The sequence below is a fragment of the Sturnira hondurensis genome, unplaced genomic scaffold (assembly GCF_014824575.4).
Source record: "Sturnira hondurensis isolate 20B ecotype Veracruz unplaced genomic scaffold, ASM1482457v3 Scaffold0014384, whole genome shotgun sequence".
Taxonomy (NCBI): domain Eukaryota; kingdom Metazoa; phylum Chordata; class Mammalia; order Chiroptera; family Phyllostomidae; genus Sturnira; species Sturnira hondurensis.
Genome location: NW_028087015.1, coordinates 41,050,225 through 41,153,610, shown reverse-complemented (window position 1 = coordinate 41,153,610; position 103,386 = coordinate 41,050,225). Strand labels below are relative to the sequence as shown.

General features: G+C 43.6%; 2 protein-coding genes across 4 annotated transcripts; one reads left to right on the top strand and one right to left on the bottom strand.

The window, feature by feature from the left end:
- The first annotated feature begins 3,735 nt into the window (after positions 1 to 3,735).
- TTC33 (tetratricopeptide repeat domain 33) lies at positions 3,736 to 33,801 on the top strand. Of its 3 annotated transcripts, none has more exons than XM_037063229.1 (5): positions 3,736 to 3,826; positions 8,005 to 8,226; positions 27,784 to 27,865; positions 29,269 to 29,400; positions 33,048 to 33,801. In XM_037063229.1, exons 2-5 carry the CDS (start codon positions 8,006 to 8,008, stop codon positions 33,399 to 33,401), a joined length of 789 nt encoding a protein of 262 aa, XP_036919124.1. In that variant the 5' UTR covers positions 3,736 to 3,826; position 8,005; the 3' UTR covers positions 33,402 to 33,801. The 3 variants fall into 3 exon arrangements, with proteins under 3 accessions (XP_036919124.1, XP_036919122.1, XP_036919123.1); XM_037063227.1 differs by lacking the exon at positions 3,736 to 3,826 and adding an exon at positions 3,829 to 3,910; XM_037063228.1 differs by lacking the exon at positions 3,736 to 3,826 and having other exon boundaries at positions 7,956 to 8,226.
- Positions 33,802 to 44,664: 10,863 nt separating this feature from the next.
- PTGER4 (prostaglandin E receptor 4) lies at positions 44,665 to 56,234 on the bottom strand. Its single transcript, XM_037063224.1, has 3 exons — positions 55,673 to 56,234; positions 54,294 to 55,218; positions 44,665 to 46,631 (listed from the first exon to the last, which is right to left on the bottom strand). The coding sequence occupies exons 2-3, from the start codon at positions 55,173 to 55,175 to the stop codon at positions 46,047 to 46,049; spliced, it is 1,467 nt and encodes a 488-aa protein (XP_036919119.1). The 5' UTR covers positions 55,176 to 55,218; positions 55,673 to 56,234; the 3' UTR covers positions 44,665 to 46,046.
- Between the last annotated feature and the right edge of the window lie 47,152 nt (positions 56,235 to 103,386).

The window sequence follows — 103,386 nt, the reverse complement described above, 5'->3', positions numbered from 1 at the left end:
CCAAACATTGTTAATTTTGTAAACTTTGCTTCTTTTTAAGTTATTGTGATTCCTTTTAGTTACTGAGTTTTGTGAAGATATTTAAATATTGCACTTGTACAAATAGTATGATGAACGCACGGACTGTTGCAGTAAATTCTTTTTTAAGCTGGGGTATTTGAAATGACAACTTCGGGTTGAGTGTGTAAAGGTTGCACCAGAATTTTCACAAATTTATTGTAGTTTGCAAATTCTTACTAATTGAAGATGTAAAGGAGTCAATGCAAATGATTTTTAATCTTTTTTTATTATCTTTTCAGCAATTTATATTTTTTGTGATTTTATGCAACCATATTTTTACTTTGTTTTGACAACTGAAAGATGTATAAGGTTTTTTGCCAGAAATGTACTATATACATAGTTTTAAATATAACAGATTTTACTGAAATGTAAAAATTTTGCCATTAAAATAAATGATTTCTCTCTGAGAGGAATTTTTCTACCAGGTTGGGGGACATGGGAGCTTAATATATCATATCTAATTTAAAATAATTTCACTGAAATAAACTCCATTGCTTTTACTTTTACTACATTTTCTCTTGAGATGCTTTTATAGCTTGCAGAGTTTTAAATGACTTGGTGCGAACAGCTCTGCCCCCTCGCCCCTTGCCCCGCCCCTTCTGACCCCACGGTGGTGCAGCTCAGAGACGCGGGGCTTGGCCTCTGTGCTCTGCCCGGCACCTTTGGGTGGAAGAAAAATGTGTTGTTTGAATCTTACCCGACGCCTCCCATTGCCTGCCTCCACCATGGACATCTCGTTTTCATTTCGAGTTCTGACCAGATGAGTGAGACCCCACGTACAACACAACTATAATTGGCTGGAGAAATCAATGGTGGTGGTGCAGTATTCGGGGACAGGTTCTTGTTTGTTTTGAATGGAGTATATTTAAGTATGTAATTTAAAATACTTAGATTTAGAAAATGGATCATGAAGAAAACGCCATTTTCATCTGTGACAATGTGCTTCACTTTTTTTAACCTCTGGGAAAACTAAATAAAAGAATACAGCACTTTATAGCTGCCCATCTACGCCACCTTCCTTTGAAAAGAATGTGCCTCACTATAAAGTGTAGTGCTTGGACAAACTTTAACATTCAAACATTGTAATGTTTGTCTCAACCAAATTAGTTTTGATTTCATCTAAAAATCACCCACCTGAACAAAATATTTAAAAATATATGATAAAAGCCAAAGCATCCACCATTTCTCTCTAGCTTCTAACATTAGATTTAGTCAGAATTCCACTACAGGTAGAATTCAATTAGAATTAAATCTCGTATTCCATGTGGTTTTGTTAGGCAAGGTTTGTACTAAACCAGTGCGTTTCAGTCAACCTCTTTTTTTAATCCTCACCCAAGGACATGCTCACCGATTTCGGAGAGAGAGGAAGGGGGAGGTAGGCGTGCGTGGAAGTGCGAGAGAAACGTCCGCCTGCTGCCTCCCCTGTGCGGCCTCCTGTGCGCCCGCAGGCGCTGAACCCCACAAACCAGGCACGCGCCCAGACTGTGGAGTCAAGCGGTAACCTTTCGCTCTGTGGGACGATGCCCCCCACCAATGAGCCACATTGGCTAGGCTGCTTTTCAACCTTTTTCATCTCACGGCACACACAAACTACTAGAATTCTGCAACACACCAAAAAATGGATTCTGCCGACCTGACGAAGTAATAATTTTGATTGATTCACTCTGGATGGCTATTGTGTACGTTGTCACTTTTTAAAAAAAAAAGACTTTTTAGAAAGTAGGGAAGGGAGGGAGAGAAACATTGGCCTGCAACCCGACTGGGAATGTTGCTCCGCGACCTTGGGGTTTGCAGGCTGGGGCTCAGTCCACTGAGCCACACCAGCCAGGGCAACTTCATGCGTCGTTTGATTACTCTGCGAATTCTATCCCCTCTTATGGCTACTGTGAACCAAGCACTGCCCATGTGACCCCAGAGCATACAAACAGCCCCATCTTGGGGAGGTGGATGCATTATAAGACTTTTATAGAGGTATACGCAGGAAAGCGCACAGACCGTAAGTGTGGCTCGAATTCTCTGGGTTGCAGGTTTGTAGTGAACACAGCTTAAGAAACACTGCCCCCATCTTAGCGTCTCTTATAATTCAGAACAGAAACGATGTCCTGTAATTAGCACGAACAGCCCCCATGCGGAGTGGGAAGGAACCACGGGAGCGGGTGCCAGGAGCAGGCTGGCCCCCGCGGTCGTGCGCGGACTGCCTTTGATCTGCAGGTTCACTCACGCAGCTCTGACGAATGCTGATGCCTTTTAATCCATCCATATACATACAAGTCACATCTATCACCCGAGATGATCTCCGAAAAGTAAGGAAGTATTGGGAAGCTGTCAAGATCGTTATGGCAGATATTTTCCCCCAAATCACAGTTTTTGTTTCAATTTTTGAATTTTATCATTGGCAACACGATCACGTGTTTTCTTGCAAAAAATAGGCTCCCTTTGTTCACTGTCAAGAGAAGGCCCCTCAACTACCCAAGCCTGGAATAGCCAGCCGGTCCGTCCGTCGTGGGTAGGAGTTGTGTCCCAGTGAGGCCGTGGGCACTTCGGTCTGCAGGGCGATCTCACAGGCGCCTGCAGGGGGACAGCGCACTTCAGGGTGCAGCTCCAATACCCCGTGAGTAAGCCCTCCTCCTACAGAGCACTCAAAAGAATTGTACGCTAGGGCCATTTTAATCATCTTCACTGCTTCCCCAAGGCCGTCGGGGAGGGACCACTTTTCCGAGCTCTGTGCGGGGAAGAAGCGACTGCCCGTGGGCTGCGACCGCCGCCTGGATGGCCGCGGAGGCGCCCGCGCTTCTGCACTCACGCCTCCCCCTGCTTTGGGCAAACAGGTCGGCGTTGGGGAAAGGGTCCAAGATGTCTCCTTGGCGGTATGAAAACGGTTTTGACTTAGACACGGTCTCGGGGATCGGCGGGTCTCCACGGGGCAGCGGTGGCAGAACTTTCCTTCTAGCGACGTTTGGTGACTTGTGGAGATGTCCCGGGAGGTCACGGCTGGCGGCGACGGTGGGTGCGAAGGGCGTCTGGTGAAGCTCCGAGCGGCGCCCGCGTGAGCCCATCTCCCCACTGGCCGCCGCAGAGGGAGTCTGGCCGCGCCCCCGCAGCTGCAGTGACAACCATCTCAAGGTTTCAATTGCCTCAACATTTCCCTGGGTGCCTTTCCCGCACTTATTTTCAAGACGTGAAGCACAGCTCTTTTCCCAGACCGTAATTCTCCCTTCTAGGTTCCACTGTTTTCCTACGTGAAGCCCAGAGTTGAGCGCCTGCACCCACGGATCCGCTCCCCAGACCCCTTTTCACTGTTTGCCTCGGGCTTCTGCGCGTGGCCGACCTCATTAGCAAGGGTGTGAACTCGTTTACAGCAGGGGCATATCTTTATGCAGTGAAGTCCCCCAAAATCATTTTCCCCGTGCCTCGCCCGCTTTATCTGCCTACTGGCCGGTGCACCGTCAGGCTCCGCAGGCCGCTCGCAGAGCGCACTTCGGCGAGCGCAGCCCGTTTCCCTTGCTCTCCCAGCCCGAGCGCCTGCGCACTCGACACTCCCGCCTGCCGGTAGAGGGCGCCCCCAGCCGGGGTAGCCTGGACTACAAACCCCAGAGGGTAATGGGGTGGGGTTGGCCGCAGCGACTTCTGGGATTTGTGGTCCAGGGGAAGAGATTGGAGGATTAAAAAAGGCTTTGAGAAGCGCCTCTTCCCCGCGGATTTCTCCGGACGGTTGGGACGCTGTGGGGTCAGCCAACTTCTTATCTTGGAAGCCCCTGCGTTAAAGGTAGGCAGGTCGGAGGTCGGGCATTATGATTTCCGCTTCCGGTGGGCAAAGGTCAAGCGGAATGTAAACACGGGATCGAATCAGGTAGGTGAGGCCGCCTGGTTGGGGCTGGAAACCCGAGGAAGGGCAGGAAAAGGGGGCGAGTGGGACTCGTGCTTAGGGGAGAAGGTACTTCAGAAGTTGCAGTTGAGGTTTAGCGGAGCTGTGGTATAGCCGGGACACCACAGGTGTCTAGGGACGAGCAGTTTGGGAGTCCGGCCCTCCCAGAAGCCGCGCTCCGACGACTCCTGCACCTTCTGGCAGTCGGTGCGGTTTAGCGGTGGGAGGAGCGGAACCTGGGGCTTAGTGTCAGCGGCCGAGGGCGGGGCTGGAGAGCTCGCGGGGATGTTCCGGGCAGCTTTGATGAACTTGGCACATTTTTATTGTTGTGAAAAATGAAGGGAAGTCGCTAATAACTGGCTTCAGTCTTGCGGTGACATTTTCGGGTAAATCGTTTCTTGACTTCCTGACCCCCGAATACATGCTGTACCCAGAAGAGTTCTGTTTTGATTTCCTGGCCGTGTTCAACCAGCGGTTTCTCGCCTCCGGTGCTGCACCCTCCCGACAGTGCGAGGGCGAGCTTCAGGCTGGGGCCTGGGCGAACTGTCACGCCGGCAGCAGTAATCCAGTGCCTACTGTAGGGTTCATTGTATCAGCAAAAGAATGTAGAACGCAACCTCGTTGCTTAGAATTTTAATGGCATTAATTAAATACGATTCTGATTGAAACAGTTTTGTGTTGTTTTATGAATTTAACATGAAACCAGTTTGATTATGATTTATCTATACGGTTTTTCTATCCTGGTGGAAAATACAAAGGTTGGGGTGTTGGTGCCTTGCGCATCTAACTACAGATTCAAGAAAGTCTGCTTTACAAGAAGTTTTAATTTAATGTTCAAATCGCCTTAGAAGAACAATAAACGTGTATTATTTAAGATATCTGAATCAATTGGAAGTGTTAAATTTTCCAAGGGGGGAAGTGTGTTGTATATGTTATAGGACTCACCTGTCTTTTTTAAAAACCTGGCTAATTTTTATTCTTCATCCACTGTACCCAAAGTGTTTCTTCTCTGACATTCTCGCGTCTTCTGCTTACTCTGTGATAGCACTTATTTTGTATTGCAAAGGGTAATTGTGGTATCCAGGCAATTTTGAAGAAAGTATAAAACTGTACTATTGGTTTTGGTCAGAGATCGGTGCTTTTTAACCTTTGCACCCTCGATACTGTTTGGCATGCCTTACAGTTGCTTTTCCTGTCCTTCACAGTGGCTGTTTCAGACCTTTTCTCTTGTCATGTCTTAGATCTGTTCTTTTCCCTTTACTTGGCATGGGTGACTAGCTTCCTATTTCTCTAAAAAATGGGAAGCTTGGGGGTATGAAATTTGTCATTTCCTTTTTTTCTTCCCTTGAACTTGCCTATAGTTTTCATTCAATATTAGCTCTTGTCCAAGAGGAATGTATTCCTGTCCCTCTCTTCAAGGCTAAACTTGACAACTGATAGGGGACATCAGGCCTATTATACTGACCTCCACAGCCTTTGATCTCTAGGATTTCTGGAGAAGAATAGCAGAAGGGCCTGAGGGAGTGAGGAGTGTGACTTTTTCATTCAAGGTTGAGAACCACCATCTGGGGCCTTGACCTGTACCTGTCTGTCTTCAGCATTTGTAACAATGGTGTGGGTTGGAGGATGGGGGGTGGTAGTGGGAGTCTAAATGAAGTATTAATTTTTAAAAAATACATGTGTGTCTTTCTGTCCTTTTTTCCTTTTCCTCCTACCCTAACCCCTGCTGCCAATAATCTCCAGACCTGACCGATGAGTTGTGATGTAATTTGCCTTTAGTTAGCACACCAGGTGTCCATCTGTAGGAATAGGGCTAGGGTGCCTCACAAAGTTCCATTCGGAAACTTGAAACCAGGAAACTAAATCATCTTTATTCTTGTCACTTTTAAGGACAGTCATAAACACAACCCTTCTGTCTGATCTTGAACTACCGTGGTATCTTGTGAGACTTATCTAATGATCCATTCTCTCTCGTTGTCCTCAGTCTGTGCCTCTGGACTTCTGTTCCATAGTAACCACACTTCCATCTGCAACCATTTCTTGGTTCTCCCCCTGAGTTACTTATAGTCATCTTCAGACATAGGAGTCTCATCTCTCATATTATAATGGGTCTAGGGAGAAAGTCGGACATTGTCCTAATTCCCTAGTGTCCTCTGGGTTTGTCTAAAACTCCCTGCCCCTTTGTAAAGCACCGTAAAGCATCCGGGTCACCTTTATCAGCCTCCACACACTTCTCGGTGGCTGTAAGGTATTGGCACTTATTCATGTTCATCAGGAATTCAGGCATCCGCCCTGGCTGGTGTGGCTCAGTGGATTAAGTGCCTGCTGGTGAATGAAAATGGTTTGATTCTCAGTTGGGGCACATGCCTGGGTTGTGGGCCAGGTCCCCACTTCGAGGTGCATGGGAGGCATCCACATATTGATGTTTCTTTCTTTCTCACTCTCTAGAAATAAATAAAATATTAAAATAAAAGAATTCAGGTGCATAATTCACAATTTTCTTACCCCTCCAAGTTCTGTCATTATCTCAGGCCCTTCCCGGTGAGCAGCCTCACAGCCCTGCTCCCCTGTTCTGCTCCCTCATCCTAGTGATTACTCACACTGCAGGTGGGAATCAGTAGTGAAGACCTTGATATCTGTTAGAACTAATTCAGTATTTCACTTTTCTCTCTCCCCTATTCCCACAGTACCTTTCTTTGGTAGTTTTATGAGGACTTCCGGGGTGATTGGGTTTCCTATCCCTCAAGTTGATCAGCTGAACTCTAAGCTTCTTGGGGAGCTTAGAGTATGCACACGGGTATATACAAAATTATATAAAAATTCCACGGGTTTCTCAGTATTTTTAAGCCCGTCCATGTAGTTAGTAAGAGTTCTTGGATCCCTCATAAATCCCTTCTCTAAGTAAATGTTTGTTGAGTTCTTCCAGGGTTTTCTTTCACTTTGTTCCAGCAGTATGCTTTTATTCTTCTTTATCTCTTACATTTGTATATCATTGCAGATTTGCAAAACAGTTTAACACTTGTTATTGTTTTGATTCACCCAATACTGCGAATTTGCCAGATGTGAATCTTTAAAAAACTTTATTATGGAGAATGTTGAACATACATGAAGAGAGAGAAAAGTATAAGGAATCTTATGTGCTGGTCACCTAACTTGATCAGCTGTGCACTCACAGCAAACTTTTCATCTGTTTCTCCTCTGCTGTACCCCAACCCCCACTGGTTACATTGAAACAGTTCCTAAATATCATATAATTTCATGTGAAATATTTTAGCCTGTATTCCTAAAAGGTAAAGGTGTTTCAAATAAACATAATCATAATATTGTTCATCACACCTAAAATACCACTTATTCTTTAATATCATCAGATATTAGATCCGTGTTCTGATTCCCCTTGTTTCCTCCCCATTGGCTTGTTTGAACCCGAAGCTGAAAGAGACCCACTTACTCTATTTAGTTACCGTATCTCTTGGTCTCTGGTAATCTAGGGCTTCCCTCCAGTCTTCCTCCCTCTGGCTTTTTTCCTGACAGTTTATTTCTTGAAGAAACCAGCTTCGTTTATTTTTCTGTTTTTTTTTTCCTGTCTGCATCTCATATTATTTTGCATGCTCATCTGGGGGCTAGATCTGATTCAGAATGAAGTTTTGGACAGAGTCCATCATGGGTGGAGTGTCACTTCCATCAGAAGATGCATAATGTCCACTTGTCTTTCTTGGTGTCAGCTTTTGATGAGTGTTTCCTAGGGCCACTGGTTAATTAAGAGTTAAAAAAACAGAGCCCTGGCTGGCGTAGCTCAGTGGATTGAGCACGGGCCTGCGAACCAGAGGATCGCAATTCGATTCCCAGTCAGGGCACATGCCTGGGTTGCAGGCCAGGTCCCATCAGGGGACCCACGAGAGGCAACCATACATTGATATTTCTCTCCCTCTCTCCTTCCCTTCCCCTCTAAAGATAAATAAACAAAATCTTAAAAAAAAAAACCAGTGGTAGTCAGATCCTTATTCCTTCTTGATCTAGTTTGCATCCTTCTCTAAAGAGCCAAGTTTGAAATTTAAAGCTGTTTCTTTGTCACTTTCCAGAATGGCTTCCTTTGGATGGAAGAGGAAAATTGGTGAGAAGGTCTCAAAGGTCACTTCCCAGCAGTTTGAAGCCGAAGCTGCGGATGACAAGGATGCCCCGGAGAGTGATGAAGGGAACTGGCTTCACGCCAGTAAACGCCGGAAAGAGGTGCTCCTGGAAGGCTGTGCCGAGAAAAGCAAACAACTGAGGGACGAGGGAGCCAGCCTGGCTGAAAACAAAAGGTGTGTTTTATTTAGACGTGGTGCGTAGAGAGCGTTTGCACTTCCTGACTTGCTGCCTTAAGGAACAGAGAGGTACGAGTTCTGTAAGTTCCTGTTTTTAATGTCTGACCTAGGCGCCGAGTTTAAGAAACAGTTTTTAAAGTCACCTTTAAATGTTCTGATAGAATCTCAAAGTTTAGAAAAAAGTCTTCAAGATGCTTATAATGTTTCTTATAATGCTTTACCACCCCCCCCCCTTTTGTTCTAAGTGGAGTACATGCTCAGTATAATGTAATCCAATTTACTGATTGGGAGGAGACTGTGTAATTTCTGGAAACGTTCTCTTTGTGATAGTACCAATCACAAAATTTAGGTGTTTCCTGAATAGATTTGATTGTGTGTTTATTTTTTAAAATAGGTTCTCGGTTATTTTTTTCACTGACTTCTTGTATACTTAAGTGAGTGTGGAAGTGGATAGTAGCTTCATTTTCCCTTGGCCTTTCTCAGCTAAGTTCTAATACTTCCTTCATGGGTGTCCTTTCTTCCCTCTTTCTTGCTGTTTTCCCTGCTTCACTTATTCCTTCCCCTTTCCTCCACTTAGCTCTTTCAGTGGAACCAAATCCTCTTCCAGAGTCACTAGGGAAAGGACAAATCATTTAGTAGGTCGTTCAGGGAAAGCTTTATGTAGAAGAGAATAAACCAGTCTCTATCTCATGCCACGTACAGAATGAATTTCAGAGGAATCAAAAATCTCAGTGTGAAAAGTAAAACTACACCATTGATAAAAAAAGAATAGAAGGGTATTCTATTCTATTCGAGGTAGAGAAGGACTTTTTATTTAAACATATTTCACATCTATATTCAAGTTGAAAGAATTTTTGAATCCCCTATGTCTGGACCCAAACATTTTTTAAAACTTTATTTTTTAATTACACTTTATATTCAGTATTTTTTTGGTATCAGTTTCAGGTGTATAGCTCCATGATTAAACAGTCACATACTTTACAGAGTGTCCCCCCTTTGTTCCCAGTGCCCACCTGGTACCACACATAGCTATTCCCATATTATTGACTGTATCTTCTTTGCTGTCCTTTACGTTAGATTAAAAGATTCTTAATAATTGCTTTATTCGTCTCCCTCCCACACACATGTACACACATACACATGTAATTGTGTACTTAGGATTTTTTGCTGGTTTATTTGAAAGTGAGTTGCAGATGTGCCACCTGGTCCCTAACTCAGCATGCCTCTGCCAAGACTGAGGGTGTTCTCTACCAAACGTAGTAGCTGTCAAACTATGAAAAGTAACAGTTCTGTAATCTGATAGCCAGTTCACATTTAGATTTTTCCCATTTTCGTCTAAGTGTCTTTACATGGTGTTTTTTTTATCTCTTTAGGGTCTACTTGGGTCCCCTACTTTGATCCCCATTAACAATGACATTTTGAAGGGTCCAGACCAGTTTTTTATTTGATTGTTTCCTTAACTTGTTTCTCTGTCCCCTGTGTTTCTTGTAAACTGAAAGTTAAGTGTCGAGCGTTGACTTGGATTCTAATTGAACATCGTGGGTCAGCCTGTGTGGGGCAAGGCTGGTGCCTCACCCTGTGTTGGACTGGGCACTGACTGACGCTGGGCTCTTGTCACGCATCCGTTTGGAGGATGTCACCCTGTGTCAGTCTATCTGCTGCAATATTTGCTGAGAGCCATATTTTGTAAAAACCGTGAAACGTTTACCTGTGGGGCAGAAAACATTTTATACTAGGAAAATTACAGTTAACGACATGAGAGCTATTGATTTATTTGCCCTGAAGACAGGACTTTGGGAAGACGACCGTATGCCCAGCAGGAGGAGCATATGGACAGGTTGCCGGGAGGATGGGGTACCCTTCAACTCGAGGGGATCGACCACTTGGCCAGGACGCTTTGCCTGGTATCTTCTGTCCACCTGGTCTTGAAGAGTTTGAGCCATTAAAAGCAGTAGGGCTGAACAAGTACTATGACTTTTCTTTTTATTTTGTTCTTTTTTCCCTCCAAATTGGTTGGGTGGTTAGATTTCTTAATTATTTTTGTCATAAATGGGTCAAAGTTGAAGAACCAACATTTTAGTTTCTAGGTCTGATTTTTTTTATTCTCATGTAATCTTTTATTAATATATTTTACTATAAAACATAAAATATTGAAGCTGTAATATATCAGCATGTCACATTGGGAAAGCAGGGTAGAAAATGAATAACAGTCAAGGACAACTTCAGGTACTTTAGGCACAAGGGTTTTTGTCTTGTAGAACTTCATGAGATGGACCATTCTGTCTTAGTCAGAAAAAAACAACTGTAAATTTCCCACATTTATGAAATCACTTTCAGAACATCCATGAAACATCTTAGAAATTCTTGTAAATGACTGTTCCAAGTTCATTACCTTTGTTGTTTTTGCCTTTTTCTCTAGACCACACTGGTGTGTGGAAGGGAAGAGCGATTCTGGTATTGCCACGGGAGCCCCTCGGAGTTTCCTGTGGCGGAGGTCAGGGCTTCGTGGGTACACAGAGTAACGCCTCAGTTAAAGCGGCTTTTCTGCTTCCACATCAAAACATTGAGTCATTTCATTAAAATCGGCAGGGTTGGGTGCTTTATTTTGCATGGAGAACACTGTGATTTCATTACCTCGTTTTGCTCATGAGCACCGGCTTTGGAGCGGTGTGCACATAGCTTTAGAGAGCGACCGGGCGGGTTAGAGAGGCCTGGTGGGGTTGAGTAGTTCAGGGGCTCTGCCAGGAATAAACAGAGACGACAGTTTGAAGTACGTAAGAGCATATTACACTTGATTGAAAATACTGTAAGTTGGAAATAAGCATAAATAGTGAAATAAAATTAAAAAATAAAACTCAGTTTTACTTTTTCAATCAACTTTATCTTAAACCACCCTCATTTTTACTACATTCAGCACCTCTGGCCTCCCAGTGTTTTTGAATGCAGTTCTTTTACAACTTTGTTTTGTAATTCTCGTATGAAGAGCTTTAACTCCTGGTCTCGATGTCCATCATCTCGTTCTTCTGGTCTCTCCTCCCTCGTCCTGTCTCCTGTGAGCCCTGCCGTGACTCGTGACTCGCAGTCTAAAACAGAGTCAACACGCCCTCTTTGGGTTCCGGCAGCCTTGACCGTTTCCTTTTAACACTTCTTCCTTTTGAAGTCACCTTCCTCACGCCTTCCTTTCTTTACGTGTTATTTGTCTGTCTTCTGTAGAGACACGAGCTTCAGGACAGCAGGGTTTCGTCTGACTCTTGGGCTGTGTCTTCCGCTCTCAGGACAATTGGTGGCACCTACGAGGCTCTCAGCATGTATTTACGGACTGTTGATAAAGCTGCTATTTTGGGCTGTGTGTTGGTTAAATAGGTTTCTGTGGATTAACTGTCGTTTATTACATGGTATCTCTGGGGGGATTCTGAGAATGCATTTTATTTTATAGCCCAACCACAAGGGCCTTCGAGAACACCATTTTCCTGTGCTCCCCCTGCGTGAGAATGTGGCACTTGAGAATCATTGCTCTTTTCTAGGTCTCTCCTTTCCCCATAACCCATTACCTTTCCCCCTTGTCCTCCAAGTTGTTTTGTGTGCAGAAGGCTTGTGTGTATACAATAGAAAATAACAGCATACTTGTCACAGTATAGTGGCTTAAGGGCTTGGAACTTAGAGCCAGGTGGCTCGTTCCTTTTCCCCGTCCTGCCCACATTGACCGGCATTGTCATGTTAGGGAAGTACTGAGCCTGCCTGTGTTTAAGGGTCCTCTTCTGTAGAAAATGCCTATCTCATAAGTAAGTTCATCTCATCGCACTGATGCGATGAACTTACTTATGTAAAGTACTTAATATGGTGCCTGCCACGTAGTAAGCACTCAATAAATATTAGCAATTATTGATACTTTTGTTACAATTTCTCAATTATTCTGTATCCTTTCTTGGTAATATATTTTCTCACTGGTTATATTTTTGCTCTGTGGGGTTCTTGTGAGGCTGAAATCCAGTGATGGATACAAAAATACTTTAAAAATTAGGTGTGGTCTTCAACCTGCAGCCAGGAGACAGTGTCAAGAACTTGACCTGGACAGCCCCGCACAACTGGAAAATTGGTCAAAAGCTGTGAAACATCTGTTTTCAAACATTGGCTGATAGTCAGCATAGAGGGTTGGGACACAGATGAGGCGATCCCTGCACCCCCCTTACTTTCTGCACGAAGGCAATTGCCAGGTATAAGCACTTGATGGGGAAACCAGATATACCACAAGGGTCTTGTTGAGCGCAGGGCATGGGGACTGGGCTTGGGGAATAGTGTCCCTGACAAGAGGTACCTACTTCAAGACAGAGCTTCAGAAATCCAAATGAGGCTCCCTTGAGCAGTTGTTGAACATCAGGCCGTTCAACTGCGGGGAAAATTCCACAAATCCAGGTAAAAAGACTGGAGCGTTTTGAGCTGAACTGCTGTTAGAGTTTATGTAGACCAAAGAGGTAGGTGTTTAAGCTTGAACCACACAGAGTAAAGGGTTTGGAGGTCACCAGGGACATTAGCTGGAGTCCACATGGAGTCCTTGTGCCTTAGTAGGGGAGCACTTTGTCCTGGAGGGAAGGCTTCTCTGCGCCTGTCCTAGCAGAGCTTAGACACGGATTGGGAGGGTTCAAAGGGATAGCATGTCAGAACAGAGCCCCAAAATCCCATACGGTCCATAAAAGGCTCATAAGCCAATAGTGCTGATAAAACGAAGTAGTTGGCAATTGAAATTTTTAAAAACTACCATTTACAGTGACCACTCCAAAACAAAATAATTAGGAAAATAACTCAACAAAGTGTGTGTAAGAACTGTACACTGAAAATTTAAGAAGACCTATCTAAATTGTGTTTTGTATATGTATATGTGTGTATACACACACACCATGTTCCTGGATCAGAGTAAGTTTTGTAAAGACATCAGTTCTCCCCAAATTGCTCTGTAAACCCAATGCAGTTCTAATGAAAATTCTAGCAAGCTTGTTTTTGTAGTGACTGACAAGCTTATTGTAAATTTTGCATGGAAATGCAAAGAATCTAGACTAGTCAAAAAATTTTATGGAACAAAACATACTTAGGGAATTTATACTGCTTTATTCCAACACTTAACGACATTCTTGAGTGATGGACCTTTATAGTACAGTCACGCCTCAGTACTTGTCAGCTTCCAAACTTGTGAAACTCTGTACATGTACATTTTTTTTAAAGATTTTATTTATTTATCTTTAGAGGGGAAGGGAAGGAAAGAAGGAGAGAAACATCAATGTATGGTTGCCTCTTGTGTGTCCCCTCGTGGGAACTGGCCTGCAACCCAGGCATGTGCCCTGACTGGGAATTGAACTGCAATCCTTTGGTTTGCAGGCCTGCGCTCAGTACACTGAGCTACACCAGCCAGGGCTACTTGTACATTTTGACAAGAAGAAAATGTTTTGGCACTTGCTGCTTGCTCACCATTCGTTGCACTTGCTTGACCTTGTATGAGTCACGATGGTGCTCCACAAGGAAAAATGCTTCATTAGGTACTTGCCGATTTGGACACTCGTCACGAGTTCTAGAACAAATTAACGAGAAGTGCCGAAGTACCACTTTATTAGTGTAAGGATAGACATATATACCTGCTCTGTCCAGAAAATATCCAGCCGCACACTATGGAAAATATTTTTCCCTTGCCTGCCACCCCCACTGACTAGTGCAGTGAAGTTGTCATTGCCACACAGGCACACTCCAGTCCACTCGCCTTGGCTGCCAGGCTACATTGATGTCATGCAAACCGTTCTCATTATACTAACAATGGCTGGACTTTTTGTGGACAGACCTTGTAGGACAATGAAAAGAACATAAGGTACTGAAATGACTCATATATTTGGTCAGTTGATCAAAAATGAAAACTTCTGGCTATCAAAAGGCATAATTATGAAAATGAAACATCAAGCAGAGTGGAAGAAAAGATTTACAATATGTATCTGGCACAGGACTTACTCCTAGAGTATATGAAGAACTCTCACAACTATCCCATTAAAATGCCTGAACAGAAGCTTTACAAAGAAGATAGGTGAATGGCCAATAAGCCCATGTAAAGCTGTTCAGCGTGATTAGCCATTGGGGAATTTTAAATGAAAACATACTACTCTGTAAGCACCAGAATGCTAACATTGGAAACACTGACATGTCAGGTGAGGATGCGGAGCAACTGAAATTTCATACCTTGCTGACGAAAATGTGAAGGAGTTTTTACTACTTTGGAAAACAGTCTGGCTCTTTCTTACAAAGTTAAACATATACTTTATTATACAACCCAACAGTTCTACACCAAGATATTTACTCAGGAGAAATGAAAACTTATGTTCATGCAAAGACTGATCTAACCATGTTCCTAGTGCTTTATTCATAGCGGTCATTAACTGGAACGAACCAAAACGTCCATCACCAGGTGAATGGGTAATTAAATTCTTGTATATCCATCCAGTGGTATCCTAGTGAGCAATAGAAGGAATAATTGATGCACTCAAGAATCACTATGCTCACAGAAAGAAATCAGAAAGAGTGCATGCGGTCTGATTTCATCTGTGCAAGTCTCTTTAGAGACAATGTAATCTGTAGTAACTGACCATCAGTGCTTGTGTGGACCAGGAACTGGAGGGGGTGTGACTGAGAAAGGACACAGGAACTTTGTGGGTGGATACAAATGTTCATTTTTGTGATGGTTGTAGAATGTATGTGGATGTGTACATTTGCCAAAATGCAGCAAAGAGTAGGGTTTAAATAGGTACATGTTTTGTTATGTAAAGTGAACCAAAGTTTGATTAAAAGAAACAAACTTGAAGTGTTAATTTTCTATTTATTTTATATCTTTCTATAAATGTTTAGGATGTGTTTTTTTCTATATTTGCTATTATTCATAAGTTAATTGATGGAAGGAACCATTTAGATTTGAATGAAACTCTCAGTCTGGATGTTGCAGATTTGGGGTCTTGATCGTTTCACCACCGAGTCGGCTTTCTTCTGTGTGTCCTGTGCTCTGGGCGTGGTGGCAGAAGTCCCAGTCTCAATCTGGAGGGTGGGTCGGGACTTTGCAGTTGCATGTACTCACAGATCTGGAGTTCGAATCTCGCCGCCTCAGTTTAGCATTTCGGAGGATGGTAACAGTCACGTAATGCTTTCGGGGCTGTTTTTGTGTGTGTGTGTTTATGAAATGGTGGTGAGGATGACGTGCGACAAAGTATGGAGCAGCTTCGCACATGGAGTGGGTGATAGTCCTTAGAGTGGTGGAGAGGTGGAGGCGCGTCTGGGGAAATTGCTCAGAGCAGGAGGGGGCCACTTCTGTGTCCCGGGTATTTTCTCTTGCCCCTCGTGGTTTTCTTTTTCTTCCTTTTTTTTCACCCTTAGTGTTTTCTCATTTGGTTGCATTTGGCACATGGAGAGTTGCCTGAACACATTAAAAGGAGAACGAGCCAGTGTGTCTGTGGCATCCTTCCTCCGGAGGAGGCCTGGTTCTCTGGCGTCAGCCTCCTGCTGCCAGTTTGCTTCGTTAGTACCTAACTGTACCCATGCTTAGAACATTCGGTTTGCAGTGGGATGCTTTTTAAACTCTGGAGCTCTGCCTCGTAGTGTTCGAGATTCTTTGTGACCCCCAACTGGCTTACTCTCATTACCCTCAATGTCTCGCTAATCCGGGTGCTGTGTGGCAGTGGTGTAGTGAGTTTCTGTTGGAGTGTGGGTTTGGAAGTCCCTTTACCTCCATTCAGATCCTGGCTTCGGCATTTCTGTCTGTATACACTTTGTCAGATTATTAACTTTTTAAGTGTCAGTTTTCAGTTCTCAGGTGTAAAGTGGTGAGATTTGATTACGTCTGGGAGATTAAAGAGCAAGTACCTGTAAAAGCTTTAGCATGCCCTCTAGTGCCTAGTTAGCTCTCAGTGCATGCGTTTTATTATTTTTAGATATTATATTTTAGGATTTTATGTGTGCTTGGTGTGTTTCATATGGTGTTAAAGTTTTGTGTAAGGTATTTTGTTTAAACATCTTTTTCTAGAATTATTACTAACTGGGATATACTTTGTCAATGGTTACAGTGTGGGTTCTAACTCTGATCTGTCGGCTTCTAAGGTTTCAACCACTAGATGGCGGTATTTGATTGTGTAGCTAAGTGGTTGGTTTTTTTTTTTCTTTGAAAATTAGTGTGTCTGTATGAAGCAGGAACATAATTAGAATTTACCATGAACTTGTCTTTTGTGTAGAAGTGAACTGGAGGGTGATTGGCTGCGTGACACACATTCTCTTGAGTGGCAGTATGGCTGTGTTCTTTGACGGCGGTCCTCGTTTCGATGTGTGTTGCTCCCTCCTTTGACCCCTTCTCACTGGTGCGCCAGCGCTCCCGAGAGCACCCACGCGTAAAAGCTCCCCTCGACTCCGCGTGCCCTCCCATTTCTCTGCCCCGCTTCTGCACAAACTCACGTCTTGATGAGTCACCTTCTCGGTCCATTCCTGTCGGGTTCTGTCCCCACTAACCCACTGACCTACTCTTACAAAGATCACGTGGCCTCCACCTTGTCACATTCAGTCCTGTGGCCCTGGGCTCATTTCCCTACGTCTCACCGGTGAGCACAGCCGACCACTCCCTTCCTTCCGCAACACACCCTCCCGGATCCGCGCGCTGTCGTGCTTTTTCTTTGTTCGTGTCGCCCCTCAGTCTCCTTTGCTTAGAACGCCCTGTGCTTCTTGTCCTTTCCACGTGTAGTCTCCCTCCTCCAACTTACACGCTCTCCTGCTTTCAAGCTCTCCTGCTTTCAGCACCGTTGGAGACCCGTGACTGTCGGGCGCCCCTCCGCCGTGCCCCGTTCCCATCGAATCCCAGACTCTGGTCTCCGATGATTGCTCACACCCACTTGGGTGTCTGATTAGTATTTCAGACTTAACATGTATTGAACAAGACTCTTGATTTTTCTCCCAAACATCTGGTCCTTTCTAGTCTTCCCTGTGTCAGTAAAAGTCCTCTCCCTTTACCCAGTTACTGAAGCCCAAGTACCAGGAGTTGTGTTGGTTTAGTGCCGGCCAGAGGTAGTCTTCCCCAGCCACCTCCAGCTGCTGCCCCTTTGAGACCATGAAGTCCGGGCAGCTGCTGCTGTCCTCAGAGACCAGCGAACCCCACATGTGGTGCTGACAACGAAAGGCCAGCCCACCTCCACGCTGGCGGTGGGGACCTGTGGGGACCCTGGGTCACACACCCAGGAGTGTTAGACTGCCCAGGAGCCTGCAGATAAATATTCTTTTTCCTTCCTGGCACTGGACTGTTTCCAAGACACAGGTGTCACGCAGTCTCTCAGAAGTTCTGCAAGATTAGCAATCATGGGGGTTGGTTTTTGAAACTGTTTCCAGTTTGACATACATCTGGTGTTTATTCTTCCTCCGTCCTGCCTCTCTTCTCTTTTTTGCCCCTCACCCTTGCTTCTCTCCTCCCCACAGAGGTTTAGCTTAGGCCTGACTGTTTCCCAGGATATTCAGATTCGGATGATAACCTGGATTCCTTTCTTTCTTTTTTTTACTCCTTTATCCAATCCAAGTTAACTTTATTTTTTAAACATAGTCTAGCCCCAGTTGGTATGGCTCAGTGGATTGAGTGCCACCCTGTGAACCAAAGGGTCGCTGGTTCAATTCCCAGTCAGGGCATGTGGGTTGCAGGCCAGGTCCCAGGTAGGGGGTGTTTGAGAAATATCAACCACACACTGATGTTTCTCTCCCTCTCTTTATCCCTCCCTTCGCCTCTCTCTAAAAAGAAGTAAATAAAAATCTTAAAGGAAAGAAATGTTGTCTAAATCTCCTTTATCCTTCCCTCTGTTTTCATTGTTGTCACCTGGTCCAATCTGTCATTGCTTCCCTAGGTCACCTGTGTCACCTGCTAACTGGTCTCTTGTGCGCATTCACACACACCTACCATCCACTCTCCTCCTTTGGGCCCCACTGATCTCTTCAAAATGTCAATCAGTTGGTGTCTCTGTTCCATAAAAACTCTCCGGGTTCCTCACCACATATCCCGTTAAATCCATCCTCATAGCCAAGGCCCGCTGGTCCCTAGGTGACTGTGGCTGTGGCCTGCCTCCTGCACCTCCCCCGCCGTCCTCCTCTGTCGCAGCCGTGCTGGCGGTTTCCTCTCCTTTCCTCGAGATGGGGGTTCAGTCTCCTTGGACTCCTTCCGTCCCTTGTCAGGAGTGAGCTTTCTCCAGACCCTCAGTTGGTGGAGGCGTTTTTGACATCACACCTCCTCACATGCCTTCCGGGACACCTTTCCTGACGTGCGTTCTGCGCAGTCGCCTGGTCATTCCTATCACATCACTCCGTTTTTTGTTTTTGTTTTTTTATCATGGCACTTACCATATTTAACCTGTGTTTATTGTCTTATCTTTTATAAATTTTACTGAATCTATTGGGGTGACATTGATTAATAAAGTTACGTAGGTTTTAAGCGTGCAATTCTACAGTACGTCATCTGTGTATTGTGCCTTGTGTCCACTACCTGAAGTCGAGTCTCCTTCCGTCACCATTAGCCCCTCGGTACCCTCGTCCACCTGTTCCCACCCCCTAGGTCCATTTGAGTCTTGTTGAATGCTGCAGCCTCGGTTCTCAGAGTCCTACCTGGCCCAGAGTACGTGCTCACTAAATATTTATTAAATGGATATGCTGATAACTGTAGAGCTCATTGAACTTGGAGTTCTAGTAAATTAGAAATCTAACTGGGGGCAAAGTGGCTGAATGCTTGGACGTTTCTTCCCGGTAAATGAGTGTGCTTATCGGGCTCGCTCACCAGCTGCTCCTCCCTCAGGGGAGGCTGTTCCCTCGCCTGCGCAGGGCAGCCCCTGGAGCCTCCTCTCGCTTCCGTCCTGGTGCTGGTTCAGCTGGGTACCATTAAGGCTGTCTTCAGACTGCCTGAGTCAGACTTTGGCCACTTATTAACCACGGTGACTTCAGAGCAGGCCTTTAATCTGCTCAGGCTTCCAGGCCAGCAGCTGCAGGAGGGCTCGGTCAGCCAGCGGGTCAGCCAGCGTGCTCCACACTGGTGTGGAGATGGGAGATGCGCCGTGGAGCGCGTCTGCATTATGCCCTCTGAGAGCGTATTGTGAGAGACCGTCGGTGTTATCGTGTGCCCATGTTGCAGAGCTCCAGGAGGGGGACCTGGGTGGCGTTGCCCAGTGGGCGGAGAGGCAGAGCCGAGGGAGAAATGAGGGCGGAGGGGACTCAGCAGGCCAGCAGTGGTGAGGTGAAGGCCCACCATGCTTGCTTCTCTTTACTCAGAGGAAAGCGGCTCAGTCTTAGTGCAGGACGTCCCTGGTCCCCTGCCACTGGGGCCTCCAAGTCATACTGACAGCTAGAAACGCCCCGCACGTTGTCCTAAGTGCCCCCCCTGGCCTTATAACTGCCTCCGGCTGAGTTAGGCAGAAGAGAAGACCGAAAGTAAAAGGACGTTTGACAGATGTGACAAACATCAGCAGGAGTTGGGCCGAGCGGAGCGGGGCTGGCACACCACAGCCTGCTTTGATGACGTTCTGTTGGGGCACTGCCGTCGCTTTTGTGTCCGTGGCGCCTGTGGCCGATTGTGTGCCATGGTGAAATTGAGACTGTAGTTGGGGCAGACAGAGACTGTGTGGCCCACAAAGTCTGAACTACCCACTGAATGGAGCTTTTGGTCTAGAGCCCAAAGACCTGCAGCCCCTTCCTCGAAAGGCACACAGGCTCTTGAAACCTCAGACCCGCCCCAGCTTCTTAGGCCCCCCTGCTTCCTTGTGCCTGTATCCCAACCCCTGGTTCTGGGAGTTCGTGTAACTCCTGTACCTGGAGTGGTGAGAGGGAAGAAGTAGGGTTAAGGTGTTTGCTGCTTTTGTATGGGGTAGACTTTTTAAAAACTTTTTGTAAAATATACATACGATTAGCCAGCTCCTGTCCTCCCTTTTCACGTCTTCCATGCTGCTGTTCGGTGCTTCCCCAGACTTCTCTTGGAGAAGGTGAGACAAATTAGTGCCATCTAGTATCACAGGCTAGCTGCTCTGGAGGGTGTAGGGTGTGTAGCTAAATCTTTGATCTCTGGACTCTTTAGTAAAGAGAAGATAAAACTACCTGGAGAATGAGAGAAGTATTAAATGGGAGGGGCATTGGGGAAGCTGGAGAAAGCTGTGGTCTTGTAGTTAAAGAGCTGGCTTAAAATCTCGGTTTCTGCAGGACTGGTACCATGTGCCTTAGCATTGGCCCTGTGGCTGCTTTCCTCATCAGTAAAATGAGAATGAACAGAGCCAGTCCTACAGGGATTTTGTCAGTAATGAGTTAACTTTTCATGAAAATAATTGTACGTTAAGAAATTACATTTAAAATGCCTTTGAAAACACAGACTTTAGAAATGTAAGTGTTACTGTGTGGTCAGAGTGGTGTTCATGAAGAACAGGGGTGTTAAGTGGGTGCTGGAGTTGAGAGAGAGCCTTTGAGTGGGCGCAGGGGAGGAGGAACAGAAGGCCAGCGGTGCAAGCGAATGGGCGCTGGGCACTCGGGCGAACGCAGGCCTGGTGTGTGGCAGGGGCGCGGCACAGGGGCAGCCGAGGGGAGGCCGGTGTGCGTGGGGAGCACTGGGGCCGAGAGTGGACGGACAGGCCAGTGTTGGAAGAGGTGTGTCTGCTGTGCTTAAGGCCTGCAGCGTTTACTGCCTCTGCGTCAGGTGGAAGATCGTCAGGAAAAGGATCATCATTAAGGAACAAGGTAGTTTCCCGAGGAAGAAGACAGAACACAGTGTGTTTCCAAAAGCTCTTCGCGTCAGGTCTGCAGTAACATTTGGAAATGTTATTAGGTAGGCTTGGAAGCACCTCTTGCTTCTAGAGGTAATATTGAAGCTTAGTGGATAATAGCACGAAAAGATTGCATGTCTTTGAGGTAGCTATATCTATCTGTCTATCTGCCTATCTGTATAATTTTATTAAGAACATTACACAGAATAGCTGTAAGTAATCAGAAATGGCTGTAAACTATAGTGAGAATTGTTGAGTGTCATGTACTTTATTTCCCCGTTATCTGTTAGATACGAAACCTTTCAGTTTTTTCTGAGGTGTACTCTGTGTGATCCTGTGGATTTTATACTTTATATTTTATCACATTAAAAGTACTTCTTACTAAATTTATTGGAATGACATTGGTTAGTAAAATTATATAGGTCTCAAGTGTGTATATTCATTACCTCTCACGACTCTGGGGTGGCGGGCTCAGCAGGGTGGTTCTGCTGCATGTGTGTGGTGTAGGTCACTCCTGTGGTTTCACGTGGCCCGTCTGTGGTTGGAACAGCTCGAGTGTGCAGTTCTGTGACGTGTCATCTGTACGTTGCACTGTGTACCCACCTCCCAAAGTCAAACTTCCTTCCATCACCATGTGTTTGGCCCCCTTTTCCCTTCACCACCCCCACACCTGTTTCCCTCTGGTGACTGCCACAGTGTTGTCTGTGTCTGTGAGTTGTTTGTCTGTTTTGTTTATTCATTTGTTCCTTTGTTTTATGTCCCACCTATGAGTGAAATCATATGGTTCTTCACTTTTTCTCTCATTTTGCTTAGGGTGATATTCCCAAGGTCCATTCATGCTGTTGCAGATGGCGGTATTTCATGCCTTCTCATGGCTGCGTAGGGCTCCGTTGTGTACAATACCACAGCGTCTTTATCCAGTCCTCTGTTGAGGGCACTGCGGTCGTCTCCATGACCTGGCCACCGTGCACAGTGCTGCAGTGAATGTGTGGTTGCATGTACCTGTCTTTGGGATTTTTTACTTTAATAGGCTGTTGGGTTTAATTTGCTAATCCTTGATGTAGAATTTTTGTATTTATTTTGTGGCCTAGGAAGTTTTCAGTGATCAGTAGGGTTCTCTTTTCTCAGGTAATATATCTTTCTCAGCATGAAAGTGTACTTTGTTTTTATTGCTGACCTCTCCAAATGTGTTGAGATACATTAGACTGCATTTCTCAGTGTGGAATGAAAACTTTGCTTTAGGCACTGGCAGCTATTTTCTCGTCAGGGGCTGTTCCACATCATGCGAATGCATCCACCCTGCACCGAATTTTTTTCAGATATTATCGGTATGTGTTAGATGCTGCTGTGTTGGGTGCTACAGCTGCACACTGTGCTAGGGGAGCACAGTACCTGTCGCATTGTCTGTGTGGGACTTTGGGTTAAACAAGCACAGAAATACATGTACACTTGCAGATTGTTCTGTGAAGCACAAGAACTGGGTGCCCCGAACCAGTCTTCCCCAGAGGGATTAGATGGGGGGCCGCAGGACCCTTCCTTCAGGGGGCAGGGCGACAACGGGGTGGGTTCATCTGGGTGAAGAGAGGGGGTCCTGGAATATTTTTTGCTTTTTTCATATTTTGTTATTTTATCATAGAGGCAAATTAAGGCATCTTATTATAGTCTTGCCTTTTGCTGTGTGTATATTTATTTGATCCAAATTATTCCATGATACCCGAAGTTAATTTCTGGTGGGTTGTACTTTGTAACATTTAGGTGTACACTAAATGAGTGAATAGTGTAGATGGTAAAGTGTTTTACGTGATCCCGGTATCTGAAGTGTAAGTTGGGAGATTAAAATTGTGACTTTTTACTTATTTCAGAGTTTATTGTCTAGTGCAGCAAGTTGAATAGGGTTGTTGTTTTCAGTCGAGTAAGAACTGAGAATGGGGCTGTAGTGGGTGGGAGTTGGCATCCTTGTGTTAATTTGCTTCGGAAAGTGACCTTTGCTCAGTATATGTACACCTTTGTGTAATTTCAGAGTTCCTTCCCCCTGTGTCCAGAGTGAACTGAGCCAACCCGAATGGTTTGTTCTTGTCAATAATAAATGAGAAACCTAAAGAACTGTTTGTTCTTTGTGTAAGTAAATAGTTTAAATTATTACTGAAGTAGATTTTATGCCTGAACCTAATCCTATGTCCAGATACTTTTAAAAAATGATAGTAAATAAAACTCAGCAGTTTAATATTTTCTTAATGTTTGTTTTTTATTGTTTTTGTAAATCCTCACCTGAGGATATGTTCATTGGTTTTTCGAGAAAGAAGAAGGGGAGGTACGGGGATGGAGGGGAGAGACAGACAGAGACAGAGAAAAAGAGAAACATTCATTGTTGTTCCACTTAAATGCCCTGACTGGAAATTGAACCAGCAACGTTGGCATTTGGGAGTGACGTTCTAACCAACTGAGCTTACCTAGCCAGGGCGTCAAGTTCAAGCTTCTTATTCCTTCTTTGGATGTTCCTTTTTATCCTCTCCTTTGCTAAAAGGTACCAAGTGAAGTGCTCGCATCTTTTCTTTACCCTCCTTTTTAAATTAAAAGTATGTTTTGCTGAAAGGATGCTACTCCAGCTGGAAGGCTGAGAAAGGAAGGATGGGAAGAATGGGACCCTTGAGGAATTAGCATGAGAATCCAAGCAGTGTGGTCTGATAGGTGTTAATGGCACAGAAGCAGCTAGTTAATTCTGTATGGTTGGTGGAACTTTATATATATATTTATTTATTTAAATTGGAAACTCTTTTAAAAATATTTTAAAAATTTCATTTCTCTTTAGAAAGGAAAGGAAGGAGAGAAGGAGAGAAATATCAATGTATGTTACCTCTTGTGGGTCCCCTGCTGGGAACTGGCCTGCAACCCAGGCTTGTGCCCTGACTGGGAATCGAACCACGATCTTTTGGTTTGTGGGCCTGCACTCAATCCACTGGTAGCCACACCAGCCAGGTATTTTTTTTTTAAGATTTTATTTATTTAGACGGAGAGGAAGGGAGGGAGAAAGAGAGGGAGAGGAACATTGATGTATGAGAGATATGTCTATTGGTTGCCTCTCACACATTCCCAATGGGGGACCTAGCCCATAACCTAGGCACGTGCCCTTACTGGGAATCGAACTGGTGACCTTTCAGTTTGTAGGCTGGCACTCAGTCCACTGAGCCACACCAGCCAGGTCTAGTTGGTGGTATTTTAGCAGATTAATTGGAATTCATAAACAAATAATTTTAATAGCACCTGAAAATTACCTTAAGTGGCTTAATTTGAATTGCTTTAGGCAGGGTGTAAGCTAATATTAATGTGGAAATAATCTAAAAATAATCGGGAACCTCAGATTCCCATTGAGGGTAATGAAGAGCCATCGTGGGACGCGGTGGTTTAGCTACCCCTGTTCACCACCTGCCGAACACAAGGTGTGTGCAGAGCGCCCGAGCCGCCCCCGAGGCCTGTGCGGCTGCCCACAGGCCTGGCCTGGCACCGTGTCCCTTACCGGAAAGCCAAGCAGTGCAAGAGTTTGAATGGGCGGAGGAAGAGCACTGACAGGTGGCCCCCAATGACACTCTGTGTCTCCCCTGTTCCGCCCGTCTCGGGACCCTGGCTCTGACAGATCGTTGAGTTTGGCAAAATATTTGCTGGAGAAATAATTTTTAGTTAGTAAAGCTCTTGGAACAACAAACGAGTTGTTGCAGGCAACGACATCATTTCTGATGCAGGCAGAGGCAGGTGGTAGCAGGTGGTAAGAAAGAGGGCAATAAATGGTCCCACTGTTCAAATCACTGGTCATCCCTAAACTTTGAGGCAGGAGTCTTTCGCCCAGAGTTAAACACGGAGTTCCGGCAGATACCTTTTCAGGACTCAGCAGGGGCCCTGCTGGGGAAGAGGGTCTCAGCACTGGTCCAGGCAGCAGCTCTGACCGCCCCCTCTGCACATTCCGTTGTCGTTTGCTTGGGAACAAAGACGGCAGCCTTTGCCAAGTGAATCTTCAGCATGTCCTTGCTACACGCAGCCTGCTACTAGGAGACAGCGGTGGCCACTGCTGCAGCCTGCAGTGGCAGTTAAGGGGGGCTTTGGAAAGCGCGCTCCCTCCCTGTCAGCCCTCGCTGCTGCCAGCACGGAGTTGGCTCTGTGGCACGCTTGTTCCAAGCTGGCTGTAGCCCATTTGTCACGTGGGGGGTGGCAGAAGATGCTGTAGATGGTGTTGCCTATTTGTATTATTTACTAGTAAATGAACTCTGTAGCAAGGTGAAAACAGAGAATGTGCATTTTTATGAGGGAGAACTCCCCAAAAGCAGAATTCTGGAGGGTGTGGGCCCTTGTAGTACAGGCTTCCCCCACTAGGGAATGTTCTAGGATTCCATCTGTATCAGTGTACCAGCTGGTGTTGTGAGAGGCTGTGTTCAGCTTCAGTGAATTTTTTTGAGGACTCTTTCAACATGCTTGTCCATTTCATGAGGGTGAGTTATGAGTGCACCTGCCCACACCACGCTGAGTGCTCAGCAGTTTTTGACCAAAAACAGCATGACCCCCGTGCCCCACCCTCCCTGTTCATCCCATCTCGCCCCAAGTGACTTTTTTTGTTTCTCTGGATGAAAAAAGCCCTCAAAGGGAAGTGTTTTGCTGATGTAGAAGAAGTGGAACAAAAAGCAGCAGAGGCACTAGCAGGCATCGAAACGAAGAGTCCAAAAACTGTTCTGAGCGGCGGGAAAAAGTCTTGCTGTGTGTATTGCCTCCAATGGAGAGCACTTGGAAGGTGGCTGAAGTTTCAACGTGTAAGAATAAACACACAGTTTTTTATAAATAAATTCTGTTTTTTGGGAGTCCCCCCTCGTATGTTCTTCAACTTTGTGTTTTCTACCAAATTCTGTCTTTATTTCTTTAGTTCTCTGCCTCTGCTTAAAAATCAGGGCAGATCAGCTCACATTTCTCTTATGTTTGCTTTGAATTTTCTTACCTTAGTTGGGAAACGATACCCAAGAACACATACAGAGAACATGAGGGGTCTGGAAAGTAGGTAGCAGGAAGTGATTCAGAAGAAGATCGCATGCGATAGGGATTAATATACTCTAAGAGATATTAAAAGTGGTTCACACCCCAGAATGTTGCTAGTATTACCTGGGGAACTTTAAAAAATGCGGGTGACGGAGTCCCACTCTGAGAATATCACTTTTCACTGATCTGTGGCAGGGACCGGCATGTGTGTGTTTTTTCTCCATAATCCCTACAGATCATTGTGTACGTAGCCAGAAAAGAGAACGGGTGGGTTATGTCTTTTCCATTTAGCTCTAGAGAGCAGAACTGTAGCACTGGGGGACAGTACAAGACAGAAAAGCACGATGAAAACTGTTCTGGTAATTAATTAGAACCGTCTCTGCATCAAAGTGTTCACGTACACGTGAGTTAACCTTTGTGAAGGCTGCTGTGGAGGTGACTGCTTTGGATAATGTGCAGGACTTAGTCATTCCTTAAATTTATTTTTTAAAAAGGAAGAGTGCTTCTGTGCTTCTGCAGATTTGGCATGGAGTGTGCCAAGGTCAGTTGTGGGCATACTGAGTTTGAGATGTTTTGGGGACATCTAGGGGGAGGTGTTGGTGACTTTGAGGCTTTGGAGCTCAAAGGAGAGACGTGACCAGAACATCAGGCGGTGGTGGGAGCTGCACGCTCTGTCGTTGGTTTGACCCGTAGTTCACAAACTACCGTGCATTACTCATGATGAGCAGGACACGGTCTCCGCGTTCATGGGGCTTATTATGGACAAAGAAACGTAAAATGGAAGCATTTCTACAAAATTACCGGGGCTGCTCCTTAAATGGTCATCTCTGTCGGCCAGACTGCTGCCTTCTAGAGCCCAGGGTTGCGACTAGATTGTAAATTCCTCAGAAAAGTTTTTTATAATACCGAGCTGGCCAAAAAGTCTGTTTAGTTTTTTCTGTAGAAGACACATTCTTTGTTTTCACCAATAACTTTATTGATTTGGGTATTTTGAGTGTGTTGGCTCTCTCCCCCTATTGGTCTCTAGTGGGTAGAGGCCAGGGTGCTGCTGAACATGTTCTAATGCATAAGACAGCCCCATAGCAGAGAATTATTGACTAAAATGTCAGTATTACCGAGAATCTGCGCAAACCACTTTTGACTGTTCCATCAGTCCCAGCACCTTCTCCACACACTGCACAAATCTTTTTCTGCGTTTCAGTTGCATTTTTACTTTTCTTGAAATAATAAACCATAACGCTCCAAAAATGTTGCATGTTTTCTTCCATCTTCAATATTAAAATGGCTGCACAAACCTTCACCAATTCTGACAGTTTTTTTTAAATGCATGCTGATAGGACACCTGTCACAATACAATTTAACGGAATTGTTTCAAATGAAGTTAAAGACAACTAAGCACTACTAGAGCCATCGTATGGGAAAAACTAAATATACTTTCTGGCCAACCCAATTCCTCTAAAATGGATGATAGCACATGCAGATATTCAGGTTGATGAAAAAAGAGAAATTCTTCTGATTTATGAGCCCAGGAAATAAAATCTTAGAGAAAGATTTTCAGGATCTCTTTTATTTATATTTTGTTTTTTTTCCCTTTTGCTGTCCTTTCTCTTTATCTCCTAAATTTTCTCCTTTTTTAACATCATTGTTATTAGTCCTTAATAGAGGTATTTTTGATGAACGATTATTCCTTAGTATCTGGTTTTCAAATTTGGTGACATACTCTCAAGAACTTACTAGAAGTTTGAACTAAAGGTAGCTTTCACATCTGCAGATACCGAGAGGCGATTCAGAAGTGGGATGAAGCACTGCAGCTGACCCCGAACGATGCTGCGTTGTACGAGATGAAGTCGCAGGTGAGGGTTACGAAGGATTTCACTTGGGTTATGCCGTTGTGTGGTGTTTGGTGAGCAGCGATGGACCAAAGTAGCATTTTGTTCCATTTTCTTTACTAAATACAATTTATTTGGGAAAAATGTTGTGATGTCATTTATGGCTTTTCCGTATGTGTCAAACTTAGAAATTTGTTTACCTTCACAATGAAGTTGACTGTTCTGCAACCTGACCGCGGTAAGGCGTGAGCAGGTGGACGTCCTTTACGAAGTCACCGCTGGTCTCCGAAAAGGGTGCAGTGGGTTTGCTGTCCTCGGAGACGGGTCCTAGTGGGCTTGTCAGTGACGGCGCTGCTCCAGTGGATTGGATTCTAGCGGATGCTGTTTCTCTGAAAGTGGCCTAGTTCTTAGCAAAAGGTCCAAATAGTCTGATTTTATCAATAGTTTAAAAATAGCCTCTGTATTTAAAAATACAGTTCTGGTATTTGTGGGAAAGTCCACAAACAATACCTCTGAGCGTTTGGACTGAGTTACCCAGGAGGCCCTGGCGTGTGGAGCGTGTGTCTGGCCGGGAGCAGTCGCCGTGCTGCCCGCTGCCACCGCCTGGCAGACTTCTTTCCGGACGGTGGTCTCGGACCGGGTGCCCTCCTGCCAGCCTTGATTCTAGTTTATCCGGGAAAACCCAAGTGAATTACGTCTGCTGAATAAAAGTGGTATGAGCACCTTCATTGGGATATTTTCAGCCTTTAATATGTACTTATTAAAGACAAGACTTGTGGTGAGTTGTATGAAATGAGTTATTTAATTTGGAACCTGATAATGATGGTTGTGTCAGAAATTTTGTGAAATACATATGGTCCCAAAATTATAGACGAAATCGGCCCTTTGCCATAGATCGAAGATGGAAGGTGCTGGGCCCCCTAATTTTTCCGGTGTGTGTGGTGTGAAGAACCAGTTGTGCGAGGGCCTGTGGCGTGTTTGGGTGCTTTTTATAGCAGGAGGGTGTGCCCGAGGGACAGGAAGTGTGGTTGAGCAGATTTAAATTTACCTAGTGTAACAGCAGGGCCTGGGGCGCCCTAAATCCCCATTACAAGGAGGATAAGTAGAAGTGGACCTGGGAGCTCAGAGAGCTCTGAGCTGCTGTGGTCGGGTGTGGCCACGTGGTTTCGGCCAGGTGGACGGTGGGGTTCAGAACTTGGAGAGGGAATGGTTCATATTTTTATAGTGTTGACGTTTTAGAGACAGGAAGAAGAATATAATTCCCGACCCTGGGCAGCACTGGTGGGGGTCAGAACCACTGAGATGCTGTGGTTACCAGACTAAAAATACACTTTTAAAAATGAAAAGGGTGGTTTCTGTGTGGTTATCTGTTGGGAGTTTGCTGGTCCGTGGGCATTGCTGACAGTTGTTTCTGTTTTTGGCCGTAGGTCCTCATGTCGCTTCATGAAATGTTCCCTGCAGTTCACGCAGCGGAGATGGCTGTGCAGAGGAACCCGCGTTCCTGGGAGTCTTGGCAGACTTTGGGGCGCGCACAGCTGGGATTAGGGGAGATAGTCTTGGTAAGGAAGGCACACGACTGTAATGCTAACATTTTGTTTTGACAGGTTTTGATAAAAAGTTAAGCATTTATCAAATTTGTGCAAAAAATAAATAGCGAATTACCTCTTAAAGGGTAAACCACAAACACAGATCAGAGTTACCACTATTTTTTCCATCATATCCACCAATTATATCAGGGTCAGAATATTTTTCAGGTACTTGGAATCATGGAAATTAATTAAAAAATTAACACAAAATATTGGCATTTGGTAAACCTCATTTAAATCTGAAGTAAGTAACTTTGGGGGTAATGCTTTTCGTCCTTAAATTTCCCACATTATGCAGCAGTGTGCGCGCTTCACCACGCGTCACCGCGGGGAGGGAGGCACTGAAGGAGCATGGCCTGGGGAAGGGAGGAAGTGGGGTGTGGGAGTGTGGTGGTGATGAATATCTGGCCCGAAAAGTTGCTAGACTTCGTGAGGAGAAAAATGGGGAAGCGTAGAAGCTTATAAAAATGACATACTCACTGTGTGACGTTTCCTATAAACTGGCACTTAATGGATTTGTCAACTTGTCTGGACGGTGCCTTGTAGGTCGCAGAGGCTACACAGGTGAGCGCTAGCTGTGAGAACTGCCCTGTTTCGTTTCAGACTTCCTTTTTGTCATTAAAGAAATATTTTCCATGCTTTTATAGGCCTTAGTGGTTAAAAATGAAACAAAAACCAAGTTTCTCTAAAGGCTAAAATTATTGGTAAACCCTGAATTTAACTTTGCTAGCACTGGCCCCAGTGAGTTGTGGGTAACTCAGGTTTTTCTGATGCCCTTGTAAATATACTATTTCTGTTGATGAAATAAATGTGAGTCAAATACTCAGAAAGCATATGTAGGGGTTTTTGATGAGAGGAGAATTGATTGGAATAAAGTAACTTAAAAACGATAATGTGGAGCCCTGGCTGGCGTAGCTCAGTGGATTGAGCATGGGCCTGTGAACCAGAGGATCGCGGTTCGATTCCCAGTCAGGGCATATGCCTGGGTTGCAGGCCAGTTTCCAGCGGGGGACTCATGAGAGGCAACCATACATTGACATTTCTCTCCGTCTTTCCTTCCCTTTCCCTCTAGAGATAAATAAATAAAAATCTTTTAAAAAATGATAATGTGAAGTGAAATTCACAGTAACGGAAACCAATTGAGCCAAAGTCCATTTTGTTTCTTTGCCATTGAACATAGTCATCCTTCTCTCCTGAAGAGTTAAATCATACTAGAGTTGGGAAAAAGTTCAAGGAATTTGGTTTTCTAATAGGTAAAAGAACCAAGTAGAAACTTACATAATACTTTTTCCATTTTTCCTTTATTCAAAACTTACGAGTCATTGTGCTTTTTGCTTTTAAGTGCCTATGGTAATGGGAAAATTCTCTAGGGCAGAATGTTTAGCAAAATACTGTTCTACAGAGGATGTGTTACTGTATAGGAGATACCGGGTCAGATTCCTGAGTTTTGAAAATCAGAGTGCTTGTGCAATTTTTTTCCCTATTGATGTAGTTATATCCATTGTACTTGTATTGTGCAATTCTTGGAGGAATTAAATGTGTTATTTTGTCCTCATTTAATGTTTTCTAGGGTTCTACTTGAAAAAAATCTAAATTTGTAATTTTTATGTAAAATTCTGTTTTTTTAAAAAAATTATTGCTTTGAGAGAGAGATGATGGGGGGGAGAGAGTGAAACATTGATTCATTGTTCCCCTTATTTGTGCACTCACTGGTTAATTCTTGTATGTGCCCTGACGAGAATTGAACCCACAGCCTTAGTGTATTGGGATGTTGCTCTAACCAAGAGAGCTACTTGGCTGGGGCTAAACTTAATATTATTTTGAAAGACTGGAATGGTTAAAAAGTACTTTACTCAGTGTCGTAATGAGGTGATACAGTCAAACCTCAGTTCTTGAACCTCTGTCATCTCCTACAGTTCAGTTCTTGACCAAATTATACACGGAAAGAAGTGTCTCTGATTGTTGAACAGAACTTTGGTTCTTGACCGTACCACCCTCTCATGCTGACCCGCGTGACCAGTCATGCATCCCTAAGGTGTGATGGAGTCTGAACAAATCACTTCTGGAACAAATTTAGTGTGAGAACTGAGCTTCTACTGTACTATGAAAAATGTATTGACAGCAAGCTAACATTTGTAATGTACAATAATTCTTACTAAAGGGGTGGGCAAAAGTAGGTTTGCAGTTTGTACAAGAAATAATGCAGTAATTAATAAATAATTAATCTATTATTTATAATTCATTATTATTCATTTATTATTATAAATAAATAAATAATAGAAGAAGAAACTGTATTTTGTGTACTCAGACTGCAAACCTCCTTTTCCCTACCCTGTGTATAAAAATGTAACAAAATATATAGTTAAATAAACAGGTAGTAAGTTAAAAGTCAGGAGTTGGGTCTATCTCTATGCGTTGTTATTTACATTTTTATGCAGAATTGGTTGTGTACATTGGGAAATGATTACAGGCTCTGTTTGGCTCCCATTCTCCGACTTTTTGAGTGGTGGAGGTAGGCTCCTCTACTTGAGATTTTTCCCTTTGACACACAGGCCTTGATAGAAGCTCTGCTCTTAGTTCTGCTTTTGCAGCGTCCCGTACCCTTAGTGTGTTTCATTCTCATTTGGGCCGAGATGCTTTCTAATTTCTCAAAGAAATTTGGTTTCTTTTCCAACTTACTGACTGTTCAAGAGTACACTGAGTTCTAAGTATTGGGAATTTTCCAGTTATCCTTATGCTATGATTTGTAGTTTTACTCCATTAGAGTCAGAGAAGATGGTTAGATTGTTAGTATGTCTGTTTAAATTCAGGGGTTTTTTTTGCAGTGTGAATTTTCTGTTATTTATTTATTTATTTAAAAAGATGCCATTGTTTATGCTGTCACAGTTGTCCCAAAGACTTGTTTTGTGATGCCACATGGGCTCTGTAGTGGAAGGTGTCCCCTGTGTGCTTGGGGAGAATGTGTGCTCTGCCACATTCTCTGGGTGGGGTGCTGTGCGGGGGTCTGTGCAGGGGTCTGTGCGGGTCCCTGTGCTCCGCAGTGTCGTGCTGCTCCCCGTTCCCGTGTTGGTCCTCTGTCCCGCCGGTCTGTCGGTGTTCACTTTCTGTGCTTAGGCATTCTGATGCTGGGTGTGCGTGTACTGACAGTCATCGTGTAATTCTGGGGAATTGACCTTGGGCCACTGTGCAGTGTCTGTCTTTGTCTCCTGTGACACTTGGCTTCAGAGTTGTGCTCTCCTGGTGCCTTCCTGGTGACTGTGGTATAGCCCAGGAGAGTCCCTAGATTCATGTGCTTGCTGATCTGCAGAAGCTGAGCAATGCATTTGCCTTGTTCTGAACCGTAATATCTCTATTTCAATGGACTGTTAGTCCTCCTCATCAGCAGTTTCTCACTCTTTCACACATTTAGAACCTTTGTGTTTTTCATCATAATCATCATTAGTGGTTTGGACACAGCTCTAACTTCCATCCTTATAGTCTATTATGTTAAAGATATGTATATATTATCGGTATGTGCATATACATACATATGTATGTGGATATTGTGGATTATGTTAAATACATTTGTTTTTTAAACCAAAGCAAAGAAATGAAAAACACCTGGCCTTTTCTTTCCCTAGGCAATTCGAAGTTTTCAGGTGGCCCTTCATATCTGCCCGATGAACCCTGAAATCTGGAAGGAAGACCTCTCTTGGGCCAGGACGCTCCACGAGCAGCAGAAGGCAGCCCAGAGGATTAAGGAGAGAGCAGCACCGGCGGAAGCAACACACGGCTCGCCGAAGTCAATTCCTGACTATGACTTTGAGAGTGATGAGATTGTTGCTGTTTGTGCAGCTATTGCTGAAAAACAAAAGCCAGTGACAGCAAATAAAACAATGGTTATTGTGTCAGCTTCGGGGACGGTGGAGACGGTAACCGAGCAGGAAGACAGTGCTACGCCGCCCGACGGCTCTGTGTTTATCAAAGCCCGATGAGGCTAAGCAGGACTGGTTTGAATCTGCCTTTCTGGCTTGAAGTTTTAGGCCTGCAGGCATTTACTCGGGAGAAACTGGGCAAAACTGCTGTTTGTAAAATAAGTTGTTCACGTGAGGCATATACAAACTAACGGGTAGAATGACTATATAGTGTTTGGACTATGCTTTGATAAGTTATGGTTTAAACTTACTAAGCCTAGAATTCTGCCTACGATGGTTTTGATTAATAAACTTAATCCAAATATACAAGTGAATACATTTTAAAGATACAACTTGGAAATGAATGCTTGACTGGTGAATAACTTGATGGCCAGTGTTATTAAAATGTTGACTTGTTTTTATATAAAAGGAAGTCAGTGATTTGTTTCCCTCCTAAAAATATACTGCTGTTACTATTCAATCTTCTGGTTTTTGGTTTCGTTAGAGTAACTTTATCATAAAACTTGAATGTTTTTGATGTTTGTTTGGATTCAAGGTTTTCATTTGGTTATATGCAGATTCTTTGAAAGTTTGTCTGGAAATGCATGCAGATGTGTACATTCTGGACATTTTCTGCAGCTTCTCTTAATTCTAATTTATGCTTGTTTTGACTTTGACTTCAAAATAATTGTAATCACGGTAGTTGTCACCTTCAGTATTTGTTGGATGTAGGAAGTACTGATAAATGTGAGAATGATGTGTTTTTTTTTAAGCAATGGTAGATTATCTTTAACACAAGTAATTCACTTTTTAAAAAATATGTTTCATTGATTATACTATTACAGTCATCCCAATTTTTTACCCCTTTGACCTTTTCCACCTAGTATCCTTAGTTCATGTCCATGGGTCATGCATGTAAGTTCTTTGGCTTCTCCATTTCCTATTCTGTTCGTAATTAACATCCCCCTATTTTGTACCTTCCAATTTGTGCTTCTTAATCCCTATACCTTTCCCTCTATTTTCCCTCTCCCCCCCTCCCAACTGATAACCCTCCACATGATCTCTAGATCTGTAATTCCGTTTCTGTTGTGCTTGTTTGCTTAGTTTGTTATTTGGATTCAATTATTGATAGTTGTGAATTTATTGCTATTTTAATGTTCATCATTTTGATCTTACTTTTCTTGTATAATATTCCCTTTAGCATTTTATGTAATAACGGCTTCATGATGATGAACTCTCTGAGCTTTACCTTATCTAGGAAACGCTTTGTCTGCCCTTCCATTCTAAAGAGTAGCTTTGCTGGATAGAGTAATCTAGGTTGTAGATCCTTGCTTTTATCACTTTGAATACTTCTTGTGAATGCCATCACTTTGAATGCCAGTCTCCTCTATTCTTAGAGGAGCTGACAGTCTTATGGGAGCTCCTTTGTAGGTAATTATCTGCTTTTCTCTTGCTGCTTTTAAGATTCTCTATCTTTAACCTTTGACATTTTAATTATGATGTGTCTTGGTATGGTCCTCTTTGGGTCCAATTTGTTTTGGACTCTCTGTACTTCCTGGACTTGTATGTCTATTTCCTTCACCTAATTGGGGAGGTTTTTCATTATTTTTTTCAAATAAGCTTTCAATTTCTTGTTCTTCCTCTTCTCCTTCTGGCACCCCTATGATTCAGATCAGTTGGTACATTTAAAGGTGTTCCAGAGGTTCCTATCCTCTCTTTGTTTTTATGAATTCTTTTTTCTTCCTGCTGTTCTGGTTGAATGCTTTTTCCTTCCTTGTGTTCCAAATTGTTGATTTGATTCTCTGCTTTATCCTCTTCACTCTTGATTCCCTGCAGACTTTTCTTTATTTCACTTGATGCAACCTTCATTTCTGCCTGGGTCTTTTCTATGGCATTGAAGTATCCAGTGAGTTCCTGGAGCATCCTGATAACCAGTATTTTGAACTGTGCATCTGGTAGGTAGCTTATCTCCATTTCATTTAGATCTTTTTCTGGAGTTTTGTTCTGTTCTTTCATTTGGGCCATATTTCTTTGTCTCCTCATTTTGGCAGCCTCCCTGTGTTTGTTTCTGTGTATTAGGTAGAGCTGCTTTGACTCCCTGTCTTAACTCACCTGGTAAGTTGTGTGGGGTGGAGCCTTGGGTCATCTCTAGGTGAGGGGAACTTGTGTCATCCCTCTGTTGCTCTGTGTGGGTGAGGGCCTGCAGAGGGGACAATGCACTGCCTGGCCTCTGTAGTTTTGTCTGGGAGGAAGCTGTCTCCCGACTCGCACGTTACTTCCTCCCCCCATATTCCCCTGGTACCCTTTTAGCTGTTGCCCTTGTCCTGAATCCCAGAAGGGTGGGTCTGTGTGAGTCCTAAGTCCGTTGTGGGCCCTTTAAGAGGACGGAGTTTCTTCTGCCCACACTCCACTCCCACTGGTTTTCATAGCCAGAAGTTATGGGGACTTACATTCCTGGCACTGGGACCCTGGGCTGGGTGGTCTGGACTGGGGCTGGGATCCCTCACTCCTGAGGTGTCCTCCTCATTTTTTTATCCACCACACATGAATGTGATACCACCCTTCCTGTCTCCACGCCTCTCTGCACCTCCCAGGGTCTCTACCCCTGCTACCATCTGGATGAATGTGGCTTCTTTAAATCCTTGAAATCCTCAACCAGATTTTCTGACAATTCTGGGTGATAATTATTTTGTGGTGTAGCTATATTATTTGCTAGTTGTTCGTAGAGGTAAAGGGTGTTTACCTCTGCCTCCATCTTGATTGGAAGTTGCAAGTCATTTTTTAGATGTACATTTTTCAAAATGAATGGCTCTTGTAGCTATATCATAAATTGTACTGCAACATTGTCCTGGTCACACGCAGTATTTTCTTTATTTTTAAAAGCTTAAAGCCCTGATCAGTGTGGCTTTGGGGTTGGGGCATCATCCTACAAACCAAAAGGTCGCTTGTTCAGCCAGGGCACACGCCTGGGTTGCAGGCTTGGGCTCCGGTTGGGGGTGCTCAAGAGACAACAGGTCAGTGTTTCTCTTGTACACCAATGTTTCTCTCCCTGTCTTTTCTCCCTTCCCCTCTCTCTAAAAATAAATTTTAAAAATCTTTTTTAAAAAAGCTTAAAAGCCTTGAAAGTACCTTATCATTTGCTTATAACTTTTCAGCTGATGGTTTGGGATTCCTTTTGTAGATAACTTGTTTGGAACTAGTCAGTAAAATGAGAAATAATAATAATAATTTGAAATAACTAAATTGTATCTTTCTTAAAAAAAGTAAGGATGCGACTGTTAGCGTTCCAGTGGGTGACTAACCTAGGCACAGCACACATGGAAACTAACGTGTGATTTGTGGTACGATCCCACGAGTGGAGAAGGGCGTACCGAAGAAATAGTTCATTGAAACATCACAGGGATGTGCACAGGTCAGTGGTGCCATTGCCGATGTGAATGACTATTTTTGTAGTGCGTACATTGCAGTGCCGTTACATAGAACTGCTGGGAACTGTTTCTTCCGACACTCAGGGAGCTACTATTGACATACAGTCAACTTTGTTAGAGATGAAAGTGTGTGACTTTATTTTAAGAAATCTAATCCTGTCGGAGTGTGTAAGTAATGGTTTATATTTTTCTGAGATGATTTGTGAAATTTTTCTTTCAGTGGAATGTTTACCTCTTTTTTCAGAGTCGGAGAAGTCAGCACTTGCCTGGAAAAGTATTACATTTTCCCCAAAGTTATATAAGAAAATTAGCTCTGGTTGGAGAGGTCAGTTTTAGAATGATCCAAGGAAAAAACAAATAATAATTCTATTTTATTTTGTTTAATAAGAAATATTTTCAAAGGGTAGATAGTTGGGCGTCTAGAGAAGTTGGTATGTTGTTTTGAGTAATGGGTATTTGTTTATTGTGTAATTTGTGAATAGTTTTTTATGTATTTTAATGTTTTGCCTATTTTGTGTTATGAGCTTTTGAAAAGTTAGATTGATTTCTTTCTTATGTGAAATAAAACATGTAAAGCATGTTGTATAGTATCTCACATGGGAATTACTCAGTAAATGCTAGCTTTTTCTGTGAAGAGCTTGAATCAGTTTGGAGATAGTGAATAATTTAGGAATATATTAATTCTTCCAATTTTAAGAAGGGAAGAGAATTTCTTTGTAATTTTTTTCTTATCTGAAAGTGATAAGTCACTGCTTTCGATGCTGCGGGCCGGGTGTCTACCGGTTGGGGATTGTTCCTGGAATGAGGTCTGTATTCTCGGCCCCCAAATGGCAGGACCCAGGATGCAGTGCGTGCTGCCACCCGATGCTGCCTAGAGCCCGGTATTTCCTTTCGAGTGACATCCGCAGGCCGGGTTCGTCCCTTCCTCACTCAGATGTAAGACATAAAGTGCTGTACATGTAGAATGGGGGAGAAGAAATAATTAGGGAGAATAGAGGCAGCTCATTTCTCCAGGCCCCAGGAGATGCTTAGCTAACACTCTTCCATGCACGAAGAGAAAAACGCACACGTTACTTTATTTATAAGGACGTGGATACTGATGTGATGACATTTACTCAACTTACTAACTGAATAGCACATTTTCTTACCTGAAAGAAAAATAACTGATGTTCATGGTAGTAATATAATTAAATATGTTTTCTGTGCTTTCTGAAATACCACCAGACATGAAAATCAAATGGAATAAAGTTTGTGTGTTTCTTGGTTGAACGTTGTGTGGCCTAGGTGCTCAGTAGCCAGGACACTACACATCCACGCCATGCTTGGTAATTTGAGGGTCACACACACACTATTCTCCAGACAACAGGTTCTTAGATGTTGGACTATTTGTCTTAAATCTGCTAACAAATGCCACATAAACATTGAAAAGTCATGCGAGGTACAGATCGCAGGGCCTGGATCTGTTACCTCCGGGGTCTTTGCCCAGCATTTTATGCTAGCAGTCTCGGGGTGGGATGCTTTTACGCTGATGCTGTGTGGCCAGACCGTAATGAAGACAAAAGAGGCGAGTCTCAGAAAGCTGGAGTTTCCTAGATTACAGCTGATCAGGATGGCCTTTTTAGTTCGAGCATTACGCTTGATGTCACAGTAGCGAAAGCTCGTTTCATTGCCTTTCCCAGCAGTTGGGAAGTGGTCGGTCATGGCTTCAGTTTCAGGGTTCCTGAGTCAGAGGCCTTTCTCAACTGACTTGGGACTTCGATTTCATGATGTGATGTACCTGCATGAGTTTTGAGTTGGCACAAGAACCATAATTTCATAATTATCTTCAAATCAATAGCTGTATTAGTGTGTGGTTCTTTTTCCTGAGAGATTATTACACTAAAAGTATATTTTGTAATTGGTGGCATTTTTGGATTGAGAAAGTAATTATTTTTAACCAGTACTATAGAAAACTGTAAATGGTGTACTCATTACCCGAGTAAATTGAAGCACGTCAGTTTAGTCACTTGCAGTTAAATATGCTCACCTGAACGGAAGGCAAGGGGTGGCCCGATGCTGAGCGTACCATGAATTGTGCCTTAGTGTGTGTTGTGTGTGATCATCGCCTGCTGTGTGTGCCACGGTGGCAGAAAGGTAGAGAACTGTGGATCTTCACTTGGCTGGGAAGGCAGGGGTGAAGTTGGCTTCCTTTCACAGGCAGGACCTCTGTGCTGCTTTGGACATCCATTAACCAAGGAATCCTGATCTCTCCCTTTCTTTGCTCTCCCTCATCGGCAGGAGAGGGAGTTTAGGGTAAGTCACTGGACATGAAAGCTCCTTTCTCCCCTTCTTTGGGCTGATGGTGCCTGCGGAGAGCCGAGCCTTACGGACACGTAGGCCTTGCAGTGAAGGCCGTCTGTCTGCCTCCCCGTGGCTGTGCGGGGCTGCCCACGCCTTGGCGAGCAGGCCTGTCTAATTCGGGGTTGATACTAAGTGGCCGCTGTTGGCACAGACCTAAATTACATCCTTTAACCCAGACCTCTTCAGCAGTAAATCTGACATTCTGACTCTCCAGCTGCCTGCCTCCTTTTTTCCTTCAAGTAGCTCAGAAATTAGGAGAGGATGGGGGCCATTACATGACTCCCTCTAACCCCAACGAAGATCAATGCAGATTATATTTGCAAGTGAGCACAGACAGAAACCAAATTAGGACATTTTTCCTTATTTCAGATTTTTTTAACCATGCAAATTCTATTGAAACTGGGTGATGCTAGTTACAAGGTAACATGTAAACATTTGTTCAAATATAATTTACATATAATAAAACACCCATTGTAAACACACAGTTGGAGGAGTTTAGACAAATGTGAACGCCTGTGCAATCAGTCACCATTACCACCGAGATGTGGGCTGTTTCCAGCACCCAGAACGTCCTCTTAGGCCCGTTTGCAGTCTTTCCCCTCCACCCCGACGGCCAGCACTCTCCTCCTCCCTGTGGCTGTAAGTTAGATTTGACTGTTCTGGAATTTCAGGGACAGGGATGTACTCTGCGCCTGACGTTGTTGCTCAGTGTAATCCTTTTGAAATCTGTGTTGAGCTTGATCCATGTTATTGTGCATATCAGTAATGTGTTCCTTTTTATCGCTGAGTATTATTCTGTGATATGGGTATACCACAGTTTGTGGCTTTTCATATTGTTCATGGACATCCGGGTTGTTGGTGAAGACCTGAAGCTTTGATCTATTGTAAATAAAGGCGCTATGTGTGTATGAAACCAGTCTGTGTGTAGATGTGTGGTTTCATCCCTCCTGGTAAATACCTGGGGGCAGCATTGCCCCCATACACACTCAGCCTGTGGTGAGTATATGTAACTTCAGAGGGGACTGTGAAGCTTGCGCAGTTTGTATTCCTACCCGCAGTGGAGGGAAAAGTTTCAGTTGCTCTGTATCCTTGTCGGTGCTTGGTATAGTCATTGTTTTTCATTTGAGTCAATTTAGTGGATGAGCAGTGGTATCTTGGTAGTTTTAATATAATACATTTCTGTGGTGATTGATGTGACATTTGTATCTTCTTTTGAGAAGTGCCTGTTCAAGTATTTTGCCCCACTTTAGGTTGAGTTATCCTGGAGCTCTAAGATTTTTTTTTCTGTATTCTGGATAGAAATTCTTTATGAGATATGTGTATTGTAAATAGTTTATCCTTCTCTGTGGCTTGCCTCTTTGTTAATGACACTTTTTGAAGAGCAGAAGTTTTTAATTTTGATGGAGTCTAATTTTTGTATTTTTTTCTTTGATGGTTATAGTTTCTGTAGGCTGGGAAATTACTTCAAAATCAGAAAGATTTTCTATGTTTCTGTTAGAAGTTTACAGTCTTAGCTTTTAGAGTTGGGTCTGTGATCCATTCCACGTTCACTTTATGTGTGATGATGAGGTCAAGGTTGAGTTTTGTTCTGATGTCCAGTTAGTCGAGCACTGTCCATTGGAGAAGCTGTCCTTTCCTGTTGAAATACCTTGGCATCTTTGTTGAGCGTCAGTTCACCAGGCACGGAAGGTTTGTCTGAGCTCTGTGCTCTGTTACACCGATCTGTATGTCTATTCTTATGCCAGTAACAAACTGTCTTGATTACTAGCTCAAAAATCATTTTTAAAAATCAGTGATTTTTCCAATTTTATTCCTCCCTCTGCACTCCTTCCCCCCAAAAAACTTTTTTTGCTTTTCTAGTCTCTTTGCCTTTCCATATACATTTTAGAATCAACTTGGCTCTCTTTACATGCAAGTCTGCCTGGATTTTGATTGGAATTGTGTTTCCACTATAAATTAGTTCAGGAAGAATTGCCATCTTAACAATGTTGTGTCTTTGAATCCATGATTGTCGCGGCATAACTGTCATTGTTTTAGGTCTGCCTTCATGTTTTTTAGTTATCTGTGGGTAGGTCTTGCCCGTATTAAGTTTATCCCTAAATATTTCATGTCTTTAATGCTATTACAGGGAGTGCTTTTAAAATCATCTCTTCCAATTTGATACTATTACATAGAAATACAAGTGATTTTTGTATATTGACTATGTAGCCCTTGAGGGTCAAATGTTCTTTCTTGTCACAAGTCTCTTTTTGTCTGGTTCCATTTCTGCAGTACCTTGAGAGCAGTAATGAGATGATAACTTGGAGCTTCCTAGACTTGGGTTTGGTGGTGGGGGAGGGGCGAAAGAGACAAGACTTCTGGCTCATTTTGTTTTGAAATCAGTACAATTTAGGGAAAAGGAATATTTAACATTAAGGTTTATGGCCCCAGGCGTAGCTATTAGTAAATACAAATTTGCCTTGATTGTTCCATGGCTTTTTCTGTCTGTGACTCCAGTAAGAAACTTGTGGAGAGGGGTGGCTGTGTTTTGAGAAAGGACTCTTGCACTCTGCGGTCTTAATGGTCCAAGTAGCTGAATGCGGGGGCCCACCAGGCCGCAGGGGATCAAGGACAGAGTTCTCCACTGTGAGAATGGTGGATGAACTTGGTTTCTGGTCCCTGGAGCCGGCGGGTACCTTGACATTTTCCTAACCTTCTAGTTCCCAGCCTTGAAGGATATAACAAGATTTTGGCATGAGTGTCATGTTCCAAGACGGTTATGAGAACTTCTTGCCCTTTTGATAGCTTAAGGGAGTGCACGAACTTTGAAAAACAACATTGTTTCTAGTTCCTTGCAGTCTTGCTTCAGGTGTTAGCAGTTTGTTTATAAGACAGCTGTTCCTTGAATAAAGTTGCCATTTGCCAGCAGAGCATTTGGTCCTCTCCATTCTTTCAGTCCCTCGCCTCACCTCGCGACCACCCTTGCTGCAGCGGGCTGCGGCAGCTGAACATATTTTCTATGATACCTGACCTGGTTGTTTGGACAGTTGTCTTAGAGATTATGAGATGGTGTTGGAATTACTTGTCTGCTGTGTATCCTGTTGGGACAAGGTAAGATTTCATACCAGGTATTAACTTGAAGCTCTATATGGTCTTGAACAAGGTTCCCACAAAAAACTATCTGTGTGTAATGCAGCTGGTAAGCCTTATAAATAAATGTGGAAGAAAGAGTAAATGTGGGTGGCAAATAATATTGGTGTTTTTCTTCTTTGGCTATTTTTTCAAGAACAAACCAGACCTTCCTTGGCTGAGTAGCTTAATGGGTTGCAGTGTCATCTCGATACACCAAGGTTGTGGGTTCGATCCCCTGTCAGGGCACATGCAAGAATCAGCCATTGAATGCATAGATAAGTGGAACAACAAATTGATGTTCCTCTTGCTCTCTAAAAAAATCAGTAAAAAAATATAAAAACAGATGTTCTCCAAACTCTAAAAGAAAGAAAAAGAATCCAGACCTAACAATAAAGACATTGTGTGGACTGAATTGTGCCCCACCCCCATTCATATGATGACTATCTAATTCCCATTGTGACTGCTTGGAGATAGGGCCTTTCCGGAGATAATGGAGGTTAAGTGACAAAGGTAAATTATCCTTAAATTATCAAGGATGTTCTAGGTCAGGCCACAATGAAGGTGGGCCCAAGCCAAGATGCCTAGTGTCTATAAGAAGAGAGACACCAGGGATGTGTGTGCACAGAGAGAGACCGTGTGATGGCGCCACAAGGAGGTGGCCATCTGCAAACCAGAAAGAGAGCACATTCCAAGAATCAGGTCTGCCAGCACCTTGATCTTGGACATCCAGCTTCCAGAACTATGAGAAAATAAATTTCTGCTGAAGTTGCCCAATCTGTGGTATTTTGTTATGGCAGCCCTAGCAAACTAATACAGACATATAACCCAATTAAAATGATTTGAATAGACGTTTTTCCTGGCCAATAAGCATATGAAAAGATTCTCAGCATCATTAGTTACTAGGGAAATGCAAATCAAATCTACAGTTGACCACTCCATACTGTTAGGATGGCTATAATCAGAAACAGGGACAATAACAAGTATTGACGAGGACATGGAGAAACTGGAACTTTTGTATTTTGCTGGTGGGGGTGTAAAATGGTGCGGCCACTTGGAAAAAATCATTTGGTAGGTCCTCAAAAAAATTAAATATAGGTACCATATGGCTCAGCAATATCACTCCAAATATATAGAATTGAGAACATGTTAACACGAAGCTTGTGTGCAAATGCTGCTATCAGCATAAGTTAATAATGGCCAACACAGATGCCCATCAGCGGATGCATGGATAAACAAATGTGGTCTATGCATACAATGAAATATTATTCAGCCATAAAATGGAATTCAGTACTGACTCACGCTCCAGTGTGGATGAACCTTGGAAACATGCTAAGTGAAGAAGCCAGACAGTGAAGGCCACCTAATTAATATAGTGCATGATTCTATTAATGCCCAGAATAGGCAAATCCATATAGGGCTGCCAGGAGCTGGGGGCAGAGAATAGGGAGTGAATGTAAATGGGTATGTGGTTCGTTTTGGGGACGATGAATATGCCCTAGAATTAGGTAGCAGTAATGATGGTTGCAGTCTGTGAGCTTATTAAAATACAAGGCAAATTTAAAAATATGTGAGTTATATTTCGATTAAAAAGAATAAGCCAGAACCAGTGTTCCGGACGGTGAACTTCAAGCTGAGGGTGAGCGGCTTTATGCCTTGAGATTGTGTTAGTGTTGCTGGCTTGTGAGTGAGGACTTTGTTTTCCCTCCATGGACATGGGTGATAAACATGGACTTAGATGTATATATTCATCTGTATGTGAATCTAGTTCTCTCACTGTGTATGTAGTGGGGGAACCCTCCTCCATAAGTAAAATATTCTCTGAAAACATCTTGGGCATTGGTTGGTATAGTTGATGAACTAGAACTATTTCTGTCGGTGAAACAGAACATTTTAGAAGTTGGAGCCAGCTGCTCCTTTTCCGAGCCATCCCTCCCTCGGGTGAGGATCACTGCACCATCCGGTCTGTGAAAATGATGGTCTTCTCTTTCTGACGTCATCCAAAAATACATCTGACAACTTGCCCGTAGCAAATGATGACCTCGCTCCTGGAGATTATTGCTCATCGGAATCCCCTAGGAGCTTTCTAGAAATGTGCAAAGCCCCGCCCCCAGACCTGCTGAATCAGAAACTTTGCATTTTCCAAGTCTCCAGGCGCCTGGCACCCGCTGCCGCTGCCGTGTGAGGACCCCTGATCTAGAGAATGTACAAGCAGGAAGTAATACTGGGTCTGCCTCCCACCGCCCAGACACACCGGGGATTTGGAGGTGTACGTGCCTCGCACCTACACCTTGGTTTCTAAAGGCCGTTCTCTACCAAGTAGGCCCAAGGCTTTGTCCTGTTCTTGCAACTTCTCTCTAAATTGGACATTATTTCAAAATAAATTAAACAAAATTCCAATCAAAAACGATACCGAAGATAACCTGAAACGAACAGAAATCACACCATTCTCCAAAACCAAGGATATGGAACTCAGATAGAGTGTATTTATTTATTATAATCTCCAAAATAATTTCAGTTGGTACAACTGCTTCTTTAACTGTATCACTATCAGGCTCAGAATTTAACTACAACCAAGCGATTCACAAAAAAAAACACCACTTTTAAGCAACAAAACATGCTTAATGATTCTTTGAGAAGGTTTCCTTCACATGTGTACAGCATCACGGGCTTCGACACAGAACGGTTGGAAGGTGACCCAGCGTGCCCACGTTCTGCACCCCTTGTCTTCTTTTTCTACCTTTGATCTCCCGTGGTCTCGTGAGACTCTGCTAACATCTGTGAAAGGTAGTTTAACCAACCCTTGCCCACCGCAAAGTGAAGGTCGTTAGGGTGCACGCACATCTGTCTTCTGCTGAAGTTGTCAGGGATATTCCAGCTCCTCTTAGGAAAGCAAAACTGTACACGACTTAAGGGGGAAACGAGCTGCTTAGATGTCTTACTTTTCTATTGTACAGTTCCACTACGGGTGTTTATTACAGACTTTTTAAAACTTATGTTACATTTTAAAAAGTACCACTTTGTGGGGACAAAAGTAGAAAATATCGGCCAGCCAGTATGTTAGGTTCTCCAGAAATCAGTTTTCTGGGTAAATACATATAGTCAACACTAAACGTTTCCCACTGTGTATTATCTGTAGCATGGGAGCAAACTTCAACATTTTGGACTAATTTTCATGTCTTAGATAGTATTTTCTTTATTCCTTTAACCGCACTTTTTCTTTTAAAAAATCTGTATCCCTTCTGCAATGAGTTTCACTCAATTTTCAACACCTTGGCCTGAACTTATGAAAAAAAATCTATAACTTTAGCTAATCATACTGGGATTAGAGGGGTTACCATACTTTTATTACACCTTGTATTAACAATAAACCTTCTCACAGAGAAGAAAATACTTTAAATACCTCAAATCATATTTACAACAATAAAATTCACATTTCATACTTTAGTGAGACACTGAAATCATCCCTAAGGTAGTTCTCACAGTCCCCGCACTGAAGGCCTTCCACCCCGGCCGCCTGCTTCTGCAGGCCCGGTGTGAAGAAAGCGCCTGGTTCTCTGAACACAGCGAGACTTCCACCAGCTTCCCGGTTAGTAGAAAGCGAAGGGCAGATCTCGGGGGTCAAGTGGCGACGGAAATCCACCCCGGAGAGGTGGCCACCGATGTGTTTCAGGCCACAGGAGCCGCGCGAATCAACGTGATTGCAAAGCGCTCGAAAACCAGACGTCCTTTCCCGCGAGTCGCGGGACGAAAATAGCCCTTCAGCGCGCAGCTGAACACTTCACTGTGTGTCTGTTGCACAGGAGTTTAGAAGCTTCCAGAAACAGCGCGGCAGTGCTTTCCTTAGCTACTATATACACTTCTCCGATAAGTTCAGTGTTTCCTTGGGAAACGGGACTTGCAGGGCGCCGCACTTGGGCCCCGCGCTGCCCGCAGCCTCGTCCTCCAGCAAGACGCTGTCCGAGTCCTGGCCCTGCGAGGAGTCCGAGGTCTCCGAGACCCGCAGAGTCCGCAGCGAGGTGGTGTCCGCCCGGGCTGGGGGCAGGCTCACGCCGGGCACGCCGGGCAGCAGGGTCCCGCCCGCCAGGCCGTTGTCGCTGAGGTCCGGCAGGTAGAGCAGGGTCTGCGACGTGCTGCTCACGTCCCGCAGCTCCCGGGACAGGAAGGAGCGCGAGTGGCCCGACGCGGCCGAGGAGGCCCGGCGGCTCTCGGAGCAGTGCTGGCCCGGGAGGTCGCGGCGGGAGCCTCCGATGCGGCAGAAGAGGCACTTGATCTTCTCCATGGCTTTGCTGAGCACCGTCTTCCGCAGGAGGATGTATATCCAGGGGTCCAGGATGGGGTTCACCGCGGCGATGCGGATGGCCTGCAGATCCGGGTTCTTGCTGATTTCTCGCACTAACTTTGGCTGATACAACTGGTTGACGAACACTCGCACCTGCACGAATGACACGCCCACGGTGAGCTTTTATCAGAGGTCCACTGGGAACACATCTGCCTGCGCTGTTTAATTTAGCAACTGAGTTAGGTGACTGCCCTCTTTTCTAGTAATAAGTGTCCCCCACCCCCCAAAAAAGCAACATGAGCCTTCGACCACAAACTGAAATTATACTGATGCTTCAAGTTTGCGTAACTTTAAATACCCTTGTATCTATCTTGTGAACATCTTTCCCAGATCAAAGATGTGTGCGTGGGGAACATATGTCCGCAGTTTCCCCGAGAAGCACTGAATTAACTTCATTTCTGCAGGTGCTTTTAAGGTTTGGTAATTCCAATGTAGTCATCCACAGACTTTGGTTCCCCCGATTCCGATGCCATTTACATATTTAAGTAAAACTCAGTTTGTAAGTCAACTAACCATCTAGTCACCACAGACAGGCCCAGACATTCCCTCACTGTAGTGTCTAGAGAGAGTGTGGAAATGGCCAACATCTGAATCTCCTGTCATCCAGAATGACCAGTGACGTTAACATTTTTCCTGTGCATCTGTTCCCCAGGCACGATAAACTCTTCTTTTAAAAACCAGTTCCAGGCTTTTCCCTCTACCTGCATTTCTCACCCGAACTGTTGCATCAGCCACGGAACCAGCTTTCCCAGCTTCGATCGCTCCCCTGTCCATCTGCCCTCCAAACTGCTACAGGAAGACGATTTCTATTTTTTTATATATTTTTTTTAAAAACAAGATCTTTCTTAATGTTTAACTTTCTAGTGTTAGCTATACTCTTATTACAATACTTGTTAATCTTTTAAAAAAGATCTTATTTATTTTTAGAGAGAGAGGGGAAGGGAGGGAGAAAGAGAGAGAAACATCAATGCGTGGTTGCCTCTCGCGTGGCCCCCACTGGGGACCTGGCCCACAACCCAGGCATGTGCCCTGACTGGGAATCGAACTGGCAACCTTTTGGTTTGCAGCCCACGCTCAAACTACTGAGCTACACTAACCAGGGTGGGGAGATGGTTTCTAGAATGCAGATCTGATCATGTGGCCCAGGCGCTCCAGTGGCTCCCTGCTGCTTGCGAATCCTGGTTTTGCTTAACAACTCAGCTCCCCGACTCCATCCTGAAACTCCAGTCAGAATCCTGCCTTTGTCCCTGGGATAGCATTTGGGCTGGTGAGTGGCCAAGAGCTAGCAGACACTCCAGACACACCAGTTAGGACCACGGCTCACGCCAGTGCAGTTTGAGCTATTTAAGTCGAGGGGCACCTGGGCCCGCCCACAGACCCTCCTGGCCAGGGATGGCTTACGTGAGGCCTCTTGGTGTCTTCCTACCATCCTCTCTGTTGAGGTTCTTTGCTGTGTCTGGACACTGAGGGGTGTATCTCCCTCAGGAAATGTTGCTGAGACCTAGAGGCTCTGAGGAACTGATTAAGGGCCCCCCCCCCCCCGGGTGGGCCTGGTCTCCAGATGATGCCCATGTTGCTCTTTCTGTTCTACCAGGCTGGCCTGCTTTCTGTTTAACAGTTTTTTGTTGTTGTTGTTGGAGATGGAATTACTGATAAAAAGCATGAGGTTTCTATTTTACTCACATCACGTACTATGTTCCTAAAGATAAAAGAAACGAAGGACTAAATCAGGCCTTCTGCATGTTCATAGGCTCTAGGAAAAAACCTGTGGCAAGCGTTACTAGAACTTGAGACTTGCAGCCTCCAGGGGGCAGTGTTGCTCCACTTGGGACTTTTTGGTTCCCAAGAACCTTCCTAAGAACATTTTGCCCGGCAATCGCCAAGACTCTTAAGAACAGAATCTTGGTTAAGTCTGAACTTGGCATTTCTGATATTTTTAACATTTAGCTGTTTTGTTGCTGGTTGCTTCTCCCTGCACTACCTCAGAGAAAACATGGTTACTAATGAAAGGAAGAGAATTTTTGAACAGTTAAAATGGATATAAAAGGAATGAAATTTGTAGCTATTTAAAGACATGCATTAAAGGTTAGCATTTTATTTAAAAAATTTTAGGACCCTTTTTAGAAAAGTCAGAGTGTTGTAAAAACACTAATAATGGGCTTTCATAATCAAAGGTGATGATAGGCAAGAAGAGAATAATTTCTGAGTCATAGTTTGTCCACGGCAGTAATTAATTTTGAATACTATAGAAGGAAGTGAAAGAAAGGCCTATTTAGTATAATTTACTTTTGGCAGGGGTAAAGAATACAAGTTTATTAGTATTTTTTACATGCATAGGAGTTCACAAAAAAAGTGACTAAAAAAGCTCATATACCCTTCTTAATAAAGAAGAGAGGTTTGGGGCTTCCAGGCAGGTCAATGTGGGGCAGTAACTAGGGGATGTACGGGGGAACTAGTGGAAGATAAGTTGTTATTATATTATTATTATTGTTATTATTATTGTAAAGTAATGTTTATTATGCATGCTCATCTTGGTGTTGGCTCTGTCTTCTGTGATAAGGCTCACTCTTCTCCTCCTGGTCCTGGGGAGGAACGGGGAGAGGGAGGAAAATTTATGCCACCTTCACGAAGGGAAATTTATGCCCTGCTTTTAGGCAGATAAGGGCAGGGAACTGAGAAAGCCCTATTTTAGAATTCCAGAATGGGAGGGGTGGGGGCGGGGCGGGTGGCAGGGAGGGGGAGGGGAAGTATATAATTAACACCAAGCTCTGAGCCTGTTACCATTTCAGCAATGGGGAATTCACAGGGTGGCAAAAAGATGAGTAGAAAAAGCAACATCCCAAATTCAGGTAAAAAAAATTCTCAAAAGTTGGTTAAATTATTTGAAAATCATCAAGATGATGAGTAGTTAGGCTTTGCAGCATGTTCTCAATGGAAATTGATTTGATGTACCAAAAAAAGACAAAAATGAATGTAAGCTCCATGCACTTTGTAATATTTAAGAAAGTAGAGCAATTTCTGCCTCCCTGTAAAGGATACTTAGTTTGCTCTTTCCAAAGAGGGACCCCCCCCCCAAGGTCCCTCTTTGGGAGACCCCACAGCAGTGTCACCTGGGTAGGCGAAGAAAGCACTTCTCTGGCATTCTTGTCCAAGGGGCCCTAATGCTACACAAGCAAACCCATCCAGGCAGTTTTCAGCAGCGTTGGGAGAGCGTGCTGCTGCTAAAAGCGGAACCTCTGAGTCAGGGGGCGGGGAAAACACCATGAAATCTTCACTGAATATAAACAACATGCACAATCTCTTGCAATTTTAAAAGTGGGTCTATTTTCTCAATGGCTGTGGATTTGCACAGGTAATTTACTGCTCATACTGGCCTACCTTACAATATTCTCAACTTCCTGAGGATGACTAGAGGCGAGGGTGCAGGAGAAAATACGGTAACTCTCACAAAGGATGTGAGTACAGAGAGGAACGAGGAGGCTGTCTGCTATGGAGTTAAATGCCGGAACTTCAAACAACCTGTATTCTGATCCTGGCTCTGTTCCTTGTAATTTATGTAGAAGTTATGAAAGCGCTTAGTAAAATGGCTAACATATAAGGTATCGGTTGGCTGCCATCCCTCTTTAGCTGACCCATACGTAGCTGCTTGGTTGCTCTGGAATAATATATCAAGAATGTGAAAACCACAGCATAGAGGTCGCTTTCGGGTACAGTAACAACATGGTATCAAAAACACATACGTCCTGTTCAAGAACAATCGGTTGGCAGGCAATGTCTAATTGAAAAGGAATGCTGAAGTCTCGATGAAACTTATTTTTAGTAATTGTCCAGGTAGAAATGCTTCTCAGTAAGTGACAGGACTCTGGGACTGGATTTATGCATGTCTGCTTGTCCCGTTCTGAGCACATCAAAGGAGGGACCCGTGTGTGGTGAAAAGTGCACCAGACTAGGACTCACCCGCAGCCACCCAGGGAGGTGCACGATAATAGAAATTCTCCATCTGCAGCTGAGGAAACTGAGGTGTGCAGAGAGTGAAAATACTGACCGGCCCTATTTTCTTCCCACAGCCTTTTTCAATGAGATGCCGGAGGTGGAAACACTTTTCTGTGATTCTACAGTCTTCAAGGTGCAACAAAGACGCCTGCAGTGCTGGGTGAGGGCTAAAAAACTGCTTTTAGGAGTTGCCATATTTTAAAACTCAGCTGGGTATATTTGAAAAGCCAGGCGATCCGTCAGGTTCTGCTGTAATGGTACCCAAATCTGTGGCACTCCTGTACGTAAAGCTGTGAGTTGCACCCATCTGACAGCCCACCAGGAGTCTGAGGACCCCATTTCCACTTTGCCTGCAGGACAGAAACGTATCTTTGAGGCCTCCTTCTGCCCTGACACACCTTTGCTCATCAGTGCTGGGGTGGGCTTTACCCAGACCACCAGTTTATGGTGCACAGCCCAAGACACTCAGGGGAAGAAGCTCTTCCTAAAGACCCACGTTTCAGGCAGATGATGAATCAAATTGGCCATTTTACCCCTAACAGAGATGAGTACTGGTTACTTCAGAGTAAGAAGAAAGAAAAGAAAAGAAGCAAATAAACAATGAACACGGCAGTGCTTGTGTGGGCGGGGGGCGGAGGGAATATCTTTCCAGATCCTGTAGTGTGACTGTTTAGTTCTGAGGGGTGGAGATTTGGTCATCACTGTTACCTTAACACTAGTACGATCTACAAGGTCTACGCTACAACAGTTAACCTTGGACCTTCTGAGGCTGCCTTGCTTGCGTATTTCTAGAGAATACACTCCCTCTTATTTCTCTTAAGCGTAGACTTTCATTTCTTTAGCATCTCCTGTACTTAAAAAACAAAAACAGAAACTGGTCGACAAGAAGCACCTTCCCACTAAATCTTGTCCCGTAACGTTCCTTGTAGATTGTGCTCACACCTTCTGTTAGGTGGTTATGAGTCACTTCAGAAACTCTTGCCAGTGCAGCACAGTTCCTGAGACCCATAATTAATTTCCCAGCTTTTCTCGTTTCCAATCCGAGCTCTGTTTATGAGACAGACATAATTTGGATAACAAAGTAATATTTGCTTTTTATCCTGAACTCCAGATCAACCACTCCCGAAGAGCCCCTGGGGCTTCCTGTTCCCTGGTGTCCAAAAGACGAGAAGTTGGCTGTTCTGCGGTGACTGTGGCCAGCTAGCTTTCTGAAATTCCAAGTCAACTGTATTAGCTCTACTAGCCTTTCCAGGCCTTTAAAATGCTCCGAAGAGTTCAATTTTCCTTAAACAGGATTAGCAAACCAACCTGATCTGATCAAGTTTAAGAAAAAAGATGCTTCCTCAGTGTTTTTGGATCTGAAGATTGGCCGACTGCTTTATAAGTCAGAGTTCAGAAAGTTTAAGCTTAAATTACACTATGAATATGAGTAACATGAAAAAACAAGAAAGTTGAAAGTAGAAGCCAAAGAAAATAGTTGTGGATGAGTTTCCTTTTTAATTCTTTCAGTAATTGCTGAACTGTGGGTGGGTGGGTGGGGAGTAATAATGCCTATCATTATTGCATGTCATTAATTTACAATTAAAATGAGTCTGAAACGACATTTTGGTAGCCAAATCTAAAGACTAAAATTGGAAGCTATGATCACTTGTATGATTCCATGTCACTTACAAAGGTATGCAAAAGGCTCACCAACTGTTTACTTCTTAGCTGAGCTGGTTTCAGTTTTCAGGGTAAAATTACTTAATACCTACGACCCACTAATGACTTTCTATAGAGTGGACAGTATTTGTTACTTAAATGGTGGTGATTTTGTAAACCGCAAATACAGCTCCTGTACTTTCCTGCCTCCAGCTTCTCCAATAACTTCGGAGCCTTGGTAAAAATTGGCCCCGCACCACCGAGCCAGGCCTGGCCCTTCAGCCCACAAGATGAATTAAGTATTTTATGTGTCTCTGGATGCTGGAAGAAAACAGTTCACCGGTGACTGTGAAGGAATCGATAGCTCCACGTGCTTACCTCCAACCAAAATACGTTTAAAAAGTATGTGCACGTTGCTGAACTTCCAGCCTAATCCCTCTCTTCCTTAAAGTGGATGTTCTGCGAATAACAGCCCCTCACTCCGTCATTTATGGTTCTGCACAACATAAGGCAGAGGCCAGAGCAAGGAGTTCCGGCAGGGCTGCACTGTGACTTCCAAAATCCCACTTTATTCTGAGTTGCCGTTACACACAGTAAAGTGCATTCATGTGGCTCAAGTGTGACTTAACTCTCTAAGTTATATTGGGTCCTCGAGTGGTTTAAAGGCCCCTCTGGCCAATTATATTTAGTTCTGTTTATACAAATCGGCAAGAAGCTACTGTATGCTGACTCTCAGCCACCTCCAAGCTCCTTCCATTTACAGTTGCCTTTATTAGAGATATAATATTTTTATGGTCAACATCCCTGGGCAGAATTAATAAGGGAAAGAAAGGCATGAGAGCCCATCCCACTTATTTTCTCTTGCTCCCTCCCAATCAGCACAAGAAAGAGAAGTCATCTCTTCTTGAGTTCACAGCTTAGAATTTCCAGGACTGCAGTGTTTGGAGAGTCGAGAAAACTCTGAAGTAGTTGCTTTTAAGGGAAACTCACGATAAAGTATTATGTGCATCCGCCCATTGGTTCCCAGTGCATTCCATTTTACCAACAGGCAAAGTAGAGGAGAACTAGGTAGGTTTTTGACTTTTCTGCTTACAACATTTTAAAAGTTAATGCAGAGGCAATTTTAAGGAAGGTGATGTCCTCCAAGCCAAGTGTACCCAAGTACGAACACCGTTCAAAGGCCAGAGTTAGATGTGTTCTGGAAGGGAGACGGTGTACGCTGGAAAAGCAGGGTTTGGAGAGGTGTGGGCTTCATCACCAGCCACAGAGTTTGGACCAACAGTAAATAAGGCGACCATCTAACGCATGGTATCTCTAGAATGGCGCTGTACCCCTCACAGTGGTTTGGGGTGCAAATTCAACAGCCCAGGTCCAGCAGCCTGCCTGGAGCGGTGCCCCCCTCTTTCCGGGAAACCTTGCTTTCCTGAGTCTACGGAGAGTGGGGGAACCTGAGTCCAGGTGGCCCCTGTGCAGGAAGTGTAGCCCACCTGTGCACTGAGGTGCGCTTCTTTCTAGGCACCGCATGGTAACCAGCAGGGAATCCAGCTCCACAGTGCGGTTCTGATCATTATTTTAAGCAGGTCACTTCCCATGTAAAGTGAGGAAGGTAGACTAGACGTGCATTACTCTTCTAGGTCTAAAATTCTGGAGAATCTGCCCCCAAACCCTACATAAAACAAAATACCCCAAACCACCCTAAGGAATGGCATACATCAAAGAGACCAGCACCCCTGGTGTTTGGGATTCTGCTCTTCACAGTGTGGGTCACTGGGCTAAGTCACACTGTTGGTTTCCTCTCCACATCTGACAGAGAGGGGCGGGGGTTCCGGAAGGCTCAAGGTCAATGTCAGGCAGCAAGGGATAGGGGCTGTCCCAGGACAGAAAGGAAATCAGGCTTTCAGGAAGCACCTGCTACCATGTCACGTTAGGGACGCGTCCTGAAAGGAACTTGGGCCTGCTCTGGAAAGCAGAGTGTGGAGATCCCAGCCCTGCCCTGGAGCTGATGCCTGAAGACACCTCGCCAAGGAACAAAGCAAGTTGGGGGAGGAGCAGGGGCGGGAGGCGAAGGAAGGAGGTGGGTGCAGAGATGGGCCGAATGGGACCCCAGCCCCGGCCACTCACCACGAGCGGGATGGAGCAGATGAGCACCACCAGGGAGGTGGCGATGAGTAAGATGACCATCTGGATCTCGGCGCCCGCGATGCGGCGGAAGCTCCGGCGGCGGCGAAAGTCGCTGAGGCGCGGCAGGGCGGGGGAGGCCGTGGCCGGATGGCCCCGGCTGGCGGTCGAGGCGAAGGCTGCTGCGGCGGAGACAGCGTGGTGCTGGTCGGTGCCCAGCGACGTGCGGCGCATGAACTGGCGGTGCATGCGGAGCAGCGCGCCGCACACCAGCACGTTGCAGAGCACGGTGGCGAGAATGAGGAAGGAGCTGAAGCCGGCGTACATGTAGGAGAAGGCGGCGTGCGCCGTCACGTTGGTGGTCCAGTCGATGAAGCACCAGGTCTCCGGGTACTGCAGCCGCGAGCTCCCCAGGCCCATGTTGGGCAGCGCGCAGAAGAGCACATTGGACGCGTAGACGGCGAAGAGCGTGAGGCCCGCCAGCCGCTTGTCCACGTAGTGGCTGTAGAAGTAGGCGTGGTTGATGGCCAGGTAGCGCTCGATGCTCATGGCACAGATGATGCTGAGGCCCGAGAGGCCGAAAAAGAGCAGGATGAAGGTGCTGTACTCGCACAGAGCCTGGCCGCCGGGCCACTGGCCCTTCATGTAGGTGGCGATGGTCACCGGGCTCACCAGCACCGTGCCCAGCAGGTCGGTGACCGCCAGCCCGCATACCAAGGTGTAGAAGGTCGTCTCCTTCTGCTCCTTGCGCGATTTGCATAGCACCACGATGGCCACCAGGTTGCCCACCACCCCGAAGATGAACATCACCGCTGGGATGGTCACCGGGCTGTTCGGGCTGTTCGCGAGCAAGGAGGCAGACGCATTGACCGCGGGGGTGGACATGGTGATGGCCAGCGGTAGGCGGCCTTGAAGTGGGAGGCTGGATCTGAGGACGCTGGAAGAAAGACACAGGCTCTGTGAGCGGAAATACCACTTGCAAAGTGTCCCGCCCGCGCCCAAGAGACAATCTGCTGATGAGACGAGGGGAACAGCTCGGTCCCACTTTGGGGATTGTAGCCTCTTGCCAGCTGCGGCTACCCAGAGCTTCAAGCTCCGGATAACACCCTGCCCGCAGCACCACTCAACTCGCATTAATATTTAAAGTTGATCCTGCCTTCCTCCCTGCCCTCACCCCAACTTCACTCCACTGCCAAACTGAACAAGACCTATCTCATGGGAAAAGTGGCTCGCTCTAATTCCCGACAGATTCTGAGTCAATGACACCCCCACTGGCAACAAGTTATGAAAGACAATTTGGAGAGCGCGCCCTCTCCTCCCTGGCTCCTCTCGAGGGGCGTCCACCCACTGCTCTTCCCCCAGCGTCCCCAAGCCCATCTCACCTGTGGTGGCCGCGGCGGTGGCAGCCGCGTGAGCGCCCAGAGTCAAGCCTCAGATGTGCCGGACACGCTTCCAACCTGCCCTCAGTCTCGCCCCGCGTATCCGGGCGCTTGTGGAGCGTTCGCCTTCTCGGACCCAGGTCTCGGTGGCTGCCAATTTTCTGGAACTGGGTCCAGAGTGGACAGCTTTCAAAAACTTGGGGAACTGGAAGGGCAGCGGGTATTGGCTGCGGAAGCCTGCTCTTGGGGTTCTTTTTTTCCCCGTGCCTTCGAAGAGGATCCAAGCTTCGTAAAGCCCACTGGTCCAGTCCGCAGGCGGACAGCCTTCAGGTGCGCGGCAGCGCGCGCAGGTGGCACCGAGCCTCGGAGACTCCGCGGAGACGCCACTCGCGCAGGATCCTCCGCAGTCCTGGGCAGCGCGGGCGGCTACCGGGGTTGGCGGCTGCTTCTGGATCCCTGGGGGCTGCTCGATGTCCACTGGGCCCAAGGCTCTGACCTGGGACCGCTCATCTTCTTCCTTTCCGGCCGCCGGGCTGCGAGCTCCGCTCCCGCCGTTCCTGCCGCTCTCAGTACAAACTTTTCTCTGGCTTCAAGTTTCCCTGCGGAGGCGGGGACACTCGGCGCGCGGCCCGGGCGCCCATTGGCGCCCGGCGGCGGGGGCGGGGCGCGCCCTCCTCCGCTCGGCGGGGTGGCGAGGCCGGCGGGCGGGGCTCGGGGCCGAGTGGCTGCGTGGGGTGGGGTGGGGGTGGGGGTGCCCGAGAGGCTGGGAAGCCCCAGTGTGCTCCCGGGCACCCGTCCTCCTCTCCCCTCTGAACTCCTGGGAGCATCCTGGGAGCCACCTCTGAAACCAGCATCCCTAACTCACTGCCCCCGCCCCGAGTGGGCTATTTCTCCCACTGGTACACGCGGGTCGCAACATCTGGTTGCCGGGATGGGGGGGGGGGGTCCAATGCTTTAGGACTCTACCCGGGGCGGCTGAGGGGTGTGTGTGTGTGTGCGCGGGGGCCTCGGATTAGAAGCAGCGTGCGCACGACGGACAGGGTGGGTGGATGGGCGGCTGGGTACCCGGTTTGGGCGGGGAAGCACCGAAGTCATCCTCTCACCACAAACGGGGTTTGTTGGCAGTTCGCAGGCTGTTGGCCGCGCTCCGTAGGCCAGCCCCAGACAAGAAAGGGGACCGGGTAGCAGCCTCTCCGGGCGCAGGTGGCAGAGGCCTGCATCTGTGGAGAGGTGGCCCGCAAGGGCCACGTGGGGGAGTTAGCGTGGGAGGGCGGTCGGTCTGACCGCCGAGATCTTTCTCCTCCTCCCGGGAGCTCCGCCCTCGTAGGCGCGGTCAGGCTGAGCGTGGGGCCTCTGCCCTGTTGTATTTGCGTTAGACACCTTCACCTTGAGTCCTTTGAAAGGCTGATGCGGGGTGAGACGGGGATTTGAGACCCATGAGAGCAAAGGAATTCTCCTGTCTTTACCTCCATGAGTGACTCTTGGAAAAGCCAATTTGCTCTACCTTCTTTCTTTGAATTATCGTTTGATTTCTTTTACCTAGGGAACACTTTTCCCGTATACCCATTATTCAGTTCCTAATCTATTTCCTAAAATCAGAACTGAAAACTTAAAAAAAAAGAAAAAAAGATTATGAAAATTTATGGTGTTATTAAAACAGTGTCACTAATTTTTAAAACCATAAAATGAGACCGTGAGGGCCTTCACACAACTTAAATTCCTAGAAGAACCTCTTTCCTTGTGCCCTACATACACATTTTGATATATTGTATTTCCTCACGGGGTTAAGTAACTCGCTTTCTTTATGTAATAAGCAGGCACTGAGACCTTGAATGTCATTTCATGAGTGAACAAACCTAAGAATGTATCTGGTTCTGCAGTTACTCTCAAGTGGCACAATAACAAATGAGAAAGGTAAACACAGAGGGCATTCCAGGTGTCAATGACAGGACATTAGCTACCCAGACTCACACTGACTTGTGTGAGGCATCGTGTGTACAAATTAAAACAGCGTCATTCTATTGTTTATCCTATTTCCTCATGGCTGTCGGGGATTCAGAAACAAAAACACATTTGTTAGGCAATGTACGAAGAAGGGTGATGATCGGTCCATTTCTCAGGGCCCTCTCCTCACCACCACGAGGCCCATTTCTGTTGCCTGGACCTCCTTTCAGTAGGAAATTCTGCGATCGTGTCATGCTGAAAACAAATCAACTCTAGAAAAAAGGAAACCGCACCTTCTACCCCCGTTCTTCCCTAACCACATTGCATCACTGACACCCTGTCAGGCGGTTGTCAGTAAGTCGGCTGAGGGGAGGTGGGAACTTCTGCTAATGAAAATATCTTTTCAGTTTTGTTTTCCCATTTGAAGTTCCTAAAATGGAAAACGATTAGGACTGGTACTTGTTAGTTTATCATGATAGAGTATATTAAATATAAAAATTGAGGCACACTGCTGAGATCATTACATAGTGTCTGAGATAGTAGAATATACAGGTTTTAGCATGTGGACAAACTGCGCTTGTTGTCGACGAAGGTGTTTTTCTTATTAGCCCTTTACTTTTCCCCCCACAATAGCTTTAGGAAGATGAAGATACACAAGACTGAAAAAAGCGCAATAAGGTTCACCTATATCCTGTTCTGGCGCATGATTCTTAAAGCTTCAGTGTAGCCTTCAGGGGCAGAGGTGGGAGATTTGGGAAACGAGCCTTCATCTGAGCAGCTGGGACAGTGCCGTCCGTTTCCTGAGCACTCGGCCAGGAATCCACATTGCAGGAAGGAATGAAGAATTGCCACAATTATATGGAAACATTTTGTCACTGTTTGTATATTTTCAGTGAAGAAGCTTTTATTCTAAACATTGCTTTCCACCCACCCCACCCCCACCCCTCCACCCTGCAGTTTCCACATCAGTCCCCACTTCTCTGAACTGGAAGATTTTGGTTCAGTTCCTTAGATATGTCATGAAATCTTCTCTGAAGCCTTGAACTCAGCCAAGAATGGCCTGACTTAGCAGTCTGATTGCTCTTTCCTGGCTAATGGTTTGACCACTCTTCTGAGTGAAAACCGTAAGGTGAGGCCCAAACACGTTCCCTTTGACCAGGTCTAATTGTCGTTGGGGCAGAGGAAGGGATAAGAAAGGGGATTGTTGCTGGGAGGAAGGCGGCTGGCTGGGCGAACCAGATCTGGCCCCAACCCTTTACTAACCCAAAGGCGGCCGCGTCTTAGATCATTCCTAAAACTCCGAAAACATCCATGGAGCGGCACCTGTGCGAACGGTCTGCTCTCTGTTTTCCACAACAGGCTGGCCATGCGGACACTCGAAACCCAGGGACAAAGGCATCTCTCTGGTCCAAATGAGACGGTGGCCTTGGGCACCTTCACCTTGCACACGCTTACCCAGTTGGTTCTGGGGATTGCAAGCATGCCGTTCTGCTGACCTTGGACATGAAAAGAGGTCTGTGATTGTGTCTGTGGCTCTGATGACTGCCCTCTCATTTTAGTGGTGCATGTCCACTGTGCGGTCTCCTGATAATTTTCATTTTCTAAGCATGACTTTTCTGCTGAGTCCAGTGCTTGGAGTTGTTACACAGGTCGGTACTGTGATTAACTCCCCGACATCTTCAGGTGGTGGTAAGTTTTGGCGGGGGCAGCTGGTTGTCACCAAGTGACGGCTTCAGGCTACCTCCTTCTCTGGCAATTACACTTTTTGAAGTGATGGTTTTCTTCCCTTTTATTCTTTCCTCCTTTTTTCTCCAAACAAATATTTCCACTGCATGCCCATTGTGGACTGAGCTAATGAGCAAAGAAAGGGATTCTTTACTTATTATTGCTCATTTGCTAATCCTCCTCGAGGACATTTTTTTTCATTGCTTTTAGGGTGACAGGAGGGGAGAGAGAGAGAGACATCCATGGGGGAGAGAAGCATCGATTGGTTGCCTCCCATATGCACAAGGACTGGAGATCTTACGTGCCCAGACTGGGGCTCTAACCGGCAACCCAACTGTTGCTCATTTCTGAAGGTACAGGTGGAGAGATTAAGCCTTATGAGTTCAGAGGAATCTTTTATGGGCTAATGAACATTCTGATTATATTTCAGTTTCTTCTGACTGTGCCCCCCACCCCCCCACCACCGTATTGCTGTGTATTTTAGCACTTTAGAAAATACAGTGGACTCCCTGGCGTAATCAACCACAGTGCCACCATCTGTGGCTTGTTAATCACTTTCCACAGCATTCGCACACTCGCTCTGATCTTATTAGCAACCTCTGGAGGGCGTTCGGCAGGTGCGATGCAGATTGCCATGTTCCACCAAGTCCTGTTTCCATTTCTTACCGACCACAGAGCTGGGTGTTATCTCTCATACTTCCTGTGGCTATGTGAAGCTTGCGTGACTGGGTTCCAGCCGGTGGGGTCCAGGTAGAAGTGATGCGTGCCTCTTCCAGACCTGGTCCTTCAACGACCCCGACCCTCGGAGGTGCTCTCTCTGTCTGCCTTCTTCTGCCAGTAAAAGCCAAGGCCCCAGTGTGTTGCAGACCCATTAGACAGAAGGTAACTGGATCTCTGAATGCCCGCATTCCAATCCCACTGATGTTCGTGAAGTGGAAGAGAATCCACTTAGACTTGAGGGGATGCTTGTTTCAGCTGTTAGCCTAGGACTCATGCAGTATGATTGGGATCATCTATCTTCTGGAATGACAAGGCAGGCCAAGAAGAGGGATGTGACTTCCTCAAAGACATGAGTAGTCAGACCAGTTGAAATGTATCCAAGGCTTAGTCTCTGTGAGACACCGTGCTGAATGCTTTATACATGGGCCTTCTTTATCTAATCCTCACAACAGAGCTCTGACGAAGGTACCGCATAGTCATGTGTCCATTTTACAGATGAGCAAATTGTCATTTTTAAACAGACTGCACAGCCTCTGGGGCTGGAGGCTTCCAGCAGTAGCAGTGGCTGCGGCTGAGGCACACCTGTGGGCTGCTGCCGGCTTCCCCGGCAGTTCTGGCTGGTGGTCTCTCCGATAAATTTCTTTCCTGCTTAAATTGACCGTACTCGGTTTCTGTTGCTTGTGAATCATAACCCCGCCCCGTACAGAGAGGCTGAGGGAACTACAGGCCACGCTGAGATGGATGGCAGGGCAAGAAATTCAACCGGGACTGTCGAGCCCCAGACCTGCTCCCCTAAACCTCTGTATTTCTTAGCCCAACTGGACCTCCAACCAAATGAGTCTCAGTCCTTTTTTCTTCCTCAGTATCGTTGGCTTTGATGTAAAGAAGTTCTGGGTTCAAAGCCATGGTAGGTGAGTTGCCATAGTGAAAAGTAGTTTTTCACTAATTTGGTTCTTTTCAAGTTTAAGTAACATATATAATAATGAATACTAATAAAGTGTCATTCCCATATTAAAAATATTAACCTATTATTGTAGTTATTATTACATATGATTATGCCCCCCTAATTCTTCTAATGATCACATGATTACTGTGGGCAAGTAATAGTTTAGAGGGCATTGTGATACGTTGAGTGTATACAATTTTGATATCGCTTATATTTGCCTGGGCCTAACCCAACACACTCATCGATTGGTGGTGTATATAGTCACAAAGAGAGGATGAAGGTAGATATTGAGATAATTTAGGCAATCCCTTCTCCTATCTTTTAATCACAAGGAGAAAATTACTTTCAATGAGATGATTTCTGTTGCCTGCTTACACTGCTGAACGGCATTAGATAATTGCTTAGGAGAACATTTAATATTGACTCTGTAATCACAGTGTTAATTAAAGGAATACTACTAGTGAGTTTTACCCCAGACTGAGAATTCACCTGGTTCTCTTCCAGAATAAGTTTCTGATTTAAAAATTTTTTTTGAGATATCTGTAAGAAAAACTGAGACATGTTTGTGTGGAAGGGTTGAATCCAAATCTGCCTGGAAGCAAGAAGTCAAGGCCATGACCTCGCAGAGGGGCGGGGGACTTGCCATTGAATTACTCCATCTGCTTCCCCTTCCCCGGGGGCCACTCCTGAACACCTCGGCCCTTCAGTCACACAACCAAAGGCCAACGCCACTGCACTCCAATAAAAGGTAAAGGTACAACTTCTCTGAATAATAATGGTGTATTCATCTAGCCATTCACCACCTACCCCTGTGATCCAGGAAGCAGGTGCCCAAAGCAGAGAGCAGAAAAACCTTTCATATTTCTGACTTGTAACCGCTCAATTTAATTTTTGTGTGTGTGGAGTAGTTTATCACTCCTGCAGCTTCCAATTGGACAGACAACAACTTCTGTGATGTTTGAACGACCCGGTACTTCCTTACGAAGCTCTGGCTTATTCTGTTCATCGACACACAGTCGAACTCAACCTCCCTGCTTAGCACGAGCCAGTGCGTAACAACAAAGTGGGGAGTTGTCAGTAACATGAAAGAACGCCAACCAAGTATAAGCGACACACCAGGGATTATACTAAGCCCTTTATTGTTTATATTCGATAAGCCCAGCAGAGGTGTCCAGCTGGCAACCCAGGATGGCATGACTGTGGCCCAACACAAAATCACAGATTTACTTAAAACCTTTTTTTTTGCTCATCAGTTTTTGTTAGTGTTTGTATATTTAACGTGTGGCCCAAGACAACTCTTCTTCTTCCACTGTGGCCCAGAGATGCCAGAAGGTTGGACGCCCCTGGCAACCTTCTAGGGAGGTGGCATTATAGCACTTGTGACTCTGTCAGGAGGTACAGTTTTCTTACTGTGTTCACCGGGTGCATCCTTTTATGGAGATGGGGTAGGAGGGGCGTAAGCAAGGACTCATACATTTTGGGGATGCAAAGAGAGGAATGGAAGATTGATCATCTGTCCCTTTTTGTCTTTCTCTGCTGATTACAGACACTGCTAATCGACAGCATCTCTGCTTCCTTCAGGGGCCCAGCACCCCCTTACCAGGAATGGCTAAAAGAAGGGAACCTCTTGCTCTGCTCAACCTAGCCTGTGATGTGTGCAGAAATGATTCAAAGAGATCCTAATGCAGTGGGTTGGGAGACTGCGGAGGCATGTGTGTGAGGCCTCCTTGCCTTGGCAGTTCTGAAAGGGCCATGTAGGTGTCTCTTAGGATGTCTGGCTTTGGAGGGTAAGCTTTGTGCCAAGAGAATATGAAAGGACAGTAGGATAGGAGAGAGGCCACGATCTTTAAATGCATAACTAGAAACCTCCTCTAGGAGAGAGGGTCCTGGAAAGCATGTGCATCTATGGAGGAGACACACCTGGGATGCCTGCAATGTATCCAACAGCACAATTGCCTTCCTGCAAAATAGCCACCGTTGCAGTTTGGGAAGCGGTGGGACACAAATGGAAGAGGCAGGGATGGATTGTGCTTGGGTCCAATTGCAGCATTTCAGTCTGAGTGTTTTCAGCTCTTAATGAACCAGCCACCTCTGTCTGTACCTCAAACAGAATTTGATTGAAGAAAAAAAGATGAATTGCAACAATTGAAATCTAACTTATTTAATTCAGTAGAGACTTTGTGGTGTCTCAACAAACAAAAAGTGCATATTTGGGAAATTGATTCTATGGTGTATATTTTCCTATAATAATGGAGTCCTTTGGGGGTCATTTTCCTAAAGGATCAAACCATTTATTAATTTTATCTATTTTTTCTTTTGTTTGTGATGCTTGCATATTTTAATAATTATTACTTGTGTAAAGTAGAACACGTGTTTTTAATTACATTCATACAAGTTGAACTGTGGCTGGTCAGAGAGAGGAGAAAACTCAATGCCCAAGTCTCAGTTTGTACCCACCTGAAATATTTTAAAGAATTGAGCATATTCAGGCTGAGTTTCGTTTGTTTGCGATGCATCAGTGTTCCATGTGGATACTTGCAAGAGCTGAGTTATTTTCCTAAATGTTATCCTTACCTCTAGTTTTGTGAGGACCCTCAGAAGAACACAGCTTTCCAGTTAATACATGTTTTTGGTTAAAAGGCATTTTATAGAATAAAAATTCACTCTCTAACTTGATATCCTTTCTAAGGTATGGAAAACGAATATATTAAAACTCTGGTTGTTGGGAAAAATAAGTGTTTAAGAATGATATAATCCAGGTGGTGAACTGGTGTGTGGCTGGAGGAAGGAACAGCTTGTTGTTAGCACATCAGCATTTTCCCTTGCTAATGTGATACTTACTTTCATTAACATGAACATTAAAGTTATTACGGCATTTTCTTTGCTTTAAGTCTGAGTTCTTAATTTTATTTAAAATTGTAGTAGAAAGAAATGTTCATATGCTTTGGCTTTAAAGCATTGATTTAGTAACTATGAGATGTTTTTTCCATGATAACACAAAAACTTAAAGGTAAAAATGCCAATGATGAAAAATTCCTTTTCAGTTTTTTCTGTGAAAGTATGTGGAAGGTGGGAGATCTGGAAAGGGAGAAAGGAGGGAAGGCAGAGAAGAACCCGGGGGTGGGGTGGAGGGGGGAGAGAGAGAGAAAGAAAGAGGAAAACAGGGACAGGGAGGGAGGGGAAAGGGAGAGAGAGAGAGAATGACTGGAGGGTCAATCAACTGTACCTTTCTGACAGGCACACACACAGACCAAACGGTGTTTGGAGTTCCACCTAGAAGGCAATGAAACACACACCCGAGAGGAAAGCCTGTGTGTCATCACCTGCTGCTAGTGTGGCAGGAGATTTGGGTGACTCAGTAGAAGTCATTCCTATTTCAGAAGGCCCAGTGCAGATGCTTTCTGAGCAAGGTAAGCCAACTCCCCAAAAGGCTGAACCTTGTGAATGACAAGAGGAGACGTGCCGTTCTATGCATTCTTTCCCCCCTTGTACACATATACTAAACATGCTAGTGGAGATCAGCATGAATTAGTGTAGGCCCTATGTATTTTTAAAATTTAGGGGCTCAAAAAGGAAAGCTGTAACCTTTTGAAAATTCTAGAGCTTAGAACATATTCTCCATGTTGATCCTACCTAGAAGAAAGGGTTTTGTGGACAAATACATTTCAGAAATGCTGTGCTATATTCCCCTGTTGGAAAGTCGTATGGCATATGGTAATGAGAGGCCATGACATGTCTACCAATGAAAAAAGTCAGAGCTGTTTAACTTGGTTTTAGTTGGCATCCTCCAGGTTTATTTGATCCTGTACTTTTCATCAATAACACTTATTAACACAATACCCATTAGAGTTCCGTGGAACACATATAGGGGTTCCTTCCAAATATGGCGAAGGACGGCTTATTGTTCCGAGGAGTGTTTCCCTGGGTGCTTACGTATTTACGTATGCATTATCGGTGGCCCACCCAAGCCCTCCCTTCACTGTGGGTCTCAGGGCAGGCTGCTCCCTGTGCCCGGAGGTCTCTTCCGCCGCTCTCACCTGGCTAAACACCACTCTCTGGGCTCAGATGCTGCATCCTTACAGGGATCCTCCAAATCTGAATGATGTCTCTCCGTTTTCTCCCCACTGGGTATTCTTTTCTCTCCCTACTTAGCTCAGTTTGTGAACATGAATGCATGGGTGTACCAATATCTGCCTTTCCCCCTGGTCCGTTTTGAGAGAAAAGACCATGGCTGCGTTGTTTGCCAGTACATCCCCAGTGCCTGGCGGTAACACCTAGCCCTGAATGAGTAAAAGCAAAGATCTGTAATTACCCACCGTATTAGTTATTTACCATTGCATAACATTTTAATGCACAGCTTAAACATTTACTTAAAATATTGACGCAAAACAACACACAGTTCAGGCGTCATAGTTTCTGTGAGTAGAGGGTTTGGAGTGGGTCGTTTCAGTGGCCCTGGTTTGCAGTCCTGTGGGGTTGCATTCAAGGCATCAGCCAGGCTGTAGGCTCCTGAGGGCCTGCGTGGGCTGGAGGGTCTGGCCCCAGAGGGCTTGCTGATGGACTCTGTGGCGTGTTCAGGCTGTGGGCAGGAAGCTCAGACACACGCCCCGCAGGCCGCCCCGCAGGGCTGTCTGAGTGTTCTCATTAGAAGACAGATGGTTTCCTCCAGAGAGCTGATTCTAGAGTGTGTAGCTCATTGCTGAGGTTGCCGCTAACTTCAGCGGTCGAGTATTGTCATGTCTACTACATCCTGTTTGTTGAAAGCAAATTACCGAGTGCCAGTCAGGGGAGAGGAAATCAGCTCCATCCTTTAAAGGGAAGAGCATCAAAGAATTTGTGAACTTACTTGAAAACTATCACTGTTCTGCCTCTGACCAAAAATTGCTAATGTTGCTTCCACATGCAAAATACACTAAACCCCTCCTAGGACCTCCCCAAAGACTCATTTAAACGATCCACTCCAAATCCAGGACGCTGGCTTCAACATTAGGTCCAACTCTCTTAGGGTGTAGTCCCTGAGGCATAGCTGCTTTCACAGCATTCCTCTTGATCTTTAGACCTAGGAACCCAAGAGACAAGTTATCTCCTCCCACAGTCAGCTACCTGGTGGGGTGGGACGGGCCTAACCACTGCAGACGTTCTCGTTACGTAGGAAGAATGGAGTGTTCACTGGAGCCCTTGGTCCCTGGCAATTCTGAAAGTCAGCTGGGCACAGGTTACAGTTCTTGATTAGGAATTCAGGCCTGGAAATAATTTTTATGGCCCTTGGATCCACCCTTTGCTCTTATTTTCAATGTCTGAGCCATTGGGTTTTTTGTTGTTGTTGTTGTTGTTGTTGTTGTTGTTGTTTGTTTTCATGAAAGATGGTATGTATTTGCAGCTGGGTAGTATTTTGCAGCTTACTTATAGGATTTGGGGGCCATCTAAGTTCCCTCTTCATTTTATGTTTTCTTTGTCCCTCTCGGTCCAGTCTTGCGGTACGTCTGCCAATGTGATATACATAAAATATAAGTAGTGAGAGGCACAGAAATTATATGGAGGACTAGATTTGTCCTACTGTGGGCAAGGAAGGCCTGGGAGGGATCTAAGATAGGTGGTCTCTAAGCAGAGCTTTCAAGAATGGAGAGCAGAAACTCAGTAGGAAGCCTATACACAGAGGACTGATCTGAATGGAGGGAAGAACATGTGCAGAAAAGTATGGTGGACTCAAACTGTCATACATAATCAGGTACATACACATATAAGCTGATAGTGATAGAACATGTAGCATGCTGAGACTGGGGTGTGTTTGTGTGTGTATTGCTGAGACTTTGCAAAATCTCTACCTCAGGATGCATTAAGATGGGATGAGCTTGGGACTTGGAGCCAGATGGCCAACTCACCAACTTCATCAACACCTGTTAATGATGTGACATGGGGCAAGTCACTTAGCCTTTCTAGGCCTTGATTTTCTTATCTGTAAAATGGGGACAATAATAGAACCTACCTCACAGGGTCGTGGTGGGGATTAAAAAAGTTAATATATGCAAAGCACTCAGTAATGCCTGGGACACAGTGAACACTCAGTAAATATTAGCTGTATCACTACAGTCCTTAAGGTTGTGATCTCCCTTCCCCACAAGACATGCAATTCATCTCTTCTTTGTACATAACATTGCACATATTTTTCTGTTAATCATCTAAGCACTTTGAATTCTCATTGCAGTGTGTGTGTATAGCCACGGTCACGGTTCCCATGCATGTAAGTTCGGCTCTGCAAGCCAAATTTAGCAGCTACAAAATTTGCATTACCTCCTTGTCTATTTATTAACACTACTTTCTATGTTTTCAGTGTCATTTCTGGCTAATTTTAAAATAGGCTCATCTATCACATGATTATGAAAATGACACAGAGGTTTCAAACACATGCGCAGTGCAATTCTCATGGAAAGTAACATATATGTGTATTTAAAGAGACACCCTAATTTTGTCGATGGTGTTGCACCTTCTTCCTGAGGCCTGTGGGTATTTCTTTTCATTCCTGGTAGTATGAACCACATGGGTTTTCATGATTGTATAAAATGTTATCAGAGATCTTTAAAGGAATCAACTAGATTATATAACCAACATAGTAGTCTTGTGATTTCCAGGAATAAAGTTCTTGACCATTAAAAGGGGTGATAAACATGGTACCTATTACTTCCTATATATTTTCTGTGATGTGGCTGGCCACCTTGTCTTTATGGAGAAGACTGAACTTGAGCTTACATTCTTGGCGATAGGGGTAAAGTTTATAAGCTTGGTCTTGACTAAACTGGTGCCCTACAGTAAGACCAAGGATATCGCAGCCCCTTGGCAATCCTCCCTTTTCTCTTTTGTGATAAACTACCTACCCTTTGGACTCTGATTAAGGACCAGGGAAGCAGGTTATTGCTTTGTTGAACTGATAGGGAAGTATATTATTGTTTAATTTTTAACCGGAAGCATTGGCCTATTGTGTTAGGAACAAATAAATCTGAGCAGTTATCTAATGTTGAAGCAATTCTGGACTTCTTTTATGAGGACTTTATGAAAAACTGTCTGCAAAGGCTGGCCTTCTGCTCTGGTTGGCAGACGTGTAGGTGAGGAAGCCCCATCTGCATCTCCAGCTCCAGAAAGAAGGAGGTGTCTGTTCTCCCAGGGGGTGAGGCGTTTGCTAGAGCGGTGTTTGCAGACGATGGAGGCAGTTGGTAGAGTATTGGAAACAAGTTTTATTATTCCTTTTAAATTGTATTAAGTTGAGAGGGAGAGAGAGAGAGAGACATCACTTTCTTGTTCCAGTTATTTATGCATTCATTGCTTGTTTCTTATAAGTGCCCTGAGTGGGGATTGAACTTGCAGCCTTGGCATATCTGGATGATGCTCCAACCAACTGAGCTAGCTGGCCAGGGCTTGTAAATGTGTTTTAAAGGATATTCCTCCATTAAAATCAGGAGTTTTACACACTAAACTACCGACAGTGGACATTTCTTTGGAGAAGGATTAGGTGGATGGTCAGTCAGTAGGGATGGCTTCCATTGAAGTTTTTGGCCTTTGATTAAGGACCAGGGAAGCAGGTTATTGCTTTGTTGAACTTACAGGGAAGTATATTATTGTTTAATTTTTAACCGTAAGCATTAGCATATTGTATTTAACTTGGCTTTTAACTTTTTATATATTGATATTCTGTAAGCATTGCAGAATACTACATTTTATGTATGGATAACTGTGAGCATTGGCGTATTGTATTTAACTTGGCTTTTAACTTTTTATATACTGATATTCTTTGATAGTTTAAAAATAATGGATGCAAATTACATTTGTAATGAAAATGACCTCAACAAGGACTGTAGGTTCTCAAATGCTTCTGATTTTGGAGCAACACTCTGAGACTTTATCCTGTCCTTGCTAAAGATGAAAAAGTTGTCAGCATTTGTGTCTATCTTTTGGAAATGACCCTCTCCCCAGGGCTGTGGCATGATGAGGCATGATTGAATAGAGAACAGAAGGAATGTGCCAGAGGGGTGGAGGTGACACATGAGATAACACGGACAAACCAGGACTGTAGAAGTCTTGACCGTGAGGAATTGACTTTGTGGGAGAGGAAAGCAAGCTCTCCCACAGGTGTGTTAGTTTGCCAGGGCTGCTGTAATCGGGCTCCACAGACTGGGTGGCTTAAACTACAGACATTTATTTTCTTCCTGTTCCGGAGGGTGGAAGTGTGAGGCAAAGATGCAGTAGACTCTGTTCTTGCTGAGCACCCTCTTCCTGGCTTGCGGATGGCTGCCCTGTCTGTGGCCTTACGTGGTCTTTCTGGGCCTCTGCACCTCCCTGGTGTGCCCTAGTCTCTTCCATAAAGACGCCAATCAGATCGGATTAGGGCACACCTTAACAACCTCGGTAGACCTTAATTACCTCCTTAAAGGTCTTATCTCTGATATAGTCACATTCGGAGGTTCAGGCTTCAACGTAAGAATTTTGCAGGTCACAATTCAGTCCTCAACAATGCATACATTCTCCGAGAGCTTTTTATTATTATTACAGATTTCACTGAAAATAAGTTGGAAATGAGAATGACTATTAACATCCAGGCTCAAACTATCTGATTATAATTTACTGAACAACAGCAGATAATCACTACTCCATCGTGCAAAATACAGAAAATTAAAACTGAAGATCTAATTGAGGTGCAAGCTAAGTTATGCTGTACATTCATGGCATGAAGAATAATCAAGAAGGAAATTCAGAATGCTGGCATTTCCGAAGTTTGTGTGGTTTATTTTGAAATCTTGCTACCATTATAGTGGAGGGACTTCTGTTACTTAATTATTTAAAAAAAACCAGACATGGGAAGAAGTATAAACATTAAGTACACTGAAGCTTTAATAGGAGGTGTTATTTAATAGCAAAGGAACTATTTACCTGGTACCCAGTTCAAAATCCCTTTAAAAGCATAATCAAAGCAATTTAATTATAGCATATATTTAGTAAAATGTTTATAGGATTATATCAAGATTTGAGAAGTAGTATCACCACAATTATAACAGAAAATATAACTCTTCACAATTTTCTGTTTAAAAAACTTTTTTTTACTAATTTTAGAGAGAGAGAAAAAGAGAGAAGGAGTGAAAGGAAAAGACAGAAAGAGAGAAAGAGCGACAGAAACATCAAAATGTTGTTCCACTTATTTATGCATTCATTGGTTGCTTCTTGTATGTGCCCTGACCGGAGATTGAACCCACAACCTTTGGTGTATTGGGATGATGCTCCAACCAACTTGCTAGTTGGACAGGGCCACAGTTTTCTAACTCTGGGTTATTACAAGAGGGTTTTTTTTAGTAATTCTTTTTTTAAGGTTTTATTTATTTATCTATAGAGAAGAAGGGAAGGAGAGAAGGAGAGAAATATCAATGTATGGTTGCCTCTCGTGAGTCCCCTGCTGGGAACTGGCCTGCAACCCAGGCATGTGCCCTGACTGGGAATCGAACCGTGATCATGTGGTTCGCAGGCCCGCGCTCAATCCACTGAGCTACACCAGCCAGGGCTGGTTTTTATCTTCTTTAGTGTTTAGAGTGCTGAGTGCTCAAATTATTTCTAGCATCCGGTTTTTTCACAGACTGACAGCCTTCCAAGTTGACAGGTACTGCATGCTCTGTGTGTTGCTGCATTTCTCTTTCTTTGGAGTCTGGCACACAGTAGGCAGCTAGTGAAATATTTTATTATCAAGGTGAAGGTGGTGTAGGAACTTTCCCATACATTTGACTCTGTTTTGCAAAACTGAATATGTAAACCGAATTGTGAAGATTGCATGGAATTTACATGGTTCGAACTTTAGCTGTTGTGTCAGTTGTCCAAATAATTATCTTAGATCCCCAAATACTTTAACTTGAAATGTTTATAAAATACATGTTAAAAGTTTGCTTTAATTTCTTTTTTCAAATTACCTGTATTAGGCATAGCATGGTGGTAAAAATATGTACGGGTGCATTCATAATCCTGGCTTTGCCACTCGCTGGCTGTGTGAAAAGGGGAAAGTTACCTGCTGAATCTGTGCTCCAGTTTCTCGTGAGAAGTGGGGTGGTATTCATACCTACCTACCTCTTAGGATTTTTCTCGAGAGTAAATGAGTTGGTCAGTGTAGAGGTCTCAGTGGAGCGCCTGGTGCAGTGTATGTGCGGTGTTTGATTTTCAGATGCTTTTATCAGCTCATGGAAAAGTTGTGACCTTTCTGTCTCCTGCACTTGTGATGTTACTCAGCTAAACAAACAAACAAGACAAAATTATTTCACTGACCAAATGTTTCTCACCAGCAGAGCACATTTTAACCTGGGAAATGAAGGTTTGTGGTTCCCAGGCCAGATCTGAGACAGTCTACTAGTCTACGCTGGTGTCCTTTGAAGGGTGGCCCCGTCATATCCTGCAACGCCCAAGAAACAAGCCGATGGAAGGAAGGGAAGTCCAGACAGGTTGGATTTCCCTACAAAGGAGTCACTTCAGAAATCTGACCAGGGCGCAGAATGAGCTTTTCTCAGCACATCACAGGTGTGGCTTCTAACAGAGAGGGTGGGGGACTCAGCAGGATACCAGTGATCAGCAGGGCAATGTCCAGCAGTGAAGAATCACATTTTCACAAAAATGCAATCACAAGCAAGCTGTACGCATAGACGTTGGTCTGTAGCAACTGAGAGTCACTGGGAGCCTGTGGGAGGCTGCCTCCTCCAGTACTAAGATGCCTCTGGGTGCAGTCCTGACGTTGACCACTGGACGTTATCCGAGGCTCTCACGCTGGAGGTGTGGCTTTGGACCGGTCACTTCATCTTTCTGGGACTCCAGTCTCCTCCTGGCTAAGTGAGAGGACAGGATCAAGTGTCTTTAAATTATCTTCCAAATCCAATGGTCTGTGATTCTGCAGTGGAAATGAAAGCAGGGTCACTAACTCACAAACACCCCTTCATGACAGCAGAATCAGAGGTTTTGCAATGATACAGTGAAATAATTTTTTAAACCCTGTTTTTCATCACCCTGTTTGTTGATGACAAAATGAGAACTGGAAATGAGCTAATTTGGATTTCTAATTTAATTACTATTTTTTAGCATGTTGACTTTTCAGAAAAAGAAGCAAACCCAAAGAAAACAATTTATTATAAAAACCAAATATCCTCAAAACCCATTGTCAGGGCCCAGCACAATTCAGTTCTAGCTCCTGTGGTTTTCACCTCTTTTCCATGCTACAGTTATATGTGAGGCTCAGAAGTGCCAAAGGCAGATTAAATTACCTTAACTAGGCTATACTTAGAAGTAAATGCCCCAATATATTTTATATCCTTGCAGCTGCAGTAGAGAAAGCTTTCTGATAATAACTGCAAATCAAATGGGTTTCCTGTAAAACATAGGTGAGAAAATTCAGTGTACCAAACCTGAGTCTGATGAGCAGTATCGTTGTGCAATGATACTGTTTCACTGATAATCTGGCCTGCATTGAAGCAAGCTACGGCTCTCTGTAGCACTCAGTGTTCTCAGACCGACACAGGGTAAGAGGAGAGACAACACTTAAGATGCTGTTTTGATCTCTGAAATCCTGTTGGAAGTCAAGTCCTCTACTTCTCCTGTCCCCTGTTTGAAAGATAGTTGCATTTATTTTTATTCTGATTCTCCCTCCAATCCCCTCTGCCTCCTGTCATCTCGGTAGTACCAGTGGATACTACCATGTGCTGACCAAGTGGTGGTCTCTGGGAAAGGACATGTGACTACTCTTCTCCTTTGCTGCTCACAGAGACGGACTTCAGGTGGTTTCATCAGCCCCATAAACCCTGCCCAGAAACCAGATGGAGAGAGAGATTAGCAGGTGACTAAATCCTGTGTTAGCTGCCTAATGCAAGGCTGAAATTTTCAGTCAATTCAATCAACCAAATACCTAGCAACTATTTGACAGACTAGGTATAAGACATGTCATCCTTGGCCCTAAGAAGGGCATATTCTTTACGAGGGAAGTGAGTGCTCCTACATCTGAGATATTCAGAGAATTCTAAAAGCCAAACTGAATGGTACTCACTGTACTCACGTTAGAAGTGCACGGGAGGGAGAGATGTCGGTTCAGGATCGTCAGCAAATCTAATGGAGGAAATTCGAGCTGTAGAGCATTTTTAAGGAAGAATAATATGTATGATACTTCCATGCATTCCTACACTCAACAGATATTTCTCCAGTGGCTATGATGCATTGAACTTCTCTCTAAGTGCTGGGGACATAGCGGTTAACTTCATGGGAAGAAGCTTTGCCCACATGGAGTTCTCATCCTAACGGTGGCAGGTGAGGGAAAATAAATCAGTCAAATAGATGCTAGAGGAAAGATGATAACTACTGTGAAATGAAAAGAGTATTTGGGTTGGTAAGGTAGGCATGGAGAGGCTTCTAAGAAGTGTCACCATCAGGTAGTATCAAGCTAACCCTTTCATTTCAGAAATGGAGAAACTGGATCCCAGAGGGGCTAAGTAGCATAGCTGAGGTCACTCCGTTTATAAGCAAGAAAGGAGGAAAGGGATAAAATCCAGGTTTACCATCGCCTGGTCTGATGTTCTTTCCAATATGCACACACCTAGACGGCCAAGTCACACAGCCCCAGAGGCGGGTGTGAGCAGAGCATGTGTGGCACCGGGGGAGTGGACACTCAGGGCTGGGAGGGGGCTATGATTTAATGGAGAGAACAGGGCCAAGGCAGACAGAGAAGTTTACATCTGATGTGGTGACAGGAAAGACACGAATAAAAGGCTCCTCAGAAAAATTGGAAAATATTTAGTTGATTATTAATTCATGCTTTTCTTATGTGCTTGGCTTCTTCTTCCTTTTTTTCTTTCATAGTTCCCTGAGAAATAACTCCTTTGTCTAATGCTGTTTACCACTAGGTAGAACAGTGATGTTATCTGATAATATCAAAGATACTATGCTGTGGTTGGCTTCCAAGATAGAGGTAAGACATTATAGATGAACACAAATATTTGATTGCAGCTCCACATGTAGGGATTAAAAAGCCGGTGAAATGTATGTAGTATGAGCACCGAATCTAGGCGTTAGATTTGGATGAAACGAGCAAGTTGGATCAGATGTAGACTGAGAGATGTTACTAATACTTCCATCGCAAATCGGGAGTTAAGTACTTAAGTTCCTTCAGGAGCCAATCCATGAATTATGAACCAGATCATACATTTTCTTAAGTGCAGCAGCCCTTGCTGCTGATTCATTCTTATCTCAAATCTCCAGCAGTCTGAGAGAGAGAAAAACCACCAACAAAGCACACAAACACGATTTACTCGCAGATACAAAGATGTAACAACAATGTAGGTGCAGAAATAGGTTTACTTTTTACTTTTATTTGAGAAAGAACAGGGATCTTTAAGTAGGAAGAAAATAGATGCATTACACTTCTCACCACAAGTTCAATAATCAGAAAATTATCAAATAGGGCAGATGAATCTTGTGGTTGTAGCTGCTGATCACATGTGAGATGTAGGTGCTTACTCCGGCCCAAATCTAGAGCACATCTTGTTTGGATGTATTTTGGAAAGGCTGTAGGAGCTTGTGTATCCCGTGATAACCAGGGGATTGTGAGCCGTTATCATATGGGAGTCATGGAATACATTTGAGAACTTAGCTATGCATTTTGGGGCCTAAGCAAATCTTTAGGAAATGGTCTAAGCTCATGATTTCCAAACAGATATTCAATGCAATATAAAGGCTACTTAGATTTACATGTCATATGAGTTGGGTGGGGTGGGGATAGTAGCCCTAATACTCACTTGCAAGTCATTTCTTACTGCAATTTTCCCACCTAAAAACCAAAATCACTGTGTAATTAATGCAAAGTAACTGTTACTCCTTAAGAGGATCCCTCCTACTTGATCTTAGCCTTCTAGCCACCTTGGGGTTAATGATCCATGAAACAAAGAGACCTGTAAGGAGTGAAAAAATGCCTATCACTGAGTGTAAGTGTGCACTGGAGGTCAGGAGAGGAGTCACCCCCAGGACTTGACCCGATACGCAGAGTATGCACAACAAAGTCCAGGTGTGTGGTCACGTGGAGCACATGCAGAAAGGTTCCGGCACACGGTGGATGGATGGCCATTAAAAATGCCCTCCATTGTTCACGCCACATGTTTATTTCTGAGATAATTGAATATATATGAGAGGGAAAGTTTAGGTCCCTTAAAACGCTTGTCGGGGGTATATATGATTCTACGTAGCTTGCCTGATGGCTTATAATAATGGTTCTAAGTGGTCAAGAAATGATCTCAATCTATTTACTTTGTTGAGTAAGATATATAAGAATGAAAAGTTCAGCTAGACTTCTGTCAAAATGGTTAATACAGGGAGTTTATATATTCACAGAGAATAAACTGATGGTTACCAGACTGGGGGTAGGGGTTGACAATGGGCCAACTCCCCCAAAAGGTGAAGGGGATTAAGAAGTACAAACTGCCGCCCTGGCTGGTGTAGCTCAATGGATTGAGCGCAGGCCTGTGAACCACACAATCACAGTTCGATTCCCAGTCAGGGCACTTGCCTGGGTTGCAGGCCAGTTCCCAGCAGGGGACTCATGAGAGGCAACCATACATTGATACTTCTCTACTTCTCCCCTTCCTTTCCCCTCTAAAGATAAATAAATAAAATCTTTTATATAAAAAAAGAAGTACAAACTGCCTATTATAAAAACAGTCAAAGGGATGTGAAGAATAGCATAGGAGATGCAGTCAATAATATTGTCATGAACTTGTATGGTGCCAGGCATGTACTAGACATGTTGAGGTGACCACTTCATAACGTATGTGGATGTCTCATCACTGTGTTGTACACCTGAAACTAATATAAATTGTATTTCAATATGCCAACTCTAACTGAAACATAAATTTTAAAAAGGAACCAATAAAAATTTTGCATACTCAAAGAGGCAAACTTCCTTTAGAAAGTCCAGTTATATTAAGGGCTTCATTCCAGGATCAGGAGGAAAAATGACTACATTTATGCGGCACATATCCTATGCACTCAGCAAAGCAGCAGGCACTCTGGGTGGTGGCAGAGGCCCCAGTAAGTGCCTCAGGATAGGAAAGCCTCACCAGGGCCTTGAAGATTTGTCCTGTGTCTACCGGCACGCAAGGTTTGGGGGAAATGCAATTCCTTGCTCTCATAGGTTTGGCAAGGGCAGTGAAGACAGGCAGGGATGTGTACTTGGTGGGTCAGGTTGGAAATCTGAACATGTTTTCCTAATGGTCTTTAGGTTTTCCAATAAGAGCAGGTTTGCTTTTCCCATAGATACAATTTTTTAAAAGGTGGTTAGTTTGCAAGACTGGGTCACGTTAGTCATTTTATTTCATGAAATGCCTGAGGGACTCAGTTCTAGAACTTCTGCTTAGTGAGAAGCTTTTGGAAACAAATTGCTATGAGGGGGTGGCCAAACGATGGACTCAAACCATTACTGCTCTAAGGGTCTTAGAAGATGGAATTTAGATGGTCGAGAGTAGACAGGGACAATTCAAACCTATACAGACAGGAAGATGGGGGGAGGGGGGAGGGGGAGTAGGAGTCCTAGGCAGGGAAACAGAAGGGCAGAAGGCATAGCGCAGCCTTCTCCCCCAAACTTGACTGCACATTTTGGTCACCTAGGGTGCTTAAGAAATGCAGATGACTAAGGTTCTCTCTAGAATTCCCAGTGGCGAGCCCAAGTGTGGGCATTTTAAGAACTTTTTCAGCTGACAATGGGCTAAGTGTCACTGATGTAGAGTCTGGAATGAATCTTATGTGTTCGGAGGATAAGAGCAGATCAGTTTGGAGAGAATGGAGTCCCTTTCCCCGGCGCAGCAGCCCGTGGACAGGCGGGAGCATCTCAGATGACTCGGAATGCTGGTGTTATCTGAAGGTGGGTGGGAGGCCACTCATTTTTTTAGCAATAATAAATAAGAATAAAGTAGTCATTGGTGGCATTTAGGCTGTGGACAGGGCTTTTTAGAATTAATAGAGAATAAAGATAAGGCTGTTGGTTAAGAGGCCATTGTTATTACTCAGGTATGAAGTTGTTGGCCTTGGGGGGGGCATGAGGGCAGAAACAAGGGCACAAGATAGAAAAACTTTCAAAAGTTGAAGCACTAGATTGTGTACCCTGTGAAATGAATGGAAGGGGCTAAGGGGAGAAAAGTACCAAAGCGGACTTTAAAATATGAGGGTTGGCTAATTACCATTGGGAGAAGGCAGGAGGGAGGAGTTGCTTTAGGCAGAAAGGTAGATCCCACTGGGACACGTTACACTGTGGGTGCAGGTGTGGTGACAACAGCTAACATTTTTGTGCTCGTTCCTTCTATATGATGGAACCCACACTCGCTTCTCCAACCCCTCCTGCTCTGAGGTTCTCTGGTCAGAGCCATGCCTTCCACTCTAGAGTTCCCTATAGTCCCTTCCCCAACCTTGCTTGGGGTCTCGTTTCTACTCTTTCCTTGACCACATCCTACCAAATTTTTTTCCTTAAGGACTATTTTCTTCCCATGCCTCCCCTCTCTTCACTTCCCTGTAACGCTGTTCAGCATCTTCTCTGAATAGATGGTTCCTTCAGGGCACACATCAGTCTTGTACCTTAGCAATGACTTCTTCAAGAGCTTGTTCCCCCACTGGATGGTAACCTTCACACAGGACAGAGACCTTCTCTGTTTTGCTCACTGTTGTACTCCCAGGGTCCAGCTGTGTGAGCATCACACGGCAGGTGCTAGAATAACTGAATGAATAAAGGTCTAGTGTTTTATGTGCCGTATCTCCATTACTCCTCACAACAACCCTACATGGCATATAGCATTACTAATCTGATTCCACAGATAAGGCGAGATATTTTACCCAGAGTCACACAGCTGGTATGTAGCAAGACTGGACCTTAAATTCTGACTTTTCTGGTTCAAAGCTGGGCTTTTAAATTTCTGGGCTATTCAGCCTCTGCTGAATGGTTAAATATTTAGGAGCTTGGGAGCATGAGCACAACTGTAAGAAAATACAGTAGAATGGGGGAGTCGTAAAAGGAAGAGTAAGATGTTTTAGGGAATTGGAGGTATTTGAATTTGAAGGGCTGGTGGAGTTCATGGAAACCCAGGCCTTCACTGCGCAGGTGGAGACAATCAGTGCGGGGGCCGAGTGCAGATGCCAAAGCTGCACAAGTGGTTATTTTTTTTTGAGAGTGTTCAAGACCTCAGACTCTCGCTTCTGGTTCTGTGCCCTTTTGACAGACGGGGCAAATGGGAACAAGTTGTTTGGGGCCGATGAGTGGGCAAGTCCCTTTCACTCCAAACCCAAAGTTGAAGACAAAAGGGGAAGGAAGGAAGAAACTGAAATGAGTATGGTGGGTAAATGAAGTGTTTAATTAAGAGGCGAAACCTGGTTTGCTTCTGATTATACCGTAACCATCCTTTGTTGTAGCAACAGAATCAACTTGCCTTTGACTTTGGTGCCTTAGGGTCCTTTCACTTCAGTCCCCACACTTTGCCAGGATGATCGGGGTAGGGAGACACTGGGTGTGCCTTTGCTTCATGAAAAAATATGGGGCTCCTGCAGTACTCAGGTTTACTGTGGCCTAAATGGGGTCCCTGTTTGACTCCCAGTCACCCCACCAGTTTTGCCAGTGAGAAAACGAAAATATAGAGAGGTTACCTGACTGGTTACTTTTGCATAAAAAAAGATGGGCAGCTAAGAAGTAATAAAGACAGAGGAGAAAGGGAGGTATATTAACCTATTACCAGAATTAGACTGGGTATATGTCCTGTTTTTTATAGGCGCAGGGTGACCTGTTAATTTGACATAGGTTAATAAATTCCTTGCCTGAAGAGTACCTTTCCAGGCATCTAGCTTCATACTTTCCCCAGCGTAAGACTGATGCCTCTGAAACTGTGATCTGACTTTGGGCTGCTAGGAGTAGGCGGGAATGAGCTTCACCTTGGAGAGAAGGGAGGAGGCGCCTCTTTTTCTAGGACCTTCCCCTTAGGGCACCTGGCACATTGTTGGGGCTGGCACCTTACTGCTTATGTCACTGCCACGCCCAGAACAGAGGGGGCTGAGACATCAGAAGGCCGTGTTTCAGGGCCCTGATTTGAACTTTATTTACATAAATACACACGATGTAGACTGCTTTTGCTCTATTTTCAAGGTTACCATCTATGTTCAAAACTTGGCTGCTCATGTGGGCGTTTCCCTGGCACAAACGCTGTGTGCCGCCAGCTTCCCTAAGGGGTGGCCTTCCTTTTCCATGTTCAGAGCTTGTGAGAACTCAAGGGTAAGAGTCAAATGGGGGCTGCTGAACTATTACTGCTCGTGTATTCCATGGAAGCTGAAGTCTAGATTAGGAGGACTTCCCTGAAGTTCTGACTAGTGAGAAATTCTCCTACAGTCCAGTCTTTGCGACATTCCTCTAACAAAGCCAGGAAGTTGTTTAGGGTGCGATTCTCTGGAACTCAAAGTGATTAGCAGATGTGACCCAAATACCTGCCTGTGAGAACAGTGAGGTCACCGGGACAGAGGGGAAAGTTTCCCCTCAGGTCATGTCTGTCTGCAGTGGGAACTTGAGATTTCTTGCCTTTCATGCAAGTTTCTGGTCTTGTACAGGGCTTTGGTGGTCTGGTCTCCACAGGGCGAGGGGTGCTTGTGGTTTTGCTTGGTCTCCCAAGACCCGCTTTCCCCCTCAGGGACCACCATAAAACCACAAGGAAACTGAAAGAGGATTACAGTTTTTAAGGTCTATACTTATTCTACTTGCTTCCTGAGTAACATAAATTCAGAACCTGAGCCAGAATGTTCTAGAATCCCTTACCTTAAAAGTAACTGAAAGGCAGAGTGAGTGTGACTAAGGCTGATGATGAGGGCAAGCATATGATTTATCTTCCCAAATATGAGCCTTTGAGAGTGGGAGAGGTTGCTATCACCTCGAACAGGCTTCACCTGGGGCCGCCTTGGGTACGACAAGGCCGTGCGAGTCACTCTGCTTGTGATGCTGGTGGCAGCGGGCTGTTATCTCTCAGGATTGGGTGCATGGTCCATGTCATTCATTAACTTAATGTGGAACGAAGCCCTACCATAGGAGCTGTGAGAGGAATGGATTTAGACGGGACATGCCTCCTGTCCTCACGGAGGTCACAGTGTTGTCAAAGCAATAGCTGTCACTACGAGTCAGGACGGTACTGGTGTGTTTTCTCCTATCAGTCTCTACCCTCAGGCTTTTAATCTCCCAGATTATCAGCACTTCCTTATTTGGAAGGAAATGTTGTAATATCTTTGCTAACTTCGTTAAGCGAGGTGTATATGACAGAAATTCAGTCCTCTTTATAGCGTGTTTTCCTTTCGCAGTTGATTATACAGATGTTTTCAACTACATTCTTTTTTACGGGTCATAACTTTAATGGGTCAATACTTTAATATTCTGATAGGAATATTTTAATGGTAAAATCTGAACTTGTTTTTACAACATTGTATTCACTTAAGCTGAATAACCACGTTGCCTTGTGCAGTGCTTTTAAGTTGTCAAGTGATTGGGACATAAGTACTCACTCAAATACCCACCAGTGTCCTTTTCTGTCTTCCAGGGAAAACTCCAGCACCTGGGACTATGTCCAGCATGTAGGGATTGCTCAACACATGTTTTCAATGGATGAATTTTCTATAACATTTGTGTTTGTTTTGTCCAGGGAGTCATTTATTCAAATGAAACCTGGCATGGACTTAACAAATAAAACTGATTATAGGAGAATTTTTGTGCCTAAAAGGAGGGCCTGGGCATGAGTCCCGTAATCCCACCTCTCATAGCCTTGGAGCAGGTAGGAAAACTGTTCATCCAAGGTACAGAATCTTGGAGACAGAGAGAGCATTCGATCACAGACTCAGAGAGGTGAAGAAAATGGAGCGGAGTGAGTGAATAGAATGCTGAAGGCCGCTTGCTGTGTGACGAGGTTGGGACAGGCATGCACCTTGCCTGGCTCCAGGTCAGAGGTTGTTCTATTAGAACCAGACTGAAGGGGGCATGCACTAGGTTAGCCAGGCATCTTTGGCGGAGTGGTTTGCCAGGGAGCTGGACCTTACCGGAAAAGTGACGGAGATGGAAAACAGTACGTGTAACGGAAAGATGACCAAATTTAATTGGGAGAAATATTTTGATAAGTCACATGCATGAGAGGTGAGGTCCTTCCAAATCATGTGTTTGAGAGACTGCAGATAAATAATCCTCAAACTGCTTTCAAGGGGGGAGGTCTGGTTACCCCCAGGGTCTTTCTGTTGTTGGTTCAAAGTCATCAGGTTTGGGGTCAAACTTCCTGATGGAAGAATTGAACAGAGGGCTTTCTTTCAAATAAATGGTGAACCATTGTTTAAAGAATCTCCAGCCTGGTCCAGCGCAGATGAGAGGACTCTGATTTCCTCGCTTGTGTGTGAGGAACTGACATGCTTCCCCTTAGAAACAGCAGCGTGTGAGACTGTGGCACTGTGATCATGTAGATAAACTGGGGCTGCGCTTTTCCAATGTTGCCCTCACTGAAAGCAGGTGAAAGTGCACCAACCTGATGACACCTTTTAAAGAACTGAACCAAAATTCTGGGCCATTTAAAAAACTTTAAAATCAGCTTGTGTCGACAAAAATCAATTAATCAGTATGACTGAATACTTCTCATGCTATTATAGGAATGTTTTCCCGGTGTCTTTGATTATGGCATGCTTTAGTAATACATTTGTTATCCAGCCCCTGATACACATATATAGTTGACAAAAACAACAGTATTATAAAATAGTGCTTACCTTTGCTATGTATCGCATTTTTTTCAAATTCTATTCTATTTGGTTTAAAAAATGCTGGTTGTGACCCAGTAAAATGGTTTCACCACTCTGTAATGAACGGGTCATTGCGCAAAGCTTGAAAAACAATGCTGTAAACAATGTGAGGAGAATCAAAGGTGGCCTTTTTGTAGGAGAAGGACTTTGTAGTCTGCTTGGGGAAAGTGAGCTTACAAACCACTGGAGAGCATTGTAAGTCTTTCATGAATTAACTGGGTGATGCAAGTTCAAAACGGTGGAGGTTCAACTTTTCTCGTGTGTTTTCTGTGTTGAAATGCACAGATCAGGGGCAAGGAAGATCACTTTTCAAAACTGTGCTTCTTTCACAGTGTATGTCACGTTCCCAAGATGCGCTTTTCACATATGCTTGCATCTCTGGGAATGGGGTGTATCTTACAATCGATGGCAGTTTCCCGTAAGTACTTTGAGGCAGCTAGTTCATTTGTCATTGCCTGGGCATGTGCAGTCTTAGCTGCCATTGCTCGTGGCATGACGCGACAACCGAAACCCGTCACCATTTCATGCTCTAAGCCATTTGAAGAAGGAATGTGAGTCTTTCCTAATAAGGAAGTCAGTCTAAGTCTAGTGAGAGCAAGTAAGTGTCAGCATCAAAATTTATAGAATGTTGTTAGTGGCTTGCAAAAAATCTCAGGAGCAATAGAGGCGATGACTTCCCAAATAAAAGGCCGGCTGTTCAGTACCATTGTTAACACCAAATGCTTTGTGGAAAATACATTGGTAACTGCAACCCAAAAAGTGATTTAGAAAGCCAGACTCTCAATCTGAAGACATTTAAGGTTTCTATTCCAATAATTTGGCTGATATATTCCTTTATTATTTATATGTGAGGTATAGATAATAAAAAGTTGATGCCTAAATAAGTCTAAGTTTTGTAAAGAGGCTCTAAAGTAAAATTTCTAAGTGATAAGAAAGCATTATGCCATGACTTAATCAATAGCATTTTTTCTTAGTAGCACATAAAATATCAATGGCATCTTATACTCATGATTAGTCATAAGCAAGTGCACGCTGAATGAACAATGTGATACCACTGCACACCTACAGAATGGCTACAATTAAAGAGACCGACAGAACCCGTTTTTGGTAAGGGTGTGGTACAATCAGAACTCTCGCACATTGCTGGTGGGAGTGAAAAATTATATAGTCACTTTGGGAAATAGTTTGTCACTTTCTAAAATTGTTCAGCACACACTTGGCACGTGTCCCAGCAACTCCACTTCTGAGTGTTAATTGGAGAGAAATGAAAACATATCCTTGCAGGCGTGTATGCAAATGTTCATAGTGGAGCCAAACTGGAGACAATCCAGCTGTCGATCAGTTGTCAACAGATGAGTACATTGTGGTGTATACACGTGATGACTAGTATTAAGCAATAAAAATGCATAAATTATGTATACATACAATATCATGGCTACATCTTAAAAATGAAAAAGCCAGGTGCAGAAATCTTTATATTGTACCATACCGATTACATGAAGTTCTAGAAAAGACAAAACCATTGTGATAGAAAGCAGATCACTAGCTGCTAAAGCCCAGGGGTTGGGGTGGCAAGCCTACAAAGAGGTCTGAAAAACTGGCTGAGATGATGCAATCGTTCTTTGTCATGACTGGGGTGGTGGTCACACACTACATCCATCTCTTTGAATTATAAACTTCAAACTCATGACTTTTCTGTATATAAATTGTATATCTTGCATTTGTCTTTTACCTCCTGGCTTATTTCACTCAGGTGAAAGAAAAATACCATATGATCTCACCTTTAACAGGAACCTAAACAACAAAACAAACAAGCAAGCAAAATATAACCAAAGACACTGAAATAGAGAATAGGCTGGCAGGGACCAGAGGGGAGAGGGGAGGGAATTTCAGGGGAAAAGAGGAAGGATTTACAGAAACAAGTATAAAGGACACATGGACAACAAGTAAGGGGGGGGTGGAAATGGGAGGGAGGTAGGGAGCACTGAGGGGGTGGGCTGGGATGGGAGTATAAGACAGAGAACTGTGCTTGAACAATAAATAAATAAATAAATCGTACATCTCTAAAACTGACCAAAAATGAAAGTGAAAAAGATGGTAGCTTAGCTTTTATGAAATATGGATGTTTCTTTATTTTAAAACTAATATAGAGAATTACAAGAGCAACAAGAGGGAGAAATCACTTAGATGTGCACTACACAAAAATAACCATTTAAAAATAATAGATTTTCCCACCTATGAACCTACTTTTACATTTTCCCACTATGTGTAGTTACATTATGGATAGATTCCTAACTGTTTTCCTGTGAAGTTAGAATTAGACACTGTGCAAACTGAACAAGAGGATTTTTTTTAAAATTTATTATTTTTATAAAATTCTTGTTCAAGTACAGTTTTCTGTCTTATATTCCCAGCCCTGCCCACCCCCCCGGTGCTCCCCACCTCCCTCCCATTTCCGCCCCCCACCTTAGTTATTGTCCATGTGTCCTTTATACTTGTTCATGTGAATCCTTCCCCTTTTCCTCTGTGATTCTGTCCACTCTCCCCTCTGGTCCCTGTCAGCCTGTTTCGTATTTCAGTGCCTTTGGTCATATTTTGCTTGGTTGTTTGTTTTGTTGTTTAGATTCCTGTTAAAGGTGAGATCATATGGTATTTGTCTTTCACCGCCTGGCTTATTTCACTCAGCATAATGCTTTCCAGTTCCATCCATGATGTTGCAAAGGGTAGGAGCTCCTTCTTTCTTACTGCTGCCTAGAATTCCACTGTGTAAATGTACCATAAGAGGATTTCTTATGATCCAGGTGGTTGGCCTTATTTAGTCTAAGGTACCCAAAAGGCTTTTCGGGCTTTGGTTCCTGTAACATCTCTCTGTGAAATGTGACTCAAAGAACTGGAAACATTTATAATAGTCATTTTAAATCACTTTCCCCAAGAATAATGGATTTTGATCATTGAGAAAGAACTCTAGTACAGAATTAAATATTATGTTACTTAGAATTTCAGAGCCGAGGTGTAAAGAAAGGCATCACTAGATACTAAGACATAAGGGTAGTTTGGTGATGAATGGCCCTTGTTGAGTGGCTTCATGGCACCTTTCAGTTTAATTTTATTACTTTTTAAGAAAATTAGCTGATTCTGTAGGCTTTCCTCGTCAACATAGGGATCTGCAGCAACATGAACAGAAATTATTCCCTGTTTTGCCCTCCTGCTCATACCTACCTACCTCATACAGTTATATAAGGGGGGATGGCTTCAGCATGTTTGCTTTTAGCTTTGCAGGTGTGAGCTCAGGACTTGCCAGGGTTGGAGTGAGGGGTTTTAAAGGAAGAAGAAGGCCCAGACCCTCACCCTTGGGATGCAGAGCTATTCTGACATCAAATTTTTGACATACTTTGTTTTGTATAACAAACTGTGTTTCACAGATGTCCCTGTGGCTGTGAATAGGGTGAAGGGAAGGCCTACTTGGGATCGGGTGGCTTTTTCCTAAGAGTCAGGTGAAGGCAAGTATTCCTGTGGCGGGACATGGGTGGGTAAAAGTGGGTGCCAGGTGTGACTCCCTGTTGGTGCAGATAGGGGCCAGCAGCTTCTGAGTGTGTAGACTGAGTTATTCCAAGGCTAAAGGCTTCTGATCTGTCTAGTTCCTGGGCCCAGGGCCTCTCTCTCTTCCACTGAGAATTTAGCAGAGTTTCTTTTACTCTAAGTTTCTTCTTTCATGACTGCTACACACTAGGGGCTTTTCATAGGTTATTTCATTTAACCCTCACAACCACCTCGAGAGACAAGCCTTTCTTGTTTCCTTTGTAGAGATGAGGAAGATGAGGCCCAGGAAAGCTCAGGATCTCCACCACGGCCACCTGGCCGCTCAGTGAAAGTGGACTACCTTTACCTCCACCTGGGGGATTTCTTTCTGTTGTATTTGCAAAAAGGAGCCAATATCATTCAACCGGGGTGAGAGAAAGGAATCTGAGCTCGTCACTCATGCTTCCGTGTAAATTTGTTTTCTTAGCCTCATTTTCCTCAAAATTTTAAAGGGTCCCCATCTTCCTTCTTCTGTGTTCTTATTGTTTGAGAACATGGACAAGTTTCTTTTTCTTGCCTTTCCTATAAGAAGAAGAAAAAGTTACCAGAAGAAACTTGAGCAAGTTACCTTATTTCTCTAAGCCTCAGTTTCTCTACCTGTAAAATGGGGATAAGAACAATACTGATCTCATCACAGTGTCAGATTTTTGTTATTACAGCCACATTCAGGGAATTTTTTACATGCTAAGGGAAGTGGGGACAGAGCTTGTATGAGGAAATATTGCCCTTAGTTTTTGTACTTAACCTTGAGGATTGGAGAACTTGCGATATGATATTTTTGACCTGAAAAAATTCTTCTAATTCCCTTATTCTCTTTTTTGTGATAAGAAAATGAATTTAGAGAGTATTCAGTAGCTATGAAGATTATTAGCTGAAGATGCTATGGAAAATATACTCAGTTTTTCTCTCAAATTAGCTTAGTTAATAAATTAGAGAAAAGCTTTTTGCTGTCATTGTGTTGAAATAGGAGCTAAAACTAGAGTTTTGAAATATACTAATATTTGTGAGTATCTAAATTAAAATAATTTTTCTGTGTGTCATGTGGAATTGCTGAATTTCATCCCCCACCCGCACCACATATTTTTGGTATTAAAATAAAAAGAAAAGGCTTTGATAGTTAAGTATCACCCCATAATATGACAAGTTCAAAAGACTAATACTCAATTTTCTCCTAGTCTGTTGCTTATGATATATTTATAGACATTTCTTAGGCAGGAACTTTTTATGCAACCAAACTTATAATTTTTTCCTTTATAGATTTCATTGTAACCTGACTTTTTGTCTAACCATTTCATTGAATCGATTGCTCCAAATTTCCATTTTTCTGAGTGTGTGGAATCTTAAGATTCTCTGATCTCACTTGACCTCACGATTTTTTCTTTCACGATGACAGTCATTAACTACTCCTCTTTCATGTTACCCCCAAAGAAGATGTTGCTTTTGCTGTTGCTTCTCTGTCCACATCACACTCCCCAGATGATCTGATCTGCTCTAGTTTCGGTTCCAACAATCCCCCTGGGCCGATGATACTGAAATCTTTCAAGCAGTATTTTTCCCTGTTTACAAGATGTTTCTTTCCTGATGTTCCACAATCACCTTAAATCAAACTTTTTCTAAAACTGAAGTTTATATACCCTTATATAAATACTGAGATGGAATGCTAAGGGATATTGTTAAACTTTTTTCTTTTAACTTAGAACAGACAGTACATGTGGAATATTTCCTAGGAACAAAAGAATATAATGTGTCTCTGTAACACACATAGACTCTTTCTAGGAAAACACAAAACTGGCGAAAGTGGTTGTGACAGTGGGTGAGGACATGCTTTTCTCATGAACTTCCTGTGCTTTCTGAATTTTGAACTATGGTGTGTAGTGCCTACTCAGAAACAAGCACAAGTCTATGAATGAATGAATGAATGAATAAATAAATAAACAAGTGACTAATATTTAAGTTACCAACATATAGTATATGAGTGCTATATATCCAATAGAAAACATGTTTAAAACATGACAAACCATCAATTTGTCGCAGATATCTCCACCTTGTAGTCATGCAGACGAGGTCTGTGTGTGTGGAAACAGATCATCCCAGCGCTGTTGTTGCAGAGAAAAGACCTGTGTTGATGGCACAACCTCCATTTAGAACTTTTCATTCAATAGGCATTTATTGCAGAGCATGGCATTGCAGTGAAGGAAAGATGACTAAACACCTCGTTTCGGTGGAAAGCAGTACTTTAAGAAAGGCAAAAGGGAAAGCAGGAACACCGCATGTGCACAACTGACTGGGAAAGGAAAAATCCCCGCTGCATGTCGGGCACAGAGCTTTGCAAGTTGTGGTCTGCTGATGGCGAGGCCTCTGCCTCAGCCTCTTCTAGATATGAAGGGTCTAGGACCACTGGGACCTCCTGTGGGATCATCTCCTGGCCTGGCCTCCCTTCCCCAAACACTTTCATTTCAACAAACCAAATTTAGGTGAAGACTGCATCTCTTGGTGGTGTTTTTCTCTAGTTGGGGCTTGGTGGTTTTACTGTAGCAACTTGTTTTATGGTTTGAGTTCTGCCTTTGATTATGTAAACTTTGCACCATTTTATCATCATCCACTTCCCCTTTTCTCTCATTTTGAAATGAAGGGCAGAGTGCATAATGATGTGAGATGTAGGGAGTAAAGATGGAAGTAAATGGAATTTACGGCTATTGTATAAAGTGATGCCCACGTCCCCAGCAGGGAAGGTAACTTTGTCTTCTCCCCGAAGCCCTGCTAAGGCCTTGATCTTTTTCAGAGCAGCCTTTCTAGGCTGATGTATGGAGAAGGCCCAATTTTATGTGTCATAAGTTAGAAAGATCCTTCTACCCCAAAAGTACCCCCAAAGTACCCTTTCAGGGAGTTCAGGAGATCCAGAGGCTAAGTGTCCCTGACAAAGGGCAATAAGCTACTTCTAAAGAGAGCCCAGGAATTTTTATACACCAATAATGAACTATTAGAAAAGGAAACTAAAAAAACAATCCCATTCACAGTTACATCAAAAAGAATAAAACACCTGGAGATAAATTTAACCAAGGATGTAAAAGACCTGTACTCAGAAAATTACAAGATGCTGAAGAAAGAAATTGAAGAAGATACAAATAAGTAGAAGTACATACCGTGTTCATGGGTAGGAAAAATTAACATAATTAATATATCCATACTACCCAAAGCAGTCTACAGATTCAACACAACTCCTATGAAGAAACCAGTGGTGTATTTCACAGGATTAGAACAAATATTCCAAAAAAATTTGTATGGAACCACAAAAGACCTAAAATAACAACAGAAAGAAGAACAAAGTTGGAGAAATCATGCCACTTGATATACTACAAACTATACTACAAGGCCATAGTAATCAAAATAGCATGGTACTGGCATAAAAACAGACATATAGACTAATGGAACATCATAGATAGCCAAGAAATAAATTCATGCCATTGTAGTCAATTGAACTTGACATAGAAGGGAAAAACAAACAATGGATTAAAGGTAGTCCATTCAATAAATGGTGTTGGGAATATTGGATGGATATGTGCAAAAAAAAAAAGAAACTAGATCACCCTTTTGCATCATATGTAAGAATAAACTCAAAAATGAATTAAAGATATAAGTGCTAGACTCAAAATGATAAAAATTCTAGAAGAAAAGCTAAGCAGTAAAATCTTGGATATTTCTCATAGAAATCTTTTTTTCTGATACATCTCCTTGGGCAAGGAAAAAAAAAAGAAAAAATAGACAAATGGTACTATATCAAACTAAAACAGTTTTTGCAAAGCAAAGGAAACCATCAACAAAATGAAAAGACAACCCACTGAATGGGAGAATATATTTGCCAATGATATTAATACATCCGATAAGAGGTTAATATCCAAAATTTATGAAGAACTATAAAATTTAACACCAAAAAATCAAACAATCCAATTTAAAAATGGACAAAAGTCCTGAATAGATGCTTTTCCAAAAGGGACATACAAATGGTCAGGAGACATATGAAAGGATGCTCAGTGTTACTGATCATCAGAGAGATGCAAATTGAAACCACAATGAGATATCACCTCACACCTATCAGAATGCTTTCCAGTTCCATCCATGATATTGCAAATTATCAGTAAATCAACAAACAACAAGTATTGGCTAGGATATGGAAAAAGGGGACCCCTCATGCACTGTTGGTGGGAATGCAGATTGGTGCAGCCATTATGGAAAGTGGTACGAAGTTATCTCAAAATATTAAAAATGGAACTGCCACATGAGCCAGTGATTCCACTTATGGGAATTTATCAGAAGAAACCCCAAAATACTAAGTTGAAAGAATATATGCACCCCTATGTTCATTTCAGTGTTATTCACAGTAGCCAAGATTTGGAAGCAGCTCAAGTGCCCATCAGTAGGTGAGCGGCTAAAAAAATGATGGGACATGTACCCAATGGAATACCTCTTAGCCATAAACAAGAAGGAAATTTTACCCTTTGTGACAGCATGGATGGACCTGGAGAACATTATTCTAAGTGAAATAAGCCAGTCAGAGAAAGAAAAATACCATATGATTTTACTGATATGTGGAATTTAATGAACAAAATGAATTAACAAGCAAAATAGAGACTCATAGATATAGAGCAGGCTGAGGGTGGTTGGGGTGTGGTCTGGGTGTGGGGTTGTAGGTATTGAGCAGGAAAAAAAAAGAGAAAGACCTCACCCACAGGGACAATGGTGTGGAAACTGCGGGGTGGGGAGGTGGGGGAGGTGGAGGAGAGTATAGGGATGATAAATGGCGATAAACAGAGACTGGCTTGGGATGCTGAACACACAATACAGTGTACAGTTGATGGGCTGTCAAATTGTATACCTGAAACCCATATAATTTTGTTAACCAGTATCATCCCAATAGATTCAATTAAAAAAAATAAAAAGAAAGATAGCTCAGGGAAATTTCTAGATGATATTTTCTTTCAGAGACTTTCATGAGAGCATTGCTGAGTGTCCCCAGAGCAGAATTCAAGCCAAATCTAAAGCTCCAAATTAAAGCATTGAAGCTTGGGCGCCAATTAAAAATAAATGATGCCATTTATGATAGAAAGAGGGACGTTAAAAGCTTGATATTTAAAAATATGAGTACATTTCATTAATAAATGAATGAATATTTCAGAAAGAGCAGTTGCTGAGATTGAGCTTAAAGTTTTAACGGGGGAATCAGGGTTTTCAAGTGATAAGATTGTTCCTCTAAAAAGGAGGTAGGGTGGAAAATGTTCAAAGGTTACATATTTGTGGTTGAAGTTGCAAAGTTAAAGCATTTCAGGGACAGAGGAACTCAGCTGTGTTTGCAGTTGGCAACATATAGCAAATTGTCGTTCAAGTAAATTGGCTCAGTTTATGCCTTTGTAAACCCAGAGCCTCTCAAAAGATCTAGTTTCCAGTTTCGCAAAGAATCACAAAGCAAACGATGTGCTTAACTTGTTTACAGCAATGTTGCTCAATGCTGATAAGATGTTTTCCCATCTTCCTCTTTGGGATAGCTGCATTTTCATTTTTTAAATTGAGGTCTTTTACTTATCCTCGAGTAGACGGGAATGTTACCTGAAATGTCCTCAATTTTATTTTTTAAACAAAGTGGCTGTTTTGAATGGCTGGTTTTCTCCAGAGCAACCTTTCCAAGTTGATCACAATCTTAACAAACAAGTTTGAGAAACCCTTCAGATGAATAATTTCTTATTTCCATTTATATATAATCCTAGTATTCTAGGTCACACTTGGCATCAGGTAGGGAAGACACTGCTTTTCAGACAAGCTCAGAAAGGATGGAAGGAAAACATTTTTAAAAATGTGAACAGAGAAACAATGGATGATAAACAATTTCCCCTCAATTATAAGCAGTTCTACTTCCTATTTCAAAACAAAGTGCAATAGTACCTGTTTTCCTTTTTGTTACATTTCTGATAAAATCCTATCTGAGAAGAGTCAAAGGCATATGTATAATTTTTCTAGAAACACCAGATGTTGACCCACCTGTCCGATTACTGTGAAGAGCACCAGTCTTGTAGTTGGGTAAATACCTTAGTTAAATCACATGTTACTGTGCATCCTGAGAATAGGTCAGAGGTTGGAACTGTGTTTGGAAATTTGGGCTGATGTTGGTTTGTATACTGTTTGCTCACATCCATTTAGATATCCACCAAGAACAACCATTACGTCATTCTTGCAAAGCCAGATTTGGGCTTGGCTGCATGTCAGCACTGAATTATTTGGGGCCTAAGTTCCCTCATTGAGATACTAATGTCTATTTAATAGACTGGTTTGAGTAGGAAAGGCCACACTGTGTGCAGAGTGCCCGGTGCACAGAGAGCACTCAGAAGGTCTTAGCCTACCCTGCCTGTCTCTCCTCCCATCTGTGGTGACATTGAACTAATCTCTCTTAAACATTATTATCATCTTATCTATTGGATCAAATGCCTATGGTGATTGTTCTTTAATTCTTGTATTTTTCATTTGTTCAACCATTCATTCAAAAGTATTAATTTAATATTATGATTGTACAGAAACAAATCAAAACATGACCCCTGCTTCTGAGGAATTCACAGTGCAATAAGCCAAATTAAGTATGGAATTTAAAGCTGTCTTTTAACTAAGGTGCAAATATCTGTTTCCCATGTCAAGTACATCATGGGAAACAGTTATGGGGTTCCTTTTCCCAAGGATCCTCAACATCGGCCAAACACCAGAACTGCTTGTGTGATTTTTTAAAAACACTAATGCCTGGGCCCTGACCAGTTCAACAAAGTCAGAATCTCTGGGCAGGGGTGTGTTTAAAAAGCTCCCAGGTACAAGCAGTCAGGAATTACTGGGCTACAATCAAGTCACACTCATCCTCCTGGCCTTCTTCTGCACGTCGTCCCTTTTTATTTCCCCTCCATCACGTGCCATTCCTTTCTCTCTTCTCTGTCAACGTGACTCATTACTTTCAGAATGCATTACTTTCAGAACATCTTTCCTGTGTGATTCACGCCCTCGATTATCTCCGCGTTCTGTGTGGCACTCTCTTTTTTCCCCTGTGTTGTTTTATATGAATTTACTCACCAGTGAAATTTATATGAATTTTCTCTATTCCTTTTGTGTGTTTTGTTTCCCTAGTGTGTGCAGAATCTTTTTGGGGGAGAAGGTCGGGCGTCCGTTGTGTGCTGCTTTTGCGCAGTGGTTCATGGTGCCTTTCCGATGCTTCTGGCTACAGTGGGCACTGGACAAACGGCTGTGACCCGCTGACTCACTTCTGGCCTGCGGACTTCTTCCTGCAGCCTGTGTGGGTGTTAGCAGCTGTGGGATCTCAGCTCAAATTATTGAACTTTTAACTTGACTGTCGAATTCCAAATTTTAATCTTTTTCATCAGCCAGTCCTTGGAATTTAATCTTCCTTCCTTCCCACTAGTCCGAATGAAATATTTTAAAATTTCTTATCTTTAGGCAATTTTTGGCAAAAGCACCTGCATTAACTAAATCCAGATACAATGAAAGTCATAGCATTGAACCAACAAGAAGCTAAGCTTCTTGAAGGCAGGGACCATGTCACTGTTATCTTTGTGTCCCAGACACGAGACGTATGGCAAGTTCTCAATACAGATTTGTCGAAGTAATTTGAGTTAGCCCTTTGGTTAAACCAAGGATCTGAATTCATCTATCGTGCAGACTATTTAGAAGATGAGAAGCATTTTTAATAGCAAATTTTCTCTGTCTTTATCTTCTTATTACTCATAAGTTCTGGGAATCTAACTTTCCTGTTTTGTGTCATTGTGCCTCCTTTAGCTGTTCAGGTCACTGACATCTTTTTGGATTTGTGTTGGCTCGTGTTGGGTGTTGACCTCTCCAGCTGTCTGGGGATCTGTGAATGTCTAATGCCATATCTCAACAGGGCCACTTCAAGTTATTGCATTCAATGCACTAATTTTATATCTTCAACCTCATTAGGGAAAGCATGGGGAATATTAAAAGTAAAATAATATAAATGTTAGTTAATTTCACTCACAGACAACCACTGAGAGTTTTTTGGCGTGTTTTCTCCCAATCTTTATTTTTATATGTATTTTTGAAGCATGGTTGTGATCTAAAATTCAAGTGTTTATTCAATTTTACCTTTTAGTTTATTCCTTTAATACTGTAAACTATGTGTTTTCCAAGGGCTCATAAATCCTTTATTAAGGTTTTCTTAGTGAATTTATTTTATACTAACATATAAATGTGACGGATTTTAGTAAACCATTCTCTTATTGTTAAACTTTGAGATTTTACTGCATTATTGGTTGCCACAAACAACCCTGTGATGATCACCTTCATGCCTAAAGATTTTTCTGTAAGCGGGGTTACATCTCAGAAGCTGTGTTCAAGAGAATGAACATTTTCAAGTTCTGCAAACAGGTGAAGACATTGCTTCCCAAAGGGTTTTAGTCTTCTACAACCCTGCCTAAGAATTCCCACTTTGAATAAACTCTTATGGGACTTAAGGATTTATTTTTTCGTATCAATGGGCTAGTTTTCATTTTATCTAAGACCACACTGGAGTGTCTCACTGTGTGCATCTTTAAGGTTTTACTCCATTCACTTTGGCACATTGCCCCGCTCACTTGCGACTCTTTGCACACTAGTACTACCCAGAAGCAGTTGCTGCTATGAAGAAGCTGGTTACTTGGCTTGGCTGGAATGCACTGCTGTGGGGGCACTGATGGGTGCAGCTCTGGGGGTGCTGCTGGAGGAGGCTGGTTAGAATGTGCTGCTCTGGATGTCCCCATAGAGATGCCGGAGCCAACATGTCACATATGTGTCTGTACATGTTCTTACAGGTTGCAAATATCCCCAAAGAGAAACAGAAGCTCAATTCTCTGACGAGAATTCCTCACACAGGAGTTTGGGTATCTAAACTAGAGGAAGCCGGGCATCTACGGACGTCTAACGGCAGAGTCTTCTAAATGAGACTGGAGGACTGTGGGCTCCTTGGATGGCATCAGTTGGCCCTATTTATGTCTTCAGACCACTTCCACGTTCTATTTCATTTAATCCTTCAGATTCCTTATCACATGAAAAGAGGGATATGGTGTGGGTTTGGGGTTCCTTCTCAACTAAAAGAGTGGCAAAATATAGATTTTACTTTGGCAGCTGGTCAGTAGGAAGTTTTATTTAGGGCCACGGTCAAGCTGGTTGGAGCGCTGGTTTTAAAGATGTCATAAAAGAAGACCAAATATCTATTAAAGTAGTGGTGAGTGGAGAGGAGAATATTATGCAAACATGTGAAATATTCACCTTTCAAGGCACTAATCAAATGTTACATCTCCAAAGTCTTTTCTGATCACCCTAATTCCCTTATTTGTTCTCTTTGGGCACTTGGACCCTCTCCCTATTATAACTCCTATTATAGCAATGATAACATTGCATTGGAGTTACTTGTTTCCATGGCTGTTTTGCACACAATTATGGTCTTATTGAAGACGAAGGGAGTGTTTTACAAGTTACAGTCCGAGTACTCAGCAGGGTCTGACATTAGGTAGGTGACTGATCATTGGTTATTGGATGGTGGGAAGATGGAGATGTCAGAGAAATGGGACACATTCTTAAATGGATTATCAATGGCATGCACACCAAATTTGCTATTTAAGAAGAAATGTGCTTCTCATTTTACAGATGAGGAGATGGATCATAGAGGGGTTAATTGACTCTCCAGTGACAGGGCTGGCCACGGGACAAAGCCAGGTGTAGCATGCAGTTGTTTTAATGCTCAGTTTCGTGTTCTTTCTAATCTTCTTGAATGTAATCCACTTTAAAACCATTGATGAGCCCTGGCTGGCGTAGCTCAGTGGATTGAGCACGGGCCTGCGAACCAGACAGTCACGGTTCGATTCCCAGTCAGGGCACGTGCCTGGGTTGCAGGCCAGTTCCCAGCAGGGGACACACCAGAGGCAACCATACATTGATATTCTCTCCCTCTCTCCTTCCCTTCCCCTCTAAAGATAAATAAATAAAATCTAAAAAAAATTGATGAAAATAAGTTATCATCTGATTATAAGGAGAAAACAGCCATAAAAATCAGCTTCCTTATGTTAGGGTACATGCTAATTCCATCTGGCATATTTTAGAATGATACAAATGGAGAAATGCTGTTACACTCAGTGTTAGTTTAGGTTCATGACATTACAGGATTCCTCAAAGATTGAAGAGATGTATTCTCTGAGAAACATTTTATTAAAAAAAGGTAATGTTTTAGCATTAATGTCACATAATGATGACTTTTATTACATGCCATGTCTGGACAAAGTCATACCTATGTTTATGCTTTATAATCTTTTTGTGAATTAACTAGGTGAATAAACTTATATAAAATAAAGTTGTGTTTGACCCAAGTGCTCAGCAGTATTTTTCTTAACATAATATTCTTTAATCAGATATTTTCCTGTTTTGAGACACTCTGAGGAGGCAATGAAGTGCTTATTATGGTAGGTGGAAGAATCAGTTGACAATTTAGAAGAAGTTATTCTGAGTAAAGGAAGGCTCCCGGAGAGAGAACTGACCTAAAACGAACCAATCAGTTCATCCTCTTGACAAGTTGAGTAGATTTCATTGGGTCACAGAGGAGCAAGATCCATGACATAAATCACTCTCTTTCTTGCTCTCTTTTCCGTTGAAGAGCAGCCACTGGAAGCAGCCAGTGGAAGCGGGTCACCGGGCAGTGCTCCCAGTTTCCCAGCAGCCCAAGGGCAGCAGGCAGATGTCATGTGAGCAAGAGAGGCAAAGCCAAAAAGTCAACAATAAACTGTTTATCTTTCGAGAACTGGAAAGAGACATCTGAGAATGGCAATGGAAAGGGACAAAGGGATAGAACATGGGGACTCCGAGGGAGCACAGACCACAGATAAACTCAGTGGTCCACTTGGGTTTCAGTCTAGAGTGTCCGCCGTGCTTCCCACTCAGAGAGCTTCTGCATCCCTCAGTTTTCCTGTTAGGAAGAGGAGTGTGAATGACAAAAGAAAGTTCCTTGGTCTTTTGGAATAAAGTAAGGAATGAATGTGCTGGCTAAGATGACAATCTGACCATCACCCTGGTTCTAGCTTATGGTTTTCGTTAGCATTATTTTCTTTGATGATTTTGAATTATTCTTATAGCCCCCTAATGCTTATAGCCCCTAAGCAGTTCGGCATGGTTGTGGATGAGAAAATTGCTGTAAACCAAATCATGAGTTCTATTGCTGTAATTGGAATGGAAAGCCCTGGCATTAATTAAATCATCATTTCTTATTCCCTTCATTCGTGTTATCCCTTAGGTATGTATAAAACCTCAGTGTGGAATAATGATATATTTCCTTCAGCAACACAGCCCTGGTGCATTAGTAACACCCTGGGTAGGAGAGGCAGGAGTCTAGACCCACCCTGGGGACATCCCTGTGAGCATTGTGAGAGTCTAAGCTGTGCCCTTTTCCTTCTTGTTGCTCTACATCATGTAACTCAGGCCAGGGCCACAGGAGTTTAATAAGTGGTTTCTATGCAGACACCGGTGCTTGCTCAGCCATGGGACTTCCATGTTCAGCTGCTCATAGTCTGTCACAATCTGTCAGGCAGTTTCAAGTCTACATTCAAGCTTCAAACAGCATTGAAGTCACAGAGTCTTCTGTGGGAATGAGAGTTCCAAGATGTGTTAGGATAAATAGTCCTAGCTGCCACAACAAATAAAACCTTGAAATCTCATGGATTTACCAAATAAAAGCTTGTTTCTTGCTTACTTTCCAGTCCATCTTGCAGCTGTAGAATCTGCAGTGTGTGGTCTCTGCAGTGGGCATGGGTGGGAAAACAGAAGTGGACAAGGAGCCTCATCCTGGAAGTGACTTGCCTTTCTACTCAGAGCTGTTTGGCTAGAATCTGTCACATGACTCCAAGTGTACCTGGGAGTTGTGTAGCTAGGAATATAGAGGAGCTCATGGCATATTTGATGAATGTTGTCTTTGACACATTGGGATTTCTGTAGAGCCCTGGAGAGTCCATTGTAGCTTTAGGCATAGATGAGCCAGCCAGTTAGTTCTGTGGGAAATTATTTTATTAAAACAAATTAAACATGGGAGGCAATGAAAAGAAATCAAGTTGTCCTTTTGTGATATCATGATTCTCCACAATATTTAACTGGACTCTGCCATGGAAGCCCAATTGGAAACAAAACAGAGCAAAACTGTGTTGTAGATTTTAGGTTGCAAATATTTTTTTTTGTCATATGGTTCTCCTCAAGCCAGTAGAATACTTTCTTTCTAATTTGGTATCTGTATCAGTCTGCCAAGGCTGCTGCTATAACAAAATAACATGGACTGGGGCTTAACCAACAGAATTAATTTTCTCACAGTTCTGGGAACTGGAAATTCAAAATCAAGGTGCCGGCTGATTTGGTTTGTGATGAAGGCAGATGGCCACCTTCTCACTGTGTTCGCATTTGGCAGAGAGACAGTGAGCGAGCCCTCTATTGTCTCTTATAAGCACACCAATCCTGACAGATCAAGGTGCTACCCTTATGAGCTCGCTTAATGTCTTCCATAAAGTTCCCACCTTCAAATGCATCCACCATGCAGGTGAAATCTCCAGCATACGCATTCTGGGAGGACATAGACATTCAGTCTGTAGCAATGTCTAAGAATCTCTGATGACAAATGGGTTTGTTTTGGCCAAGGGAAGAATAAGAACAGAGGAGAAGCTCTCAGAATGTTGATTAATCATCTCCCTCAGGCCAAGAGAGAACCAACATTTCATACTAGATTTTTGGTTGTTGTTGGTTAGGTCATTGAAATAACTAAGCCTTAAGGAGGCTGGTTCATGTCATTGCTGCAAAATTTTTAATGTCTATCCAACTGTGAAACACCAATTTGAAAGAATCTGTGCAGCCCAAGGTTCATAGCAGCACAATTTACAATAGCCAAATGCTGGAAGCAGCCTAAATGCCCACCAGTAAATAAGTGGTTAAAAAAAACTACGGTACATTTACATAATGAAATGCTATGCAGCAGAAAAGAGCATGGATGAAACTGGAGAGCATTATGCTAAGTGAAATAAGCCAGGTGGTGAAAGACAAATACCATATGATCTCACCTATAAGTAGAACCCAATCAACAAAACAGACAAGCAAGCAAAATATAACCAGAGACATGAAAATAAAGGACAAACTGGTAGTAACCGGGGTGGGGAGAGGGAAAATGGGGGGAATTAGGGGAAGGTTCATCAAGGAACATGTATAAAGGACACATGGACAAAGCTAAAGGGGGTAAGTTTTAGGGTGGGAGGTGGGGATAGGTGGGATTGGGGGCCATCATGGGGTGAAAATGGAGACAACTGTACTTGACTGACAATAATAAAAAAAGAGATTTGTTGGCTAAATTTTGTCTTTCTTAACTGGCTCTGAGAGCTGGTTCCTTGAAAGTTGCATGTGGTCACATTTCTGTGAATTCTATGGCATCTGGATTACACCTGTGTGTCTGTCAGCTATAGGAACCCAAGAAGGGTTGCATGTATTTCTGTAGAGTCAGTTTTAAAGTTGTTCCCCAGAGAGACCAAGTTTTTGTGCAAATAATGGTCCTCTGGAAATCCTTAAAGGAAGTCTTCAAATTGCAGAGAAATTAATAGGGAAATGTTATGTTCTTTAATCATGCAAACATGCTATAATGAGACAATGGGTGAAATTGGCCATGGCTCCTTACAGAAGCCAGCGCAGAACTAGGGAAATGTTATTCATTTGTCTGAGGCATGCTTGCAAGCTCCCTCGGCTGTAGAAGGCTCTTTGGCAGCAAACTCCCATGTATTTATTCTTAGCTTAGTCTTTTATCCTCTGTGAAGTCAACTGTTGTATATAATAGTTCATGGGACTTCACGTCTCCCATACACCATATACCTCATCATTGTAATTGGTAGTTCATGGGACTTCACCTCTCCCATACATCATATACCACATCATTGTAATTGGTGGAAGCCACCTTTTAACATAGCAAATGGTATGGCTGAAGGAATGTCTTATCAAAGAAAGAGCCTTTTGAGCAGTGTGGCAACGTGATGGAAAAATTTCCATGAACTTCCAGCCTGCACTCTCTCTTCACTCTGCTCTATCCTGATTGCTCAGGAGTGCCCAGGGGGCTGCTCCCCACAAAATGAGAGTCAGAACCCCATGCTGTCAGGCAAGAGTCAGAATGGCTTTACCTTAAGACACATTTGCTTCTACAGGTTAAAAGACTTTTACTATTATAGTAAAGCACCAAGTAGTAAATAGTTGTAAATTTCTTTGAAAAGGATGGGGACTTATTGTATGAGCTTATGGAGTTATTATTTTATAAAATATTTATGAAACATCTTGTAGTACAATTATTCTTGCTTTTTAAAAATTGTTTGAACTCAGCAGGATGTTGTAATTATTGTCTGAATTGGTGAGTCTTCTGGGAGCTATAATTAGACCAGGGAAACCAGGGGAGGGTGGAGTAGGTCAGAAGTGTGGCCCAGGGCCAGGACTCGTGAAGAGGCCCCTGTAGGGGAAGCACTAGCTGTGGAGTAAGTGACTGCAGTGGCCCGCTCCTGCCACCAGCTCTAGACAGCAGGAATACAGCGGAGCAAAGTGGGTGAATTTTCCTCACCCGCCCTCTAGCTCTACAGCTTGTCGTCGTTCCAGCAGTCACCTGGTCCCACGTGTCACAGGTGTCACAGGAATGGGGGCCTCAGCATCAGACAGCTGTGGCTGGAATCTCGACTTTGTTTCTGAGGAGCTATGCTGCCTTGGACAAATCACCTAACCCCATGATCTCAGCTTTGTATCCCCTGAAATGGGTGAAGTATCGCTTTGTAGTGTTGTGTTAGCACTAGAAATATGTGTGTCAAGTACTAACTAGTGGGCCCAATTTGTTACGTGTGCTCAATAAATTGTGTTGATAATCACGATCATCATTATTAATAATAGTAACATGAGAAGTAGTAGTAGTTACATGCTAGGTTTACTTTAACAGTGGCCATTATTTATTTAGAGTTGGACCTTGTATCATAATGGTTTAACGAGGTAAAACCATTGTTTCTACCAGGTTAATGGTTACTCCTTTAAGAAAACCACTGTTTGTATTTGGAAGCAGTGTCCTGTAGGCATCACAACAGTTTAAACCAAAGAGTGGTTTGGGCAGGAATTTCAAGCACAGGGTCAGGCTAGCAGAGGGGACTTAAGGAGCATGTCTGGCTTTTGACTTTTAGATGCCATTTTATGGGGGAAAGTTGGCATTACAAATAGACAGTGGCATTTTACATTATTTAGTGTAAGAGTTTGGTGTTTGATGTGGGGATTAATGCAGTGCCCAGAAAAGGGCAGGATATGTTTATACTAGGGCACTTATGAATCAATTGTTGTTGCATTAAGATAAAGCATGACAATATTAGTCCCCTGTTGACATATGTGATGGGCTTTTCTAACCCCATGATGGCATGTCATAGTTTCCTGACTTGTCTATGACTGTTTCAGAAGGAATGAAAAAAATACTGATATGAATATTTTTGGAGATCATTTCCCTGCAGATCATACTTGTATTTTTAACTACTCAAAGAATACCTATGTGCTAAAAAGTCCCAGCAATGCAGATGTACATAAAGTAAAAAATCAAATATTTTTACCCCCCCCAAATTCATACCATTTTGACTTCAAACATTTCATGAAAAAAATTGAATCAGTATTTCACTTTTCCTTGACATTTGAAAGATCCCGAGGGGCCTAGCGGCATTCTGGCAAAGGTTTTCAAACCCCAAGCATTTCTAACAAGCACATTGTAATCTTTTTATCCATGGGTTCTTTCAGGATGACTCTTCTGTGTAGGGTGGCAAGTTTTGAATACAAGCTTCTGGCTTGGGACTCTCCATGCAGGTGTCAGCAATTTGTCACACATGAATACATGACAGAGGAATTTAAGATCCCTTAAGGAACAGCCAAACTCCTAACCAACTAATATGAAGAGTGGGAGACTGAGCCTGTGACCACACACACGTAAGGCGCTTTGTTGCTGAGAGGCGCATTGAGAGTGGCTTAGGGTGTCAGTGCTCTTTCAAGTCAGAAGGATGACCTGAGGCTTTCGGAGTGGAATTTCTCTCCGAGGATCCATTTCTGGATGGCTGAGTATGGAAAAGAAGCAAGACTTATGGGAACCAGTGCTGAGCCTTGCTGGAGGCCCCTGCTGAAGTTACTACTGCTGAAAGCCTTTGTGGAAGGCCTAGTAGAGCTCTTGGCTCCTGTTCAGCTGGAGCTTACACTTTATGACTGCAAGGATGGCAACAGATAATACATGTGTCCGGGGGAGAAAGTGCTGAACAGCTTTGTAAAGGATGTGTCATTTATCTAGGAAGGAGTAAGTGTATGCTGGAGTGCGGAATGATTGTGATGATAATTTAGGAACTTTATTAAAAACGCTATTAATTGTTATCCATGCCTTCTTTGCTCAAAGGCAGGATTAGGGCAGCTTTTAGGGATGTTTTTTCAGTTGCCTGTTGTGGTGTAACAAACCACTCTGAAACTTAGGGGCTTAAACAACCCTGTATGTATGGTTGACAACCCCCTGTGCACTGAGCTCAGGTGGGCGGTTCTTCTGCAGGTCTTGTCTGGGGTTATTCATGCAGTTGCAGTTACCTGGGGCCTTTCTGAGGCTGGAAGTCCAAAACATATTTACTCACATGTCTGGTACCTCAGCAGAAATGTCTGGAACAGATGGAAATCAATCCCTGACTAGAAATCAATCCCTCTGTCTTTCTATGTTGCTTTTTCTCTCTCTCCCTCTCTCTCTTTCCCTCCATGTAGTCTCTACAGCAAGTACCTCTTTGCTTTATAGAGTGGCTTAGGTCTCCATAAGTATCAAAGTAGAAACTTCCATACTTCTTAGGGCCTAGGAAGTGTCACTTTCACCGTATTCTATTGATCAGAGAAAGTCAGAGCAATTCTATGTCAGAGGGGAAAATAGACTAATTTCTTTTTTTATTGTAACTTAAAATTTTTATTTTATGATTACAGTTGACATACAATATCATATTAGTTTCAGGTGTACACCACAGTGGTTGGACATTTCTATACCTTACCAAGTGAGCCCCTGACTAGTCTTGCACCTGGCTAGCACCATGCTTGAGTACTGCAATGGTATTGGCTTTTTCTGTGTGTTCTCTTTCCCCTTCCCATGACTGCTTTTATAACTATCCATTTTCTTTCTTTCTTTCTTTCTTTCTTTCTTTCTTTCTTTCTTTCTTTCTTTCTTTCTTTCTTTCTTTCTTCCTTCCTTCCTTCCTTCCTTCCTTTCTTTCTTTCTTTCTTTCTTTCTTTCTTTCTTTCTTTCTTTCTTTCTTTCTTTCTTTCTTTCTTAAAATACTTTTTTAATTGTTAAATTAGACTAATTTCTTAATGAGAGGAAGAGCAAAGAATGTGAGTCATCTTCAGTTCACCAAGGGTATGCAATATACAGCAAGGTATGCAATAATAACCTCTAAGGATTGCTATTGAACTTTTTGATTGAAAGGGAACTATCAGGTCTGACATATATACACCCAATAGCAACAACGCAATTGGTCTAATTCCAAGGGCTCCAAAAGGTCAACTTGCCAACTAGCTCGGACTAAGGTTTTAAGTTTTTCTGATCAGAGTTGCCTATGAAATGTTATATTAGAATTGAGGGAAACCTTGAAGATTACCTAGGTCAACCAAATGGTTTTAGACAAAAACAAACATTTAAACAACATTACAGATATTAAGCTGTAACACATAGTGTACCAGATCTGCTAGCTAATTGGTTTATATGACTGATTTATTGTGACTTTGGTTGAAGACAGGATCTGGGGACATAGAACACTGGACAGAAACAGTCTCTATGGAAGAGACAAGGTAGGAAATACTTAGAGTATGAGGTGTGCATACACCCGAGCAAGGTCCTGGGGATGGAGATGTGAGTGGCAGTTATAGG

What these genes read in the sequence shown, in the direction of transcription:
- TTC33 (XM_037063229.1), top strand. Translation starts at nt 8,006, where the DNA reads ATGGCTTCCTTTGGATGGAAGAGGAAAATTGGTGAGAAGGTCTCAAAG. An exon ending in AGCCTGGCTGAAAACAAAAG is followed by an intron (nt 8,227 to 27,783) that starts GTGTGTTTTATT and finishes TCACATCTGCAG; the next exon opens with ATACCGAGAGGCGATTCAGA. An exon ending in GATTAGGGGAGATAGTCTTG is followed by an intron (nt 29,401 to 33,047) that starts GTAAGGAAGGCA and finishes TTCTTTCCCTAG; the next exon opens with GCAATTCGAAGTTTTCAGGT.
- PTGER4 (XM_037063224.1), bottom strand. Translation starts at nt 55,175, where the DNA reads ATGTCCACCCCCGCGGTCAATGCGTCTGCCTCCTTGCTCGCGAACAGC. An exon ending in TCTGCTCCATCCCGCTCGTG is followed by an intron (nt 46,632 to 54,293) that starts GTGAGTGGCCGG and finishes TCATTCGTGCAG; the next exon opens with GTGCGAGTGTTCGTCAACCA.